Source organism: Trichomycterus rosablanca, chromosome 5, assembly GCF_030014385.1.
Source record: "Trichomycterus rosablanca isolate fTriRos1 chromosome 5, fTriRos1.hap1, whole genome shotgun sequence".
In the NCBI taxonomy this organism is placed as follows: Eukaryota; Metazoa; Chordata; class Actinopteri; order Siluriformes; family Trichomycteridae; genus Trichomycterus; species Trichomycterus rosablanca.
In genome coordinates this window covers 21,564,129-21,708,307 of record NC_085992.1, presented here as the reverse complement: position 1 = coordinate 21,708,307, position 144,179 = coordinate 21,564,129, and the positions used below count along the sequence as shown (strand labels likewise).

Sequence of the window (144,179 nt, the reverse complement as noted above, 5' to 3'; positions counted from 1 at the left end):
TGGAGGGAAAATGACAAGCAGTGCTCAGTTTGGACATTTAGGGGTGTAGTCTCTTAGGGGTGTACTCACTTTTGTTGCCGGTGGTTTAGACATTAATGGCTGTATATTGAGTTATTTTGAGGGAAGAATAAATTTACACTGTTATATAAGCTGCACACAGACTACTTTTCATTGTGTCAAAGTGTCATTTTGTCAGTGTTGTCCCATGAAAAGATATACTTAAATATCTGCAGAAATGTGAGGGGTGTACTCACTTTTGTGATACACTGTATATATACAGTGTATCACAAAAGTGAGTACACCTCTCACATTTCTGCAAATATTTTATTATATCTTTTCATGGGACAACACTATAGAAATAAAACTTGGATGTAAGTTAGAGTAGTCAGTGTACAACTTGTATAGCAGTGTAGATTTACTGTCTTCTGAAAATAACTCAACACACAGCCATTAATGTCTAAATGGCTGGCAACATAAGTGAGTACACCCCACAGTGAACATGTCCAAATTGTGCCCAAAGTGTCAATATTTTGTGTGACCACCATTATTATCCAGCACTGCCTTAACCCTCCTGGGCATGGAATTAACCAGAGCTGCACAGGTTGCTACTGGAATCCTCTTCCACTCCTCCATGATGACATCACGGAGCTGGTGGATGTTAGACACCTTGAACTCCTCCACCTTCCACTTGAGGATGCGCCACAGGTGCTCAATTGGGTTTAGTCCATCACCTTTACCTTCAGCTTCCTCAGCAAGGCAGTTGTCATCTTGGAGGTTGTGTTTGGGGTCGTTATCCTGTTGGAAAAAGGTTTTCGAAGGGAGGAGATCATGCTCTGTTTCAGAATGTCACAGTACATGTTGGAATTCATGTTTCCCTCAATGAACTGCAGCTCCCCAGTGCCAGCAACACTCATGCAGCCCAAGACCATGATGCTACCACCACCATGCTTGACTGTAGGCAAGATACAGTTGTCTTGGTACTTCTCACCAGGGCGCCGCCACACATGCTGGACACCATCTGAGCCAAACAAGTTTATCTTGGTCTCGTCAGACCACAGGGCATTCCAGTAATCCATGTTCTTGGACTGCTTGTCTTCAGCAAACTGTTTGCGGGCTTTCTTGTGCGTCAGCTTCCTTCTGGGATGATGACCATGCAGACCGAGTTGATGCAGTGTGCGACGTATGGTCTGAGCACTGACAGGCTGACCTCCCACGTCTTCAACCTCTGCAGCAATGCTGGCAGCACTCATGTGTCTATTTTTTAAAGCCAACCTCTGGATATGACGCCGAACACGTGGACTCAACTTCTTTGGTCGACCCTGGCGAAGCCTGTTCCGAGTGGAACCTGTCCTGGAAAACCGCTGTATGACCTTGGCCACCATGCTGTAGCTCAGTTTCAGGGTGAGTTCAGTTCTCAGTTTCTTATAGCCCAGGCCATCTTTGTGGAGAGCAACAATTCTATTTCTCACATCCTCAGAGAGTTCTTTGCCATGAGGTGCCATGTTGAATATCCAGTGGCCAGAATGAGAGAATTGTACCCAAAACACCAAATTTAACAGCCCTGCTCCCCATTTACACCTGGGACCTTGACACATGACACCAGGGAGGGACAACGACACATTTGGGCACAATTTGGACATGTTCACTGTGGGGTGTACTCACTTATGTTGCCAGCTATTTAGACATTAATGGCTGTGTGTTGAGTTATTTTCAGAAGACAGTAAATCTACACTGCTATACAAGCTGTACACTGACTACTCTAAGTTATATCCAAGTTTCATGTCTATAGTGTTGTCCCATGAAAAGATATAATGAAATATTTGCAGAAATGGGAGGGGTGTACTCACTTTTGTGATACACTGTATATATATATATATATAGGTCTAGTAACGTTAAGCAGATTACACAGATTCCCCAAATCCCTTGCTGTACACTCACTGTGTATTGTGATTACATGTATTCTGCTATTTCATTGTCTTTTAGTTATTTTTATATTTACTTAACAAAAATATTGTCGTGTTTTTACTTTCGCTATCGTGGCACTTTACCGCTAGCATTAGCCACTTGCTACTGTAGAGGGTCGGCTCACCTAGCCGCTGTCCGGCGGGGATGCTATGGGTCTTTTGCTGTGCGGTGGTGGAGGTGTGGGAATAAAGGCACACGACAGGGTAGAGTCACTTTAACTGTTTAGTCAGGACTTCAGTGAGCGTTACAGCACTTTACACCGCCTAGCTCCAGAACCCGAACTTCAATGCTGGGACCATAAGGCGAGTCTCATATACAAAATTAACTGCAGAACGTTCGAACGCACATGTATAAACCTGGTGCTGCATTCTGATTGGCTGAGCTGAATGTCACTCACATACTAGCTCTAACGTTCACGTTGCTTAACTGAAACCACCAATCAGAATTACAGCAGCTCGTTAGAGTTTATCTGGCCAATCAACAGTCAGAAACATGAATAACGTGTAAATGATTTACAAAATCATTGGTTTGTAAGCTTCCCCATTCTTATTAACCAAAATAACTAACAAAATAAAGAAAAAATAAAACAGCCAATCCGGGGCCCTCAATTATTCGGGGCCCCTTGGCTGAAGCCCAGGTAAGCTTATGCATTAAATCGCCCCTGGTCGAAGGGGGCGTGTGTCAGTTGCGGCGCTGCTCAGTCAGCAGCGGAGGGTAGTATCGGTCGAGGGGAAGCGTAATGCAATCAGGGTGATTGGATATGACTACATTAGGAAGACAAATGGGAAAAAAATTGCAAAAAACAAAACAAAACATGATTTCAATCCCACCACTTTACTAAGCACTTAAGCTGCGAACTAACATGTACATACTATTCTATATGTACATTCTAAAAAAAAAAAAAAAATCTTTAGCAGATTTTTGCAGATTTGTGTTATTTGACTGGTGTTGGCCAAGCAATAGAAATTTAATGAGTGACCAATTTCAAGTGGTTGGTCTAGCTATAAATTCTAAGCAGGCCAAGCAATAGAAATTCTTAGGGACCAGTTTTTAAGTGACAGTAAAATTAATCTAATCAACGTTCCTCTAAATGGGTTGGCTTTGCTATCACTTTGTTGTGGGACACAGGTGTAATCAGGCACGTGCACAGATAGGCCCCTAGTGGTGCTCAAGCACCTGCCCTTTTGCCCTGGATGAGAAAAGTGCCCTTTCTTCTGGAGCCCAATTTTTTTCTACATTCATCAATATTTAAAAATAAAAATTACCCTCTCTGTCATTATCAATTCCCCCCAAAAGTGTTTTGATATCTGAGGGGCATTTATTTGAGTTCTTGTGAGAATTCTGCCCCGATCTGATCAGCGGCGCGCACAAGCTCCCGCCTTGACCCTCCCTCCTCCTCCTCCGGTTAGCACTCATGCAGTGCTGAGCGCCAGGCCAAACCGCTGCTACACACTTCTCCCCTGACCCGCAGCATCAGACAGACAGGTAATGACAGTGTTTCATACAAAGAGCATCCATGCATAACACATAGCCTACACGTTTTGTACTCATGAGTCATGAAATACGTGATTTCAAAGCCTTGTCCAGCTGTTTACTGACGTTTGTCATGTTTAATGAAGGGGGAGGGGGTCAAACTGCAGCAGACAGACAGACAGAGAATTTAAAGACAGTTTTACTGTTTTACAAATTAGACAAGTTCACTAGTTTTGTTTCATTTAAAATCTTACTTATTTTGATGTGAAAGCCTGAAGAAAAAAAAGCATGAGCACAAACATTTTGCAGGAGAATGTCAAGTAGCTCTCACAGTAAAGTGTTGCAAATAGATACAAACATACAATATTTTATAATTACAGCATCCTGGCCAAAATGCTGTTTAGGAAAAGTCACCTTTAGTCAAGGAGTTATACTTTATACTTCAACCGTTGAGGTTTACAAATGAGGAAAAATTTTGCTAGGTAATTGACATTACAAACTAATATATGTAGAAGACTAAATATAATGCTCTATGATATAGAACAGCATACAAAAAATTATGAATAAATAGGAAATTGTTATTTAGCTGTCAATTTAATTTTATTGGCATAATAATAGGCCCATCGTTAACTTTAACTACCCAAAGTGGGTTTCTGATTTGAAATCAAAGGTAGGTCTTAAGTTGAGCTTCATGACAGTCTGGTAAGGTAAATTGATACTAGTAGTGGTATATTATTAGTGCAATGCTTCAACTCTGTCAGAAAACAGTAAAATGATGTATACTGTGTTCTCCCCTTTATGGAGATTCAGTAAGTCACTCTTGATTATTATGCACAACATTGATTTATCTCATTTACAAATTTTGCAGCATAATGCCAAGAAAAGAAAGGTTACAAAAGCAGAAAGAAAAGGAACTACAGCAAGCAGCTCAGGGTAGCAGCTCTCTTTTATCCTGGATCAGGCCATCTACCAGTAAAGCAAATGAGGAAGATGTATCAGTATCAGTTGTTTGGTTATTAAAAAGCGTGCACAATATAGCCTTGTTTTTGCCTGTTTTTCATTTATTTATGCAATTTGATAATTTGAGTTATTTGATTAGATGTGTATTGATTGTGTTAACAAAAATAAATATATAAGTTAAATATTCTACTGTGTTTTTTTAATTTTTTTATTAATAATTTTGGCGATGGGTGCCCTTTTTTTTGGCTTGAGCACCTGCCCCCGAAAATGTCTGTGCACGTGCCTGGGTGTAATATATATAAAATTATATATATATATATATGTCATGGTGGTGGTGTGTTAGTGTGTGTTGTGCTGGTATGAGTGGATAAGACACAGCAATGCTGATGGAGTTTTTGAACACCTCACTGTCACTGCTGGACAGAGAATAGTCCACCAACCAAAAATATATCCAGCCAACAGCTCCCCGTGGGCAGCGTCCTGTGACCACTGATGAAGGTCTCTAAGATGACCAACTTAAACAGCAGCAATAGATGAGCGATCGTCTCTGACTTTACAACTACAAGGTGGACCAACTTGGTAGGAGTGTCTAATAGAGTGGACAGTGAGTGGACATGCTATTTTAAAACTAACAACAACGTGCAAAGTTCACAATCTCATGTAATAAAACAATTATTGGCCCTAAAACATTGTAAGACACAGTAAACTAGGCTGATTTTTTTTTTAGGCAAGGGATGTGAGGAACTAGTCAATTCCCTCACACCACTGTGCACTTTAGAACGTACACAGCAAAAACTGGAGTGTTGAAATTTCAGAGTTAAACATTTCAGAGTTGATTTTCACTCTCAAAGTGTCATTTTAACACATTCGGATTTAAATTGTGTTCAGTGTTGGAGTTATTTGGCAGAGTTGATTGGATCGGTGTTAACCTAACTTAGATTAACTTAAACTCCGCCCATGCATTTAGATTTAATTAAACTCTGCCCATGCATTTTACTCGGTTGGAGACAAGGAGACGACGGTGCTATTTTCCTCCTCTCAAGTTTACGCGGTAAGTGTAATTAATTCAGTCTTAATGTATACATTGATGATGATATTGTCAGTCTAAAACATAGCTGTACTGAAGGATGTGTGTGTGAGAGTGAGAAAGTTTCTGTTGTAAGTACGCTGCACAAACTGACTGCAGCTGATTGCTGCCACTTAAGTTACATCAGCTGCTTTTGGTCCTGTGTGATTTTTTGTTTGCGTGTTTAGCCGTCTAGTCAGCTAGGTTAGCAAGCTAAATGACTTGTTTTCTCCCTGCCTGATGGGGAACTGTGTACTGTGGTTGTTTTGTGTTCTTTTTTCAATGATTATTCTGGGCAAATGGTTAACATATTGGTGGCTCATATGATTGATAATCATGGGTATGTGTGTTCCATATTCTTTTTATTTGTGCCAAATAACTGCATGACAATTGCATAAATTTAAATTACATATTTAATCTCTTTTAAGATTAAATGAAAATCTGAGAAACTTAATGATCCAGGCAGATGTGCTGATATCCTTTCCACCTTCCCAAGATTTCTGAATACAAAAGGATTGGTAAGTTTGGAATGATGTTTATACTGGGTTGAAATTAAGCATTTAATGTAGTAGAACAACTAGTAGTTTAAACTTAATTCTTCATTAAAGGCTGAACAAGATTCTCCTGTTTTGATGACGAGACGGAATGCGTTCTTCAAGCCGAATATCATAAAAGAGGCCAAGAGGCTCACTTCAACACCAGAGCTGCGTCACGTGTTGCAGAAAGTTCACCAGGAAGTGATCTTGAGTCGACATGTGTGTTTTGCGTGTTTTAATGCATTTGCTATAATTTTCACCTTTCATAGTTTATAGACTGGACAATCATTGTCTGTTTACTGTTCTTAATATATGTCTCTTCATTGTTACTTATCTGGTCACTACTGCACTTTAACTGTATTATATGTAAATAATCTCTATCTTCTGGTTAGATGCTACTGTGTTTCGTTGGCTCTGTACTTGTACTCTGCACAAAGACAATAAAGTTGAATCTAATCTAATAATTGCAGTCTTTTTTTGCATTAATTTATGCATTCATTATTGTAGAGTTTAAGATTTAGTTTGTTTATTCTCTGTTTCAAAGTTTATCTGATTTAAGGGAAAATATGACCAATAGATAGACGTTTCACTCAACTCCTCTCTGTAAAAGTATTAAATTTGATGAATTTTCCATTATTTGATTGTGACTTTGTCTTCAGCCTATGACTAACAAATGGCCTGTTGTTGCTTTCTTGCATCTTTTGCATCTTCAACCGCCGCCACCACCAGGAAAATTAAATGTTATTTTTGAAAATTATTTGGTGTATTGGAATTAATTCTGCTTATTATTAGAAGAATAATTTAGGGAGTTAAATGAACACTACTGAAATGGTAAAATATAACTCAGAGCAGTGGCTTTTTTTTTTTTTTAGATAGAACCCAACAGTGGTTGCATAGCAGAGCCTGGATTTGAACCACCAATCTTCCGGTTGGTAGCCCAAAGCTCTACCCACTAGGCTACCACTGTCCAAGTTCAGCCAAAGTTTGTACTCCCTTAATTACTTTAACTTTGTTTTATGAGTTAAAACAGGAACTCTGACAAGGTGTTAAACATTTAACTATTTTGAAAGTGTTGATTTAACTCTTAAGAGTGTGGAGCTATATAAACCCTGAAGAAGTGTTAAAATTAACTCCGTGGGAGTTAATTCAACACTGGACTTTTTGCTGTGTACAAACCACTGAATCGTCCAAGTATGACACTGACTCTTAAACTTAATGAATATCAATTTGGCCTATTAGGAAGCAAAAGTAATTGTAAATTGTAAATCAATTTCAATTATTCTGGTGCAAATGAAAGTGAAAACAGGTGCACTGGAGAGGCAACATCAGGACATAAGCGTGTCAACACCCACAAAGCACTTGACAGAATTCCTGGATGTGTCCTCAAGGTCTGTGCAGGGCTGTGTATTAAGTCCTCTCCTCTACTGTTAGTATACCAATGATTGCACAGCCAGACAGCTCAAATGTCATTATCAAATTTGCAGATGACATAACAGTCATAGATCTGATCTCTAATAATCATGACACAGCCTACAGGAAGGTGGTTAGCTTTTTAACATTCTGGTCCAAAGAAAATAGCCTTGTAACAAGACCAAAGAGCTGACAGTGGACTTCAGGAAGTGAGAGATAGTACACCCCAATAGTACACTTGAATCACCATCAACTGAGCCCCATTAGAGAGGGTCAGCTGCTGAGTTCTGCGGTGTTCACTGCTCACCTGAGACTGCTAAAGTTGTTTGCCATGAATTCCAGCACAGTCAGAACATTTTACACATGTACTATGGAAAGTGTACTGATGGGCAGTAGACCCTCCTGGTGTGGGAACTCCACCACTTTCGAGAAGAAAGATCTGCAGAGGGTGGGGTAGACAGCCCAGCACATCACTGGAATTCAGCTGCCAAACCTCCTGGAATTATACACCAGCCGCTGCTTGAAGAAGATCAGGAAGATTGTAAGGACTCCACCCACCCAAGAAACTGCCTGGACTCACAGCTGCCGATTGGCAAGAGCTATAAAGACATAAAGTCAAGTACCAGATGGTTCCATGACAGCTTCTTCTCCTGGGCCATCAGACTGTTGAAAAGCAAAGGCCACCATCTCAGTGACCCACCTACATGATTATCCACATGGTTAATCATACCATACCCTCACCCAAAACCAACTCACTCTGCATTTTATTTTACTCCTTTTATATGTAATATAGCACATCCGCATCTGCACGTACAGTGCTGGCCAAAAGTATTGGCACCCCTGCAATTCTGTCAAATAATACTCAATTTCTTGCAGAAAATGATTGCAATTACAAATGCTTTGATATTAAAATGTTCATTTAATTTGTCTTCAATGGAAAACCACAAAAAGAATTGTCAAAAAGCCAAATTGGATATAATTCCACACCAAACATAAAAAAGGGGGTGGACAAAAGTATTGGCACCCTTTGAAAAATCATGTGATGCTTCTCTAATTTGTGTAATTAACAGCACCTGTTACTTACCTGTGGCACATAACAGGTGGTGGCAATAACTAAATCACACTTGCAGCCAGTTAAAATGGATTAAAGTTGACTCAACCTCTGTCCTGTGTCCTTGTGTGTACCACATTGAGCATGGAGAAAAGAAAGAAGACCAAAGAACTGTCTGAGGACTTGAGAAGCAAAATTGTGAGGAAGCATGGGCAATCTCAAGGCTACAAGTCCATCTCCAAAGACCTGAATGTTCCTGTGTCTACCGTGCGCAGTGTCATCAAGAAGTTTAAAGCCCATGGCACTGTGGCTAACCTCCCTAGATGTGGACGGAAAAGAAAAATTGACGAGAGATTTCAACGAAAGATTGTGCGGATGGTGGATAAAGAACCTCGACTAACATCCAAACAAGTTCAAGCTGCCCTGCAGTCCGAGGGTACAACAGTGTCAACCCGTACTATCCGTCGGCGTCTGAATGAAAAGGGACTCTATGGTAGGATACCCAGGAAGACCCCACTTCTGACCCAGAGACATAAAAAAGCCAGGCTGGAGTTTGCCAAAACTTACCTGAGAAAGCCAAAAACATTTTGGAAGAATGTTCTCTGGTCAGATGAGACAAAAGTAGAGCTTTTTGGGAAAAGGCATCAACATAGAGTTTACAGGAAAAAAAACAAGGCCTTCAAAGAAAGAACACGGTCCCTACAGTCAAACATGGCGGAGGTTCCCTGATGTTTTGGGGTTGCTTTGCTGCCTCTGGCACTGGACTGCTTGACCGTGTGCATGGCATTATGAAGTCTGAAGACTACCAACAAATTTTGCAGCATAATGTAGGGCCCAGTGTGAGAAAGCTGGGTCTCTCTCAGAGGTCATGGGTCTTCCAGCAGGACAATGACCCAAAACACACTTCAAAAAGCACTAGAAGACTGGAGACTGGAGACTTCTAAAGTGGCCAGCAATGAGTCCAGACCTGAATCCCATAGAACACCTGTGGAGAGATCTCAAAATGGCAGTTTGGAGAAGGCACCCTTCAAATCTCAGGGACCTGGAGCAGTTTGCCAAAGAAGAATGGTCTAAAATTCCAGCAGGGCATTGTAAGACACTCATTGATGGTTACCGGAAGCGGTTGTTCGCAGTTATTTTGTCTAAAGGTTGTGCTACCAAGTATTAGGCTGAGGGTGCCAATACTTTTGTCCGGCCCATTTTTGGAGTTTTGTGTAAAATGGTAATTGATTTGACTTTTTTTTCATTCTCTTTTGTGTTTTTTCATTGCAAGCAAAATAAATGAAGATATTAATACCAAAGCATTTGTGATTGCAATCATTTTCTGGAAGAAATTGAGTATTATCTGACAGAATTGCAGGGGTGCCAATACTTTTGGCCAGCACTGTATATAATTATGTTTTTTTACAGCTGTACCCATATCTGCATATCTTTATATTATAGTTAATATGTGTGTTATGTGTATATATTTTTGTGCATCGGTGCAATAGAATGGGCATATTTAGTGTACAATGCAATAACATGCCTCGGAAAGGACACCAATCCATTGCAGTTGTCCAAATACTTTTGTCAATATAGTGTATTATTGTGATGTGTATAGAACTGATAAAAAATATACAAGATGTCACAATAAACAGATAAAGAATATTTATTGATACATACAACAAGTTTGTGTTTTTCCTTTTTTTCCTTTTCTTATTAAAACATAAACCCTGTTGACATAAAACACAAATGTGTATAATATTATTGATGGGTCAGTATAGGCTTGTTCATTAAAGGTAAACCACAGACTATTAATTATCTATTACACTATCAAATATTGCACTTATGTTATGTACACAATAATGATAATATTAATGTATTACTGCAGTATGATCAAATGACAGATGCGTAGTTGTAAACTTTGTGAGATAATGCTCATTTTGTTGTTTCACTTAGTTGAGACACTACGACATAGTGTTAAAGCTGAGCACCTGTTGCCTCTGAACTACCACAAGCTTTACCTCTAAAACTACACACTGCAGGTGGCTTTCCCACAAGACAGAATAGAAAAGGACTAGGTGGTGAATGTGTGAGTGTTTGGCTGGTTTTCAACGTGACAGGATCTTAAATAAATGTCCTTATGTGTCTGCCATGATGTATAAGCATTTTTTTTTATTTTGAATTTGATTAACATTTAGTCCCCTGCTGCAATAGTGTTAGTAAATGGATATAATGATGCCTTGTAAAAATGTTATTATTTGGTGCATTAGATTGATCAGGTCTATTTTACTCTAAAGCAACTGCATTAAACTTGTAATCACCATGATAAAGAAACTGTATAAGCATAGTTAATCTATTTACAGTTTCTATCAAGTGTACAAAGGAACTTAAGATCAGCCTTTAGTCTTGTCTTGTAAGCAGCACGAGAAGGTACACTGCCTGGCCAAAATCACAGATACTAATTCATTTAATTTTGATTGTGACATGTATTCAACATGGCATTGTTTTCGCAGCCTTATTCATAAACACATAATTTCACATTTTGAGCTAAATGTACTTTGGAATTGTTGTTCTGGAATCTGCATGGTCCGCAACCCAGGCTGATGTGGCTCCTAACAGTCTAACTGTCATCAGTGGATTTATTTGAGAGTTGAGTAAACAAACACCTCTGTTGGTGGCTCAGGATTTCACAAAGCTTTACATCAATAGGGCTATATATTAGGTTTGGACAACTGCAATTACCCCTATCCTCAGTGGTTGAAGAGTTCAAAGTGGCAAAGTGCAGGGCTGTGATAATGTTTAGAGACTCCAATGACAAAAAGACCAAGGAGCAGGGGTCACTACAAGATCAGGCCATAGGTGGGCAGCAGAGACAGCCGTGGCACAAGCAGAAAGTATTCTGAATCAGAGACATCAACGGAAATTCGTGTAAGGGGAGACAAGGACTCAGAACTGCTGACTTCCAGAAGTGGGGGAGTGCAAATCTAAAGCAGAGAAAAGACATGATCCAAGATACGTACAACATGGGGAGGAGAAAAGGAGAAAGGCAAAGGCTGAGGAAAGTGGATAACAAGGAGCCTGGACAAAGTGGGATTTGCAAAAGCAGAAGGTTACATGGACTGAGCTCTTGAGCTGTGAGGCCCTTAGATCCAATATAAGATCTCTGTTCTGCTCCGATCTGTGTACAACACCTCCAACAACATCAAATTTGCACAGGTGGGGAATGACTGGCGGGCAAAGCACACTGGCACATACTGGCATCACATGATGATCTTCTGCTGGCTACAATCATTATATCATCATTATGGCATTAATTGTCAGATGTTGACTTAGACTAGTGGGAACTAGGCATGATTGGTGCATTATGTCATGAGTTTCCCTTCCTACCCTGATGCACACATGAAATGCACTCTGAAATATTGTAAATCTGGCCTTGTCAAACCACAACACATTTTTGCATTGCTGCTATAGACTTACATATTAGAGTACAAAAAATAAACTGCATCAAATCTATCATCAAAAATGCTTACTCTACCCAAAACTTAAATTAGTTACTGTTTTATTTTGTTGTATTTTTAATAATACCTAATGTACAATAATGCAATTGCATAATCAGATTATTGTACATAAAATACATTACTACAATTCATTAAGCTAAATTAGAGCCATGTCAGCTCTGACCCTAATTAGACCACACAAGAGATGTCTGTATGAGAGTGTGTGTGGGTATGATCAGGGGAAATCCTTTTTAGCAGACAGCCCCATACACACTCCAAACCAGGCTGCTCTACCACTGCGCAATGTTTATGCCTCTGAACACAACATGAAATTGCATATAAAGCTGCAAAAAGAAATTTTTTTAACATGTTACAATTACAGACACAGCTTTACCTTATAAGGGAAAAAAATCAATCATTTCCATGTCTTCATTAAGCACATTGGTTTATTATTTACAAATTCACTGTAAGTGAATCTTTGTACTATATTGATATTAATGCTAAATGTGATTTTATCAGTTATGTTGCTGTTGCTTACTGTAACGCTATGTGGGCTTGACAGACAGGAGGGACGGACACAAATGCAGAGATGAATGAAAACAGAGGATTTATTGATAGACAAAGACAAAACAAAGGAATACAAACAAACCTACAGGGCTAACGGAAACTATGCTAAGCTAAACAAGAACTAGACAGGACTAAACAGACTGAACAGGACTAAACAGACTAACAGGGCTAAACAGACTAAGCAGGCTAATGGACAGGCTAAACAAAGACTAAACAGACTAAACAGGCTAACGGACAGGCTAAACAAAGACTAAACAGGCTGACGGACAGGCTAAACAAAGACTAAACAGGCTAACGGACAGGCTAAACAAAGACTAAACAGGCTGAGCGGACAGAGTTACCATGAAACAAATCCAAACCAAACCAAAATAACCCCTGCCAGCCTGTTCCTCAGCTCTCCTTTTAAATGGTCCCTGATTAGGATCAGCTGGGGCTGATTGCTCAGGGGGACCAATCAGGAGTGAGGCATGGCAGGAGTGAGTGTACTCACGGAGAAGAGGGGCGTGGCACATATGAGCACACAGATGCTAGCAGTGTGACAGATGCCCCTCCCAAAGGCACTACACCTGGAGTGCCTTAAACAACAAAAACAAGGAGGTCCTGGGCCCTGCGGGGTAAATTTGAAGTCATTTAATATGCCTTGCGGTAGGCATGATAGGAGACCAGAAGCGCTGTCGGGGAGCGCCGACGAGAGTTCAAAAGCGCCGTCGGGGGGCGCCAACGTGGGAACAGAAGTACCATCGGGGGGCGCCAACACGGAAACAGAAGCGCCATCTGGGGGCTTCATCTCGGAACAGAAGTGCCGTCGGAGGACACCAACTCTGGAACAGGAGTGCCATCGGAGGGCACCAATTCGGGAACAGAAGCACCATCGGGGGGCGCCAACTCGGAAACAGAAACCAGCTGCATGGAGCCTGGCGAAGAGGCTTCGGGAGTCAGCTGCGTGGAGCCTGGCGAAGAGGCTTCGGGAGTCAGCTGCTTGGAGCCTGGCGAAGAGGCTTCGGGAGTCAGCTGCGTGGAGCCTGGCGAAGAGGCTCCCGGAGTCAGCTGCGTGGAGCCTGGCGAAGAGGCTCCCGGAGTCAGCTGCGTGGAGCCTGGCGAAGAGGCTTCCGGAGTCAGCTGCGAGGACCCTTGAGAAGAAGCATCCGGAGTCAGCTGCGTGGACCCTTGAGAAGAGGCGTCCGAAGTCAGCTGCGTGGACCCTTGAGAAGAGGCGTCCGGAGTCAGCTGCGTGGACCCTTGAGAAGAGGCGTCCGGAGTCAGCTGCGTGGACCCTTGAGAAGAGGCGTCCGGAGTCAGCTGCGTGGACCCTTGAGAAGAGGCGTCCGGAGTCAGCTGCGTGGACCCTTGAGAAGAGGCGTCCGGAGTCAGCTGCAAAAACACTGGAGAAACGTCATTAATCAGCTGCACAAATCCTTGAGAATCTCCTTGATTCAGCTGTGAGGACCCTGGAGAGGTGTCCGAAGTCAATTGTGAAAACACTGGAGAAACGTCATTAATCAGCTGCACAAATCCTTGAGAATCTCCTTGATTCAGCTGTGAGGACCCTGGAGAGGCGTCCGGAATCAGCTGCAAAAACCCTTGAGAAACTTCTTGAAACAGCTGTGAGAACCCTGGAGAGGTGTCCAAAGTCACTTGCGAAAACACTGGAGAAACATTCAGCTGCATGGACCCTGGAGAGGCGTCCGAAGTTAGCTGCGAAAACACTGGAGAAATGTCATTCAGCTGCGAGGACCCTGGAGAGGCGTCCAAAGTCAGCTGCGAAAACACTAGAGAAACATCACTCAGCTGTGAGGACCCTGGAGAGGCGTCCGAAGTCACTTGGGAAAACACTGGAGACACGTCATTCAGCTGCGAGGACCCTGGAGAGGCATCCGAAATCAGCTGCGAAAACACTGGAGAGGCGTCCGAAATCAGCTGCTTGGACCCTGGATATGCGTCAGAAGTCAGCTGTTTGGACCCTGGAGAAACTGGACTCAGCTGCGAAAACACTGGAGAGGCGTCCGAAATCAGCTGCTTGGACCCTGGATATGCGTCAAAAGTCAGCTGTTTGGACCCTGGAGAAACTGGACTCAGCTGCGAAAACACTGGAGAGGCGTCCGAAATCAGCTGCTTGGACCCTGGATATGCGTCAGAAGTCAGCTGTTTGGACCCTGGAGAAACTGGACTCAGCTGCGAAAACACTGGAGAGGCGTCCGAAATCAGCTGCTTGGACCCTGGATATGCGTCAGAAGTCAGCTGTTTGGACCCTGGAGAAACTGGACTCAGCTGCGAAAACACTGGAGAGGCATCCGAAATCAGCTGCTTGGACCCTGGAGAGGCGTCAAAAGTCAGCTGTTTGGACCCTGGAGAAACTGGACTCATCTGAACCTGAGTACACGGGACTGGAGCCAGCGAACCAACAGAAGGACCCCCGGAGCCCTTGGGGTCGAAACCGGAAACAGGACCTAAATAATTTTGGCTGGCTCCTAACGTGGACTTGGGACAGTCACGAGCTTTATAAGCGGGCACTGGCTCCTGGACCACATCCACAGTGGGCACTGGGAAAAATTTAACCTCCCCAGTGGGCACTGGATGCCAGGTATAAGCTGCAGTGGGCACTTTGCTACATGAAAATTTGGTTCTCATGAGGCCCTCAAAATCCTTCACCGAGTTCAGCACAACTCCCCTGTCAGACCAACGCTGCTTAGCCCACTCACGAGCAGCACCCCTCAGTCTAGACATCACAAATCGTACCTTGTCGATTTCAGTTGGCTGGGGGTCCAGAAGGTTCTGCAGGTAGAGCTGGCTCTGGAGAAGGAAGCCTTCAACCCTATGGTTGCTTCCATCATATGGAGCCGGCCTACTAAGCGGGAAGACTTGAGGAAACCTCATAGAGCCAAAGTCTGGGAAAGAATAAACCAGCAACATCTCGCTGTGTCCTATAGGAGGGGTTATTCTGTAACGCTATGTGGGCTTGACAGACAGGAGGGACGGACACAAATGCAGAGATGAATGAAAACAGAGGATTTATTGATAGACAAAGACAAAACAAAGGAATACAAACAAACCTACAGGGCTAACAGAAACTATGCTAAGCTAAACAAGAACTAGACAGGACTAAACAGACTGAACAGGACTAAACAGACTAACAGGGCTAAACAGACTAAGCAGGCTAATGGACAGGCTAAACAAAGACTAAACAGACTAAACAGGCTAACGGACAGGCTAAACAAAGACTAAACAGGCTGATGGACAGGCTAAACAAAGACTAAACAGACTAAACAGGCTAAACGCAGACAGAGCAGACAGAGCAGACAGAGCAGACAGAGCAGACAGAGCAGACAGAGCAGACAGAGCAGACAGAGCAGACAGAGCAGACAGAGTTACCATGAAACAAATCCAAACCAAACCAAAATAACCCCTGCCAGCCTGTTCCTCAGCTCTCCTTTTAAATGGTCCCTGATTAGGATCAGCTGGGGCTGATTGCTCAGGGGGACCAATCAGGAGTGAGGCATGGCAGGAGTGAGTGTGCTCACGGAGAAGAGGGGCGTGGCACATATGAGCACACAGATGCTAGCAGTGTGACACTTACTTAGCTATTTTAAACCACAACTTAAAAATGTTTAATTATATTCTGTTGTAATTTATTTGTGTTTAGTTTTTTGATATTACTGTGCCCACTCTACCAGCTGAACCACTTTGTTGCCCTTCACTGAAACCTTAAATAGTCTAATTTGTTCAACAAAGGGTTAAGTATAGGCATAAAATTCGGTCATAAAATCATTTTATATAACTTGGATGGACTTCAGGTAATTGCAAACATACAAAGAGTACAATGAATGGTTTTGCAACAGCAGTTCAACAGGCTGGGTAATAAAGCGAAGACGTGAAATAACAATACTGGAAGGAATTTGTAAATACATTAAAGATATGTCTTGTTTGAAGCAACAAAGCCACTAATGAAAATGCTACTGATTTGCACTTTATGTACAAATGCTAAATTATATAAATATTACAAATTATACACCGATTAGGCATAACATTAAAACCACCTCCAGTGTGTTGTTACACACACTGTCCATGGTATCAGCTCCACTTACCATATAAAAGCACTTTGTAGTTCTACAATTACTGTAGTCCATCTGTTTTTCTGCATGCTTTGTTTGCCCCCTTTCACGCTGTTCTTCAATGGTCAGTACTCTCCAAGGACCACTACAGAGCAGGTATTGGTGTTGTGCTGGAATAAGTGGATAAGACACAGCAGTGCTGATGGAGTTTTTAAACACCTCACTGTCACTGCTGGACTGAGAATTATCCATCAACCAAAAATATCCAGTCAACAGTGCCACGTATGCAGCGTCCTGTGACCACTGATGAAGGTCTAGAAGATGACCAACTCAAACAGCAGCAATAGATGAGCGATTGTGTCTGACTTTACATCTACAAGGTGGACCAATTCGATAGGAGTGACTAATAGAGTGGACAGTGAGTGGACACGGTATTTAAAAACTCCAGCAGTGCTGCTGTGTCTGATCCACTCATACCAGCACAACACACACTATCACACCACCACCATGTAATTATCACTGCAGTGCTGAGAATCATCCACCACCTACATAATACCTGCTCTGTGGTGGTCCTGTGGGGGTCCTGACCATTGAAGAACAGGGTGAAGGCAGGTTAAAAAGATATGTAGAGAAACAGATGGACTACAGTCAGTAATTGTAGAACTACAAAGTGCTCCTATATGGTAAGTGGAGATGATAAAATGAACAGTGAGTGTAGAAACAAGGAGGTGGTTTTAATGTTATGGCTGATCAATGTATAATTAGCATAACAAGTTAAGTGCAAATTTAACATGTACTCCTAATATGCAAACATGTTATTTGCATATTTTTCCCTCTACTATGCATAATAGCATAATACCTCAGACGGCACTGCATCAAGAACCGTCATTTACCAATAGCTGATATAACCACATGGGCAAGGCATTACTTTGGCAAACCTTTGTCAAGCACTACAATATGGAGTTACATATTATAGAAATGCAACTTTACTGATGCTTTACCACCCCAGCTTTTTTGGAATGTGTTGCATGCCTGAAATGCAGGAATGGATGTATAATAACAAATGAGATCAAGTTGACCAGGCAAAACATGAAACATTTTTGGGTTCATACTCTCAGCAATAAAGTCAAGTAAATGTAAGAAACACTTTATTTTATATGCATTTCCCATACTGTCCCAACTTTTTCTAATTTGGGGGTGTAGAATTTCTTACATATGATATGGACATATGGGTAATGGATGAACAAGAGCACATGTATCAACTTAAATGAGCTACTAGTCTCTTTGGTGAGAGTACAAAGTACTAATATGACCAGATGTTTTTAACAGAAAAGACTAAAATGTAACTTTTTTTTGCTAGGACTTTGACATACAACTCTGGCTGAGTAACATGTCCAGTATATAGCTAATGTTTTAAAAGCATTTGGCTCATAAGCTGATACCTTGATAGAAAAACCATGATTTCTATCATCAGAAAGTACAATTTTACTCAAAAAAAAAAAATGCTTCCAGAATCTCCTAAGGCGCTTAAAGCATCTCATAAACTGCCCAAAACAAGTAAAAAACATTATGCTGTAGCCAGAGAAAGTGTAATCTGAATAAAGAAAAATAACTGAATATGCAGGCCACAAACTAACAACTTGTTTAATCATGGGTTTAGTTACACTGTACAATAAGCTTAAACACTTCTATAAATTATGTGCAATTATGTTATTTTAGTAATATCATAGCACATTTTACAAACAATGCTGTTTGACAAGGTATTACACTGTTTACAGACTACAGAACCTGCTGTTTGTTCTATTTAGTTATTTATTATAGATATGTCTGCAGTGAGAAACTTAATCCTTTTCTCTGGTTCTGCTTTAGTCTGGATTATTAAAAGTTTCTCATTTAAGTGGTATGGGTCTTTGGTCCCTACTACAACACTGTCTACAGTCTCATTAATAATTTACTAAAGCATACTGTACTAAGCTCTTATAGTAGCTGTGGCTATTGCTAAAAAAATGTTAAAGACTTAAATCTTGACAGCTTACACCGATCAGGTATAACATTATGACCACCTTTTTAATATTGTGTTGGTCCCCCTTTTGCTGCCAAAACAGCCCTGCAACTGTGATGCACTCTGTATTCTGACACCTTTCTATCAAACCAGCATTAACTTCTTCAACAATTTGAGCTACAGTAGCTCGTCTGTTGGATCAGACCATACAGGCCAGCCTTCACTCCCCACGTGCCTCAATGAGCCTTGGCCGCCGGTTTACCACTGTTACTTTCTTGAACCACTTTTGATAGATACTGACCACTGCAGACCAGGAACACCCCACAACATTTTTCCTGCTTCTAACACATCAACTTTTCGGATAAAATGTTCACTTGCTGCCTAATATATCCCACCCACTACCAGGTGCCATGATGAAGATATAATCAGTGTTATTTACTTCACCTGTCAGTGGTCATAATGTTATGCCTGGTCAGTGTATATTTCTATCACAAGCATTATGCCTGTAAAATTTGAAACAAAACAGGCTTGTGTTTGGTAGCAAAAATGAGCAGCATGGTAATGGCATTATTTAACAGACTCTAACTGTAAGCACAAAAGTTTGTTTTTATAAATGCAAAACCTGAAAGCAGAGGCATCAAATATTTCTTCTCTTTCTCTCTTTTACTCTTTTTTTCTCTTGCTCTCTTTCTCTCCCTCCCTCCCTCTCTCTTTGGGGATACCATCGTTGGAGACAACCCTGCTACTCCACCCACGCACATGAGAAAACACATGCATGCAAAGCCACATGTTAGGAGGATACACAACAGCAGATGCTTGGAGACTAAGAGTCCCCCCCCTGCACGGGATGCTCTTTGTGGTGAGCAGGCTCTCCACATGTCACTGCTGTTTGTGCACTCTTATAGACTTGCTTGTTTTCTCCTCTTTCTGCCCCATGACCACATTAAATGACTTTTATAGTTTGTGCATCCTGTTTTTAATGTCAGCAGTTGAATGGCAACAAAACAGCATAGACATACCTTTTATGATTTCAGCTAAAAGTTAAAATTTTCTTCACTTGTTTACTGCACTTGTCTCTAAATTATCTCTTTCTATTTTGGATGTTGTTTTGCAATTCAGAATTGTGTAATGAGGTCACAGATAATAATAATAATAATAATAATACATTTTATTTATATAGCGCTTTTCAAGATACTCAAAGACGCTTTACATAAGACAAATAATCAAAACAAATACATACACCATACAAATCATAGTACAAAATCAAAATAGTACATCAACATCAAGAATAATTAAGATAAAAACAAAGAGAGCAGCATAAGACAGTTCATTAAAAATTTGCTAAATTATGAGAGAGAACAACAAATATAGAACAATTTCTTAAAATTAGAGAGAAACAGGACAGATTCACATGCAATCAGGAAACTGAAAACTTTACAAGTTTTGGGATCTAGGACTTCACATTTCTGTCGTGATCTAAGTATAAAAACTATTAAAAAGAATAGCAAAAATAAAAGCATTTATTTCGTGTTGTTACAAGTTAAATGCCACTCTGAATAGATGAGTTTTGAGAAGTGACTTGAATTTGGACAGGTCAGGACAATCTCGTAGGTGTTTGGGGAGAGCATTCCATAAAGATGGAGCAGCTATGGAAAAGGCCCTGTCACCCCAGGTCCGGTGCTTGGTCCTAGAGGGTATGGACAGTAGGTTAGCCTCAGAAGAGCGAAGGCTACGGGAGGGAATGTGCTGATGGAGCAGGTCGGTGAGGTAGGATGGGGCCTGATTATGGAGAGCTTTGTGAGTGAATAGAAGAATTTTGAATTGAATGCGTTGAGCAACGGGAAGCCAATGAAGTTTTTGGAGAACAGGTGTAATATGATCACGGGAGCGAGTATGAGTAAGGAGGCGAGCAGCTGAATTCTGGATATACTGAAGTTTTTTTAGGATTTTGTTAGATGTACCATAAAGGATGCTATTGCAATAATCAATTCTGGATGTAATAAAAGCATGAATCAAGATTTTGGCGGCAGAAAAGGAGAGTGATGGACGTAGACGTGCTATGTTTTTTAGATGAAAGAAAGCAGTTTTGGTGATGTGATTTACATGGAGGTCAAAAGAGAGGTTGCTATAAAAAATTACACCAAGATTTCGGATGTTAGAAGACGGAGTCAAAGTGTCATTATCAATGGTAATTTGAAAATTTTTTGTGGTTTTTGCCAGGGATGTAGGACCTACGATGATCATATCAGATTTTTCACAGTTTCATTTGAGGAAATTAGCTTTCATCCACAATTTCATTTCAGTGATGCAATTTGTCAGAGTGGAGTGAAGCTCAGTATTAATGGATTTGGAGGAGATGTAAAGCTGAATATCATCAGCATAGCAGTGGAAATGTAAACCATGCCGACGTATGATGTCACCAAGGGGGAGCATATAAAGAATAAACAAAAGGGGACCTAACACTGAGCCTTGGGGAACGCCTTGGGACAGTGGAGCAATGGCAGAACTACAATTGTTGATATTAACAAACTGTTGTCTGTTTACGAGATATGACCTTAACCACAAAAGGGCAGTACCAGTGATGTTGACAGAGGATTCAAGGCGGGACAGAAGAATGGAGTGATTAATGGTGTCAAAAGCTGCAGTAAGATCAAGGAGGACGAGAATATTAATTTGTCCAGAGTCTGAGGAAAGAAGAAGGTCATTTGTGACTTTGAGGAGGGCTGACTCAGTGCTGTGCTGGGGGCGAAAACCAGACTGAAATGATTCAAATAGATTATTGGAATTTAGGTGATCTTTGAGCTGTGAGGCAACAACACGTTCCAGTATTTTCGACAGAAATGGAAGATTGGAAATGGGCCGAAAGTTACTCAAAATGTTAGAGTCAAGTCCAGGTTTTTTAAGTATGGGAGTAACAGCAGCCAATTTGAGTGATTGAGGGACTGAGCCAGAACTAAGAGAGGAATTGATTATCTCTGTGATAAGTGATGAGATAACTGGAAAACAACCCTTAACAAGTTTTGATGGAGCAGGATCCAAAACACAAGTGGAGCTTCGCATCCCTGTCAAGATCTCAGATAGGTCCAAATGAGACACAGGTGAGAACTGAGACAGAGGCTGGGTAATAAATTGAGGTGAGACAGGCGGAGAAACAGAGATGACAGGGGAAACTGTCAGAAAATTGTGGATATTCTCAACTTTTGTTTGAAAAAATGAGAGGTAAGTGTTACACTTGTCAACTGTAAAGGAATTGGTAGTATTGTCAACTGGTTTGAGAAGTTTATTTATTGTGGAAAAGAGAGTCTTAGGATTTGCTGATCCAGCATGTATGAGTTCGGAATAGTAAGTGGATCGGGCTGCCGTAAGAGCGTCTTTGTAATGTTGAAGATAATCAGAATAAATCTGATAATGTACTGTTAGACCGGTTTTCTTATAAAGTCTTTCAAGCTGGCGTTTACGGGATTTCATTTGGTGAAGCTCAATTGTGTACCATGGTGCAGAATGACTAAATGAAACAAATTTGGTTCTCAAAGGAGCCAGCTCATCAAGACATGAGGCGAGTATGTCATTATAGTAATCGACAAGGTCAGATGAATTACTAGACAGTACAGGACAGACAGACATCTTTTTAACAAGAGAATCTGAGAAAGCAGAGGGAGAGATATATTGAAGATTCCTGAAGGATATTTTATGTTTAGCTCTAGTGATGGGCTTAGTGACCTCAATGTCCATGATGATTGTCAAATGATCAGAGACAGTAAGGCTGGACGGCTGATGAACTAGGACACCAGTAGAGCAGACAAGGTCAAGAGTATGACCTTTTTTATGAGTTGGAAAATTTATATGTTGTGTGAAATTAAAACACTGTAACAATTCCAAAAATTGGCAAATTTACAGTTGTTGTCATCAATATGGATGTTAAAATCACCCATAAGCAGTACAGAGGATGAGAGGGCACTAAGCTGGGTTAAAAAATCTGAAAAATCAGAGAGAAAGGAAGCGTTTGGCTTTGGCGGACGATAAACTACAGCAGTGACCAGAGGAGTAGGCCCTGACAACTTGAAAGCCAGGTGTTCAAAAGAAAGAGCAGCAGGAAAAGACAAAGTGGTTATTTTAATATCATCCCTATAGACTGCAGCAACACCACCACCTCGCCCTTCCATACGAGGTTCATCAATATACGAGTATCCCATTGGCGTGGTCTGATTTAACGTAAAATAATCCAAGGGTTTATGCCAAGTTTCAGTGAGACAGAAAAAGTCTAGTTCACTGTCAGATATAAATTCACTGAGTACAGTACTTTTTGTGTTGAGTGAACGAACATTAAGCAATGCCATTTTCAAGTGGTATTGTTGTGTAGTTGGCTGTGAGGAACAAGGAAGAGAACGGAGATTTGCAAAGTCCACTCCGCGTTTCCCATCCCACTCCGTGGACAGCGTTGTCATGGAGACTACACCGCTACTAGTGTGCAAGGCAGCAGTGCTCTGAAGATGTGTTTGCGGAGCGGCAGTGCGCACGGCTGACCAGAAGGATGGAATAGCGTTACCGTTTTGAAAATAAACAAGCTTTCTCCGGGAGCCCCTGTGAATATAACGAGGCCGGCGAAGGAGTCCAAGCTGTTTGATGACTGAAATACACGATGGAGTAGTGCAATTGTTGAACTTCCTCAGCTGGTCAACGGAATAGTTCAACATTGTGCCGATCCCAGGAAAACTCATCAACCGTTCACCACCGGCCGCAGACGCGATGTACAGTAGAAAGAACAAAAAGTATCAAAAAAACAAATAAAAGTATCAAAAGTAACATAAAAGAAATAGAGCCACAAGGTGTGTAAAAAGATGAAAACGAAAAACGATAAAAATACAATAAAATACGATAAAATACGGTAACGGTAGCGGCAGCCAAATGCGCCAGCGTCCACCATCACCATGGCGATAATGATATAAGGTTATGATGATAAGGTTTCCATCTAATGATCATTTCTGTGTAGGCAGCACTGCACAGTAAAACAGCGCCCCACCATTACTGTGTTAGCTAAACTTTACTGCAGATCTCTTGCAGTCGTAAAGTGGTTTTGCTTTGTGATAGCTTTCTTGATCTCCCAGATTTTAACAGTTTTTTGCCATTACGGGCGGCATGGTAGCTAAGTGGGTAGCACTGTCGCCTTACAGAAAGAAGGTCCTGGGTTTAATCCCCAGGTGGGGCGGTCCGGGTCCTTTCTGTGTGCATGTTCTCCCCGTGTCCACGTGGGTTTCCTCCGGGTGCTCCGGTTTCCTCCCACAGTCCAAAGACATGCAAGTGAAGTGAATTGGAGACACTAAATTGTCCACGACTGTGTTCGATATAACCTTGTGAGCTGATGAATCTTGTGTAATGAGTAACTACCATTCCTGTCATGAATGTAACCAAAGTGTAAAACATGACGTTAAAATCCTAATAAACAATAATAAACAAATTTTGCCATTACTAAATGAAATTCTGGATATGCTGGAGGATTCTTGTTTGATTGCTGCTGGGCGCTGAGTGTTTGGGTGCTGAGAATTTATCACCTGACAATTCCTGACCTTCCTAACCAGTTCTATAGTCATTTAAAGTCTTAATTTCTGACAGTTTACAACTGGAATGTTCATTCCCATGCATAACAAGACAGGTGCATTTTCGAAAGAAAATGCGAGTGTGATTGCAGCTCAGAAATAATAGAGTGTGTAGTGAGTTAAACGCTTCTTGGTCAGAGATATAAGTGTGTGAATGTATGTTTGAGGGGGTTTGGGGGCGTATACTTTTGCTCAGATAAGTGATTTTGTAAATGCAAGATGGGTGCTTAGATAAGACACAAATGTGTTGCTAGATGGTTGCCAACAGTGTATTCATTGATTATTAAGGTACATGGTTCCTAAGGTAAAGCTAGATGTTTGATATGGTAACAGGTTGTTGTTAATAGTTGCTAGGCAGTTACTAAGGAGATACCAAGTGGTTGCTAAGATGTTGCTAGACAGTTGTTATGGAATTGGGTGAAGTGATAACTTTTAAAAAATGAATGGGAGTGAATGGGACAAAAGGGGGATTAAAAACAGGCATGACGGGTAAACAAGTACATGATTGCAGTTCAGCAGTGGTAGAGTATGTGAGTAATTGTATGTTTGCAAGCATGTTGTTGGTGAGGATGAAAATAATTAGCTCAGATAGGTGTGTGTGTGTGTGTGCAAAAATGTATTTAGCGAGGATACAAATGGTCATAGTTGGTGGTTGCTGTGTTGTTCAAGGTGGTTTTTAAAGGTGTATGCAAGCATGTGATTTTACGTGTGTCTGTGTGTTTATGCCTAAAATCACTTTTTTGGAGGGGGGTAGGAGCAAAAATTAAAGGTCAAGCAGAAGTACAGTAGATCAAAATGCCTTTAAAAATTAATGGGAGTAAATGGAACAAACAAACCATGTATACAAACCATGATGTCATCAGTGAGCTGGAGACTTTAGAGCTAGATATGTATCAATATCCTGAAAACAAAATAAGGTATAAAAATGGGCTGAATAGTAATCACAAGATGTGCATTTTCTGAAAAATGCAAGTGTGATTGCAGCTCAGCAGTTGTAGAGTATGTGGTGAGTTGAACACTTTAGTGAGACGTATCATTTTGTGTACAAATTTGTATTTGGTGAAAATGTGAATACTTCTGCTCAGATAGGTAATTATGTGTGTGTGCAAGCATGTATTTAATGTGGTTATTAAAACCATATTGCTCAAATAGGTGATTGCATGTGTACAATCATGTATTTGGTAGGGGCTCATCATCATCAGTCATGTATTTTGCTCAAGCTGGTGACTGTGTATGTCTGTGCAGGCATATAGTTGTAGGCATGCAAATACTATTAGTCATGCAGTTGGTGGTATCCGAATATTTTTGATCATTAAGGTTACTGTGTGTGTGTGTGATTGCAAGCATGTAGTTGATGGGTGGTGTGAATTCTTTAGCTCAGTCATGTGACTGTGTGTGTCTGTGTAAGCATGCAATTGGTGGCATTCAAATAATTTTGGTCATGCAAGTGACTGTGTGTGGAAGCATGTAGTTGGTGGGTGGTGTGAATACTTTTGCTCAGGCATGTGACTGTGTGTGTCTGTGCAAGCATGCAATTGGCGGCATTCAAATAATTTTGGTCATGCAAGTGACTGTGTGAAAGCATTTAGTGTAGTGTGGTGATGGTGTGAAGAATTTTGCTCAGGCAGATCATTGTGTGCAAGCAAGCAGTTGTTAGTGCCCGAATACTTTTGGTCATGCAGGTCACTGTGTGTGCAAAAGCATCTACAGTGGGGTCAAAAAGTATTTAGGTTCTCCTACTTAGAAAGATGAGAGAGGTCTGTAATTTTCATCATAGGTACACTTCAACTATGAGAGACAAAATGAGAAAAAAAAATTCAGGAAATCAATTTAAAGAATTTATTTGTAAATTATAGTGGAAAATAAGTATTTGGTCAATAACAAAAGTTCAACTCAATACTTTGTAACATAATCTTTGTTGGCAATGACAGAGGTCAAACGTTTCCTGTAAGTCTTCACCAGGTTTGCACACACTGTAGCTGGTATTTTGGCCCATTCCTCCATGCAGATCTCCTCTAGAGCAGTGATGTTTTGGGGCTGTCACTGGGCAACACGGACTCCACAAATTTTCTATGGGGTTGAGGTCTGGAGACTGGCTAATGCTTTTTACGGAGCCACTCCTTCATTGCCCGAGTGGTGTGTTTGGGATCATTGTCATGCTGGAAGACCCAGCCACGTTCCATCTTCAATGCTCTCACTGATGGAAGGAGGTTTTGGCTTAAAATCTCACGATACATGGCCCTGTTCATTCTTCCCTTAACACGGATCAGTCGTCCTGTCCCCTTTGCAGAAAAACAGCCCCAAAGCATGATGTTTCCACCCCCATGCTTCACAGTAGGTATGGTGATCTTGGGTTCTTCTTCTTCCTCCAAACACGACGAGTTGAGTTTTTACCAAAAAGTTCCATTTTGGTTTCATCTGATCACATGATATTCTCCCAATCCTCTTCTGGATCATCCATATGCTCTCTGGCAAACCTCAGACGGGCATGGACATGTACTGGCTTAAGCAGGGGGACACGCCTGGCACTGCAGGATTTGAGTCCTTCTCGGCATAGTGTGTTACTGATGGTAGCCTTTGTTACTTTGGTCCCAGCTCTCTGCAGGTCATTCATCAGGTCCCTCCGTGTAGTTCTGGGATTTTTGCTCACCATTCTCATGATCATTTTGACCCCACGGGATGAGATCTTGACCCCAAGGGAGATTATCAATGGTCTTGTATGTCTTCCATTTTCTTACAATTGCTCCCACAGTTGATTTATTCACACCAACCTGCTTGCCTATTGTAGATTCACTCTTCCCAGCCTGGTGCAGGTCTACAATTTTCTTCCTGGTGTCCTTCGACAGCTCTTTGGTCTTGGCCATGGTTGAGTTTGGAGTCTGACTGTTTGAGGCTGTGGACAGGTGTCTTTTATACAGATAACGAGGTCAAACAGGTGCCATTAATACTGGTAACGAGTGGAGGACAGAAAAGCTTCTTAAAGAAGAAGTTACAGGTCTGTGAGAGCCAGAAATCTTGCTTGTTTGTTATTGATCAAATACTTATTTTCCACCATAATTTACAAATAAATTCTTTAAAAATCCTACAATGTGATTTCCTGGATTTTTTTTTTCTCATTTTGTCTCTCATAGTTGAAGTGTACCTATGATGAAAATTACAGACCTCTCTCATCTTTCTAAGTAGGAGAACCTGCACAATCAGTGGCTGACTAAATACTTTTTGACCCCACTGTAGTTGATGGGGGTGTCAATACTTTTACTTAGGCAAATGAGTATGTGTCTGTGCAAGGATATAGTTGGTGGTGTCTGAATACTTTTGGTCATGCAGGTGACAGTGTGTTTGTCTGTGTGTTCAAGCATAGAGTTGATTGGGGTGTGAATACTTTTGCTCATGCAGGTGACTGTGTATGTCTGTGCAAGAATGCAGTTGGTGGCAACCAAATACTCTTGTTCATGCAGGTTAGTGTTTGTGTCTGTTCAAGAATAGAGTTGGTAGGAGTGTGAATACTTTTTGAATGTTGGTGACTGTGTGTGTCTGTGCAAGCATGCAGTTGGTGGCTTTGATCGTTTGAATTGTTTTGGTTATGGAGGTGATTGTGTGTGTGTGTGTGTGTGAATGCGTGTAGTTTTTGGGGGTGTGAATACTTTTGCTTAGGCAGGTGAGTGTGTGTGATTGAGCATACATGTACTTGGTGGCGTCCGAATACTTTTGGTCATGCAGGTGACAGGTGTGTGTGTTTGTGCAAGCATGTAGTTTGTGTGTGAATACTTTTGCTCAGACAGGTTACTGTATGTGTATCCAAGCTATCGGGAGATCAGAAGTAGAGGGTGGGCCATTTATATGGATACACCTAAATAAAATGGGAATGGTTGGTGATATTAACTTCCTGTTTGTGGCACATTAGTATATGGGAGGGGGAAAACTTTTCAAGATGGGTGGTGACCATGGCGGCCATTTTGAAGTCGGCCATTTTGGATCCAACTTTAGTTTTTTCAATGGGAAGAGGGTCATGTGACACATCAAACTTATTGAGAATTTCACAAGAAAAACAATGGTGTGCTTGGTTTTAACGTAACTTTATTCTTTCATGAGTTATTTACAAGCTTCTCTTTGTTTACAGCCATTGACATGTCGCAGAGGTTAACACGTGAGGAGCAGATAGAAATTGTGTTGATGTCTGGTGAACGCAGTACCCGGGTCATTGCAGCAGATTTCAATGCAAGACAACCTACGAGACCACCCATCTCCCATGCTACAGTTAGCAAACTGCTTGCCAAGTTTCGTGAAACTGGTTCAGTGTTGTATTTGCCAAAATGTGGACGCATGAAAACTGTCACTAATGAAGAAACATCAGTGGCTGTCCTAGCTTCATTCAGCAAGAGCCCACAGCGTAGCACTCGCCGCATGTCACTGGAGAGTGGCATCAGTCGAACATCCCTTCGGCGGATATTAGCTACTCACAAATGGCACCCTTACAAACTCCAGCTGCTGCAGCATCTCAACGAGGATGACCCAGATCAGCGCACTGAATTTGCAGAATGGGCAAAACAAAAATTGGAACAGGACCCTCAGTTTACACAGAACATTTTGTTCAGTGATGAGGCAAACTTTTATGTGAATGGTGAAGTTAACAAACAAAACCACCGCTATTGGTCTGACACTATCCCACATTGGATAGATCCCTCAAAGACTGTTGGAACACAAAAATTGATGGTATGGTGTGGTATATGGGGTACAAAGATAGTGGGGCCATTCTTCATCAATGGAAACCTCAAGGCCACTGGATATTTGAAATTGCCACATGATGATGTGTTTCCCTCTTTATGCACTGAAGCTGGCACGTTCCCTGAGTTTTTCCAGCAAGATGGTGCACCACCACATTATGGGTGTCAGGTCCGAGCATTCCTAGATGAACAGTTTCCTGGAAAGTGGATTGGTCGTCGTGGGCCAGTTGAATGGCCCCCAAGGTCTCCCGATCTGACCCCCTTAGACTTTTATCTTTGGGGTCATCTGAAGGCAATTGTCTATGCTGTGAAGATACGAGATGTGCAGCACCTGAAACTACGGATACTGGAAGCCTGTGCTAGCATTTCTTCTGCGGTGTTGCTATCAGTGTGTGAAGAGTGGGAGAAGAGGGTTGCATTGACAATCCAACACAATGGGCAGCACTTTGAACACATTTTATAAGTGGTCAGAAACTTGTAAATAACTCATTAAAGAATAAAGTTACGTTAAAACCAAGCACACCATTGTTTTTCTTGTGAAATTCTCAATAAGTTTGATGTGTCACATGACCCTCTTCCCATTGAAAAAACTAAAGTTGGATCCAAAATGGCCGACTTCAAAATGGCCGCCATGGTCACCACCCATCTTGAAAAGTTTTCCCCCTCCCATATACTAATGTGCCACAAACAGGAAGTTAATATCACCAACCATTCCCATTTTATTTAGGTGTATCCATATAAATGGCCCACCCTGTAGATCAACCTGCCTTGCAAAAAATGAATGGAAGTGAATGGGGCAAAAAAGGGGGATAAAAGTGCTTGGTGTGTGAATGAATGCACACATCCAAAAGCTGTATACAAGCCACAGTGTCATCAACGGGACATTTAAAAGTTGGAATGGCATCGATATTTTAAAAAAGTGTGACGATGAAAGCCGAAAAAAAGAAAGGAATTATAATAATAACTAAAGTGGTTTCCTACAGAAAATGTGAGTGTGGTTGTAGCTTAGCAGTGGTAAAGTATGTGGGGGATTGAACACTTTTGGTTAGATATGCGATATTGTCTCCGCACATATGTATGCGGTGGGGTGTGAATACTTTTGCTCAGATAGGAGATTGTGTCTGTGCAAGCATGCAGTTAGTGGCCTCCGAATACTTTTGGTCATGTAGTTAATTGTGTCCAAATACTTCTGGTCATGTGGATGGTGGGGACGTGAATACTTTTGGTTATGCAGTTGGTGGTGTCCAAATACCTTTGGTTATGCAGTTAGTGGTGCCTGAATACTTTAATTCATGTATTTGGTGTCTGAATACTTTTAGTGATGTAGTTGATGGGGGTGTGAATACTTTTGCACAGACAGGTGAGTCTTTGTGTTTCCAAGCTATAACCTACTGCAATCACACTAATAAAAATAATAAGACTAACGGATAACAATAGTGCGATCGCCTTCTGCAATAACACTAACTAGGGATGTGCATTTTTTGAAGAAAATGTCATGTAATTGGTGGGGACCTAAATACTTTTGGTCATGCAGTTTTTGGTCTGAACACTTTTGGTCATGTAGTTGGTGGTGTCTAAATACTTTTGGTTATGCAGTAAGTGGTGTCTGAATACTTTTAGTCATGCAGTTGATGCATTCAAATACTTTTGGTCATGTTGTTGGTGGCGTTTAATACTTTTGGTCATGTAGTTGATGGGGGTGTGAATAATTTTGCTCAGACAGGTGAGTCTTTGTATTTCCAAGCTATAGCCTACTGCAATCACACCAATAATAATAATAAAAATAATAATAATAATATAATTAATTAATTGGAAAAATAATAATTATTATAATAATAATAAGAAGAATAAGACTGCAATCACACTGCAATCACACTAATAATCATAAGACTAACAGATTTGGCTACTTGGACAACAGAGATGGCAACCTGCGCAAGTAAAAATTAATGGAAAAATCGTGTCATGTAAAAGGATGTGCTTTGTGCTTCTAGGGAGAGAGAGGAATAGAGAAAGGAAAGGCAATGGGAGAGAGTATTCTTAAAAGTACACAACGCACAATGGCCGCAGAGCAGAAATAGGCCGATACCCGCTAATAATCAAAATCCTGAAAAGATCCTTTAAAAACTAGTTCCAGCGACCCTATCGACCATACCCTAGCAAAGTCCTAATTCCAAGAGATGAACACAGAGAACAAAGAGAAACCTGAACCTCACTACACATAATAACACAGCATAAGCATACACAAACACTACACACACAGACACTACACAAACACACAGAGACACTGCACAAACACACACAAACACTACACAAATTCACAGAAACACCGCACAAGATCTTTCCATTGACTACTAGTACCTAAAATTAACTTGAAATTATTCTTGCTTGTCTACGCTAAATTTTAAACACTAAAGTGTACAGTTTACATCTAATAACAGTGTTTTTGCTAGAGTTGCATTAAATTCATTACACAAACTTGCCTATCTTTTCTAAGAAGTCTTTAATAGTGTGGCCCAGATTTCCTTCTCAATCCCCATGTAACACTGCACTCACTGCCAGTCAACCTAATCGTAACACTTTTTACACAACAGGATTTGGAGTCACTTACAGGTCCAGATATTAAGCATGCTAGATATTTTTCTTGAGTCTGCGAGTGATCTGCGAGACGCTCAGATCGAGTCGTTGAACAGTTCAAACACAGCGATCGAGAGCCAATTTTTGAGCCCCGAGCAAACATCGATTTACCTCCGAGCTGGCGCATCAGGCCAAAAACCATTCTGTATAAACTAGGCATAATGAGCCAAAACATTAGCATCACCTACCTAATATGCTGTCAAAACAGTTCTAACCCACTGAGACATGGACTTCACACGGCATCTGAAGATGTCCTGTGGTATCTGATACTAAGAAGTTACTGATGTGAGGAGGATCATCCTATAATGCATTCTGATGCTACGTCTTCCACAGCTAAATGCACACACACCTGCCACATAATCTTGAACAAAAAACAAGACTTATCTGACCAGTTAACCTTCTTTTATTGCTCCAATGTCTAGTTCCAAAGTCTGTGTGCCCATTGTAGGCACTTTTAATGATGGACAGGAGTTAGCATGGGTACTTTGACTGGTCTGCTACTTTTCAGCCGCATAAACAGAAGGGTTTGATGCACTATGTGTTTTCACACATTCATTTCATTACCAGTATTATCATTATCTACAGTTTGAGCCACAGAAGTCCTTATGTTGGTCAGTGTCAGATCCGTGTGGATGTGCATGCATATATGTGAGCATGCATGTATATACAGTGCCTTGCAAAAGTATTCAGCCCCCTTGAACTTTTCAACCTTTTGCCACATTTCAGGCTTTAAACATAAAGATATGAAATTGTAATTTTTTGTGAAGAATCAACAACAAGTGGGACACAATCGTGAAGTGGAACGAAATTTATTGGATATTTTAAACTTTTTTTAGAAATAAAAAACTGAAAAGTGGGGCGTGCAATATTATTCAGCCCCCTTGCGTTAATACTTTGTAGCGCCACCTTTTGCTGCGATTACAGCTGCAAGTCGCTTGGGGTATGTCTCTATTAGTTTTGCACATCGAGATACTGAAATTTTTGCCCATTCTTCCTTGCAAAACAGCTCGAGCTCAGTGAGGTTGGATGGAGAGCGTTTGTGAACAGCAGTTTTCAGCTCTTTCCACAGATTCTCGATGGGATTCAGGTCTGGACTTTGACTTGGCCATTTTAACACCTGGATAAGTTTATTTGTGAACCATTCCATTGTAGATTTTGCTTTATGTTTTGGATCATTGTCTTGTTGGAAGATAAATCACCGTCCCAGTCTCAGGTCTTTTGCAGACTGCAACAGGTTTTCTTCCAGAATGGTCCTGTATTTGGCTCCATCCATCTTCCCATCAATTTTAACCATCTTCCCTGTCCCTGCTGAAGAAAAGCAGGCCCAAACCATGATGCTGCCACCACCATGTTTGACAGTGGGGATGGTGTGTTCAGGGTGATGAGCTGTGTTGCTTTTATGTCAAACATAACGTTTTGCGTTGTGGCCAAAAAGTTCGATTTTGGTTTCATCTGACCAGAGCACCTTCTTCCACATGCTTGGTGTGTCTCCCAGGTGACTTTTTATAGATATCTTTGAGAAATGGCTTTCTTCTTGCCACTCTTCCATAAAGGCCAGATTTGTGCAGTGTACGACTGATTGTTGTCCTATGGACAGAGTCTCCCACCTCAGCTGTAGATCTCTGCAGTTCATTCAGAGTGATCATGGGCCTCTTGGCTGCATCTCTGATCAGTCTTCTCCTTGTTTGAGCTGAAAGTTTAGAGGGACGGCCGGGTCTTGGTAGATTTGCAGTGGTCTGATACTCCTTCCATTTCAATATGATCGCTTGCACAGTGCTCCTTGAGATGTTTAAAGCTTGGGAAATCTTTTTGTATCCAAATTCGGCTTTAAACTTCTCCACAACAGTATCTCGGACCTGCCTGGTGTGTTCCTTGGTCTTCATGATGCTCTCTGCGCTTTAAACAGAACTCTGAGACTATCACAGAGCAGGTGCATTTATACGGAGACTTGATTACACACAGGTGGATTCTATTTGTCACCATCAGTCATTTAGGTCAACATTGGATCATTCAGAGATCCTCACTGAACTTCTGGAGTGAGTTTGCTGCACTGAAAGTAAAGGGGCTGAATAATATTGCACGCCCCACTTTTCAGGTTTTTATTTCTAAAAAAAGTTTAAAATATCCAATAAATTTCGTTCCACTTCACAATTGTGTCGCACTTGTTATTGATTCTTCACAAAAAATTACAATTTCATATCTTTATGTTTAAAGCCTGAAATGTGGCAAAAGGTTGAAAAGTTCAAGGGGGCTGAATACTTTTGCAAGGCACTGTATGTGTGGGTGTGTGCTTTGTGTGTAAGTGTGCCTGGGTGTGTGATGATGCTAGTTGGATGCTAGCTTAACTTTTAATTTCAAAAGATAAAAAGAGACATTCACTTACCTGTGTCCTGGAAGGAATGACGGCATGGGTCATTCTGTTCTCTTTGGGGGGGACACAGGGACAGAGGGTACAGGTCGACCTTATGTAACATGCATGTGAATTAAGTGAAGAAGGTATTAGAATTAACTATTTATTGATTTGGTGGTGACTTTGAAAGATGTTGGTTTTCCTTAAAAATACTTGCGTGTAATATTGGTTTAGTCCAGTGGGAGGGGCTATAAGTATTTAAGGCAGGCATGTCCAAAGTCCGGCTTTTATCGGATTTTATATGGCCCGCGTTTTCTGTCTTAAATTGCATTACTTGTGGCCCGCCAGCACAGTGAAACAGAAAAATTTTTTTATTGTCGCTGTTTGATTAAAACACTCTTAGCGGTTTTCACTTTTTTACACGTATTGATTGTGGGTATAAATCTCTGTCTGTCCATAGCAGCGAATATCAAAATGATTAATTAAAAGATTAATGAAATCACGCAATCTCTGTAACGAGTATTTCCATTGGCTGCTAGACCTGTCCATCAAACCGCGTATCTCCGCCTCCTTCTCCTCTGGTATTGTTTGAGAAAGAAGCGAAACTCGTTTGCTGCGTGATGTTTCATCTATGCAGTTTATTCAGGTTATTCAGTCACATGGTTGTAAAAATGATTTATATTTGTGATGTTTGTAGTTTTTTAAAAACACATTTGTATCTGATATTCATATGGACTAAGCGTTTACACGGACTTGTATTTATTAACACAACTGAACTTTTTATAGCAGTAAATAACTTGATTTACAAAGTAAAGATAATGTCTGGTAACTTGATTGTTTCAGGTATTTATAGGTATTTAAATGGTAATTTAGAACAGTATTTCCCAGTCATGTTTCTGCACGTTACAGTATTAAAAGGTTTTCTTAATAGATCTATTTGTGTTTTGATGTTTTATTGATGCACAATATTAGATCAAAATATTTTGAATAGCATGATTTCTGAGTTAGCCAGATAACTTAAGCAAAATGTCAAGGATTGTTCAATATGAACGTTTTTTTTTTCTGTTTTGTCTTATGGTTATTTATGCCAGGAAATACTCCAAAGGTAGCCATGCATTGTTATAGTTTAAACCCAAACCATGTTTGGCACCTGAATGCTTATATTTGGTTGTTGTTCACTGTGTGAAAATAAAATGATTAAATAACAGCGTATTATATGCATATTTTATTGTTTTTTTTATTTATATTTTTCCCCCCAGTTTTTATCCCCCAGCCTAGTCGTGTCCAATTACCCTGACTGCGTCCTCTATACTGATTCAACCCTCCACTGCTGACTGAGGACGCCTCTTAACTGACTTGCGCCCCCCTCCGGTACGCACAGTCAGTACAGATAGTGCATTTTTCACCTGCACGAGTCGAGTTCATACACTTGACGGGCCACCAGTTATGAGGACCTATGATCCGACTTTCTTACCCTCTAACCCTGAACAACAGCCAATCATTGTTCATACAGCCGCCCAGCCTAGTCGGAAAGGCAGAGCTGAGATTCGATACGATGTATTCGAAACCCCAACTCTGGTGAGCTAGCGCACTTTACCGCTGTGCCACCTGAGCAGCCTGCACATTTTATTGTTTAAAATAATGTCATTAGCAGTGATGGCATAGTTACCTTGAAAAAGTAATCTGATTACTGATTACTCCTTTAAAAAGTAACTTAGTTACTTTATGGATTACTTGATTTTAAAAGTAACTAAGTTAGATTACAAGTTACTTTATTAGTTATATAATGCGGAATATTTCAAAGATATTCCTTTGCAATACTTTATCATTTGGCTGCCAACTTGTGTGTACTGATGAGACTCAATTGAATCCCAGAACATGCTAGTGTGAATGCATGGAAAACAAATTTTAATTTTCTGTCAAGAATATGATACAGACTGACCAACACTATTACGCTAAATCAGCATTGAAAATTGACTTTACTTTTAATAGCCTTCTACAATGCTGGAGCTTCTTAAAACGGAAGATTTTCTTTTAAATAGAAGTGTTATTTACCTGCTATTAAATTGTTTTCCAACAAAATCCGCCCAATTTGGCGGATAATCGCCCAATCTGGCAACACTGGAATGCGCAGAGAAGCTGGCGCTTTTACTCGTAGCGCGCCACTGTTAGGATGAATCTTTTGGTTCAAAAAGGTCCTGAAGAAAGCAGTCGGGAAGTCCAGAAAGTACTCTTTAAAACACTTTATTAAGTGTAAAAATAATCTGTGAATATATATCAGAGCTAAGCCGACCGACGCACCTTCCTCCTGCAGTCTAGAAAAACCACGTAAGAAAGAGGCCGAGCCTTTCTCCCCGCCAGTTTTTAAACTCAGCTAGGCTCCTCCTCCTTTACTGCTGGTGGAGCCAATGAAGTGTGCTAACAAGCCCCGGGCTCTGCCTCCCCCCCCCCCTCTGTAGGAGTCAGGGAGAGAGCCTAGCCGGCGACATGTTGGACAAAAGACCACGTGGCCTGGATGTCGTAAAGCTTGGAAAATGCCGTAAAACTTCCCATATTAAATGTACGTTTTTATGTTCCGAAAAACCTAACAACCCCCCTTGAAAGCATCTTAATGCTTTCACAATAACTTTTAACTATAGGTTAGGTGTTTCTAGATCCCAGGAGATAAGGATAGCTGTCAGCAACCCCCCAATTTAACCCCTTCTGACTACATGGCCACTGGGCTGAATTTTATACAATAAAACGTTTCTAAAAATAAAAAGGCTACCAGTTAAACTAAAGGAACCGTACCTATCGCAACAGCTCCTAACCCTAAAACAAACAAAAAATAATAAAAACAGGAAATCAAAATAAAGTAATTTAAAAAATAGGAAATCAAAAATGAGAAAAATAAAATAAAAACAATGGGTGCGTGGCTTCTACAGGAAGTCCGTTCAGGTTGTCCTCCACCAGACAGAGCTGCAGATATTCAGAAGGGGCCCATAGCTCCTGTTTCTCTGCATGACTCCTAATGTCTTATGGATTCTCCCCTGTCGGTCTTACCTGTTTCCACAGCAACACAAACATTGAAACACAGAGAATATCCCTGCTAAAAATAGCAGAGTATCAAACATATATACATTGTAAACAATCCTGAACTAACCCCTTGCGTTTTGTAGCTAAACTATGTGTGTTGCACTTAACTAGTGTTTTCAAAGTTGGTCTATGTGTCTGCGAACTATATGTTTATGTTTTTCTCTCCTAGTCTAACTAAATTCTCCCCCCTCGTCTTGTTCCGCTCCGTTGATTCCGCTGGACTCTTCTTCCACATGGTTGGTTTTGTCGGGCTTTCTGCTGTGTTTAGTTCCCTGTAGGCAGGTCCAGTTAGTGGCACTTCTGTCCCTTGGAGTGGGTCTTCCAGTCCCCTCAGTGTCTGCCTCTGCCAGTCCTTCCGAGTCTCCTTCCTTCATCACGGTGTGTGATCAGTAGTGCTGGTCCTCTCTCCTCGTCTTGTCTGGTCGGTTTTACCTTTAATTAAGCAGAGTTAGTAGCACTTATGCCGCTCGAAGTGGGTCTTCCGGCCCACCTTCAAGGGTATCCTCCTCATCATCATCTACATGATATCTCGACAAATCAGCCAACATCATCTGGATAACTGGTGGATCCTGCCCCCCTCTGCTTCCTCTACTCACTACTTCTATCACAAATTTTTCTATTAATACCCTGATGCACGGGATACCACAACAACAACATATCACTAAAATTACCAATCCTACACATACTGACCTCACCAAGACCCCGGTAAGTAGTTTCCCTGACCAGTTCTAGCCTCACTGACTTTACTAACCAATTGCTAACCATGCAATAGGAAACTTAATCAATTCCACTGATTATTCCACAAAGCAATTGCTATATTGGTTTTCAGGGCCGACTGCTCGACACGGACCAGAAAATAACTTACCACACAAACGGTTGGACTTTAACCAACCGACCTGAACCCGTTCAGGCTTTCACAGTTGGACTCGGACCAACTGACCTGGTACCAGGCTTTGAGTTTGGACTCTAACCAAACTGGCATGGACTCTAACCACACCGGATCCTTTGGACTCACCAGGAGTCAAGGCATGCCCACCATACCTTTGTCAGTGAAAGAGGAACCACACCTTAACATTTATCAGTAATTATTTCTAATTATCTACAAGAGAATTCTCAACATACCACTAAAATTGCCAATCCCACACTCTCATACTGACATCACTAAACCCGTAATAACTTCCTTCCATGGCCCAAACATCCCTTCTAGCCACATAACCCATTCATACACACATACAATCATACAACAGACAAACATATAAGCTACTTACCCAGCCCTCACCGCAGCCACCCCACTCCCAACATCGGGATACACGGCCACGGTGAGCTTAGACACCACTGCCGCAAGGCTTTCTGGGTAAAGCCCTTGCCAGACCCAGTGGCGACGCTACACTGCCCCCTCCCTAATGGTCAACCGTCCCGGTGACCCACTCACCAGCGTCCACTGGGTGGCTCCATGTCCGGACCGCACCCCATTACACTGCCGAGTCGCTCTTCCACCCACTGCTGGACCGGGCACCCTGCCCCTACAGCCACCTGGGCTAGCGCACTCAGACAGACCGGGCATATTGGCTCACCAAACCATCAGAGCCACCCAAACACCACGATCCCACTTCTGACACCAATGTGGCGCCGGCGAGTAAGGAAGGTTAGCGTCAGGGCCGCAAGTGAGCTGCCTTTGGCAGTTCATTCAGTGTTTTAGGGACAGACACCCATTCATACACACATCCCTTCTGAAAAATGTCCCCTGTTTATCGGTTCTGGTTTGTTGCTCCTGAAACAGGTGTAATTGTCTTTATAAGCTTTGATGTTGGTTGGAGTTGGTTCCTGAGTTAGTGGGTGAGACATGGATAAATTCTCTATGTGTTAAATTAGACATTTTAGACCGCTTTAAACAACCTTTCGAGCAAAATCTGTAACACGTATTAAGACAAAGATAAACTGATACACCCTAGAACAGAAGATTCCTGCCTAGTCGAAGAATACGAGTATTCTTTTAACATTCACTGGCACAACTCACTCGGTTGTCCAAACACAACTCAGACAAAAGAACGTAAACCTCAGTACAACAACAGTGTCTACTGGAAACAAACAATTACTTCACCGCGACCGACAATGGTCCTATGGAAACAAACATATACTTCAGGGCAATCGACAGTGATCCCCTGGAAACAAACAATCACTTCACCGCGACCGACAATGGTCCTATGGAAACAAACATATACTTCAGGGCAATCGACAGTGATCCCCTGGAAACAAACAATCACTTCACCGCGACCGACAATGGCCCTATGGAAACAAACATATACTTCAGGGCAATCGACAGTGATCCCCTGGAAACAAACAGTCACTTCACCGCGACCGACAATGGCCCTATGGAAACAAACATATACTTCAGGGCAATCGACAGTGATCCCCTGGAAACAAACAATCACTTCACCGCGACCGACAATGGCCCTATGGAAACAAACATATACTTCAGGGCAATCGACAGTGATCCCCTGGAAACAAACAATTACTTCACAGCGACCGACAATGGTCCTATGGAAACAAACATATACTTCAGGGCAATCGACAGTGATCCCCTGGAAACAAACAATTACTTCACAATTTGTCTCTCATACTGCATTAACCCTTCCTGCTATATAAAATTCCACTTCAAACAGTTCAAACTGATCAGAGCAGAAGGTGCATACACATTACATCTAAAATTTTCTACACTTATTCTACTTCATCATCGCCGCATGCTAGAGAGCCTTCAAATTTTCTAAATCACATTTTTTCCAATACAAATCACCAATCCACTATTTATTATTTACTCTGCCATACTTAAAATAACAACAGCTCTGCTATATCAACTTCCATCAGTCCTACAAACCCCTGACTTATATTATTTATTCATTCAGATTTTTACCCCAACTTTTGGTCACTGGTACTAACACACCTCCTGCTTCTAACAATACAGACTCCATTTCCCACAATCCAACAGACTCTCACATGATCATCTCCTGCTCCTAGTCAGCCAATCCCTCATGCTCATCATCACCAGCGCTTTGATCCACTTTGGCTTTCTTGAATCACATTAAACTCTACTTAAACAGTTCCATTTAGTTAACTCACTGCACAGTACTACCAACCTATGCTATCTCTATTGTATTATTGTTACATCTCCCTACAAATGTCATTAACCCCACATCACTATGGTACCTGCATCCCTACTCTCACTAAAACACAAGCACTTGTAGCTCTTTCTAATTTACTCTTGTAACCAAAACTTTTTCTACACGAATTATTGTTATTCTAATACCTTACTGTAAAATACATCCAAAACCTCTATAAGATGTTACCGAACCCCTCACTTTTTATTATGGAACCCAGATCTTCAGGTGGATGTCTATTAAAACACACTACTGTCCCACACGGTCTTGAGATTTCACTGCATAACGTCTCCATCCAGTCTCACATCAGCTTTCCCTTCCTCTTGTCTGATGATGTCATTACTTTGGCATTCTGTACCTCAGCACCCCATATGCCTCTTGAACACTGCTTTACTCAAACATCAGAATGCAACAACAGCCATGACACACATCTGCAAGATCTGGTATTCATAATTTTTACATCATCGTTGGTACTGCATAAGTGTCCACCATCCTCAGCCAGTACACAGTAGATTAAATATCAGACTTCTCTTTACTCATGCAGGGCCTGCAGTTTATGGCCTCAACCCCCCGCTGGGTTGCTGTGTGTCTGTGAAACCTATGACCTGGGTCTCCAGTCACCCCCCTTCATGTACTTCTCTCCTAACAAGTTATTTTCTTCTCACTATTCCCTCAATCTTTAAATTGCACTCATCTATGATCATGCATAGTATTGCCACAAGGTTTACTGCACCACATTGAACCGATCTAACTTCTTCAATAAACTATATAATATAAAATGAGTGAGTTGACCTGATCAATTAGCTAGAAAAGATTCATCGGATACAACACAAGCATCAAATATTACCAATTGCCAATTAACAATTTCCAAAAAATATTACCAATTAAATTGAATCTTACCGGAGTCCGTGTAAGCAATTATATTTAATCTCCTGAGACCCGAGCTTTGATTTTTTCAATGCATCTTTCCTATTCCTTATGTTTTTAACCTTAGTTGGGCGACACGGTGGCTCAGTGGGTAGCACCGTCGCACACTGTCACAGCAAGAAGGTCCCCCCTCCGCGGAGCCCGCATGTTGTCGTGTGGGTTTTCCCCGGGTGCTCCGGTTTCCTCCCACAGTCCAAAGACATGCCAGCGAGGCGAACCAGAGACACTGAACTGTCCATGTCTGTGCCCGATATAACCTGAATCCCGTGCAATGAGCAACCACCGCTCCTGTCATAAATGTAACCAAAGTGCAAAACATAACGTCAAAATCTTAATAAAGAAGCAAACAAACTTTATTAGTGTTCTAGTACTTTTGCTACCACTAGCTGGCAGACAAAAGTGTCCACCAATGGGGACAATCGATCGAGGTTTAGCAGGTCAAGGAATAAGGCATAACAAAACCAAAATGTAATGTCCTCATATGTGAGGTAAGGCTGAAGATTACCTTCACCAGGCGTCCCTGAATCTGCATGCATATACGTACCTGAATCTGCATGCATATCCGTAGGTCTGCCAGTCCAGCTGCCCCAGCACAATGTATCACAGGATTTAGAATAGAATAGAATAGAATAGAATAGAATGCCTTTATTGTCATTGCACAGTGCACAACGAAATTTTTTGAGCATCTCCTTGACGGTACATGTATGTACACACAGACATATATATACACATGTATTTACAAAATAAACATATACACATCTAGATACAGAAATACACAAAGCGGCATTTTAAACATAAATTCTTATTCCTGCCATAGTACTCCCCCCTTTTTTCAAATTTTACAATCAAATCTTGAAAATAAAACATTAAATAAACCTACTAAATGTGTTTATCCTGTTGGAAAGCACAGAATTTTAAAGTTAGTTCAATCAAAGTCTGGTGTTAGCTGGACCTGTAAACAAATAATGTCGTTAGTGAGCAGTGGAAGGTGTGCAACAGCTTTGTCGGCAGTGTCACCTCTGGCATTGTCCTGTAAAATTGGAACAAAACTTTAGAATATGCACAATTTACAAAATGGCTCTCTGTTTGGGTAGCAGAATTGCACCCACAAGTTGTGCAACAAGGTATGGTGGGCGATTTCCAAATTTAAATTAGTCAAAACAAGACACTCTCCCACCAAATACAACCAATTGTTCGATTCCATAAGTGAAAGTTTAGTTCATAAACATGTCAGCAGTTTTGCTTTCAGCCAGTCTAGAGGCTGTTATTAAAGCATGTAGTTCAACAGTTAAAGCCAATAAATTGAATAGGAGGGACAATGACACAAAGTATCATTTGCTAAAATTTTAACTAAGCCCACTTGTTTCCTGTCTGTTGCAGCATCTCTGGATGCAAATCCTTTCACAAACATTTCCAATTCAGGATTTCTATCAGGCCCAGAAAAAATAGAGCAATACAGTCACAAAATCACCATCTTCCCTGTAGTGTGTGAGCCACATCCAGATCCTCACCAGTAATACACCTTCTCTACAGTTACTGGCCCTAATTTTAGGCCTGACAACCTTACCTTGCATTTTACCTTGTTGGAGTGGTGTCTTTAATCCTATTAATAACTACCTGCTGCAATTGTCCTGCTGTTAGATCTCCATTTTCAAAGACAGAGATGGGGAGTTGCAGATAATGTCAGTCACTCGTGATGTCCCTTTAGTTCCGCCCCTTGAGGGTCGTTCAGGGACCCCAGTGAGATTCCCCCAATTCACTACCAACTGTAAACTTCTGAACCCTGCAACAGTCTATGAAATCTCACTCTTTACAACTACACAATATTTTAGAAACAGTAACATATTAGCTTTTACCTTTTACTTGTATTCAGCATTTGTACACAGAGAAAAACACGACATCACTCTCAAATAAACATAAGCTTTGACAATATATAATCCAATATATTACCATATGTCCTAATCAGAGGTGGAAAGAGTACCAAAAAATTGTATTCAAGTAAAAGTACTATTACTTTAATTAATCTTTACTTAATTACAAGTAAAGTTACTACTCTGAAAATCCACTCAAGCAAAAAGTAGAAAGTAACTCATTTAAAATGTACTCACCGAGTAAACAGCAGGGGGTCTCCTCTGTGTAATGTAAACGGGAGTGGATACAAACCTCAACAGTAGTTTTTAATTCAAATGTAATAGAAGAAACGTTGTCCTTAACTCAAAAGCAATAAAAGAAACATGTTGATGCAACACTTAACAGTTAGGGATGTGTAATGTGTCATTTCAAATGACATAAAACTTTTTCAAACTGTATAACCACTAGCGATGTGTCGTAAAATGATTCGAATCCATGAATCGGCTCTTCTAACCGAAACAAAGGAACCGACTCTTCCGGCAGTCGCCATGTAAACACGCGGCTCTTCAAAAGGAACCGAGACAAAAGACTCGACTCACTGTCGCAAAATTCGCTGCAGCAGTTTCACAGCCGCGATTTCTTTAGCGTTTTTTTTTTATTTTTATTTTGCTCGGTAACAGATGCTATTCAAAATGTAACAATTACTAATACAAAACATACTTAAGCAAAAGCAAAATTACAGTCTGTGAAATGTGCTTTAAAAACTACTGTGTTACAGTAACCAGTGTGATCAGAGCGGTAACACTAAGCACTGGATTCGTGTATGTATGTGTATTGATCGAATTTGTTTAAAATCATATCCCCGCTATTGAAACATTCCCCACTTGCGACATATTGATGTCGAATTATTGTCCAGCATTGCCCCACACATTAAAACAAAAAACAATATAACAATCTCTCAACAATACATGCAAAGCTCCTAATACGATTAACAAGCGTTGGGTTAGTCAAAAATTTTAATCTTATTCACTATAACAACTCTGATTAAGGAGATTTTCCTTAATTATGTGTGAAAATGTCCTATGTCACACATGGATGAATTCCACTCTAAGTACCCCCTTTCCTGGTTTAAGAACCTTAAAGTTTAAGAACGCTATCTACCTTAAAACACTTAATAAGGTACCATAAATACTTCATCTTAACTCAGTTATCTTAAGATTATAAAAATAAAGTTGATTATAAAATTAACTGCAGCACTTACCCAATCCAGGCGTACAAAGACAAAGATAGCCGATGGACAAGAGATACGGCAAGCTGCTCACATAGAGCCAAAATGGCGGATAGACAGAAAACCACGCTCAGCTCTCCCAGAGCCAAAATGGTGGACAGACAGAAAACCACGCTGCGCTCTCTGGTCCAAAATGGCCGCCGAACAAAAGAAACCACGCTGCGCAACCCAGAGCCAAAATGGCGGACAGACAGAGCCAAAATGGCGGACAGACAGAAAGCCACGCTGCGTTCTCAAGAAACAAAATGGCGCCGACAAACAAAAGAAACTACGTTGCGCATCCAGCACACGGTTTCACAGACAAACATACACAGAGACTTACTGACAAACAAAACTATCGATGTACTATTTTCGAACCGGATTTAGAATTTAAAGTAATCAAATTATTCCAGCCCCGTTCCCGAAACAGACAGGCTAGTTAGAATTTAGAACGACCGAATTAGGCTAATTCCGTTACCGAAACAGACAAACTAGCCGAGTCTCGTTTCCATAACAGCCAGACTCCTTTGAGATTAATAATCAAATTACCCGAATTCCGTTACCGAAACAGACAAATTCGTTAGAATTTATTACACTCGAATTAGGTTCGCTTCGTTACCAAAACAGACAAGCGTCCTTTCCCTTCAATTGTGTCCCGGGCCCAGCCGCTGCCGAACACATGGCGCCTTTACCATTTATTTTAACCGGTTTGGTTCGAACTCAGATATCAGGAAACACACATTTTTAGCTCCAACATATATTCACAGTTTTAAACTATCTAATGATACTTTAGTAATTTAATCAGACACTTACGGATTCTGAGATTCACTTTCACACTCAGTACGCTAAATAATAAATGCAGCTAATATATATACAGAGAACGTCCTGTACCTTAAGCAGGCGCGCGCCTTGTACTGAGTACAAAAGATTTTTTCAGAATTCCTGGTCTTACCTCAGTCAGCTGAATTAATTCTGATGCAATTCTCAGACCTCTTGAACCATCCTCTGGCTACCATTTGTTAGGATGAATCTTTTGGTTCAAAAAGGTCCTGAAGAAAGCAGTCTGGAAGTCCAGAAAGTACTCTTTAAAACACTTTATTAAGTGTAAAAATAATCTGTGAATATATATCAGAGCTAAGCCGACCGACGCACCTTCCTCCTGCAGTCTAGAAAAACCACGTAAGAAAGAGGCCGAGCCTTTCTCCCCGCCAGTTTTTAAACTCAGCTAGGCTCCTCCTCCTTTACTGCTGGTGGAGCCAATGAAGTGTGCTAACAAGCCCCGGGCTCTGCCTCCCCCCCCCTCTGTAGGAGTCAGGGAGAGAGCCTAGCCGGCGACATGTTGGACAAAAGACCACGTGGCCTGGATGTCATAAAGCTTGGAAAATGCCGTAAAACTTCCCATATTAAATGTACGTTTTTATGTTCCGAAAAACCTAACACCACGAATACTACTAAATAGTACTACTTCTGTAATTGTGTTGGTGGTTGACATTTATGTTGAGTGTATTACTGCACTGTTTTGATGAAGAACTACTCATCTGAGGTGCGCTGCTCCTGCGTGCAGAAATGCTGCGGCAAAAAAATTGCCGGCAAAGCGGTGGGGGGTGGGGGGGGTGGGGGGTGTGGCCGAAGATTACTTTATGGTGGTCATGGCAACCACTGGCCACCCCCTGGCTCAGCCCCTGCCAAGAAGAAAGCAAAAATATATTTTCACTAAGGAAAATGACAAAAATAGTAACGCACAGTAACTTGGATAAGTAACTTTAATCTGATTACTGGATTGGAAATAGTAACGCGTTAGATTACTCGTTACTGAAAAATGTGGTCAGATTAGAGTAACGCGTTACTAAGTAACGCGTTACAGACCATCAGTGGTCATTAGGGACTGTTGGCCCCCGGGCACTTTCACATTATCAAATCTGGCCCTCCTAGAAATAAGTTTGGACACCACTGCTGTATGTTGTGTGAATTACTGCTGGTGTATGAGCTTGTATATATTTTTTCTTTGTGTACAATAAATAAGAAAAGGCAAGAAAAGTTACTATTTTCGACTTTCTGCTCTGTTTCTGTTAACATTCCAATACGGTAACCTCCAGGCCACTTTGCCAGGTTACCACAGGGTGTGGAAACAAACTTGCCTGACCTTTACTAAGAAGTCTTTTAGAGTGTGGCCCAGATTTCCTTCTCAATTTCCATGTGACGACCTGTGAATGGCCTCGGAGGTAGGATGATACACATAATGGCCTCAAACAGCTACCAAAGGATGTATTCACGAGCTGTCCAGAAAAACCTGTTGACCCTAATCTTCTGTATACAATAGACCTCAAAATGTGTGTCAGTTACAATGCCACGATACAGGTGATAATCATACAGAGGTGGCTTGGTGGATAGCACTATTGCCTCAGAGGAAGAAGGTTCTGGGTTTGATTCCCAAGTGGAGTGGTCTGGGTCCTTTTTGTGTAGAGTTTGCATGTTCCCTGTGTCTGCGTGGCTTTCCTTTGAGAGCTTTAAGTCAAGTCAAATTTATTTGTATAGCGCTTTTTACAATAGACATTGTCTCAAAGCAACTTTATCCAGGACAGACAGCAAGCCAAGAGCGACAATGGCAAGGAAAAACATACTTTAAAAAACATGAAGAAACCTTGAGAGAAACCAGAACCCGCTTTAGTTTCCTCTTACAGTCGAAAAACATGTAAGATTAGTAAATTAGAGATATGGAATTGCCTGTGACGGGGCTTGACACTGAACTTGAACTAATGAATCGTGTGTAACTACTAAGACCTAACTACTAAGTCTATAACATTAAACTTCTAATACTCTAACAAACAAAAACACACTATTTGCCAACAGATTCAGGACTTTGCCATTAAACTTTTTTGGCTGTGGGAGATGTGGAAGTCAGCCGTTGATGACTGAACATAAAATGCTTTGCATTAAGCTTCAAGAGTTAAGATTTTGTGTCATTGATCACAAGCAGCTGACATTTCCGTATTTCAGTTCTCCATAGACCAGGGCCACTGCCTGTTGCATTGTCGTGGTAGACGGAACTGGTGGCAGATCATTGGGAATCACAAAAACTGCTTTCTCAACTACTTCTTCATTGACAAAAAACAGCCTAATTGCTGTTTATGTCTTTTGCAACACAGTGAATGGCTCTGTGACATCGGGAATAAGGTGTTCTAGAGTTTTTGCCCTGTACTTGATTCTATGGTAAGTCTCCTTCCACTTTCTTGACACCTGCACTTTCCTCCCTCACAGAGGTCATTAATGGTTTTCTTCCTGTCTGACTTTAGGTTCCTTCTGTATTTATCACAATTCTTCTCTAAAAAAATTTTTCTCCCTTCTTTTTCCTAGGGTGACCATGTTTTGGCTTTCAAAAAAGATGACAATTGTGGTAAGATGGCAGTATGGGGCAAACGGACACTTGCACTGGTTTGGTTCGAAGAGGGGGGGGGGGTGTTGGATTGGCAATGTAATTTCATGTAATTAGTGGCACCATGGCAAACCATGCAACGTGTATGGAGTAGGAGTTTAAATATTTGACAAATGCATCAGTAATGCAATTTGATAGTCCTGATAGTGGTTTAGTGTTCGATGATGTCCCGAACTAGTGAATTGTTATACGGCGAGATCGCTGCTGGTATAAACGATCTTCTTTAGCGTTCATTGTTACAGTGGAGCTGGATGAGTCTGTTGCTGAAAGTGCTCCGCTGTCCGACTAACAGGTCATGAAGGGGGTGTGATGGGTTGTCAAATATGGTTGTGTTACGCCCCGGTAAATAGTGGCTTAAAGGATAAAAAAAAATTTTTATAAATGAAGCTTAAGACTCAAAACTGCAGTTGGTCGTGTTTTGTTTTTCTTTTAATGTCCACAAGAAAACAAACATAGGACATTGACTTCAGAAATCGGCTATATGCTAAAATAATAAACAAAAACTCTCATCTAAATTAGCACCCAGTCCCAAAACTATGTCTTCTCTAAATCCAAACAAAAGAGAAAATTAAACACAATGACTTCCCTTGCTCCCTGGCTAACCAAAAACAGGAAAGAACGAAGTACAAACATAAAAGGCACAGATTCCCTACTAAGCCCACTTTAGAGACTACACAGACCAACTAAATAAATTTATAGTACAATCACTTATAAAACAATAGTCCATACAAACAACAGCCAGTTTACAAAAGCGATAGCCTGCCCACGCCTGCCGCCGCATCTTCTCTTCTCTCTCTCTTAAATAAGAGTACCAGGTGTTCCGGACTTTCAATTAGAAGAGCAGTCCACCAATTACAGATGAGGAAGGCAGGATCAACAGAACCAGCCAGGTTAATCCGACTTCAAACACCGGAGTCAAGGCAGAGCTCCAATTTGACCTAAAACACACACAAACACACATAAAAAAAGGCACACAACCCGCATGTGTACAAAACTAATAAGGCAGGGCGTAACACCCCCTCCCTTAAGAGAGAATATTCTATTCTCTAGCAACGCTTTCATAGCTGCGGGATAAGGTATCAGCAATCACATTTTCAGATCCCTTCTTATGCTGGATATGCAAGTGAAATCCTTGCACCATCAGCGACCACCGCATAAGTCGTTGATTACTATTTGACATACGGTGCAAAAACACTAAGGGATTGTGATCAGTAAATACCTTAATGGGTTCAGAACAAGAACCAAGGTATACCTTAAAGTGTTGCAGGGCAAGTAACATGGCAAGTGTTTCTTTCTCAATAACACTATAATTCACTTGATGTCGATTAAACTTAAAGAAACTAATAGGATGATCAATGCCCTGTGCATCTTCTTGCAACAACACAGCTCCCGCACCGGTCCCACTTGCATCTACTTGAATGACAATGGCTCGTTAACATCTCTTAGCAGTTGTCTTGAGGACATAAAGAGGTGGATGGCTGACAATTTTCTTCAGCTGAATGAAAGCAAGTCAGAGGTTATCGTTTTTGGGGGTCATCACATCAATAGTGTCTCCAATAACCTTGGTCACTTGTCTACATGTGTCAAAACATCTGTGAGAAATCTTGGTGTTATCTTTGACTCTGACCTCCGATTTGATAAACAAATCAACTCTGTGGTAAGGAATAGCTTCTTCCAGCTCAGAAATATTGCGAAGATTAAGCCTTTTCTCTGCTATTCTGACCTGGAAAAAGTTATTCATGCATTCATTTCTGCAAGAATTGACTACTGTAATTCTCTGTATATTGGGATTAGTCAGTCTCTGTTGCGGCGCTTGCAGGTAGTCCAGAATGCAGCAGCAAGGTTACTGACTAATACCAAGAAAAGAAACCATATTACACCAGTCCTTGCCTCACTACATTGGCTGCCTGTTCAGCACAGGATTCATTTTAAAGTGCTTTTATTTGTTTTTAAAGCGCTTAATGGTCAAGCCCCGGCTTATCTCAGTGGTATGCTTTCTCCCGCAACCGCACAGCGATCTTTAAGATCAGCCACTCAGAATTTGTTGACTGTTCCTAGGGCTCGTTTGAAGCTAAAAGGTGATCGTGCATTTGCAGTTTATGCTCCGAGGCTATGGAACACTCTACCTCCTAATATTCGACAAGCACCTTCGGCCGCTGTTTTTAAATCACTCCTAAAAACATACCTTTATAAGCTGGCATTTGAACAGTGAGGAGCTGTGTTAATTTTAATTGTTTAGTCTATTTGTATTTGTTTTATTTTGTCTCTTTCTCTGTATTTTTATTTGGTTCTTACTTTTTTAATATAATGTTGTGTTATGTATGCTTTTCGATGTACAGCACTTTGGTCAACGTAAGTTGTTTTAAGAGTGCTTTATAAATAAAATTTACTTACTTACTTACTTACTTACTTCCAGCTTGAACGGCTTCTGAAAATCTGGAATAGACAAAACTGGCGCACAGCATAATAATGACTTAACAGCTTCAAACGCAGCTTGACAGTTTTCAGACCACACAAAACTGAACTGCGCAGAAGGTTTGTAAGGGGTAATGCAAGATCTGAAAAATTCTTGCAGAAACTCTGGTAGTACCCAACCATACCTAAAAAACGCCGGAGTTCTCTCTTAGTTTTTTGGCACCGGAAAAACAGCAATTGCCTCAACCTTAGCTTGGACAGGATGAACAACACCATGACCTACCTGCTTACCTAAATACGTTATTGTAGCATGGCCAAATTCACATTTTGCAAGGTTTAAGGTAAGATTAGCGGCACCAAGGCGTGCAAATACTTAATCAAGGGTTGCAAGATGGTTCTCCCAAGTATCTGAAAATATCACCACATCATCTAACACACACATCAACCTCACAATTTTCCACATCACCTAACACGAGTCATTAAATGCTGAAAAGTCGCTGGTGCGTTTCTTAAGCCAAATGCCATGACTGTATATTGTAGAAATCTATCCGGAGTTGCAAATGCTGAGATTTCTGATGCGCGAGAGGTAAGTGGTACCTGCCAGTAACCTTTTAATAAGTCTAATTTAGTTACAAACAGAGCATTCCCCACACGATCCACACAATCTTCCATTCTTGGAAGAGGGAATGAATCCGGCTTAGTTATCAGTACAAAACCGATAACTATTGTCAGGTTTTGGAACTAGTAAACAAGGTGAACACCAAGGACTACAACTGGGTATCGCAAGGCCATTTGCAATCAAATAATCCGTTTCTTTTTTCATAATACTATGCTTGGTAAGATTAAGGCGATAAGGATGTTGTTTAACCGGAAGAGCATCTCCAACATCAATATCATGTTTGAGAACTGTGGTACATGAAGGTATATCAGAAAAAAGCAATGGATATCTTTCAATAATCGCAATCAAATCAGCCTGAGCTGACAGGTGAGCCATTTTGTAACTGACCAGAAGAAACACAAGCCCTACCTAGGCTGAGACCATCCACCTCTGGCGAATACTCGGACGGTGGCACATTCACTACTGTGAGACCTGTAGGAATAGTATGAGAAAGCACGCCACAAGAAACATAAGGTTTAAGCATATTTACATGACACACACAAGACTTTCTTTTATGATCCAATGTTTCCACAACATAATCAGTGTCACTTATTTTTGTTTTAATCATATAAGGCCCGGAAAACCCAGCCTTCAAAGTAGAACCTTGAAGTGGTAGTAAAACCAGAACCTCATCCCCAGGTTGAAACGTACGCTTGACTGAATTTTTATCAAAACGTTTCTTCATTTTCCATTGCACAAAAGATAGATGACATTTAGCCAATTCCCAGGCAGTATGCAATCGTTTGCGCAACGAATCAACATAGTTTTGAACATCCGCTACTGGTGTACTTTTAGTCCTTGGAGATCCGAACTGCAAATAATACAAAAGTGGTGTTGAATTTTTAATTGCTTACAAACTGTTTTAAACAATGCCGACATGAAGTTTGTCCCCTGGTTGGACTGAACATATTTCGGCAACCCAAAAGTAGTAAAAAACTTGACTTAATAAAAAAAAAAAGACTTAATAATTGCACGAGTTTTAATTGTACGCAATGGTATTGCTTCTGGATATCTTGTAACAGTACACATTAAAGTCAGAAGATAAACATTACCTGACTTTGTATGAGGGAGAGGACCAACACAATCCATCAAAATTCGTTCGAACGGTTCGCCAACCACAGGAATGGGGTGTAATGGAGCAGGAGGAATTATTTGATTGGTTTGCCTACTAGTTGACACTCGTGGCAGGAACGACAATACTTAGCCACATCCGATTTCATAGATGGCCAAAAGAAATGTTTCAAAAGGGCTATTTTAACAGGTTGTGAGTTTATTCAGTGACCTCCTTCCAACCACCAGCTCGAAACTGTCCAGTGAGCAGCCCAAAACTGAGCCAGCCTTCCTGATCAGTTTATTGAGTTTCTTTACATCCTCTGCTCTGAGGCTGCTTCCCCAACACACTGCTGCAAAGAACACAGCCCCCGCAACAACAGACTGATAAAAGATGGTCAACATTTTGTTGCACACATTAAAGGACCTGAGCTTTCTCAGAAAATAGAGTCTGCTCATCGCTTTCCTGTACACAGCCTTTATGGTCAGATAATCTTATTCCCTTCCATTCAGTGTTTGGCCATAAACCATAAAAACAACAAATAAAATAATCAGTAGAGCTAATTCACCAGATTGTGGTGCTATCACGGCGTTGACAATAACCTCTATTTAAGAACACGCTTTTGGAAATGTTTGTGCTGTTTCAAAATCAGGGAAAGACTTTTTAACAAGGCAGATGTGCAGTCCATTGATTTGTAGCTGTTGTGATGCTTCGTGGTGTGAAATGCAAAAACTCCCTCTGCAGCAATAACAGCATCTTCTATTTTACCCGATCTCACAAAACAGTTAGCTGCGGTTTTGTGTTTTGCTGAACAAGCACCTTTATTGGACACTTTGCAGGTTATGCAGTGCAAAAACACAAAAAGAACAGCTTGTGCAGACTACAAAAGCCGTACCCTAGACATTTTTGGTGAGGACATGTCCGTGAAAAAGAGAACGTATGGTCACCCTAACTTAGCTACCAAATTAGGATAGAAATGTAGTTAAAATGTAATATGAAATCATTAAGGGTAAAATGTCAGTTTTACAGAGAGTAGCAGACTGCCCAGACCCCCAGGATCGGAGCCACACATCCCTGGTTTGGAAGGACTAATCAAATAGGTTAGTGAAAGTATTTTGTTAGAAATGTGGAATTAATTGGCAGCCAGTGCAGATAGAAGAGGGCTTTCTAGTTGCAGTTAGCACTCGAGCTACTATAGATACTAAAGTATCAATAGCTGCACCAAGATCTAACAGAACAAAAAAAGAGATGCATCCATTATGAGAGGACATTAATAAATCATTAACTACCCTAATTAATGCAGTTTTAGTACTATGGTTGGGACTAAATCCTGATTGAAATGTTTTATGAATACTGTTTAAAATGCTCCAAGATCACACCAAAGCTGCACACCCAAAACATTGTAGTGTCAGTTTTTTTAATGTATTTGTATTTCATTAAAAAAACTGAAAATTGTCATTGTTAATTCTGATTTTTAAGAACAATTAAGGATATATAGCAGTGTTTAATGATATAAAATAAGTGACATTTTAAAAGTTTTGATTGCTTTTTGTTTAGAATTACGATTACTTTTACTATTGTTTCTCAATCATTATTTTACATGTATCTTATTTATTGTTGCATATATGTTGTGCATATGTCATTCCTACACTAAAACACCTTATAACATGACACAAAATGTGATATACATTTGCCAGTTTTCTGTGTATAGGTTATGAGTGCAGTTATGTGATGATAGTAGATTAACCCTGACCCCTGTAGTTATTCATCTCCAAAATGCGTCTACATTTTCTGTTGTTTTCCTTCTACTTTTCCGACATATGTGGAACAGTGGCGACTCCTGACAGATCTCTCAAAGGGGGCAATTGTTGTGATGATGGCCAAGGTGACCTGTTCAATAGGTAAATTAACAGCTAGCTAACTAGACAATCGTCAGTTCGCATTGTGCAAATTAGTCAGCTAGCTCACTTGACATTGTTACCTTGCATTAAACAATTTGTTGTTGTTTTTTTTTTTTTCTGGTCACCTATAGGTTCTGTTGCATTGCCTCTACTAACCACTAGATGGCAATATAAATATTTCTTTTTAAGATACTGTTACATGCGCAACATACTGTCATGGCTGGATTACTGACCGGGCCAGTGGGGCCAGCGCCCAGGGGCCCTTTAGGTCAGGGGGCCCCGGGGGAGCCCTGGCCCAAAACATTTTGTGATGCCTATCAACATTTATGATACAATATATTTTTATTTCCTTCATTTTAAGGATCCTCTGACTATTAGGGACTTTGACCCCAGGGCCTCTTGGGGGCCCTAGCCATGCTTTTGGGCCCTAGCCATGCTTTTGGGCCCCTTATGAAAATGGATGAGGCATTGTGGCACTGCTCTGACTTTGACTTCTGGCTATTAGGGGTCCTAGGAAAGAGGGGGGCATATTTTTAGAGGGCCCTGGTTATGAGAGCCCCTACCAGGGGGCCCTAGAGAAGAGCAGGGCATACCATTAGAGGGCCCTTGATCACGAGGGCCCCTGCTATGGGGCCCTTGACTTCCATAGAAGTCGTTTACCATGGCTCCTTGACTTTCTAGGGACCTACAAATTGCCAGGCAAGCTACCATATTTCATAACAGACGTTTTGTTGCAAATATGCGATTCAGGCCCTTTCTTAATGTTTCTGAATTTGTAGCGCAGAGACACAAATTAATTTAGCAATTTTGCAATTATTTCAATTTAAGACAAGCAATTTCAAGCAGTTTGAATGCATACACACACTTAACTGAGCTATTTGATGTTCTTTTCATGCCTGACAATATGCCTGACAACAACTCTTTGCCCAGGGGCCCAGACTATCCTTAATCCGTCCTTGCATACTGTACAGTATTTGTGGACTGCTATATCCAGGAGATAATTGTAAATATGTTCTTGAATAAAATTACTTTGGCTCTACAATGACTGAACAATCAGCTCTGGTCATCAACAGAAATTGTCAACAGAAATTTGCTCTCACAAATAACTGAACATGGTGAGAGACCAGTTTTACCATTACTTAAATAAAATTTAATTCACTCTTTATCAGACAGAATTTTATTTTAGGTGACATTGGCACTGGGGCTGAGGTACAATGAATAAAAAACTTAGATAGATAGATAGATAGATAGATAGATAGATAGATAGATAGATAGATAGATAGATAGATAGATAGATAGATAGATAGATAGATAGATAGATAGATAGATAGATAGATAGATAGATAGATAGATAGATAGATAGATAGATAGATAGATAGATAGATAGATAGATAGATAGATAGATAGATAGATAGATAGATAGATAGAGCCATCTGGGCGATTTTCAGTCAGACTGACATCGCCCAAAAAGGGCGGTATTGTATGGAACATAACTTGACACAGATTACACTATGATATTCAGAGGCAAATCAAACTGTCCAGAACAGTTACAGTTAGTTTAACACTGAGGTAGATCGCCCGATCGCCCTGATGTGGAATAAGTTGTAGCTGGTGGTAGGCTACTGGAAGTTAGTTTTGGCCAGACCATTCAAGTGCAAACTAACAATGGACAATGGCACTCTATTGGGAGAGGGTTGGAAGTTATTTGTAAACTTCTTCACAGGCTAGATGTAGCCTACTTGGTACTTTCACATTTTTACCTTGTTAGGCTATAAAACTTATTTTGCAATCTCTATACTCAAAGCACAATTTTGCCAGCACTTTATTTTTACCACGTTTTGCCTGCAAAACATATGGTGGCATAAAAAATTACCGTATTATCAAGAAAAGTATGTCATTTTAAGTACCTGATCCTCAGTGTTTAACATCCCCAAAAGATAGTCTATATGTTATATGGTCCCCATTTTCATGTTATGTGTGTGTGTGTGTGTGTGTGTGTGTGTGTGTGTGCATATAGGAGATGTGGTCTGTTTACAATATCGCTATGGAGACTGTGTGTGAGGAGCACACACTTCCTTTTACCTTTCCATTTGTTTTGCTGTTATTAAGTGAATGCAACAGTGCCAAATAAATGCCAACTATTTTAAAACAGCTTTGTGTGACTCATCTTCCTTACAGGCAGGGAGACGGAAGTAAAAGTGGGTATTACCCCAGAGTGGTAGTAATCACGGCTTGCTCTGGTCCTGGAGCACGGAATTTGAGTTTTCTGACTATGGTCATGAGGTGGTAATCAGGAAAGGTAACAAGAGAGGGGTCCATGGAGGTACAGTCATTTGTGTACAGTAAAAAGAGCATTGGGGAAAATACACAACCCTGTGGAGGACCCATACTGATGGTTCGGGTCCCTGAGGTGAACTTTCCCAGACTCGCGTGCTGTTTTCTGCCAGTAATTCCTCACGTGAGTCTGGGAAAGTTCACTTCAGGGACAACATGAACAATTGAACTCTACTGCATGCACACAGCTGTTCATCCATGGGATACTTACACACTTACACATTACTTATTTAATTTATATAATGGCACACTGTTTTTTTTACATTTACTATTTATTCCATATTTATATTATATATATATATGGGGGCTGGCATGCTGAGTTTGGTCAGTTTGCTGTGTAGTTGTCCTGGGATGATTGTGTTAATGGCTGAGTTGAAGTCTAAGAATAGTATGTTTGCATAAGCTTCTGGATAATTGAGGTGTTGGATGGTAGTGGGGACCCATATTCACTGCATTATCCACTGACCTGTTGGCCTGATGCAGGGTCTCTTTTTTTATTTTTTAGATGGGTGAGAACCAGTTTCTCAATGGATTTCATGACCACAGTCATGAAAGTCAAAGCAACTGGTCTGTAGTCCTTTAGTGGTTGCCTGGGAATCTGTATTATAGTGGAGCATTTTAAGCAGGATGGATAAATTTGATAAAGTTTCTTTTTGATCTGAAGAAGAGGTTCGTTACTACAAATTTTCACTAGTGTCTGAAGTTGCTGGTGAATTCCCTAATGGGTTTAGATGTCGGACAGACTAGACCACCCAATGGTTCTGGATTATTAATGGTATTATCTAAATTAAGCAATTGCTCTGTGTGTCTTTTCCAATGTTGCGCACACCCTACATCCACATCATATGATACTTTTCCAGTTTTCCTAGAAACAGTACCTGTTGTCCTGTCCACTTTTCCTCCCCACGTCGATAATCGCAAACTCTCAAGCTTTTGAATATTTCTTTCTGTGGCTACATTGGGTCTTTTGTGCCTCAACAACTGTTGTTGAAGGAGATCCAATTGTATTTGGACCACTGTCACTAACCAAAACCTGGCTGACGGTAATGACTAAACTTAGCATTTGGATTGTTTTAAATGTTTCTGTTTCTGATTTGTCCTGTTGTTATTCACTCCCAGCTGTTCCCCATGTCTGTCCTGATTAGCATGTGTATATACATACAGTATATACCTCTGTGTTTGTAACCTCCCTTGTCAGTCTTTGAATGTTAGTATAATTGTGTCTGTGTCAAGTTAATAAGAATCTGTGATTATTACTTGCAATATATTGCAGCTCTCTGTCCTGGCACCTGTCTTGTTTTCTGTTGTGGTAATATCTGGTTCATTTTCTAGTTGATGTTATCACTGTCTCTGCTTGTCATGTCCTAGTTCTAGTGTCTGTTCTGTATTAGCTTAGTGTTGCCATTAGCTTAGTTGTTAGCATTTTCTGTTTGCCTAAGTTAGTGGTTAGATTAGTTTAGTCTAGGGATCTGTTGTATTTTTAGAGTTAGACTTACATTTAACAATTAGCATAGAGTTAGCCTAGCCTTTGTCATCCTTTGGTATTGTCCTTAATACTGTGTTTTTTTCTTAATAAAAAATAAACATGTCTACAATGTCCCCTGTCCTTGTGCCCAGTGTTACATAATCAATTTCAAGCTAAACATAAAATAGATTCAATAGTATCAATCAAATGAAGTTGATTGTACAGCACATAATTAGCCAGTTACTAAAAATTAGGCCAACAAAGCAATATTATTAATAAAATATATACACCGATCAGCCATAACATTAAAACCACATCCTTGTTTCTACACTCACTGTCCATTTTATCAGCTCCACTTACCATATAGAAGCACTTTGTAGTTCTGACTGTAGTCCATCTGTTTCTCTGCATGCTTTGTTACCCCCCTTTCATGCTGTTCTTCAATGGTCACGACTCCACATAGCAGGTTTTATTTGGGTGTTGGGTCATTCTCAGCACTGCAGTGACACTGACATGGTGGTTTTGTGTTAGTGTGTGTTGTGCTGGTATGAGTGGATAAGACACAGCAGTGCTGATGGAGTTTTTATACACCTCACTGTCCCTGCTGGACTGAGAATAGTCCACCAACCAAAAATATATCCAGCCAACAGCGCCCCGTGGCCAGCGTCCTGTGACCACTGATGAAGGTCTAGAAGATGACCAACTCAAACAGCAGCAATAGATGAGCGCTCGTCTATCATCTACAAGGTGGACCAAGGTGTTGGTGTGTCTAATAGAGTGGACAGTGAGTGTACACTGTATTTAAAAACTCCAGCAGTGCTGCTGTGTTTGATCCACTCATACCAGCACCACCCACACTAACACACCACCACCATGTCATTGTCACTGCAGTGCTGAGAATCATCCACCATGCTGAGAATCATCCACCACCCAAACAATAGTCTGTAATAAAACTTTTTAGAAGCTGAATATTGTATGCCTTTGGATGCAGCCTTTCTTAAAAGAACAGTCATATGTTACAGGCCAGCAGTGTGCTCTTGAGGGACATAAATTTGTTTGAAAGTCTAAAAATGTTCCTGGAATGCCTGAAAGGTGTATTTTAGCCTGCTGAGGTAACTGAGGTTTAGCACATAGGTAAAGCCAAGCAGTGTCCTTTGTAGTGTCACCTGCAATAGCTCCCACATTCCTCATCACAACAACTGCAAAGACCGATCCACTTCTAAACCTTCTAAGTCCTGCAACATCAGTTATTACAGTAGGAGACATCTCAAAAGTTATTTGGAACTACAGACAATGAATTGACAATCTTATTACAGACATCACATAAATATATATAATCTGATTAAATAACCAAGCCAAGAACTTGTGTGTTTACCTAAAAAAAGGGAAGGTTTGTAAACACATTGGCTCGTTGAAGCAGATATTAATCCTTAAAGAGCTGAATTTTTGGAAAATATGGGTTTATCTTTAAAAACGTTTACATCATTAAAAATGGTAAATTATGTTTAACGGTAGTTAAATAGTAAGCTAAGACAGATTTATATGCATTTGTCATTTATATGCACACATCAAAACAATTTGGCTACATTAACCAATTTCATTTTCGTTTTATTTCTATTGTGTGTCAAACTCTCACATTGTTACAACCCTAAATCACAAAAAGTTAGGACAGTATGGAAAATGCAAATAAAAACCTAGTGTTTCCTACATTTACTTTGATCTTTATTTCACTGCAGACAGCATGATCCCAAGACATTTCGTGTTTTGTCTCCTCAAATTTTATTTGCTAATACAAATCCATTCCTCATTTCAGGTCTGCAACACAAAAAGTTGGGATAATGCAATTTAGGGCTAGTAATGAAGTAAAAAACCACAAAGTATATGTGATTTTAAACAGGCGACGTTAACAGGTGATTGTAATCACAATTTGGATTTTGGAACAAAAGCCATATCCATGAAAGGCTGACTCTTTGGGAAGTAAATATGGGCAGAGGATATCCAGTTTGTCAATCTGTGTGAAAAAATTTGTTAAATGTTTAAAACCAGTGTTCCTTAAAGAATGAATTTGCATAATTCTCACTCTACAGTGCATAATATTATTAAACAAAATTTATATTATTTTGGAGCGACATATTCTACCTTCAAGACAACCTTTTTCACAGGGACATTCATTTTTTTTAATAACACAATGCAAAACCACATGCTGCACACATTATAAAGGCATGGCTGCGGAAGAAGAGGGTACAGGTACTGGACTGGAGATGGAGAATGTGTGACTAATTTTAAATAAAAAAATATATTACAAAGATAAAAGGGAAGAAAATTAGGTTTAAGCCACCATCTACCTAGTTGACAGCTAAGTTGACAAAAATGGCATTGTTCGCAAGCTAAGCTGAACCAATTTTCAAATGAGAAAATTGAGACGCTGCAACGATTAAAATCACAAAAATACTTTTCATCAAGGTATCCTTCATAAATAATGCTGTTGGTTTAAAAGGTAATTAACACCTCACTACACATTACATTAACATTGCGGTACTTTGATTACCTAGCTGGTGTAGCCAGTGAAGTTCAAGGTTAATCTAATGTTAAGTTTACTGTAAATATTAAGGATTAAACTACAGTATGTAGATAGATTAACTTTCTTACCATAGTTAACCTGCTCACAAACTGAGCAAAGTGGATTCCTCTGTGGAAGTTCTTTCGAACTACGTTACTCTAGGACACAAGCAGTAATAGTCATTGCAATTGGTGAAACTGGATTGTTGCAATTTACCTCGAAGAACCAACCCTTCCCTGTCTCCTCTATCAGTAGAGGACTTTTAGCTGTCGGTGTGGTGTCTCAACTGATTGGTGAAAGCACCGAGTGACTCATACACAAATTTTACTATTCCGTCTGATCTAGTGGCTCATCATATTTTAGTTACTTTCCACTTTAGCTACAACACTCCTGGTGCTGTATAAACTAAATCGTACCTAACTTTTTCCCTTCAGCCTTTCATGTAGTGAATTACATACAAATAACGTGCGGGAACGACAAGATTTAGAGTTTAGTACGCATCTTCAACATGTTTTTTATTAGGAAAAACTAATAAAACGGTAAACAAGAAATAGTTAAACAATGAGGATATCGCTTTTTATTTTAACCTTAATTATGAGGCAGTGTGATTGCCTGCGTTTTGTGTGTCCGGAGATCTGCAGCTGTTCGCTTGAAACCATCAGCTGTAACAGCGCAACCGAAGCAATGGGATCTAAACAGCACAGCAGACTGTAAGTGATGCGGAATTACACTATAGCCTATATAATGGTTTGGGATTTTAAAACATGTGGTTATAGATACATTCCCAATAGACTGTGTGATTATTTTTCTTGAATAGTAAGGCTGTACTTTTCCTAGGTAAAGCGACTGACAATGACCAGATTAGCATTCATTTTTTAAATTACAGTCAAGACATAGACTTTGTATTTATCTGTTTAAAAATGAGTTTTCGTTGTTTAAGGGTTTTACGGGCTTTTCCCTGTATTTTATCTATAAAGCTTCTTTTGTAACACAGTATGTCTGTTTTATGCTTTTACTTACTGTAACAGACAGACAGTTGTCAATTGGAGTGACAGCTGGTGTGGCCATTTAATCAAATGACCTTCATGATTTGCCTCTAATGTGACATTAAAAAGCATTTCACACTGTCTTCTCACAAAATTTATTAGGAAAGATTCTCTTTAAAGCCTATGATTACGTGCTCTATAAATGTATAAAATATCACCACATGACTTTTTTATGGTTTCTTAAGAAGCCATAAAAAACTTTTACTTACTTCTGCAGACCCAGACTCTATCAGCTTTATTGTCATTCAACCACGTACATGATAGAACGAAATACAGTTACGCAGGCCTCGGTGTGTGCAACATGAATGAAATAAAAATAAACTAAGATAAGTATAAAAATAAAATAAACCAAGAAACTAAGAAAAAAAAGTACAAGTAAAAAGTATTTACATTTTAAAGTATTGCGCAGCAGCTTATGTTGATCTAAAGTGCATAATTGCAAAAAGTATAGCAGCAAGACTAAGCAGCAACAAATCACAATGTGAGAGTTGTGTTCAGTATATGGCAGTGTGTATAGTGTTTATATATGGCTGTTTAATATTTATATAAGGTTGTTAGGATGTTTAATGTTTATATAAGGTGCATTGTCAGTATTGGGAAGGGGGGGGGGGTGGAACAATTTAGCAGTCTGATTGCATCTGGATAGAAGCTGTTTTTCAGTCTAGATGTTTTTACCTGGATGCAGCATAACCTCCTTCCAGAGGGAAGGGGGAAGAAAAGTCCGTGTGCAGGGTGGGTGGGGTCACGGAGGATGCAGGTGGCTCTTTCCCTACATCTAGTTGAGTGCAAATGTCACTGATGGTTTTATATATATATAAGTATAAAACTATAAGTATATAAGTAACATATATACTATAACTGTATGTAACTGTTTATGTAACTGTATATAACTAACGTGTTGAAAAAACTAGCATAAAACTATCAAATCATCACTTTTAGTAACTTCCCTGAACTAAAGTTCTATTTCTTGCTAGCCTTTTTAGAAGACCTCGTAGATACTTTCATTTTACTTATGACACAGCACTTCTTTTTTTGTCCAGGGCCAGCAAGGGAGTTGTGAACATAAAAAAATGGAGGAGAGAGGTCAAGTTGTTTTGCCAAAACTAAATATGTTCCTGGTTGGCTTTAGGATCAAGCTTGTTAGTGGAATACGAAGAGTAGTACCTGGTGAGGATGAGGAATGTGTGTGCTTTGTGTCCTTGAGAGCTTTATTTCATTTTTTTTCTCTGATAACCCAAAACCTTGAGTCTTGCCCTTGATAACAGTAGAATCAGTCAAGGCCATCAGACAAATCAATGACGTGCTTACTGAAGCATTCCATGCAAAAATTGTAATGTGACCACAGTCACAGAGATTCTCATTATTTTTAATACTGTGACAATTTAAACATGATTAATTTAAATGGTTCTCCAGTTTAATCTTAGTTTAATTATTTAGTATATTTAATGTTTTTATTATCTTTGCTAATGACACTGTTCAGAACATAGGGAACTCATGCTAAATGTCCACCATACTGGTAATCTTGTTCCCGCTCTATATAAAAAACTAGTTGATCATTTTAAAAAACACTTTAATAATACCAGAGCAAGCGTTCACCCACTCTCGATTACTGCCAATGACTGTTCACTTAAATCAACTGGAGAGATGCAAGACAAAAAACACTGTTTAACAAGAGGAACACAAAGACTTGGCTCACCTTTGCCAAAAACAAACTTTATTGATTTTTGTCATTTTAAATTGAATGTCTGTAACATGTTTCAAAAAGTGGAACAGGGCAAGTACTGGGAAGTATGTGGAGTAATTAGAAACACTCAATTTGCAAATTTTCACAGGCTATCTTGATAAAAATGAAACATTATTGAAATTCCGATCAGTTACGTGCAAGTATGCGTTAAGGTTTGTCACTTTGCAAAAAAAAACAATGCTTCACCATCTACAGTCCATTACTAACATATTCAGAAAATCCAGATAAGTCTCTGTGTATAAATGTCAAATGTAAAACAATATTAAATGTCTGTGACATTCAATCAAGTGGATGGTACTGCATTTTTCCTGTCCTAACTATTTGGAATTGGATTTGTAATTTTTCAAAAATGTCTTGGGTTTTCCCAGGTGGGGTACATGTTCTCCCCGTGTCTTCGTGGGTTTACTCTGGGAGCTCCGATTTCCTCCCTCCAAGACATGCAAGTGAGGGAAATTGGAGATACAAAATTGTCCATGACTGTGTTTGACATTAACCTTGTGAAATGATGAATCTTGTGTAATGAGTAACTACCTGTCCTGTAATTACTGTAACCAAAGTGTATAAAACATGACGTTAAACTCCTAATAAATAAATACGCTTTCCTTCCAATTCTTACATGCTTTCAGTAAAAAAAAAAAAAAAAATGAAAGCATGTCTATAAACAGTTGGGTTTACAGACAGAATACATGGGTGTATTTTTCTGTCTGCCAATGTTTAATAAAAATGCATGTTTAAAGGACCAAACCCTCTTTACACAGTTTGTTTAGTCTACCAACAGCAATATGACATATTAATAGGACTGTACTCAATATACTTTGTAGATTCTGCATTGCCAGATTCCCTCTTGGGGATAAAGCATGTTCATCTATTTATATATTGTGTATTTGTGAGTGTTCTGCACTTTACCCACACTTAACACTGAGTGCTATATGGCTTTTTTGAAGTCCTAGTGAAACCCTATTTTAGTTCTATGCCCTAGTAATTATTCCCAGAAATTATTTCTAGAAAACATTTTAACACTTGTTTACAAATAGACACTTAGCAGTTTATGTCCCTTCATTTGATATTCTGCCTTCTGTTGATTCACATTTATTTTGTTTTCATTCATTTGATTTCCCCAGCTTTTGACGATTCCTTATGTTATTCAGGCTATGTGTATATAAGACAGATGGATAATATTTATTGAGGTGTGTATTAAATAGAAACAGTTTTTAGATCTTATCAGCTTTTTTGTCTAATTCCTTGCTGTCACAGACTTCCTTGAGGCTAATCATATAGTTTACAGTTTTATATAAAAACAATTGCCATTGTGTAACAGGTGACAAGGAAAGATGGTACACTGATTTAACACTAAGCTGATTCTGGATCAAAGTGCAGTGGCTAAAAGCATCTAAGGAAGCCAACGGAAACCGAATATCAGACACACTAAACAGAGTGGCTGATTAGAAAGAACCCACACACAAAAAAGGAAAGAATTCAATCACCTGATTTGACACCTCACTGGCTGTGTTTACATGCAGAGACTTTCTCCAATTAATTCATTCTGATTAGATATTCAGGTGTTTATATGTAAACTATACAAAATTGTCCATGACTGTTTGACGTTAAAACTTGTGAACTGATGAACCTTGCATAACGTGTAACTACCGTTTCTGTCATAAATGTAACCAAAGTGTAAAACATGCAGCCTATGCAATGATCATCACATGAGTTCCATCAGAGTAAGAGGAGCAGCAGTTTGTTACTGGAGTTTTCATTTATTTAAATCGCTTTATAATCATGGCCGCCTCAGGAAAACGTACTTTTTATTCACACTTATTAAAGAAGTGGTGAGAGAAAGATGTCCTGCAGCATTTCAAAGAACATGAACTTCTCTGTGCTCTTCTGCAGACCAGATTTTCATTCCTACCATGTTACATTTTGCAAACTTCCACTATGACAAAAATGCACATGCACAGAATGTACTTAAACTTAATTGGGAATGTAATCGAATACAGGTGTTTACACAACTATTATTCTTTATTTAACAGATTATTTAAAGGATTACCCACATTGTTCAGTTCAATAGAATTCTATTCCGATTGAGTGATTAGTCCGATTAAGCTTGTTTACGTAAGTAATTAGTCAGATCTTGGAATGCTGTCATACACATACTAAATGTGTCAGGGTAGTTGACCACTATGGAAGCAATATGTATGAGGGCATTATCATTCAGCAATATGGAAAAATCATTGGGAAAGTGTGGTTGGAGGATAGCAAACTGTCTCATATCTGTTGGCTGTTATACCATATAATTCAATCATTGGATCTGAGCTACATAGATACATGGAGCTACATAGGGCAGCTGTAGCCTAGTGATTAGGGTACTAGACCAGTAATCAGAAGGTTGCTGGTTCAAGCCCCACCACTGCCAGGTTGCCACTGTTGAGCCCTTGAGCAAGGCCCTTAACCCTCAATTGCTTAGATTGTATACTGTAAGCCGCTTTGGATAAAAGCGTCTGCTTAATGCCGAAAATGTAAATGTAAATTGGATCTAATAAGGGGGGATGTTCAGATGATTCATTGTATTGGTTCCCTTAACCAACAATTTTTGTGCTGCAATAAGTGTTAATTTGCATACAGGTGGAGATGCCTTTATATAATTACAGTTCACTCCCCAAAGTTTCTCGTTCCTCTGTTGGCAACCTGCTTTTCTCTAGAAACCTTTATGATGGGGTTTGATAATACGATCCGGTTTTCTGTCAGTGCAGAAATTGGCACTTTCCTGGAAACTCAGCCAGTTTTGGGGCACTTTTGGGTTTTTTTGTAAATGTATTACACACAAGACTTTTAACAAAAGTAAAAGAGCACAGCAAACAATAAATTCAATCAAAAATACAATTGTTTTCTTCACTGGTCTAATCAACCAACAAAGTAGATCTCAAATAAACCAAACAAGAAAAAGAAAGAAAACAAAACAGAAAAATAACCGTTACTGCAGCTGAGAATGTACCAGTAGGGAGGCAGACTCATCAATCCAGTGAAGAGATGTTGTCAAAAAGTCACATGTACCAAAGTACACGTGCACCACACTCACACATACACAGGAGAAGTGACAAGAAGTTCATTAGCAGACATGTGAAAACCATCATGCTACACACCTATACATCTACAGATAGAAGGAAGCGAACCTCCTTACCGTATGCCCTCAGCCTACCTAAGAGAACTAACCATAAAATAACATGAAATATCAGGCCTTGGCTGCTACAGCCTAATAACATGATCATAAAAGAAAAAGAGAACAGTTGATACAAGCATACTTAATAGACCCAAGTCTAGACCACTAGAGGTAATAGAGAACAAAGAAGAAATAACTATTACTAAAATACAAACTAATACCTTACAGCACAAATACAATTAACAAACATGGAGGTGGAAAATTTGTAGAAACAAAACAAACACTACAGTAAATACAAAACATCAAACAAAACATCAAAAACAAAACAGAACAAAACACAAAACAGCAGGAGCCAGTCTTGCTTCAGAATTCCTGCAATCGCTACTAGAGCAATATTTCAAAATTCTTTGGGTGTTACTGTCTCCTATCACCACAAGGTGGGAGCAGCATCTTGTTGCAGCGAAAAAAAGCTTAGTATTCACACTGATTTTCCATTCTGTAGTTACTGTATTTTAAATCCTCCCTCCCCACCGGTCCGTGAAATTATATCTTATATGAAACCGGTCCGTAGTGGAAAAAAAGGTTGGGGACCACTGCTCTACAATTCCTTATGAACATACTCATGAAATGTTTGATATCCAAAAATTTGGTCAAAAAAATGTTGTCCTAATGGTATTAATTTAAACACTGTTTTTATTGCAGTTTTCCTCTTATAAATAGACTCAGACTAACTGGGTACTATCACTACTTTTTAGTAAAGTTAGTACTGGCACCTATGGTTAGGACATTTATTATCAGTCTGAAAGCAGCTGGTTCTTTACCTTAATAGACTATAGGCATGAGGTTTTAGGTACTTGCTGGCAAATATTAAATAATTTCATCTTCAGGTATAAAAATTATTCGGAAGATTTAGCAAAATCTTTTAGTAATGTCATTTTATACATGGATTACAATTTCACTGCTGATGGCCACTGGGTATCTTTTCTGGTAATGGTTTACCTGGCTTGCATTGCAGCTATTTCCAGTGTCTGCTGTTTCAGGTGTATCTTGTGTTCTTCCTTTTTTATTTGTCATGTGTGTGTTTTTCAGTGTTTTGAACTATATTCCCTTAAGAAGTATTTTCAGTCTCAGCTTTGATGGACTAAGAGGTGTCAAAAGAATGTGAGTATCTTTCAGCTTGTGGGTAAATTTGTCTAAGAACTACATTTCTGGAGTAGTTGAAACATTTTGTAAAACATCAGTACAAACAGTAATCTGTATTTGGTTTAATTTCTTAAACGTTTATTTAACTGACAAAAATGTTTATTTAACCTGATGTTTTTTGGTAACTAACTTCATTGTATTTTGTAAATATACAGTTGAATGTACCTGACCATTGAGACCTCACAGTATTTCATGAGAAACTGTCATGCTACTGTGATAAATATAGCCACATGGGCTTGGGAGTACTTTGGAAAGCTGATGTCATTTAACACATTTGCTTCTGCATAAAGATATGCAACTTTAAACTCACTTACACAAAGAGAAAGCCATTAGCCATTCTAATTAAGTCTTTGCTGAAAAGCCACCAAGTTTACTGTGCTCTGACAAACTATGACATGGAAATGTGATGTGGTTCAATGTTGTAGCTTGTTTTTGCTAAAATTGATGTTGAGTTCACTATGCCAAAGACATGATGTTAAAATGTGATAAAACAGAACTCATAGGCACTAAATTAACCCTCGTCAAAACTCCCCTTGTCTCTCTTTCTATTGATAATGCAACTGTGGTCTTCTTCCTCTCTGGTACAAAACCTGAGTGTCCTTTTTGACTCAACTCTTTCATTCAGTACACACATCAACTCCTTAACATTTAACTGTCCCTCTCTCAGTTGCAGGAACGCTTATGCATTTGTTTATTTCTAGACGGCTGAACTACTGTAACTCCTTACTTTCTGGTACCACATCCTTTCACTTACATAAATTCCAGATGGTACAGAACTTGCTCGCCTTCTAACCCGCATTCGCTCACATGGTCATATTACACCCATCCAGCAACATCTTCTCTGGCTTCCTGTAAAATATTACATACAATTCAAAAAATTCAACCAACCTGCACTCTCAGGTCTTCCTCTGTTGAATTGCTCACTATCCCACCATCCAACCTACATGGGTTTGGCGATGATGCCTTTTCCAGGCTGGCTCCCCAACTTTAAAACTCTTTCCCCCACATGTTTAACAGGCCAACTCTATTTCCACAATTAAACCTGAACTTAAATCTCTCTTGCTTATAATTGTCCTCAAATTTAAACCAACCACTTACCAAGTGCTATATAATGTATTACTATTATATTATTATTAAAAGGATTACCCAGACTGTATTTTTTTTTTTAAATGGCTATCCATTTATTTCACTTAAATAATGGCCAGATAATTACCAACACATTACCGAAAATTTAACTTTCTATGTTCTGTGACAACAGCAGTATATCATGATATTAGAAATATAAAATTGTATCTTTTTTACTTGCTTTTTCCAATATATGCAAAGCCAGTCACAGTAACTTCATTGGTTTTGTGAAGCTCACAGACCCCGATACCCTGATGTTGCGCCAATTGATAGTTAAGATATAAAGGTCATCTCTCTGACACAGAAAAAAAAGTTTCCTGGCCATGGGTAAAGTACACACATTAAAACATTGCTATGCCACTGAGAATTCACAATAATACATATTTTACAAAATAAAAAAGGCTTTTAAACCCTTTGGAATGACCTGGATTCCTGTATTAATAACTCTAAAATTTTAGTTTGATGTTCATTCAGTTCATAATGTAACGCTTATGTGGGCTAGACGGACAGGAGGGGCAGACACACACGCAGAGATGTATAAACTAAGTATATTTATTGCAAACTAAGACAGAACAGAGGAATACAACCTAACATACAGGTCAAACAAGGCTGATAGGGCTAACAAGGCTAATTATGCTAACAAATACTAAACAGACTAACAGGCTAACTGGACTAACAGGGCAAACAAACAGACTAAACAGGTTAAACAGACTAAAGCTAACGAACAGAGACAAGGGTGAAACAGAACTACAAGAACTAAACACAGACAAACAGAATTAAAGTTAATAAACAAAGGCTAATGGGGCTAGCATGGCTAAAGGGGCTAAACAAACAGAACTAAACAAACAAACCAAATAAACAAACCGGATGAAACGGCAAGGAGCAAGGTACAGAAACAGATAAGGAATACCCAGGCAAAAGAACCGACTCACAAACAGAGTTACCGACTCACAAACAGAGTTACCGACTCACAAACAGAGTTACCGACTCACAAACAGAGTTACCGACTCACAAACAGAGTTACCGACTCACAAACAGAGTTACCAAGAATAGTCTCCAAAGTCTGTACAAAAGCTGTTCAAATGAACCAATCAGGAACAGGGGTGTGGCAGGAGACAGCGTGTGCTCCCAGTGAGAGAGGGGTGTGGTACTTGTGCACACAGAAGCACACTGGAGCACACAAAGGCTCCAAATGTGACACATAATGGACATACTCATTCTACCTGAACTAATAACACAAAAACAATGAAACATTAATTATTGAACATATTGAATTCATTAGTCATTTATACTCCTGGCAAAAAAAGTGTTTAAATCTCTGTGCTAATGACTTAAAAGTCTATATCTGTCTATATATTGCCTGTTTCTATTGTCATACTTCCATCTATAAATATTTCCTTAATAGGAAAATAGTAACATGTTACCATAATTATTTAAGTTGTGGAACATACACAGCAGTGATGACAATGACAGTAGCAATTTTGGGATATGCTAGGATGAGAGCATTCGTGCAAGTGTTTAAAACCTTATACACTACTTCATAAATTTGTGGCCTGTCAAAGTCAATGTCAGCCATAGAAAAATTCCTTTATTTGTCATATATACAGTACATATACAGGTGTACAGTACAATGAAATTCTTTCTTTGCATATCCCAGCTTGTTTGGAAGCTTGGGTCAGGGCGGAGAGTCAGCCATTGTACGGTGCCCCTGGAGCAGAGAGGGTTAAGGGCCTTGCTCAAGGGTCCAACGGTGGCTGCATGGCAGTGCTGGGATTCAAACTCTAAGCCTTTCAGTTGATAACCCAAAGTCATAGCCACAAGGCTACCACTGTCCTAATGGTTTTCTGTAGTGGGGATAGAATTTTTATCTTAACTTTCATGGTTAAGATGAAAAGGTAATGGTGTCTAAAGTGTAATTGTACAATTATGCAATCAGTACATTTTTGGAAAGCATTTTTTAAAATGAGTAGAAATTTACAACCATCTGTTTTATCTCGTTTTAATAAATGCTTGTTTACCATGAATGATTTCAGAGAAATTTCCCAGAGTGTCACACTGGAAACAATAGAGACCCAAGCCTTCAACAGCCTTCCTAACCTCTCAGAGATGTAAGTATTAGAAAAAAAAAACAACTACAATGCACTTTTATAAAATTAAAAAAAACATTTAGCATGTTCTCATTTCTATACAACACACAACAGCTTGCAATTTAATATTTGGTATTCATTAGTATTATCAGCATAATACTAATGATTTTCGCTCACAAATAATAATGGTTTTTGTTTTCAGAACAAACTTATTATTTGGAGGGCTCTAGTGGCCTCAGTGGTGTTATCAGAATCAGAATCAGAAATACTTTATTGATCCCAGAGGGAAATTGCAGTTTTTACAGTAGTACCCATTTATGTAGAAGAATAAACACTCTAATAATTTAAAAACAAGAAAAAAGAAGACAAATTTGCAAATAGAAAGTTAAACAGTTATTTTACACATAATTAAAAATACTTACATTATTATTATTATTATTATTATTGCACATATGAATAACGAATATTGCACAGATGATCCATAGTGTCACACATTAAGGGAGGAATTATAGAGTTTGATGGCCACAGGTAGAAAAGACTTCCTGTGGCGCTCTGTGGTGCAATTTGGTAGAATGAGTCTTGCACTGAATGTGCTCCTGTGTCTCATCACTGTGTCATAGAGTGGGTGGGAGCCATTGTTCAGCTTAGACAGCATCCTCCTCTCTGACACTGCCGTCAGAGAGTCCAGCTCCACACACACAACATCACTGGCCTTGCGGATCAATTTGTTGAGTCAGCATGCAACAGCATAGAGGATAGCACTCGCTACCACAGACTCATAGAAGACCTTGAGCATAGTCCAGCAGATGTTGAAGGACCTCAGGCGCCTCAAAAAATAGAGACGACTTTGGCCCTTCCTGTAGAGGGCATCAGTGTTCTAAGCCCAGTCCAGTTTATTGTCAGTGTGCACTCCCAGATATTTGTAATTCTCCACAATGTCCACACTGTCCCCCCTGATGGACACAGGGGTCACCGGTGCCTTGTCCCTCCTCAGGTCCACCACCAGTTCCTTTGTCTTTGTCACATTGAGCTGCAGGTGGTTCAGCTTGCACCATGCGACATCATCCCTTCTGATACATCCAACTATTGCAGAGTCATCAGAAAACTTCTGTAGATGACAGTTCTCTGTGCAGTAGCTGAAGTCCATGGTGTAGAGCAGAGGTCACTAACAGGCGGACCGCGGTCCGGGTCCAGACGCAGAAGCTGTCCCATACGGACCCGGACATACAGCCAAAACAGAATGTTATGATTTGAAACCTGACGGAGCGCTTCTATTTTAAGTGGCGCAACTTTTGTAGTCTTTACGGTAGCGGTTTAGCGGATGAGAAAACGCACAGACCAATCACGTGACACCACTCAGCCAATCAAGTCTGTGCATTCCAGCCGGTAAACACTGCGACTCTACAGTGCAGACAGATGAGAGCGTTAGAGGCGAGTTACATGTGAAAAGATGGTGGAAAGAAAAAGAAAGATAGTGAACATAGAAAAAAATGAAGGGAGAGATACAGACGACGAGTGAGACAGGAGACAAATGGCGCTCTCCAAAAAAGAAACGTGTACAGCGAAAATACAGCATTTAATCCGTGATGGAGAGACTAATTTCTGTTCTTACTTCCCACTGGAGCACAATGTATTTTTATTTTCTCTTAATTTGATAAGAGAAAGGTTTGAAAAGGTGGTGCGGTCCGGGTCCTCTCTGTGTGGAGTTTGCATGTTCTCCCCGTGTCCGCATGGGTTTCCTTCGGTGCTCCGGTTTTCTCCCACAGTCCAGAGGCGTGTAAGTGAGGTGAATTGGAGACACTGAATTGTCCATGACTGTGTTCGATATAACCTTGTGAACTGATGAGTCTTGTGTAATGAATAACTAACGTTTCTGTCATGAATGTAACCAAAGTGTAAAACATGACGTTAAAATCCTAATAAATAAACAGACATTTGATTTGACAGTCAGTTATTGATTACATGCAGATGTTGATACAACTACTAGGCTATTTATATATAATATATTTGTTATAATATATATAGCAGTGATAGCTCAGTGGTTAAGGTACTGGACTAGTAAACAGAAGGTTGCCGGTTCAAGCCCCGCCACCACCAAGTTGCCACTGTTGGGTCCCTGAGCAAGGCCCTTAACCCTCAATTACTCATTGTGTTCATCTCATTGTGTAAGTCGCTTTGGATAAAAGCATCTGCTAAATGCTATTAATATCTACAGTATATCTATCCATCTATATATATATATAGTTAAACATTCCAGACCTTTGCTTCAAGAAATTTTCTCTAACTGGACCTCTTTAAATTGTAGTTGAATACCCCTGGTGTAGAGTGTAAAGAGAAAGGGAGAGAGGACCGTTCCCTGCGGAGCTCCAATGTTGCTGACCACTCTGTCCAACACACAATGCTGCAGGCGTACATACTGTGGTCTGCCAGTTAGGTAGTCAACAATCCAGGACATGAGGGGGCGTCTACCTGCATCACTGTCGGCTTGTCACCCAGAAGAGCATGTCGAATGGTGTTGAATGCACTGGAGAAGTCAAAAAACATGACCCTCACAGTGCTGGCTGGCTTGTCCAGGTGAGCGTAGACTCGGTTGAGCAGGTAGATGATGGCATCCTCTACTCCCAAACGGGGCTGATAGGCCAACTGTAGGGGTCCAGAAGTGACTGGACTTTGGGCTGGAGCTGATCCAGGATGAGCCTCTCCATGGTCTTTATGATGTGGGACGTCAGTGTAACTGGCCTGTAATCCTTGATGTCACTAGGTTGCGGCGTCTTCGGAACAGGAACAATGCAGGATGTCTTCCACAACACAGGGACCCTCTGGAGACTCAGGCTCATATTAAAAACATATTATAGTACTCCACAAAGCTGGGTGGCACAGGCTTTAAGCACCCTGGTGGGACCCCATCAGCTCCTGCAGCCTTGTTTGTGAGGAGTCTCTTTAGTTGTCTTCTCACATGGTCAGCAGTGAGACTCACTGTAGAGGTGACGGGTGGGGGAGGGGTGGAGGTGTGAGGTGGGCAGTCACAGGAGGGGGGCAGACTACCAGGAGGAGGAGGGAGGGTGAGTATAGTTGGCTGCTGAGGACCAGCAGCATAGGAATCAGGACGGGGGAGGACAGAGCTTGTAGTGTCAAATCTGTTAAAGAACAGATTTAGCTCATTGGCCCTGTTCACGCTGCCCTCTGCTCCTCTGTTATTGCTGGACCTGAAGATGGTCCTCATTCCACTCCAGACCTCCCTCATGTTGTTCTACTGGAGTTTCCACTCCAGCTTCCTCCTATATGTGTTCTTAGCTTCTCTGATAGTTGTCTTTAGTTCCTTCTGGATCGTTCTCACCTCCTCCCTGTCTCCAGCTCTAAAGGGCCTCTTCTTATTGTTAAGGAGAGCTTTAATGTCCTTTGTTACCCACGGCTTGTTATTTAGGTAACATTTAACAGTCCTGGTTGGTACAGTGGAGTCTATACAGAAGTTAATGTAGTCAGTGATGCACTCTGTGAGCCCGTCGATGTCCTCTCTGTGCGGCTCACAGAGTGCCGGCCAGTCTGTAGCCTCAAAGCAGTCCTGCAATGCCTCGTAAGCCCCCTCAGACCATCTACTCACTGTCCTCATTTTCACAGGCTGACTCTTCACCAGCGGCACATACCGGGGGCTGAGGTTCACCAAGTTGTGGTCTGACCCCCCCCCCAGAGGGGGGAGAGGGGAACAGCTGTTTGCATCCCGAACATTAGCATACAGCAGTGTTATGTGGAAAGGAGGACTCAAAATGCAGTGTAAAATAATATTTATTAAACAAAAATATAAATCAAACACTCAAAAGAATAAATACAGGGAACAAAAAACAAATCGGGAGAACCCCGATTGATGCCGCTGGCAACTGGAACGAAAAAGGGAAATACAAAACAAAACAAAAAAACACCAAGGCGAGCCGCGAACCCCGGTCGCTTGCTTGCGAGGCGGTTGTGCTCACCTTACACCACTGAAAAGGTAAGAGTTGTGAAGCGCCAAGCTGCTATGAAGCGCTGGCTAGTATGCCAAACAAAACCACGAAATGGTTCAGAAGCAAGACCCTGATCTCGCGTAGCGCGAACAGGGAACTCCAGGATTGGCCTCGCCTGCCGGTGGGAATCGCTGACACTCGGAGCAGGCCAACCTGTAATACAAAGAGAAAAAAAAAACAGAGAACAAGAATATTTTAATTGGGAGCGGATTCGAACCTGGGTCGCTCACGCCAGAGGTGAGCGCTTTTCTAGAAGCACCACTCTGGAACTCACAAATTACACTCCTGTTAACTATAAGAAAACCTGTAATGAACGGTGTTAGATACACCGTTAGCATTCAGCGGTGGCTACCGGAAAATGCTAGCCGAAAAACGCCAAAAGCAAATACAGCGCGAGGGCTGAGCGGAGTCACACCACACTTTCCCTGCAGGAGGAAAATAATAAAACTATTTATCTCGACCTTGCAGTCTACACACCCGACCGATCTTTCACCGCCCAGGGTAACCAACTGACCCTAAAAAGAGAGAGGACACCGCTGCCATGCCGGAAAAAAACCAAAGGTGCGACGCCCGCTGCTGCACTACGCAGGCTTAAATAAGCCAGCTGCAGCTGCGGGTCATCAGCCCTAATTACCAGGTCTCTTATTTAAGGCCTTAGTTTTAGTGGGTCTGTAACGCCTGCTTCGCTGAGAACCCGGGGTAAGTTCACCAGCTACCGCAGGCACCCTAATAAGCAGGTCCAGTTTTATTTGTTCTCTGTAGGACAGTCCACATACTGAGTGAAGTTTGGTAGTACATTTACATTTTCAGCATTTAGCAGACGCTTTTATCCAAAGCGACTTACAGTATCCAGTCTAACCCATTGAGTTAAGGGCCTTGCTCAAGGACCCAACAGTGGCAACCTGGCAGTGGTAAGGTTTGAACCAGCAACCCTCTGCTTACTTGTCCAGTACCTTAACCACTAGGCTACAACTGCCCTGTCACCTTGGCCACAGTGACGTGGTTGAAGTGTTACAGGCCAACCTCTGGCAATTGAAAGCTATTGTATCTCCCCTCTTAGAGAATAAGCTTTTTATAGCTAATTACATGCATCTGAGAGTTCTTAAGGATGGACAAGGACAGCTAGCTTCCTCCTTCTAGTTTGATGAGCTTCTTAAAGAAATCGTGGCTGAGATAGAAGCATGTGCTAGCCCATACCCCATTAAAATGGTAGCTGTTGGCAGGTATCAGCAACATCTAAAGTAAAACATATATGGGTATAAATAATCTATTTCTTGCAATAAATGCTTCAAACATTAATGTGTTGACATGTAAACATTTTGTTCTGATATTTGAATTTTATTACAGATCTATCCAAAACACACGGAGCCTGGTTTACATCCACAAGCAGGCCTTCAACAATCTACCCAAACTGAGATACCTGTGAGCACCATATTTGTTTGTACAGTAGTATGTTTTTTGCCTAAAAATCAAAAAAGTAACTAATTAGGTAAAGCATAATTTAAAAAATACAGCTCTTTTAGCTCAAAACAAAGGGAACAAAGTGCTAGATGACCGAGTACCACAATTGATAATTTTAAGACAGCATGCACAAACACAAAATGCAGCTTTTATTTTAGCTACACTGGAGGGTTTTCAAGCATTAACTGCCTGTTTAAAGTCTTGTCACAGCATCTCAGTGAGATTCAGGACTTTGACTCAGGCACTATTAAACCTTAATTAACTTGCTTGTGTGCTCAACCGCACTTGAGCTTTAAGTTACAAACTGATAAGGGGAAATTCTCTTTCAGGATTTTTTGTCTTGACCACTTATGACAAGTCGCCCAGGTCCTATGGAAGTTTAATGTTTGTATGATGTTCTTATAATGGAATGCAGTGTTAGCTCTATTTCAGATGTTATGGGACCCATGTCTTCTAAAATGTTCCTTCGAATCATTAGTCTATAAAATATTATCCCAAAAGTACTGGGGGTCATCTAGATGTTGTTTGCCAAATACAAAATGAGCGCTTGTATTTTATTTGGTCAGCAGTGGTTTGTAACTTGTAACTCCATGGATGCCATTTTTCCCAGTGTCTATTCTTATTGTGTATATTGACTTTAACTGAAGCAAGTGAGGCCTGCAGTTTTTTAGATGTTCATCAGGGTTCCATCAGGGTTCCATCAGGGATGAACAGCATTCATTCTTCAATAAATGAAATCATCATTCTAAAAAGCATTTTGTGTTCATTTTGTTTATCTTCAATGTCATTTTGATTATCTAACACATGTAAGTGTGACAAATATGCAAAAATAAACTAAAATGCTGTAAACACTGTATGTTGTTGTAGCATTGACAAAAAGGTTAATTTTTGAACAAATGTTTCTTTAAAGATACTTGATTACATCACAAAATCATTAATGTAAAAGAATAGAATTAAAAACAAATGTTACTTGAGGGGTAATTTATTCTGATATTGATTTTATTTAAAAAATATTTTTTTTACCAAACTGTAACAAAGTTTAGCTAAACAAAGAAATACATCAGCAATTAGTTGTGTAACTCCATATGTGAAACAAACATGCGGAAGAAAGTGTACTCTGTAAGTTAACAAATACATCCAACATAAGAGACAATATATTGAAAAACACTATGGTTCTTGACTGTGATTGTTTTTGGAGACAAAGGTCTGACTTCTTTTCACTTCCACAGGAGCATCTCCAACACTGGAATAGTTGTGTTTCCAGACCTCACTTCAATCTCTTCTCTAGAAGCAGATTTCATACTGTAAGTTCTACAAGTGTGACAAAGACCTGACCCAAGCAATGAATGGCAAAAAGAGGCTTCTGAAAAATAGTAGTACACAGTGGGTTTGCTAACTGAAGCTGTTGTTTTAATTGCAGGTTGTTTAGATACACATTTGAGGTTAATGAGTTTGAAGTTACCAATAATGTTCAAACCCTGTTTTAGAAAACTTGGAAGATTTGTAAAATGCAGTAAAAAAATATGGGATTTGTGATTTTTTTTTTACAGCTTAAATGTATTTTGTAAATATAAACTAATTTAGAATTTAATGCCTGCAACACACTCAAAAAAGGTTGGGACAGGGGCATGTTTACCACTGTATTACATCACCTTTCTTATCAATGACACTTTAATTCATTTGGAACTGCGGAAATTAATTTTTGCAGTTTTGTAAGTGGAATTTTTGCCCATTTTACAAAGCCACACTGTTGTAAATGTTGGCTTTGTCACCTTTCACTGATAACAGTCTGGATGGTCCTTTTCGTCTATAGAGCGTTTCAGAAGTGTCAGGTTGCATTTCTTCCAAAGTACTTCCTAGCCATTCTGGATATATCTATCACAGTATTATAGTTCATTATAAAATTCTAAGGGCTCAAAAGTCACTTAAATAACAGTGATTTCTAGCCTTGCCCTAAACAGACTGAGATTTGTGTTGATTACCTGAATCTTTTCACAATATTTTGTATATTGAATTGCTTCAGTTTGAGTGTGGTGTTAAAAGTTATAAATACATTATGGCATTAATTGAATAATAAATCAGACTGGTGGCATAGGGAATATAAACAAAAACAAAACATTTGCCAGGAGGATTGTTTTGTGGTAACTACTACACAAGGTCGGTCTACTTATATACTAGCAAAGCAGCTATCAAATTTAAAAAAGTAGATTTTTGGTTGTCCACCCATCTACCCTACCAGCAAGTTTAAAACTTTAAAATGTTTAAAATGTATTAATACAATTTTATTTTAGTAAAAGGATTTAAAAATAAAGTGAAGAAATAAATACAAACCTAGTTAAAAAATGCCACAATAGGTAAAATGAGAATAAAAACCAAAAGCAGTGAGTTGTAAAAGGTATTTTACAGGTGTTTAATTCAAATAGCACAATGAAAAGGTCAAATTATTGATTATTTCTTTGTCATTATGTGCAGTATACAACAGTGATGATCCTGAAAAAGCAGCTACAGTGTTATAGCAAGAAAAAATGGCTAAAAAAAACTACAAAAGTTGTTCTCAGTTCCCAAATGATTACAGGACTTTGTTAAATGGAAAGATGATGTATAAAAAAAACAATACATTTGATTAGTTGAAACATTAAATAACTGATATTCAGTAATATTTTTAAATTGAATATGTATTTAAATGCATTTTTAAATCATTGCTTTTTAAAATTGGGTTTTATGATGGCACAAATATTAACATTGGATGTGTGTACACACACAAACACACTATATTATCATGTAGCGTTTTCCTTTGTGTTTATGGTTTTAAAGTTTTGGGTCTTTTCTTTTTTTATAGAGATATCTGTGACAATCTCCACTTGCACTCAGTTCCACCAAATGCCTTTGTTGGTATGACATCTGAAGAATCAACAATGTTAGTATGTTATGCTCTTTTAAACAGGCATCAGTTTGTTGTTGCTTTTTGTGACCAATTAGTGAGGACTTTAGAGGCATTTGTATGTAGAAAACACTGTAATGTTATTAGTAATATTGTAGATTCTTAGCTGCCCAGCTCATGGTGCCATTCCAAAAAAAAGAAGACTCAAACAAAATATATTTTATTGTATTGGATTTTTAAAATATTGTTACCCATTAATGTTTAAGACTTTGTAAAAGCCCCTCTGGCAGCAATTACAGCTTCAAGTAATTATGTATACATCTTTCAAGCTCAGTTAGATTATTAGCAGTTAATCTGCATTTATTTAATAGTATCTGCTTTTGCCAGAAATAGAGCTTGATGTTCTGCCCAAAAAGCAGAAGTTCTCTCTTGCCATTTAGCTTTTTGCTTAACAGTCTCTTCTATCTTGAAAAAGTCAAGGGGTCCGAATACTTTGTCAATTCACCATACAGTGTATGTAAAAAAGTGTAGTTAACGCTGTTAAAATGCCAGGTTTTGTGATGTAAAATATCAAGATGAATTAATATCAGATTTATTTCCACCTTTAATGTGACTTATAATTGTTTGCAATTCAATTGAAAAATAATCTGAAATCAATTACAGGGAAAAATACAAATAAGAAACTAAAACAATGTGGTTGCAAAAGTGTGCACACCCTTATATAGTTAAGGATGTGGCTGTGTTCAGAATAAAGCAATCCCATTCAAACAATGATAAAAACCAGTCATGACACTCTGATTACAGTGACTTTAATTAACCCCATAACATGTTCAGCTGTAGGAGGATTTTCCTGACATTTACTTCTACATGCATCTTACAACAAAAGTCGTGGTCTGCAAAGAGTAACAAAGGCATCTCATTGTTATATAATATCAGTCAGAAAAAGGATGCAAAGAAATTCCAAGGCATTACATATAAAATATACTCAGTGAAGATGGTTATCAAAAAGTATGAATAAATATGGCACAGCAAACTGGACTTCCCTCCAAAAATGATAAAAAGGCAATAATAATGGTAGAAAACCAGGAGATTGTCAAGAGACCTACAGCAACATTAAAGGAGCAACTGATATTTCTGTCAAGTACCCATTGTATACTTCATGCCTCCCATTTTCTTTATATCACTGGACTCTGGGATAGGGTGACAAGTCTTTTGAAGATTTAGATTGAAGTCTTTTAAACAAAGAAACCCATTTAAATCTACGTATATACATTTTGCAGTAGCCTATATCAAGTCTGCCACTTATCTCAGAGTCCCTTCAGAGGTTGCAATACTAGGGCTATAAGGGATATAACCTTAACAGGAGGTTGGAAAGGCTTGCTTTAATCAACTGACTGGTCAGGGCATGCCTTAGGTTATATTTCTAGTGAGATCTCTAGAAGAGATGGGGTCAAATGATCGCTGAATATTGGTGGTATACCTGGTATTGCAACCTCTGGAGGCTCAGAGGTGGGTGGGGATGATGCAGAGGAAATAAAATAAATATGGATACTAAACATACCTCTAAACACAATAACACCAGATAACACCAATGGCCCAGATCCAGTTATTGGATCAAACCCTCCTGGCTTACTTGAAAACTGGTCTAGATTTGTAATAATAAAATTAGCACAAGCTGACATGATGCTTACTAATCTCCTTTTGTGATTCAAAAATGGTGGGCATAAATGGGCAAAAAACTATGCTCTGGACCAATCTTAGTAGAATGCCCGAAGAAAGTCATAGCAGAGAACCTTCTAAGTACTAAAACCTTTGTAAATCAACATAAAGACTTTTCCTCACTTTCCCTCAGCAAAAAAAGTTATCCACTGCCGCAAACTTGAGGATATGGGTGAGGCGGAGAACTAGAGAACTAATGCCTCAGGAGATGAGCCATGTCAGGAGAATCACAATCAAGAGACAAGACAGGATCATTAAAACCTACAAGATGATGATACTGGATATCAGAATCAATGTAGACCCATACATTCTTAACTCCACAGGGTGCTTAAAGTGCCAAAATGCCTTAGATAATCAAAACACAAGAAACAATGAATAATGACAAAACACCAAAGACAGACTCCAATCATTACCCAGCATCCATAGATCACAGTACACACAAAAGAACAGAGAAGTAAAAGAAGATGGACCAACGAGGAACTGCTGTACCTTCCCCAGACACAGAAATAGAGCCCGTACAAACTCATCCAAATCAAAATGACAACAAACCACTTAATACAATGGAACTCTTGGGTCCATAGAACAAACGTAAATGAAATTTACAGGCTTGCAATACTCAACCCATCAATAATATGGCTACCGGAAACCCAAATTATAACAAAATACAAAGGCTGTCACATATACCCTGTGACATGTGCACTGTCGATTACTTCTTTTTTCACCGAGCACAGTGTCACATGCAAAGAGCTGCCCATTGTGCGCCTTGGCTGGTCAGCAGAGGTCGCAGTTGCCCCAGCAATGAGGAGCTCTGTTTAACCCTTGTCAGTTCGGGATCTCTCAACCGTTACTGCTGCGCCACCCCAGGGCTTGATTTTTTTAAAATGATCTTTTTATGCTTGCCACTGACATATTTCTCCCAGCCTTTATCAGGTCATCCTACGGAGCCCCTTAGGGGTCACTAAGGAAAAAAAATATGTGAAGACAAAATCCGTACCCTCAGTTTAGTAAACCGTACGCACGGTTTAGTAATCCGTACCCTCGGTTTAGTAAACCGTACCCTCGGTTTAGTAATCCGTACCCTCGGTTTAGTAAACCGTACCCTCGGTTTAGTAATCCGTACCCTCGGTTTAGTAAACCGTACGCACGGATTGTCTGCGCTACAAGTTTTATTGTGCGCCCACACCCCGTTTTACGGTAATACAGTTGCGAAGCATTGAAGAGAATAAAGCATCTTTTTACAGCTGGGGTGATGGGACAGCAAACTTATTAAAAAGTCAAATCAAAATCTTATCAAATGCCACCCCACAATCATAAATAACACGAGTACTCAGCTTGTGATTTGAGAGTATTTTACCTTAGGAATTTAGGATAATAGGATTGCAAACTAACGTAAAGTGAAATGTACAGTATAAATGTCTGAGACTCATAAAGTCAGTAAGTAGAAGTAGGAGTATTCTTTAAGAGTCTGATGGGGTGATTTGATAATAATTTGATTTGCATTTTACTTTACGTTGGTTTGCAATCCTATTATTCTAAATTCCTAGGGTAAAATAGTCTCAAAATCACAAGATAAGTACTAGTGTTATTTATTTATTTATTTATTTATTTATTTATTTATTGTTTATTTATTGTTATTGATTTGACTTTTTAATAAGTTTGCTATCCCATCACCCCAGATTACTACAGTAAAGATGTCTGAAATGTATTCCATTAATAAAAGAGTTAATGCTCTTAAAGAAAAAAGTGGAGTACTCTGATAATAATTTGATTTGCTTATTTTAGACCTTTCAAATTGGTCTGTAACAATTCCACTTGTTTTAATGGAATTTTAAAATTTTACATTTGAAAATTTTTTCCATGGTATGTCTTTTGTTGCCTCTATATATATATATATATATATATATATATATATATATATATATATATATATATATATAGTATATATATAGTTGCGAAGCATTGAAGAGGATAAAGCATCTTTTTGCAGCTTAATATACTATATATTAGATATAATAACACACACACACTCACACACACACATATACTGTATATATATATATATATATATATATATATATATATATATATATATATATATGTGTGTGTGTGTGTGTGTGTGTGTTATTATATCTAATATATAGTATATTAAGCTGCAAAAAGATGCTTTATCCTCTTCAATGCTTGTGATTTTGAGACTATTTTACCCTAGGAATTTAGAATAATAGGATTGCAAACCAACGTAAAGTAAAATGCAAATCAAATTATTATCAAATCACCCCATCAGACTCTTAAAGAATACTCCTACTTCTACTTACTGACTTTATGAGTCTCAGACATTTATACTGTACATTTCACTTTACGTTAGTTTGCAATCCTATTATTCAAAATTCCTAAGGTAAAATACTCTCAAATCACAAGCTGAGTACTCGTGTTATTTATGATTGTGGGGTGGCATTTGATAAGATTTTGATTTGACTTTTTAATAAGTTTGCTATCCCATCACCCCAGCTGTAAAAAGATGCTTTATTCTCTTCAATGCTTCGCAACTGTATTACCGTAAAACGGGGTGTGGGCGCACAATAAAACTTGTAGCGCAGACAATCCGTGCGTACGGTTTACTAAACCGAGGGTACGGATTACTAAACCGAGGGTACGGTTTACTAAACCGAGGGTACGGATTACTAAACCGAGGGTACAGATTACTAAACCGAGGGTACGGTTTACTAAACCGAGGGTACGGATTACGCTCTTCATATATATTTTTTTCCTTAGTGACCCCTAAGGGGCTCCGTATCATCCTGTAAGTCTTTTGCAAGAACACTGAGAATTTTTGTTGTTGTCCTGATGGGATAGTTAAGGCCCTTGGTTGAAATTTTGAACTTACTACTACAGCCATAAGTTTGGAACTGCTGGACAAAACTTCCTGTGGTGTCTTTAAGAATGTTCAGGGTCTCAGAAAACTTCCAATATCGATTGCCCTTTTGGTGCAATTAAATGATCTCCTTTTTCAGCTTTTGTGACAGCTCCTTAGTTTTCACCAAGGTTGCAACACACCTTGAACACTTGAATCTCTGGCTGGTATGTATATAACACATATAAGGGTTGTTATTGAGTTTACATGGTTTTATCATGTATGACAGACTTTTAAGATTAGCCATATTATGTAGGGGTTGAATAATTGTGACATGGCAGTATTAACAAAATTAAATGCTTCTTTAAAATATCATTCACTATTTGGTTCATTAGCTGCGTCATTCAACTAATAAAGATTTTATTTAGATCAAAATCTAGCTCTGCAGAAAAGTTTAGAGTAATAAAGGCTTATTTTCTTTGGGAGGATCAAATAATAGATTTATTTATTATTTATTACAAAGGTTGTGTGTAATGCTTTCTTATTATTTTATGGTTTACTAATACATATAATTTTGGTTATAAAAATTTGGCTGACAAAAAATGGGGAACTCTTGACAATTAATTGGCGTAAAAGTACTTGACAAAGCAATATGATTTAAAAAGTTAACATTTTACAATTCCAAGAACAAAAAAATAAATCATCAGTTATTATTGGTAACATTCCACTGTTCCCATCTGCTAATCATGTTTATTTGCTTTACTTTCCTAGGAACCTCTATAACAATGACTTCAGAGAAATACAAAAACATGCCTTTAATGGGACAAAAATAGATAAACTGTAACTACTAATACATTTAAACATGTTCTTTACATACATTTCTTTTATCAGAGGCTCACTTTAATATAATTTTCTATTTGTTTGGTAGAATATTAAAGAACAATCGAAACCTCAAAACAATCCACAGGGAAGCCTTTAGGGGAGCACTGGGCCCTGCTGTACTGTAAGTAATATTCTGCAGAATGTTCTGTCATATGTCATAACTATACACTAGCAGATAGTTAATTAATTCAGTTAGTTTTTTATTGTACACAATATTTCTTCACATAGTATTTTATTACGTGACATAACCATTGTCATTTGTTATTTTAAAACATCTAGTCCATATGACCCATGTTATTTTAAGCCTGTAACAGTCAAGCACTAGTGTCCCCTGATCACATTTTAAACAGCACTAAAACTACATTCCAAGCAGCGCTATAACTTAAAATATGCAACCTATATACTGTATATATATTTTTTTTTCATAGATAGATACGGGCGGCACGGTGGCTAAGTGGGTAGCACTGTGGCCTCACAGCAAGAAGGTCCTGGGTTTGGTCCCCAGGTGGGCCGGTCCGGGTCCTTTCTGTGTGAAGTTCTCCTTGTGTCCACATGGGTTTCCTCTGGGTGCTCCGGTTTCCTCCACAATTCAAAGACATGCAAGTGAGGTGAATTGGAGACACTAAATTGTCCAAGACTGTGTTCGATATAACCTTGTGAACTGATGTATCTTGTGTGATGAGTAACTACTGTTCCTGTCATGAATGTAACCAAAGTGTAAAAGATGATGTTAAAATCCTCATCAAAGATAGATAGATACAGTTTTTTCTCTGCTTCCCTTCTGTTTTGCATGTATCTTCATATTTGTTTAGGCACTGTCATTGTGTTGTAGAGATGTGTCCTCCACTGCTCTGGAGACGTTGCCCTCTACCGGACTGCAGTCTGTGCTCATACTTGTGGCTCGCTCTGCATTCTTACTAAAAAGGTTGCCTCCCCTGATAAGTTTAGAGAGCCTAAGAGAGGCTCACCTCACTTACCCAAGCCACTGCTGTGCTCTTCTCAGTTGGGACACTGAAAGGTTTTTGCTGTATTGTTCACTAATGTTATACATGTTCTTAGGTGTTTCTTTTTGTAAATTAATTACCTAACATGTACTTTAGCAGACATCATTGTCAGTAACTGCACATATTTAACTTATATTAATAACCTACATGTTTGTATTGTTGTGTAGTAGCTTTATGCTGTCATCAGCTAATTAGAAACATTATTATCTAGTTTTTCACTTCAGTCATTTTTGTTATACTGGCAAAATATGACCCTATGAAGTACAGGGTGGATACAAAAAATAACTTATTGTTAACAGATTTGGGTAACATATTGGGTTAACAGCATTTTGGTAACACATTAATTCACCATATTTATCATGTCTTTTCCAACAGAGAAATTTCATCTTCAGAACAGAGAAATGGATCTTCTTACTGCGAAGAAAAAAGTCCTTTACTTAAGTAAGCTTTACTACCCTATAATTTTAGCAATACAGTTATAGAATAAATGATTGACTTTTGGTGATTTGTTAAACTTTACTACTAATTAAATATTTCCATGAAGAGAGATACAGTATGCTGGAGCCTATGGTTATTGTCTAGTTTTATTGTTTGGTGTAGGCCAATGGTCTGAGACAACTACTAAAATAATCCTGTTTTACATTCTTCTTGATTTTAATAGAATTTTTTTAATTACAAATCTTTAAAGCTTTGCAATTAGTACTTGAAGATCAAAAGAGATCAAAGAGTGACAAGGCTTTTCTCAGTAGTAACAGAAGATGCTCTTTGCAATATTGTGAAGTCTTGCTGGAATAACACGGATTATCAGATTTTGCACAAACGTCAAGTGCATTTTGTCATTACAGCAAAAGGGGGGAATGCCAAATAAGAAGAACTTCTAAAATCCATGTAAATATTTTTGAAGATTCAGCATTTCACTTAAATTGCTGCAGATTGTATGATTTGTGATGGAAAACATTATACCCAAATTAAAAAAAGAAAGAAGAATCATTTTCACTTCACCCTACACTTTTTAAAGCTACATCCATTGGTACCACAAATGTAGTTTCCTACTTTATGATTTCTTAAAACATAGCATATTTGTCACACTGAATAATTTTGGCTCAGAAAACCACGCATGATCTAGGAGTAAGTGATTTCAAGTGAAAACACATTTTGTACAAACATAATAGTATTAGACAATTAAGCAATAGAACACGAGAGGGAGTGTGTTATTCGCAATAACACACAACCTCAAGTGTTCTATTGCTTTTTTACAACAGTTTTTACAAAATAAAGAAAGAAAATAAATCAAAGAAGCCCTTAATTCCATAATAAATATGTTTTAATATTGACAATACCTTCCGCCAAAAAGTAGTTCCACAACGAATATAAAGTTTAACAATACAAAGCAGACATCCCAAGTTGTAAAAATTAATTTCAGGGAGGTAAGAACAACAAGAAGAAAAAGGCAAGAACCTCCGAAGGGAAAAAAAAGAAATAAAAAACCTCTTGCACACACCAAAGGATATGGGTGATAACAGAACTTTTAGGAGCTGTTAACTGGGCTATTAAGCTAACTGTTTGCGTTACAAACACATTAATGTTCCCTACATAGATTGTGTATCAGATCACGGATTTATGTTCCCTACATAGTGCACTAGATTGTGAATTAGACAATTGGTTATGTTCCCTACACAGTGCACTAGATTGTATATCAGATAACGCATTCATGTTCACTACATGGTGCACGACAATATATTAGACAATTGATTTATGTTCCCTACACAGTGCGTTAGATTGTATATCAGATAACGGATTTAAAACGCGATCGGGAAAAAAGTCTGTGTCGCCTGCGTGCGCGTTTGTGTGCATGAAGCTTGTCGTTACTGGCAACGCGTCAGCGGAGTAATACAGTTGTGGTGTGAAAAGGTTAGAACGCTTCTCAACCAATCAGATTGTAATGTCGGAACTAACTGTTGTATAACGTTATCCGACACCTCTATCACCAATATTTCCTTTTGTATTTCAGATAGTTACCTTTCTGCATAACCTAATTACAGTGGGGCCAAAAAGTATTTAGTCAGCCACTGATTGTGCAAGTTCTCCTACTTAGAAAGATGAGAGAGGTCTGTAAAAAAATCCAGGAAATCACATTGTAGGATTTTTAAAGAATTTATTTGTAAATTATGGTGGAAAATAAGTATTTGGTCAATTACAAAAGTTCAACTCAATACTTTGTAACATAACCTTTGTTGGCAATGACAGAGGTCAAACGTTTCCTGTAAGTCTTCACCAGGTTTGCACACACTGTAGCTGGTATTTTGGCCCATTCCTCCATGCAGATCTCCTCTAGAGCAGTGATGTTTTGGGGCTGTCGCTGGGCAACACGGACTTTCAACTCCCTCTACAAATTTTCTATGGGGTTGAGGTCTGGAGACTGGCTAGGCCACTCCAGGACCTTGAAATGCTTTTTATGGAGCCACTCCTTCGTTGCCCGAGCGGTGTGTTTGGGATCATTGTCATGCTGGAAGACCCAGCCACGTTCCATCTTCAATGCTCTCACTGATGGAAGGAGGTTTTGGCTTAAAATCTCACGATACATGGCCCCGTTCATTCTTCCCTTAACACGGATCAGTCGTCCTGTCCCCTTTGCAGAAAAACAGCCCCAAAGCATGATGTTTCCACCCCCATGCTTCACAGTAGGTATGGTGTTCTTGGGTTCTTCTTCTTCCTCCAAACACGACGAGTTGAGTTTTTACCAAAAAGTTAAATTTTGGTTTCATCTGACCACATGATATTCTCCCAATCCTCTTCTGGATCATCCATATGCTCTCTGGCAAACTTCAGACGGGCCTGGACATGTACTGGCTTAAGCAGGGGGACACGCCTGGCACTGCAGGATTTGAGTCCCTCTCGGCGTAGTGTGTTACTGATGGTAGCCTTTGTTACTTTGGTCCCAGCTCTCTGCAGGTCATTCATCAGGTCCCTTCGTGTAGTTCTGGGATTTTTGCTCACCGTTCTCATGATCATTTTGACCCCACGGGATGAGATCTTGCGTGGGGCCCCAGATCGAGGGAGATTATCAATGGTCTTGTATGTCTTCCATTTTCTTACAATTGCTCCCACAGTTGATTTATTCACACCAACCTGCTTGCCTATTGTAGATTCACTCTTCCCAGCCTGGTGCAGGTCTACAATTTTCTTCCTGGTGTCCTTCGACAGCTCTTTGGTCTTGGCCATGGTTGAGTTTGGAGTCTGACTGTTTGAGGCAGTGGACAGCTGTCTTTTATACAGATAACGAGGTCAAACATGTGCCATTAATACAGGTAACGAGTGGAGGACAGAAGAGCTTCTTAAAGAAGAAGTTACAGGTCTGTGAGAGCCAGAAATCTTGCTTGTTTGTGGGTGACCAAATACTTATTTTCCACCATAATTTACAAATAAATTCTTTAAAAATCGTACAATGTGATTTCCTGGATTTTTTTTTCTCATTTTGTCTCTCATAGTTGAAGTGTACCTATGATGAAAATTACAGACCTCTCTCATCTTTCTAAGTTCTTTCTAAATACTTTTTGGCCCCACTGTATGTCTCATTGACAAATGACTTAATAAGACCGAGTTAGAAAAAAAAAAAAATTTTCAAAACATAAACATTTCTCTTTCTTATCAATGGTTTACTCATTGGTATGTTCACATAAATTCTATTTTTGCCTAGTCCTGTTTTTGTAAATTGAGTAATTTAGGTTGATATATTATTTACACCATTTAGCAGACACTTTTATCCCAAACTTACAATTGTGACTGAATCCAGGCAGTTGGCAGTTGAGCACCTCACTCAGGGGGCCCAATGGGGACAGTCCGGCAATGGTCAGCAATCATTTAATTAATAGTTGGGCACCGTAACAACTAAGCTAGAAGTTCTATGATTATTTAATTTTCAGTGGCAACTGTCAGCAGTTGTGTAAAATATCAATGCCCTAAAAGATATGTTCATGTTGGGACCAATTAAAATTAAATATACTATAAAGTGTTCTTACTCTAATGCAATACTAACATTTTTTATGTCTCAAACATCATTTTTACTGCTAGGTCCACAGTGATGGAGTTTCCCTTTTCCACTGATATGTTGGGACCTGATGAAGCCAGCTTTGGCAGTGTTGATTTCGAATACCTGGACTTCTGTCAAATAAGACCAGCACTCCAGTGCAGTCCAGAGGCAGATGCCTTCAACCCCTGTGAGGACATTGCTGGGTTTGAGTTCCTTCGTGTGGCAATCTGGTTTATCAACATCCTGGCTATTGCTGGCAACTTGACTGTACTTCTCGTGTTCTTTACCAGCCGCTGCAAACTTACTGTGCCACGCTTCCTTATGTGTCACTTGGCTTTCGCAGACTTTTGCATAGGTGTGTACCTCCTTATGATTGCTGCTGTGGACCTACGAACACGTGGTCACTATAGCCAACACGCTATTGAATGGCAGACAGGGACAGGCTGCAGTATTGCAGGCTTCTTGTCTGTCTTTGGTGGTGAACTATCTGTCTACACACTGTGTACCATTACTGTGGAGCGCTGGTACACTATCACCCATGGAATGCGCCTAGAGTGCCGGCTTGCTCTTCGCCAAGCTGCTGTCATGATGGCTGCTGGAGGGCTGCTCTGCCTGTGCATGGCTCTCCTTCCTCTGATGGGCATAAGCAGTTATAGCAAGGTTAGCATGTGTCTGCCCATGGACATTGAAACACCTCTGGCACAGGCTTACATTGTCCTTCTGCTGCTCTTTAATGTAGGTGCCTTTCTGGTGATATGTGGCTGCTACATGCAGATCTATTTGGCTGTGCGCCACCCTGAGGTGCCTGGCCGCAATGCTGATACTAAAATTGCCAAGCGTATGGCTGTACTTATATTTACTGACTTTATTTGCATGGCTCCCATTACCTTTTTTGCCATCTCTGCCGCTTTTAAGCTGCCCCTTATTACAGTCACAAATTCCAAGATCCTGCTGGTGCTCTTTTATCCTATTAATTCCTGTGCCAACCCATTTCTTTACGCCATCTTCACCAAGGCCTTTCGGAAAGATGCCTGCATTCTGTTGAGCTTCATGGGCTGCTGCAAGAAAAAAGCCAATATGTATCACATTAAGACCTACTGTTTAGAAAATGCTGAAAGAAACAAGACTAGCTCAGTCAGCAAGAGCAAGATCATCATCAGAAGCCACAACTTCAGATAGACAGTCTGCAGAGAGACAGCTAAGGAGAGTATATAAGTCTGGATGCTTATCTGACTTTTATGCATTCATCTCTGTGTGATACAGTATGCAGTGTTTTTTGTCATTTCTTTATAATGTAGAATTTGATTTTGACAGTTGTAGTGGAAGTGCAAAATTAATGACTCAGTGAGAACAGTATACAGACTATTTATGTTTATTCATATTCAAAAAGAAAAAAAAACAAAGAATCAACTGTAAATTATAAGAGTTGTCCTTCAACATTACAAGTCATTATTCATTCTATACTTTTACGTATGGAACCACTTTATAATCTAGCACTCTTTAGAATAAATAACAAAGGCATCAAGGGCTACACACTGCATCCTAGGCTGTTATATACTCTTTTAGGCTGTTATATTCTCCATATTGTAAGGTTCATAATTTGTAAATATAATCAATAACAGTCAGGAGGTTTATATTGTTATGAAAAAAGTGCGTGTGACAAAAGCTAATCATTGTTTTGAATAAAAATCATTTTTGATGAAGTCTCTGCTTGAATATTCTTACTTATATGTAACATTAAAACATTACCAAATATTTCAGTAAATAAATGATTTACGTTTACAGTTTGGGGTTAAGAGCCTTATTTAGAAACCCAACAGTGGAAACCTGTTGGTGGGTTGCTTGAAACAGTGATTACTCCAGGTTGGGATAGTAGGTTATAATTTGTTTTTATTTACACTTGTATATAACTTAGATTCCAAACAAAATCTGGAACACTTTTGCAAAGAGGCCGTAAAAATTGGGACAGTAGGGAAAATGTAGATGGGTGAAAGACGAATAGGGTGTTCCAAGTACCAAAAAAATAAAATGGTTAAATTGTATAATTTTTTCATTTAATATTGTGCACAAATGTGTCACCTATGTAAATATGTATTTTTTTTCTCAGCATTTTGCTTCTTTGATAATTTTAGTGTTGTTGACACACAACAAGGGCACAAAAATGTCATTCAATGCAATGACTAATTTATGACAAAATACACACACAAGGAACAATCTTAGCCATTTTAAATTTATAAGTTTAGTATATCTCTTACAAAAGATTTAAAACCTCAGAAGAAACTGTACTTACTCTGTTTTGAATTTTCTGTGCATTGTTTGTACTCTAATGCGTCTTGGGATTTTGTTTATTTGTATACAAGATGTTTTTGCTACACATTCTATTCTATTTGAAACCTAATCAAACTCTTTTTCTGCTTCGTTTTCTATGAAGCAGGCCTGGATTCTCTTGCATTCACATGAAAAAAATATATAATAATTACTTATTACAGTTATTTTAAGCAAATGTTTTTGTTGCACTGTATGATGATTTTATGTTGCACTGAATGACATACTCCAAATTATCCTGTTACATCAGAATATTCATGACTTAATTTGTTTTTAAGTTCTTTATTAATTAAAGTAGCAGTAGTAGAATGAAAATATGCCACACCAGTGGCAAGTATGTGTTATAATATTACATCATGAAAAAAGTAAGGCAATGAAAAACATAGCTAATGAAGCCATCATAACAACTTGTAAGGCACCAGAACAGTGTGGAAGTGTGGAATTTGTGTCATAACACGTGAAAAAGTTGCTGCAGTAAATCTAAATTCATTCAGCCGTGAAAACCATTTGAAGTCGCATTTTATTTCATGAACTGAACAAATGTTTTCCAGTCTTTTGTTGTTAACCTTGAGGTTCTTGCTGTACATGGCTTTGGTTCTGCGATTATGATTTTGACATCAGACTTAAGGTAGTAAATTTCATCAGGTGGATTTGGCCACACAAAGGAATTTCTGTTTCATTTTTGTAGCATGCAGCTAACTTGCACCTCATCTCCTACAGACAGCAGTACCTGCCCAACGAATGGCAGGTCATCGTACTTGACAATAACAAAATCTCAGGGACCACTTCATCAAAAACATAATTATTAATATTCATTGTAATTACTGCTCTTATTAAGGAAGACTAGAATGGAAAAAAGTGGTTTTAATATTTAAAAATAATTTTAAAACATTATAAAGTCAGTATAACAATGTCATTGTCAATTTAGTGCAACAGGCAAATTCTGTTGCACTGAATGACTGTTGTTGTACTGAATGACAGAAATTTTACTTTAGCACATTTTACAGTTATCCCAGTGGTTAGCAAAAGCTAACATTGACCTTAGCTCAAAGACATTTCTACACATATTCACATTTAAATGTTAATAACCTTGTTTGTTTACAAGATTAACCGTAATATTACGTTTTCTGTGTTGTACTGAATGACACTCAGTTTTGTTCTTTAATGTACTGTGTAAGTAAAAATACATTTTTATCAAATAATGTTAAAATGCATTGACCTCGTGTGTGTGCTGAAGGGTCCCCAGGAGTCTTCTTTTGTTGTTATAATTGGTCACATGACTGCAGTAGCTTGATTGCATATTAAAATAAGGCTTTTTATTAACGTTGTACTGAATGACAACTGAAGATTGGGAAAATGGGGACTGAAAGTATCCTGAATATTATTAATATTAAAAAACACATCTGATTGAATATTATTTAATATGTCACACATGACATTTGTACAATTATGCCAAAGCAGTAAATTTTAAGTTTTACTTAAGATTAATTAGTTTTTTCTTAATGTTTTATTACTTAAAGAGGTAGGGGGACCGTTGCACTGAATGACATTTTGGGGGTTTCAAGGGTTATTTTTTCAAAAATCATACATTTTCCGTAAAAATTCCTATAGGTTTCAGTAAAGATGTACAAATGGAGTAGATTGAAGGTATATCCACTTATATTAATATAATTGTATATTATTTATCAAGTGGGGACACTAAAAAGTTACGTCTCGTCTTTGACCCAGATAATAACAGACAAATAATTTAAAATCTTGTTTATAAAATGGATAGTTTCGGTCCTAAAATCTGATTGGCTGAGCAGTGTTCGAAGCCGTTGTAAAATCCCCGATATACGCACACCTATGACCACCTCACATCATTCCATATTAATACACCACTGAAAAGAAAAAGTACAAAATTGGTTGAACACTATTTTAAGTCATGTACTATACATGGAAATGTCCAGATGAATATAAACAGTAATCCTAATCATTAAGCGGGTGTTTCGTCCAAGAAATAGTGAAATAGTGTTTGTGAAGGAATGTTATGTTCGCCATCATGTTGCCTAGCAACACTGTTAAAGGACTACCTGATTTCGCGGAAAAATGCTTTTTGTAAGTGTTTTTGTAAATAAAAACATTTATAAATTGAACATTGTTGTATTTTATTATATTTTATGTTGACCGCTGTTTTATAAAAGCAATAAGCCACTTGAGACCGTGCGTTACTGCTATGATTTTGTGATAAAATCGCAGTAACGCATGGTCTCTCATGGCTTATTGCTTTACAGTTGTGTTCAAAATTATTCAACCCCCACTGCAGTAAAGTGTTTCAGCAAGTTTGACATTTATTTTTTATCTTGTTCACAATCAGATCAAATGAGGACTTGTATAATAGACATATGCAACTGAAATTACAACAATATTTTTTCTAATATACCAACAAATGTCCTTTTTGTGATTTCTTCATTGAAAAAATTATTCAACCCCTTAGTCACATACATCATTAGTACTTAGTACAACTCCCTTTGGCAGTAATAACGTCCTTCAGACATGAAACATAGCTTGAGACAAGTTTCTTGCAGCGATCTACAGGTATCTTAGCCCATTCCTCATGGGCAAAGGCCTCCAGTTCATTGACATTCTTGGGATTGCATGCTGCAACTGCCTTCTTCAAGTCCCACCAGAGATTTTCTATGGGATTTAAGTCGGGTGATTGCGATGGCCACTCCAGAATCTTCCAGCCCTTCTTCTGCAACCAAGCCATGGTAGAATTGGAGGTATGCTTGGGATCGTTGTCCTGTTGGAAGGTCCAACGTCTCCCAAGCTTCAGCTTTGTCACTGACTGCATGACATTTTCACCCAAGATCTCCTGGTAGTTAACTGAATTCATGGTACCTTGCACACGGTGGAGATTCCCTGTACCTGAAGAAGCGAAACAACCCCAGAGCACTGACCCACCGCCATGCTTCACAGTAGGCAAGGTGTTCTTTTCTGTATAGGCCTCGTTCTTCCTCCTCCAGACATATCGTTGAGCCATAGGCCCAAAGAATTCCAATTTTGTCCAGAGAACAATATCCCAAAACCTTTGTGGTTTGTCCACATGGTTTTTGGCATACTGGAGTCGACTCTTCTTGTGCTTTGGAGTCAGCAGGGGGGTGCGCCTGGGAGTTCTGGCACGGAGGCCTTCATCTAGCAGTGTGTGCCTTATTGTCTGGGCCAAAACCTGAGTACCTCCCTCTGACAAGTCCTGTCGCAGTTCCTCAGCTGTCAGCCGGGGATTTTTCTCCACCTTTCGTTTCAGGTAACGGACAGCAGTCGCCGACAGCATCCTCTTTCTGCCACGCCCAGGTAGCGTTTCCACTGTGCCTTTAGCTTTAAACTTGCGAATTATGCTTCCAATTGTGTCTCTTGGAATGTTTAATGTCTTTGCTATCTTTTTATATCCATATCCTTGCTTATGAAGAGAAATTACCTCCTCTCTTTACTTCTTTGACCATTCCCTGGACTTCACCATGTTGCAGAGACACCATTAACTGTCTAGAAGGAGCTGAGTATCTCAGTCCTTTTAAATCTGCTTAATTGCTGCTTGTTATGGTTCTGTTCACATCTACAGGTGCTTTCAACGCCTGATTGAAAACACCTGATTGAAACCTCTGTTCTTGAGAGTGGTAATCTTTAAGGGGTTGAATAATTTTGTCAATGAGGAAATCACAAAAAGGAAGAAGAAAAAATATTGTTGTAATTTCAGTTGCATTTGTCTTTATGGGTCATTCTATAATTTGGGGTACATTTCACATCACCAAAAAGTACAAAAACAATGTTCTTTCTTAACAGAACAATCAGTGGTTCAAGTTAATATATTCCTTTAGTGTAACATATCCACTAGTTGCAAAACTTAAACATTATTTTTTTATTTTTTTTATTTTAAAGGGACAGTAGATGTAGACTACTAGGTAACTTAGTTGACAGGTAACATACTTGACAATTTCCCTATTTTGACCCATAACTTCAGTGGTAGACCTTGCCTGGCTGACCACATGTAATTTCTTGAACAGAGTAATGTCTAATTTGAACATACATTTGAATTAAAATTATAAAAAAAATTGTAACCATAACAATGTATGTAACATAGTTGACGATCAATTAATATACTCATTGACAATGTTCTATTATAGATAAAATATTTTTAAAAATAAGAGAACATTCACCACAGTTTGTTCAATATGCCCTCTACAGAGAAAAATGATATCATGTAATGCTGGTCACATAGTTTTAGAACAAACCATTTTTGAGTTGCTGAGTGGAGTTCTGTTAGTAACATAGTTGACAGAACTTTTGCGGACAATAATAAATAAATATATTTAAATTATTTAAAAGAGAAACTCAATTTAAAAAATATTATTTTTCTTTAGTATTTAAACTATTGAAATAAAAAAAAAAAATAGATGTTGTTGCCCTTAATAATTTTATTCATTATTTTGAAACCAAGGCACCCTCAACTTAAAAAACGGACACAGCAAAAACTGTTCATTTAGGAACATCATGACAAATTTCAAGCTAAATGAAGCATAGGATGCACATAATGTTTTTGTGATATTACAACATGTTTTCCATTAATAGGTAAAATATGACATTTTTAAAGAAAATAGTTAGAATAAATATAATTATTATCATTGGACATGGAATGTACCCCAAATTATAGAATGACTCTTATACAAGTAGATTCACAAGACAAAGTGCGCAAAAAGTCAACGGTCTATATACTTTTTGAATCATAAAATAACAAAATTAAATACATCATGCTAAACCCGCCAGAGATTTAATTTGTGAGGAATACAGCCCTGTAACCGGTTAAGTAGGATGACGTCAGAGTTGGGTTTGTTTTGGCGAAATTGCGCAGAGCAGTAACAAAGTTAAACAGCTGAAAACGTATTTGAAGCAGCTACAGCTTGAAGAATTCATTGATTTCTTCACGTACATACTTGACGTGTGGGGCTTTTACAGAAAAACAATCGAAGCTCGTCTACAGATCGTGTAGACGCGTGAGCGAGCACACATTTATTTAAACTGCGGCTCTCTGAATACCGCATACCAAAAGTTGTACTAGGCTACTCAGTTTGAACCCAGGGGACGAAGAGCTTGCGATGTTCAGCGTTTTAAAGATTGTCTTTTCTGGAATTGTTTTGCAGTTGATACATTTGAAGGCCAGTAAGTAATCAGATTAAGTCTTATGTTTACTGTAACTTTGCGTATTACTTTGGCATTAAATAACGGGAACTAGGCTACTAATTGTTACTTGTTAAATTCTAACAGACGTTTTATGGTACTTTAGCAATCCAAAGCAAATGTTCAGAGGCTTTGAAAATACTTTGTATTATCAAAAAATATGAAAAATGTATTTGTTGAGGAGGATACGTTTAAATGAGAAAACATTAGGAGTGCTGCCATTAAAATCTAGTAAGATTTTTTGTAATGACTTTTGTGAAGAACTAGTGGGATTTTCAAGTTATTTAAAAATAGATCCATATCATTTATGAGTAACAAAATTATCATTACAATAATATTGAGGTTAAAGTGTGCTATTGGAAATAATTTCTTCAAAAGATTAATTACCTATGAGAGGAAGAAAAAAACTTTGCTTCCTGAAAATAAGAAGCAAAGTGCTTTCTCCGGTGGAGGAAGTGGAGAGGAAGAATTTCCTCTGGCTATTTCTAGTTTTACATTAAAGTTAAATTAATGCTACGTTTAAAGGGAAAAATGACTAGTATATAGTCTAAAAACGTATATATGTTTTGTAGTGCTACATTAGGGGCTTGTAAACATAAAAAACATTCTAATAGTCAGCACTCCTAACCTACTAATTTTACTATTTTTACTGTAGGAGCTGGTGACTTGCTCTTGTCTAGAACAGTTTTAACACCATGCAGCAAGTAATTCTTTCTTTTTTTTTACATTTGTGCAATGCAAGTTAGCAATGAAAAGAACAAATCCATAATTGTATTAGCATCACACAGTTTTATGACAGTTATGAGAAGTTTGATTTGAAAACTACATAAAATCTGACCAACTACAATGCAATGTTTGAGGCCAGCCAATATTGTCTAAACACAAATAGTTAGGATCAATTAATCTATTAATTAATAATTAAATAATAAATTTTATTCTGAAACTGCCTTCACTAAAAAGCCTACATGCAATGCAGCATTTAAATTTTATTAAAATTAATGACATGTATCTTGATGTCTTTTTAAAGGATACAAACTGGGAAAAACAGTCAAGATATGCTGTTAACCTATAACCTACCCCTAACTGGCACACCTAATAAGGAACTAATAAGAATTGACTCATAATGTAATTCACTATTTCACTATTTTAGTGCAGTAAGTGGAGATTGCAAACATGTTACCATATTACCATTGTCTTCTAGCTGGCAGCTATGGACTAGTCTCAGTAGCCCTAGAACACCGAGGCAGGGGGGCACAGGGAGGCCTTCCTCAGCAATCAAGTGGTTCAGAGCTCTTGGTAGTGCCTGCCCGGGTGCCCAGTGTGCATTTATCTCAGGAGGAGATTTTGAAACTGCGCTTCAAACCCACAGTGGGCAGCATCCAACGCTCAGAAGGTGCAGAGGTCAAATTCAACTGCTCTATTGACCTCAGTGATGTGCGACAGGACGTAAGTATCCTGTGGTTTAAGGATGGCAAAGAGATTCCTGATGGTACACAGGCAACAGTATACACCCAAGATAAACTCTCCCTGCTGTCCACTATCAGGTTAGTTTACGAAACTTAACAGAGTAAGATCATACAATGTGGTACTTGACATTAAGACTGTCCCTGAAATTTACAATAAACTCATAAGTAATTATTTACAACCCCCATATCACAGACAGTATCAAAAAATGCAAATTAAATGGGGTGTTTCTTTTTTTTTCTTTTTTAATTGCATTCCAAGATATGTATTGTCTGGTCAACTTCATTTTATTTGTTACTACACACCCATTCCTGCCTTTTTAGGCCTGCAACACATTCCAAAAAAGTTGGAATAAAACATTTATAACTTTGTAATGTTGTCATATTTCTGACAACACTTTTCAACATTTTGGCACTAAGGATACTAAGCATTAAAGCATTTCAGGTGTTATTTTGTCCCATTCTTCCTGCAAACACGTTAAGATGTGCAGCAGTATGGTGTGGTTGTTGGTGCATTTTTTGTTTCAAAATTCCCCACACATTCTCTATTTGGGACAGGTCAGGGCAGCATGCAAGCCAGTCCGGTACTCGTACCCTCTTCTTCTACAGCCATGCCTTTGTAATGTGCATGTGGTTTTGCATTGTCTTGTTGAAAAATGCAGGACATCCCTGGAAAAAAGCTGTCATCTTAAAAGCAAGATATGTTTCTCTAAATGCTCAATTTACTTTTCTGCATTCATACTGTCATCACAAAATTTTTTATTACCTTTTCAAGTGGCACTAACACACCTCATACCATGGCAGACCCTGGCTTTTGGACTTTGCTAATAACAGTCTGCATGTTCCTTTTTTGTCACTGGTCCGGAGCACACATCGTCAGTTTCTTCCGGATGAATCAAAAATACTGATTCATCTGACCACAGTACATGTTTCCACTGTGTGATGGTCCATCCCAGATGCCTTCAAGCCCAGAGAACTTACACTGCTTCTGGATATAATTACACAAGGTTCTTTTTTGCACAGCTAAATTTCAAGTGACATTTGTGACTGACAAACCTTTGTCAAGAATTACAATACAGTTACAAAGTAATCCCTTGCCCATGTGGTTATATCAACCATTGATGAATGACTGTTCTTAATACCGTGTCATCTGAGGGATCGGCGATAACAGATGTTCAGCATAGGCTTGCACCCTTGCCCTTTAAGCAATGAAATTCCTCTAAATTCATTGAATCATTTAATGACATTATGCTCTGAAGAGGGATAAATAGACAAATTCCTTCCAACATTTCTTTGAGGTACATTGTTTTTAAACATTTGGTGACAGACTTAAAAAGTCTTTTTATTAATACTAGCCTTAAATGGCCCTGTCCCACTTTTTTTGGATGTGTTGCAGGAATGATAGTATATTAACAAATTAAAAAATAAATGTTTTAAATGAAATTTAAAAAGCCTCAAATACCAGTCATCGTATCAGAGAACTAAGTGGTACATAGATCCCAGTTTGCAATTATGCAGTTTTTCTTAAGCAATGTCTAGTAGATTTGTTTAGTTTCTAGTTATGGGTCACATGTATGTTCCACTTCAACCGTTTCAATTAGCTTATTATGAATGTTCCCATAACTCTGATAGTTTGGAACTGCTTTTGTATTTAATGAATAAACAACTTTTACTCTGAACATATCTGTATAAAATGTGCTGTATTAACTTGTTTAATAAAATACGGTACTTTGAAATTGTTTTTAATTAGTTCTTAAGTCTTAGCTTAAACCACTGTTCTTTTATTGCTTAGTTTAAGTCACCCGAAATGTTTGTGAATCAGCTGTTCTCTTGTACCCCTGAATATAAATGACTGTAGTTTATTTTTATTGAAGCTGTCAAAGTGCGGTATTGATATGACTTGCTGTTTAAGATTTTTTTTCTCTTTTAGTATCAAGAATGTTCAGCGAACAGATGCGGGTGAGTACCACTGCAGATTGAGCGTCAGTAACAAAGTAATCGAGTCAAATCCTATTATTGTTGAGGTTGAAGGTAAGTACCTTGTCCTTTGAACTTGGCACAAATATTATTTTGCAAGCTTTCTCAATATTCTCAATATATAAGGAATTGATGAAATAATGTTACCCCATACCAATATATTATTATTAATTATTAAAAAGCTTTTTATTAAGAAGCTAGTAAGAGGAGCTGTCACCAACTCCCCAGATATAGCCAGTGCTGTTCGGCCAGATGATAGCACCGATTTGGATCTCAGCGATAGTGGGCTAGTGTAATAGTGCGCTGCACCACACTCCATGTTAGTTGCACCTAGTCAGGTTTACATATCTAAGTGTTAATTGTCAGAGTTCCTTAATAGCTGATACACATTGTGACCTACTTATGCAGCTGGGTTATAATTGTGATTTAGTGATTTTTTATTATGTTGTCTACTCTTTTTATATTTACCTGCACTAGGGATTGTGGGATAGTACACACATTTCAGAAAAGAGGACATGTTTGTTAAGTCTTTTCTCAGTTATAAAATGTTTCTTATTTTTAGAAATAATGTTAGCTATGCTGCGATTTGAAGTAGTACATCTAAATTTAGTGCTCAAGTAGAGATATGAAGATATTGCATATGTATGTAAGATTTATGGCACATTCAAAGGGTCTCTGTTTAAAATGTAGGTCTGCCAACCTTTACTAAACAACCAAGTGATGTAAACATAACAAGGAATACCCTCTTCACACTGACCTGCGAAGCCACAGGTCCCCCGAATCCTGTTACTATAGTTTGGCTTCACAGAGGTCAGAAGTTAAACCAAACGAGTAATTCTTCAAGCACAATGACTATACAAGGTGAGTACTATGCTGCATACACAAATTTAGTTTTTCCCTTTTTCCTCTTTCAATGGATATTACTAATGTAATGCACACCCCTTAGCTGTCATATGTGTGTGTGTATATATATACACAAAGGTTCTTCAAAAACTTTCCACACTTTTATATTAAGTTATTTATTTATTTATTTATTAACTCTGTTTGTTAAGAATTTAAAAACAAATTACTTCATTTTTTTTTACATAGTCACGTTTCGATGCATTTTTCCCAGCGTTGTACCAACTTCTTAATGCCATCAGCAAAAAAAATTTTTGGTTGAGTGTGTGATGCACCACAGCTTTCACATCATCATCATCACATGAAAATCTTCTTCCCCTTAAAGCTTCTTTGAGCTGTCTTAAAAGGTGGAAATCCAGACTATAAACTCTCTCTCAGTCTCTTAGACATGACCAATTACTACTCCTACCGCCCTCACCATTTCCAACCAAAATATAAAAGTGCGGAAACTTTTTGAAGATCCCTTACAACCTCAAATCAGAAAAAGTTGGGACAGCACGGAAAATGCAAATCTCAGAGTTTCTTACATTTACTTTGACTTTTATTTTATTGCAGACAGGATGAACCTGAGATATTTCATGTTTTGTCTGGTCAACTTTATTTCATTTATTAATAAACATCCATTCCTGCATTTCAGGCCTGCAACACATTCCAATTTGGGACAGTAAAGCATTTACCACTTTGTAATGTTGCCTTTTTCAGCACACTTAAAAGACATTTTGGCACCGAGGATACCAAGCGATTCAGTGTTTCAGGTTTTATTTTGTCCCATTCTTCCTGTAAACACGTCTTAAGATGGGCAACAGCACGGGGGTCGTTGTTGCATGTTTCGTTTAAAAATTCTCCACACATTCTCTATTGGGGACAGGTCAGGACTGTAGGCAGGCCAGTCCAGTACCCGTACCCTCATCTTCCACAGCCATGCCTTTGTAATGTGTGCAGCATGTCGTTTTGCAATGTCTTGTTGAAAATGCATGGATGTCCCTGGAAAAAAAAGACGTCTTGAAGGCAGCATATGTTGCCCTAAGATGTATTTTTCTGCATTAATGCTGCCATCACAGAAGTGTAAATGACCTTTGCCAAGGGCACTGACACAACCCCATACCATGACAGACCCTGACTTTTGGCTTTTTTTTAGCTTTTTTTTTCCAAAAAAGACCTGGAATGCTGATTCATCTGACCACAATACACGGTTCCACTGTGTGATGGTCCACCTTAGGTGCCTTTGAGCCCAGAGAAGTTGACACTGCTTCTGGACATAAGTAACTCTGTATTGTAGTGCTTGACAAAGGTTTGCCAAAGTAATCCCTTGCTCATGTGGTTATATCAGTCCTACATTACTAGCCCTAAATTGCCCTCGTCCCAACTTTTTTTGGAACGTGTTGCAGGCTTGAAATGCAGGAATGGAGGTATATTAGCAAATGAAATGAAGTTGAGCAGACAAAACATGAAATATCTTGGGTATCATAAGATAGCTTTAGACCATATCCAAGATAACCACAAGCTCAACTATTTAATATGCACTATATTCAATATGCAATATTCAAAAGGCTTCCTTCAGGATTTAGCATCTCATAATTCTACACACCCAAAAATTGCCATCATCCAAAAACTTAAGCAACTAAAATGCTATGGCCATGGCAAAGTTCTGCTTGATTCCAGAACACTGCTGCGGAAATGAGCAAGCAGACTTGGCAGCAAGCAAGCCGTAACATACCTGCTCCAACAATGTCCTTACCCACCATCCAATCTCAGACCAGCCATAAAAGCATACACCACAGAAATTTGGCAAAAAGTATACCACTCATAAACTCTACGAGATCCATATAAAACTAATTATTTACACAAGATGCCACATAGGACACACAAAAGTCACTCAAGGTAAAGGGAGACCAGGTGCTTACTTGCCCTTTCTATGGATCGAGAATCCTATATGCATGTCAAAAAATGAACAACACCAAAACAACATTCTACAATACAAACAGCTACAAGGAAATCTTCAGTTCAGCGCCCCCCCCCCCCCACAAACCCCCAAAACTGATTAATTAATGATTCTTAGAAGCAGTATGACTTAAAAACGCCATATAACCCTCAGTCTACACACTCAGTCACACACACAACACCCCAATCAACCCCCACTTTGACCTTTTAAAGAACCTATTATTCAGCCGTGTTAATAGCCATAGCAGCTGACATGGCGTTAAGACTCAAACAAACAAACCTGCTTAATTGTCATGGATCTGTAAGTAATTTAATCATCAGTCTGTTGGCTTTTTAGCTGCTATGTTAATGTTGTCATCAACACAGTGGTTTGTTGATTATGTCAGGGGAAAATACTGCCATGCCAATTTACTTCTATAGCATTTTAAGCCACATTAAACAATATCTCAAAGCATGTTAAATAATCCAGGTACACAATCTCACACAGTTGAATCAGTGCATCTGGACACAAAGCTTGGTGTGGAGATACATTTTGCATATTAATTTGTTGTGCAATGATGCTGCTTTTGGTCTTCATGCAAATCGGCAGCATATAAGGTTGGGGTATTTACCATCAGCACAGACTCAAGAAGTTATTTGGATGAGTGACGAACCATATCTCCACACCAAGCTTTGTGTCCAGATGAACTGATTCATCTGAACCTTGCAGGACTAAACCTCCAGCATTTACTTCTTACTTTAAAAAGACACTTTCCAACAGCTTTGACGAATACTTCAGTTACAACTGAGTTTATTTTATCAGCAAACCATTTAACTATGCTCTCTTGTACCAAATTAAGTTCAGAGAGTTAAAGGTCAGTTTTCTGCCATATTCAGTGTGGTGTAAGAGGGAAGTGAATGGCGGGAGGGGGATGGGCAATAGAATGAGACAAAGGGTGTTAGACAGACAAGAGCAGTGAGGAAAGAGATTAGCAACACAAAAGACCTCTTTGAGACCTTGGCTAGTAAGAGGCTCAAACAGAGTGAGGCAATATATAAAAGTTAGCATGTTTTACTCACACAAAAGCAGAAAGCAGAAATCCTTAGGGCCACAGTTTAGTAATAAGACATTAAATTAGACATAAAAAGGTTGGTTATAAATTAATGAATGCAATTAATGAAAGTGTTTTTATTTTCACACCTTTGGGTCAGTGGATACCATGATGCAAATTCTAGGGTCAGGTGAAAATGACAGCTGTGATGCAGTACAAATTTGCCAGTAGAGGCAATGAACAAGTGCCTAGTGACAGTAGATCTTGGTTCACTGGTGTTTTGCATATTCACTTGCTAAACACAATACACAAAACATCCCACACACAGCTAGATTTAACTTGCTGATTACTAATGAACAAACTCATTAAAATTTGAACGTAACAAGTGTTAGTAAAGCACAGCTAATTTAACTGTACTTACCTTTTTTTGAGATAGTCAAACCATCCAAGCACATGGAAGGAACTGCATAATGTATACACCTTTAAAAATCCTATCTCACCTGCTTGTTAAATGATGGGTGTAACAGGCTGGTGAGAAAGAAAACTCAACTCACCAGCACACAGGTTCTGGGCTCAAGGGCAGGAACCAGGCGAAAGGAAGTTAGGGTAACCCTACACAGACAAGGTTGTGCTTGTAAAAAAAAAATCACCTAAAGCTGGATATGATACTGCGCTGTAGAGTGCAAGAAATGCTTTCTGTACAGCCTGAGCTGTTTGATTGCCTGATAATCCAGGTAAATTGGCTATAGATACTATCAAAAGGGAGTCCGAGGAGTAAACTCAAGAGGAATTGCTTGAAGTGAAGGCGAGAACTAACTAGTGAGAGAGAGTGCTAGGTGGAAACACGAAAGTAGCCAATGCATTAGCTACCTAATCCATTAATGCAATGACTCATAATCATTGTTTCTACGCTTCTCTCAAACCTAAGCAGCAAGGGTGAAAATGAGAGGTGACTCGTAAAGTCAAAATGTTTTGAAAAGTCAGTCAGCGAGGGGACAGCGATAGAGACATCTCTTGAAAAAACAAGAACGCACGTACATAGACCATCTACCTTCCCAGCTACATTCAATGACCCTAAACTCATCCACTAAAACAAAAGGCTAACCTGGTCTGTGTGAATCGAGCCGCTTGGCCTCCTGTATGTAGGCCTAATTTTTGTGATTGATCCAGACCAGGAGTTGGTGTTTAGCTCTCTCTAACCAGTGTCTCCATTCATAGAGGGCAAGCTTAACTGTGGAAAGTTCTCAGTTCTCAATGTCATGAATTCTCTTGGCCGGAGTCAGGCATCAAGAGAAGTATGCACAGTGGTGTATGTTATCAGGCCCTGTGCGTTGGTACAGTGTTTAGGGTAGTGGTAGCTCATTGGTTAAGGTACTGGACTAGTGTCACTGCTATTGCCAGGCTGCTGTCTGAGCATTGTCTTAGTGTTACATTATTGACTTTATTACATTATTGACAACAGTTCTGATATATTTAAGCAATAGAACACGAGAGGGAGTGTGTTATCGCGAATAACATCACGGCTGTAGATCATCACAGCCGTGATGTTATTCGTGATAACACACAACCTCAAGTGTTCTATTGCTTTTATACAACAGTTTTTACAAAATAAAGAAAGAAAATAAATCAAAGAAGCCCTGAATTTCATAATAAATATGCTTTAATATTGACAATACCTTCCGCCAAAAAGTAGTTCCACAACGAATATAAAGTTTAACACTACAAAGCAGACATCCCAAGTTGCAAAAACTCATTTCAGGGAGGTAAGAAGAACAAGAAGAAAAAGTCAAGAACCGCCGAAGACAAAAAAAAAGAAACAAAAACATCTTGCACACACCAAAGGATATGGGTGAGAACAGAACTTTTAGGAGCTGCTAACTGGGCTATTAAGCTAACTGTTCGCGTTACAAACACATTAATGTTCCCTACACAGTGCGCTAGATTGTATATCAGATAACGCATTCATGTTCACTACATAGTGCACTAGACAATATATTAGACAATTGATTTATGTTCCCTACACAGTGCACTAGATTGTATATCAGATAACGGATTTAAAACGCGATCGGGAAAAAAAGGCTGTGTCGCCTGCGTGCGCGTTTGTGTGCATGAAGCTTGTCGTTACTGGCAACGCGTCAGCGGAGTAATACTATTGTAGTGTGAAAAGACCGTGCTGTTATCACGAATATCAGCACAGTTAGAACGCTTCTCAACCAATCAGATTGTAAGGTTGGAACTACCTGTTGTATAATTAAGCAATAGAACACGAGAGGGAGTGTGTTATAACACACGACCTCAAGTGTTCTATTGCTTTTATACTACATTTTTTACAAAGTAGAGAAATAAATCAAAGAAGCCCTGAATTTCATAATAAATATGCTTTAATATTGACAATACCTTCCCCCAAAAAGTAGTTCCATAACGAATATAAAGTTTAACACTACAAAGCAGACATCCCAAGTTGCAAAAACCCGTTTCAGGGAGGTAAGAACAAGAAGAAGAAAAAGGCAAGAACCTCTGAAGGGAAAATAGAAATAAAAAACCTTTCGCACACACCAAAGGATATGGGTGACAACAGAACTTTTATGAGCTGCTAACTGGGCTATTAAGCTAACTGTTCGCGTTACAAACACATTAATGTTCCCTACATAGTGCACTAGATTGTGTACCAGATCATGGATTTATGTTCCCTACATAGTGCACTAGATTGTGTACCAGATCATGGATTTATGTTCCCTACATAGTGCACTAGATTGTATATCAGATAACGCATTCATGTTCACTACATGGTGCTCTAGACAATATATTAGACAATTGATTTATGTTCCCTACACAGTGCGCTAGATTGTATATCAGATAACGGATTTAAAAGCGATCGGGAAAAAAGTCTGTGTTGCCTGCGTGCGCGTTTGTGTGCATGAAGCTTGTCGTTAATGGCAAGGCGTCAGCGGAGTAATACAGTTATGGTGTGAAAAGACCGTGATGTTATCACTAATATCAGCATGGCTAAAACGCTTCTCAACCAATCAGATTGTAAGGTCAGAACTAACTGTTGTATAACAAGCATTATTTCTTGTGTTCTTTAGGTGTGGACACGCCAACCACATACAGCTGTGAGGCTCACAATGCTAAAGGAGTCACAGTTTCTAGAGAGGCACATGTTAACATTAAAGGTACATTCAAACAATTCAACAGAACATTAGACAATAATAATTAAAATGTTAATGTGTGTAGAATATGATTCATAAGATTGTTAACCCCCCTAAAAAATTAATATAATGTATTTTCATTTTAGACTTTCCATCCAAGGTGTCCAAAGTCTCTGTGACTAAACGTGAAGCAAACAAGCTCATTTTAAACTGGAGCCCAGGACATGATGGTTTTTCCCCTCTCAGTATCTGCTACATCACAGTAAAGAATGACTTTACATTTATTTTAATACATTTTATTGATTAGTTGTGAAGGTCATAATAGGTCTTGTATAAACTATTGACAGTGGCTTTTTGATTATTTCAATCATTTAATCTCAAACAAGTATGGAATTATTAAAAAATTATGATTACATTTTTTATTTATAAATAATAAAATATTGTAAATAATATTTTATTGTTGTTCTAGGTAAGAGAACTAGGAAGAGAATTAGGAAGCCCTACAAGAGTACACAGTGTGTCAGTCCCTCCATTCTTGTATGAGATTGCTGACCTGAAAGCCATGACTTGGTATAATATAAGTGTGTCCTGCACCAATGAGGTTGGTCCCTCGCCACCCAGCGCTTGGGTCCAGAGCAACACAACAGAGGGAGGTGTGTTCTGTTAGAATTAATTAAGTTTAGCTGAATTTAACCTAATGTACTGTATATCAGTATTTTTGGACAGTGCTTAAAGAGGTGAATCTGATTATCCTCATATACTGTATATACACAGTGGGGCCAAAAAGTATTTAGTCAGCCACTGATTGTGCAAGTTCTCCTACTTAGAACGATGAGAGAGGTCTGTAATTTTCATCATAGGTACACTTCAACTATGAGAGACAAAATGAGAAAAAAAAATCCAGGAAATCACATTGTAGGATTTTTAAAGAATTTATTTGTAAATTATGGTGGAAAATAAGTATTTGGTCACCCACAAACAGGCAAGATTTCTGGCTCTCACAGACCTGTAACTTCTTCTTTAAGAAGCTCTTCTGTCCTCCACTCGTTACCTGTATTAATGGCACCTGTTTGACCTCGTTATCTGTATAAAAGACACCTGTCCACAGCCTCAAACAGTCAGACTCCAAACTCAACCATGGCCAAGACCAAAGAGCTGTCGAAGGACACCAGGAAGATAATTGTAGACCTGCACCAGGCTGGGAAGAGTGAATCTACAATAGGCAAGCAGGTTGGTGTGAATAAATCAACTGTGGGAGCAATTGTAAGAAAATGGAAGACATACAAGACCATTGATAATCTCCCTCGATCTGGGGCCCACGCAAGATCTCATCCCATGGGGTCAAAATGATCATGAGAACGGTGAGCCAAAATCCCAGAACTACACGGAGGGACCTGATGAATGACCTGCAGAGAGCTGGGACCAAAGTAACAAAGGCTACCATCAGTAACACACTACGCCGAGAGGGACTCAAATCCTGCAGTGCCAGGCGTGTCCCCCTGCTTAAGCCAGTACATGTGCAGGCCCATCTGAAGTTTGCCAGAGAGCATATGGATGATCCAGAAGAGGATTGGGAAAATATCATGTGGTCAGATGAAACCAAAATGGAACTTTTTGGTAAAAACTCAACTCGTCGTGTTTGGAGGAAGAAGAATGAAGCATGGGGGTGGAAACATCATGCTTTGGGGCTGTTGTTCTGCAAAGGGGACAGGACGACTGATCCGTGTTAAGGGAAGAATGAACGGGGCCATGTATCGTGAGATTTTAAGCCAAAACCTCCTTCCATCAGTGAGAGCATTGAAGATGGAACGTGGCTGGGTCTTCCAGCATGACAATGATCCCAAACACACCACTCGTGCAACGAAGGAGTGGCTCCGTAAAAAGCATTTCAAGGTCCTGGAGTGACCTAGCCAGTCTCCAGACCTCAACCCCATAGAAAATTTGTGGAGGGAGTTAAAAGTCTGTGTTGCCCAGCGACAGCCCCAAAACATCACTGCTCCAGAGGAGATCTGCATGGAGGAATGGGCCAAAATACCAGCTACAGTGTGTGCAAACCTGGTGAAGACTTACAGGAAACGTTTGACCTCTGTCATTGCCAACAAAGGTTATGTTACAATGTATTGAGTTGAACTTTTGTTATTGACCAAATACTTATTTTCCACCATAATTTACAAATAAATTCTTTACAAATCCTACAATGTGATTTCCTGGATTTTTTTTTCTCATTTTGTCACTCATAGTTGAAGTGTACCTATGATGAAAATTACAGACCTCTCTCATCTTTCTAAGTAGGAGAACTTGCACAATCAGTGGCTGACTAAATACTTTTTGGCCCCACTGTGTGTGTATATATATACATATATATATATTAGGGCTGTCGAAGTTAACGCGATAATAACGCATTAACGCAATCTCAATTTAACGCGATTAAGATAAATAGTGCCATTAACGCAAATTCTAGTTCATGTTGAGACTTGACTGGTAGAACAAACGTTTTAATGTCGGACATGTCACCGTTTTTCATTTGCGGTTTGTTAACAAAATGTAAAAGAGCGTCGTAGCATCTGCACTTGCATAATAAAGAAATAAATACACGCTATATTCACAAGTTGTCGGGAGCAGAACACTTTATTAACTTATTCTGTTACGGTAAAGAATACCGGACAGCTGAGTCAAGCACGTTGTCCATGAACTATGGAAGCCCCAAAGGGTCAAAACACACTCACTTCGTGTAGAAACGTCCATCAAACCATTGGATAGTATTACTACCTAGTATGTGAGTGAATAAAACTCCCTTACAGTTTTCTCTTGTCCCAGCAGTTTTTAACATAAGTACATTTAGCATAAAATGTGTTCACCATTTTAATTGTAACATTTCACTTAAAAATCCTTGTTTTCTATAACATTTACACAGATTTTTTTTAATGCGATTAATCGCGATTAACTATATGAAATTCTGAGATTAATCGCGATTAAAAAATGTAATCGTTTGACAGCCCTAATATATATATATATATATACAGTGTATCACAAAAGTGAGTACACCCCTTAAATTTCTGCAGATATTTAAGTATATCTTTTCATGGGACAACACTGACAAAATGACACTTTGACACAATGAAAAGTAGTCTGTGTGCAGCTTATATAACAGTGTAAATTTATTCTTCCCTCAAAATAACTCAATATACAGCCATTAATGTCTAAACCACCGGCAACAAAAGTGAGTACACCCCTAAGAGACTACACCCCTAAATGTCCAAATTGAGCACTGCTTGTCATTTTCCCTCCAAAATGTCATGTGATTTGTTAGTGTTACTAGGTCTCAGGTGTGCATAGGGAGCAGGTGTGTTCAATTTAGTAGTACAGCTCTCACACTCTCTCATACTGGTCACTGAAAGTTCCAACATGGCACCTCATGGCAAAGAACTCTCTGAGGATCTTAAAAGACGAATTGTTGCGCTACATGAAGATGGCCAAGGCTACAAGAAGATTGCCAACACCCTGAAACTGAGTTGCAGCACAGTGACCAAGATCATCCAGCGTTTTAAAAGAGCAGGGTCCACTCAGAACAGACCTCGCGTTGGTCGTCCAAAGAAGCTGAGTGCACGTGCTCAGCGTCACATCCAACTGCTGTCTTTGAAAGATAGGTGCAGGAGTGCTGTCAGCATTGCTGCAGAGATTGAAAAGGTGGGGGGTCAGCCTGTCAGTGCTCAGACCATACGCCGCACACTACATCAAATTGGTCTGCATGGCTGTCACCCCACAAGGAAGCCTCTTCTGAAGTCTCTACACAAGAAAGCCCGCAAACAGTTTGCTGAAGACATGTCAACAAAGGACATGGATTACTGAAACCATGTCCTATGGTCTGATGAGATTGTTTGGTTCAGATGGTCTCAAGCATGTGTGGCGGCAATCAGGTGAGGAGTACAAAGATAAGTGTGTCATGCCTACAGTCAAGCATGGTGGTGGGAATGCCATAATCTGGGGCTGCATGAGTGCAGCAGGTGTTGGGGAGTTACATTTCATTGAGGGACACATGAACTCCAATATGTACTGTGAAATACTGAAGCAGAGCATGATCCCCTCCCTCCGGAAACTGGGTCGCAGGGCAGTGTTCCAGCATGATAATGACCCCAAACACACCTCTAAGACGACCACTGCTTTATTGAAGAGGCTGAGGGTAAAGGTGATGGACTGGCCAAGCATGTCTCCAGACCTAAACCCAAGAGAACATCTTTGGGGCATCCTCAAGCGGAAGGTGGAGGAGCGCAAAGTCTCGAATATCCGCCAGCTCCGTGATGTCGTCATGGAGGAGTGGAAAAGCATTCCAGTGGCAACCTGTGAAGCTCTGGTAAACTCCATGCCCAGGAGAGTTAAGGCAGTTCTGGGAAATAATGGTGGCCACACAAAATATTGACACTTCAGGAACTTTCACTAAGGGGTGTACTCACTTTTGTTGCCGGTGGTTTAGACATTAATGGCTGTATATTGAGTTATTTTGAGGGAAGAATAAATTTACACTGTTATATAAGCTGCACACAGACTACTTTTCATTGTGTCAAAGTGTCATTTTGTCAGTGTTGTCCCATGAAAAGATATACTTAAATATCTGCAGAAATGTGAGGGGTGTACTCACTTTTGTGATACACTGTATATATATATATACCTGTATATATAAACTATTCCTGGAGTTAAAATTATTTTGTATTTCTTAAAATTGTGGTATCATGTTTTAAAATAAATGTTACAGTTTTATTTTTATTATGAATTTTAGAAATTTGGGTAATGTGTTTATCTAGTGATCATCGTGATTTAACACATAAGCTAATTTTGAACAGCTTCATTGAATCAGTTTTCACTGTATATTACATATACACTGCCTGGCCAAAAAAAAGGTCACCACCTGGATTTAACTAAGCAAATAGGTAAGAGCCTCCCATTGAGTAATTAGTGCATGGGTGATTATGTTTCAGCTGGCAACAAGTTATTTAACCCTAACTGATGCAGTGAGTAGCTTCTCATTTGTTAAACAACCATGTTGAAAGACACATCCTGTGGTCGTGGAAAAGATGTTAATCTGTTTCAGAAGGGTCAAATTATTGGCATGCATCAAGCAGAGAAAACATCTAAGGAGATTGCTGAAACTACTAAAATAGGGTTAAGAACTGTCCAACGCATTATTAAAAAGTGGAAGGACAGTGGTGAAACATCATCTTTGAGGAAGGAATGTGGTCGGAAAAAATCTTGAATGATCGTGATCGGCGATCACTAAAACGTTTGGTGAAATCAAATGGTAGAAAAACTACAGTAGGACTTAGGGATATGTTTAATAGTAAAAGTAAGAGCATTTCCACATGCACAATGCGAAGGGAACTCAAGGGATTGGGACTAAACAGCTGTGTAGCCTTAAGAAAACCACTTGTCAGTGAGGCTAACCGGAAAAAACGGCTTCAATTTGCTAGGGAGCATAAAGATTGGACTCTGGAGCAATGGAAGAAGGTCATGTGGTCTGATGAGTCCAGATTTACCCTGTTCCAGAGTGATGGGCGCATCAGGGTAAGAAGAGAGGCGGCTGAAGTGATGCACCCATCATGCCTAGTGCCTACCGTACAAGCCTGTGGGGGCAGTGCTATGATCTGGGGTTGCTGCAGTTGGTCAGGTCTAGGTTCAGCAACATTATGTGCCCAAAGAATGAGGTCAGCTGACTACCTGAATATACTGAACGACCAGGTTATTCCATCAATGGATTTTTTCTTCCCTGATGGCACGGGCATATTAAAAAATGACAATGCCAGGATTCATCGGGCTCAAATTGTGAAAGAGTGGTTCAGGGAGCTTGAGACATCATTTTCACACATGGATTGGCCACCACAGAGTCCAGACCTGAACCCTATTGAGAATCTTTGGGATGTGCTGGAGAAGACTTTGCGCAGTGGTTTAAATCTCCCATCATCAATACAAGATCTTGGGGGAAAAATTAATGCAACTCTGGACAGAAATAAATGTTGTGACATTGCAGAAGCTTGTGGAAACGATGCCACATCAAAGCTAAAGGCGGTCCAACGAAATATTAAAGTGTGTGACCTTTTTTTTGGCCAGGCAGTGTATTTACAAATACAGTAAATATGTTTAAAAAGAAATAAATACAATTAGCATTTTCAGTTTTATTGTTGATTTACATAATAAAAGATAAAAGTTATTACATTTTTATGTTATGATTTAGCTATGCAGGGCGTTGTTGGCATATTTTGTGGCTGAAACATGTTTTTAATAGAAAACATGTCTAGCACTCACTCTCTCTGATTATGCAGCCATGTTGTTGTAATGTGCAAAATGTGGTTTGCCGTTGTTACATTAAAATGAACATGTCCCTTAAATAGTATCATCTAGAAGGCAGCATATGATTCTTAAAAATGTGTAGATAATGTTTAAGGCTTATGGTGTCCTCAAAGATGTGCAAGTTAATACCATGAGCAATAATAGTTATTAACTCTTATGTTGTCCTAAGGGTCAAAAATGACTTAACACTGTGTTTAACAGCAGATAAAATCTAAATAATTTTTTTGTTTAAATTTAATTTTGATCTTCCTAATAATAGGACAGTGTAATTATTTGTAACATCAAAACATCATAAAAATTGTAACATCCATATTTTAATAGTTAGCTGTTAAATGCTTTTGTTATGAAATCACATTCTTTTGTATTGCCAAGTTAAGCAGGAAAACCCTTTTGGGAATAGGAGTGGTGCCAGAAAGGAAAAATGCCCCTCGTTCTGGGTGTTTTCGCTTTACATTTCCTCTCTATTCCTAAAAAGACAGTACTAAGATATTTTCAGTACTTCAGGATTTTCTTTTCATTTGCTGTCATGGATAAAATGTGTATACACTGTAATCGTTATCATACTGTATATTAGTAATAACAGGTAATTCACCTGTACAGATTGGCATTGAAGCCAAAGCTCTAGCCATAAAGCTACCACTGTCCCAAATTACATATTATTTAAGTTATGTAGATTTTGCATTGTACATTCTGCATTATTGTTGTAAAACACCAAAACAATTATTCTAACTATTTTATTTGTAATGTTTTAGTCCCTTTAGTGGCCCCACAGAATGTGACTGTTCACGTAAACAAGTCCATGCTGGTGGTACAATGGGAAGCTCTTCCCTCTGGCAAGATCAATGGAATCCTGCAAGGATATGAGGTCATCATCAGTTATGAAAAATATATTAATAAGGTGAGTTGTCAAAGCATGACATTGATGACAACCTACTGTAGTTGTAATATTTTGTACAGTCGGGATTTTAACAGGTGACTTTTCCATATCAAAACACATAATTACAAAACAAGTGTTTAGTAAACCAAACTGGCATGTACACACACTTCATCAAAAATACCTGTACACTGGGGCGCTCAGGTGGTGCAGCACGATAATCCGCTAGCACACCAGCGCTGAGATTCTGAACTCCCCATTTTCAATCTCGGCTCTGCTACCGGTCAGCTGGGCGCCATCTAGCAGGCATAATTGACTAATGCAGCAGACTCAGTCTGCTGAGTGGAAAAGACCGGACTAAGGGGTGGGGTTATCAAAACTGTGTAGGGACCATGGTTGCCCAGGGCGCCTAAACAGAAAGTGGAGGAGCACAGAGATTGGGGCGTGGCTCTTTGTATGCGAAGCCGACCTTACACACAAATCCACTGAAGTATGGGTGAATAAGAAGTGATTAGTAGGACTGCACACACCTCGGAGGAAGGAAAATATACAACTTCTTTGGATGCGTTGGTTTCCCCAACAGCTAAATGGCTATGCTAAATTGGGAGACAAAAGGGGGTTTAATACATAAAAAGATAATTAAAAAAATACCTGTACATCTGGTCATTCATTATATGCAGTACATGAAATCATATAGACACAAGTAAAGAGCTATATTTAATACAGTGGTACCTTGTAACTCAACATGCCCTAAACTCACCCTTCGTCGAGAAATTTGTACCCTTAAACTCACCATTTACCTTAAACTCAACGTGTTTAGTTTTTTTTTTCCATATGAGACGAATCTGCATTTGTGTGGACTAACTGTCAAATTACCCTGAAAGCTCCACATGTATATGTGTTTAGCTGTATTTTTATTAAACTTGTGTTATAACTCAGGGTTCTGAAAAAATAGTAAGAATCAGCTTTTCCGAGAGTCTAAAACTCTTATAGTTAAAAAAAAAGCATAACTTGACTTAAAGTATTAAAAGAATGACATATGAAAACTAAACCTCTCTTAATTATTACTGTAAAGTTCTCTTCAATAATGAAATCCCTCATTTTTTTAGTACAAAAAGTCACGTTAAGCTTTGTGCACAGCCAGCGCAACAGCTATTGTGCCACTTCTCATTTGAATGTGCCTTTACTGAACGGAATACAGTATTCCAAGATCAAGCATCTCCACGATTAAGAAGCGTAAGGAAACAATAAAAAAGTAAAGTGCAGGTTTTATTGTGTTTAACTGTTTTTCAGTTGTATTTCAGTGCTTTTGATAATATATTTGTGTTACTGTTAGTGTACAGTATAAGTGTCAAAAACCATCCCATTATTTTACATTTGCCTAAAATACGTATATGCAGTTCCACGGGACCATGGAACGCATTAACAGGTTTCCCAGACATCGTTATAAAAAAAAATACCTTGAAACTCAACGCCTTTAAAACTCAACGCCACTCCCAGAACCAACTGATGTCGAGTTTCAAGGTACCACTGTATTAACAATAAACATCAGAATAGTGAAAATGGGATCGGAGTGACTTGACTTGTGGCATGGTTATTGTTTTAAATGTAGACCACTAGTTTACAAGTGAACATTTGTCTGTCTGTCTTAGTCTTAGGCCTTTGATGTTTAAGCAAAGGAAGTTTAAATGACCATCCATACATATTATTGTAAAAGTAAAATGCAAAGTGTGCCTTTTTCTAAGACATTCACTCACATGACTGGCGCATCACTACCTGGAAATGTGCGTCACTGCAGTTGGTTTGCCCTGTGACACCTGCTCAATAAATCAATTTACAGTGAAGTATTGTACAAAATCGGCATTTTTATGCTTGGTCATGATATGCATGTCTTTTGACGCTTTTAACAGTGTTAGTAGTTATGCTGTCAGCAGATTTGTGGAAAAAAAAGGAACAGTGGTTTGGATGTGACTGATCAGCTGAATCATGTTTCTGTCACATGATCACGTATTTTCCTTTTTACCCGTTGTTCACTGCTTTGGATAAGAAGTTTTTATTCTTCTTTTGGTTTGTCACATTGTGTTTTGCCATGCTTCTCTTGTGACTGAAGTATGACTGTTGACAACATACAACCTTTCCAAATAATGAACCTATTTCTTTTAAAGGTTGAGAAGTTCTATATGGTCACAGTATTACTAAAAATAGTAAATAATGATCAGTCTTGAGGGTGGTACAGTGGCAGTGTTGTTGCCTCACAGCAAGAAGGGCCTGGGTTCAATTCCCTGTCCTTCAAGTCCTGGGTTCATGTCCTGTCTGTTTGGAGTTTGTATGTTCTTCTGTGTCCATGTGGGTTTCCTCCGAGTGCTCCGGTTGCCTCCCACAAGTCCAAATACATGCAGTCAGGCCACACACAAATTGCTGTGTGTGTGCGCGCCCTGTGACCACGGTGTTTCCTGCCCTTTGTCCAATGAATCAGACCCCTCTCAACCCTGACCAGGATAAAGCGGTGGTAAAGGAGGTAGTGAATAAATTAATGATAAAGTCTTTTTTTATTCTATAGCTCTAAAATTGTATTTCATCATTAGTCTGAATTATTTAAAATAACCTGCACCTATTTATCCACAGATTCGGAGTATCTTTAAGGAAGTGATTATGCCAATAAAAGTGTTCAACACCACGTATAGTGTGGAGGTAATGGCTTGCACACAGACAGGCTGTGGAGTCAAAAGCTCTCGATATTGGTTCTTTGTCCCAGAGATTGGTAAGTACATAAATACACAGATCAGCCAAAACATTAAGATCAACCACCAAAACGTGCATGGTAATCCCTAATACCTGAGTGACTTTAACAAAGATAAAGTTAAAGATAAAATTGTTTTAATGTTGAAAGAAACCAACCTTAAGTTACAAGCTGTATGCTGGGTGTGCATTTGTCGTATGTTTATTATTATTATTTTAAATATAACAGATATACAGTTTAATGAGTACAGTTACAATACGGCTTGCTCCCTCATGTTACGAATAAATACTGATAATTTAACATTATACATTGTTAAGGTTTTCATCGTATCCTATATAGCCACTTCTCAAAAGCATATCGAGATATGAGTTTTTAATCATATTGCCCAGCCCTAGTACAGGCCAGCAAATGGGCTACAGTGGATTGAATTGAAAATAATTTTATACTCCCCTACTGTGTAGTTGCGGCCCTGCAAAGTGTCCATGCTAACTCATGTCCACCACCATACCTGCCCACAACAGAAGCACAGGCATTGGAAGTAGCTATTAGAGCAACTGAAAAGGGTCAGCTGGTCCTAGTTTTCCAAGATCATGTTGATAGCATGGCACATATCGATTGTTTTCCCGCAAAAGACACCATGATGCACTGTAGGATGATCCACCTTGCAACATGTAATAGTTAAAGAGCTTTCAGGACACGTCAAGGTACCAGATACCACGAGACTTCAAATGTCTTGTAGAGTCCATGTCTTAAAAGGTCAGAGCTGTTTTGGCAACATTTTAGTCAGCTGGTCCTAAAGTATTGCTCATTAGTGTGTGTTTTAAATAGAAGCAAGCTAATGTTCCTCTACTACTAGTCTAGTGTTTTTCTAATTTACTAGTGAAAAAACTAAGTATATGCATCTTTAGTGTTTTGTTTTTTATTATTGTAATCTTGCATTTCAAGAAAAAATACAGATAAAAGCCTACATAGTTGATATAGCAATTATATTAAAGTATTATATAAAGTATTTTCTTTAGGTTAAGCTTTTAATTAGTTAAGAATTTGTTATTTACAGTGCCTTGCAAAAGTATTCGGCCCCCTTGAACTTTTCAACCTTTTGCCACATTTCAGGCTTCAAACATAACGATATGAAATTGTAATTTTTTGTGAAGAATCAACAACAAGTGGGACACAATCGTGAAGTGGAACGAAATGTATTGGATATTTTAAACTTTTTTTAGAAATAAAAAACTGAAAAGTGGGGCGTGCAATATTATTCGGCCCCCTTGCGTTAATACTTTGTAGCGCCACCTTTTGCTGCGATTACAGCTGCAAGTCGCTTGGGGTATGTCTCTATCAGTTTTGCACATCGAGAGACAGAAATTTTTGCCCATTCTTCCTTGCAAAACAGCTCGAGCTCAGTGAGGTTGGATGGAGAGCGTTTGTGAACAGCAGTTTTTAGCTCTTTCCACAGATTCTCGATGGGATTCAGGTCTGGACTTTGACTTGGCCATTCTAACACCTGGATACATTTATTTGTGAACCATTCCATTGTAGATTTTGCTTTATGTTTTGGTTCATTGTCTTGTTGGAAGATAAATCTCCGTCCTAGTCTCAGGTCTTTTGCAGACTGCAACAGGTTTTCTTCCAGAATGGTCCTGTATTTGGCTCCATCCATCTTCCCATCAATTTTAACCATCTTCCCTGTCCCTGCTGAAGAAAAGCAGGCCCAAACCATGATGCTGCCACCACCATGTTTGACAGTGGGGATGGTGTGTTCAGGGTGATGAGCCGTGTTGCTTTTACGCCAAACATAACGTTTTGCATTGTGGCCAAAAAGTTTGATTTTGGTTTCATCTGACCAGAGCACCTTCTTCCACATGTTTGGTGTGTCTCCCAGGTGACTTTTTATGGATATCTTTGAGAAATGGCTTTCTTCTTGCCACTCTTCCATAAAGGCCAGATTTGTGCAGTGTACGACTGATTGTGTCCTATGGACAGAGTCTCCCACCTCAGCTGTAGATCTCTGCAGTTCATTCAGAGTGATCATGGGCCTCTTGGCTGCATCTCTGATCAGTCTTCTCCTTGTTTGAGCTGAAAGTTTAGAGGGACGGCCGGGTCTTGGTAGATTTGCAGTGGTCTGATACTCCTTCCATTTCAATATGATCGCTTGCACAGTGCTCCTTGAGATGTTTAAAGCTTGGGAAATCTTTTTGTATCCAAATCCGGCTTTAAACTTCTCCACAACAGTATCTCGGACCTGCCTGGTGTGTTCCTTGGTCTTCATGATGCTCTCTGCGCTTTAAGCAGAACTCTGAGACTATCACAGAGCAGGTGCATTTATACGGAGACTTGATTACACACAGGTGGATTCTATTTATCACCATCAGTCATTTAGGTCAACATTGGATCATTCAGAGATCCTCACTGAACTTCTGGAGTGAGTTTGCTGCACTGAAAGTAAAGGGGCCGAATAATATTGCACGCCCCACTTTTTAGTTTTTTATTTCTAAAAAAAGTTTAAAATATCCAATAAATTTCGTTCCACTTCACGATTGTGTCCCACTTGTTGTTGATTCTTCACAAAAAATTACAATTTCATATCGTTATGTTTGAAGCCTGAAATGTGGCAAAAGGTTGAAAAGTTCAAGGGGGCCGAATACTTTTGCAAGGCACTGTATGTGCTTTGTTTATTAACAATTGGCAGTAAGCAGGAATACCCTGGACAGGGGGCCAATCAATTGTGTGTGTAGACACCCGGCTGGCCGAATCCAGTCTACAGATCATAATAGACCACTGTGCCACCTGAGCATTTATATATAGCTGGTTTCTTTTTTTCTTTTTTTACCGTTTTAAAATTTGCTGCTTTAGCTGAGATTGTAGCATCGATGCTTTGTTTTTGTTTTTCAGATGTTCCTATCTCCCCATCATTTAGTCCAGATACACTTGCTTCAGACTCTTGGTATGTTGTGTTTGGAATTGTTTGTGGCTTCTGCCTTCTGTTGCTGGTAGTATTTGCAGCTATATGCCTTCGTAGCCGGATATTAGACAACCGACTAGGGTAAGTTTGTATACAACATTTCCTTGTTCCCCTTTCATCACTAAGTAAAGTTGAATTTTGCACTATGCAATACTTTAAATGGGTGTTTTAGTGACTTTTTGTAAGTGCTGGCCACATTCACTTTTTTCTTAGAATAAAAATACTTTTAATGAACACTTTTTGTGGTAGTGATGAGGTAAGGGTTGCCTAGGATGTTGCAGTTGGGATGCAATTAACCCTGTTAATAAAACGAGAATGTTATTTTCTCTCACCCCCTTTCTCCCAAATATGGAGACTATTTAGGATTCCAATAGGAATGTGTCATAAATCCATGCAGCAATGTTTTTTTACTTTTTTTAAGCATCTTTCATTTAACTACACTGAATTCAAACTTTCTTAATGTCCTGTGTGGGGTGTTCTTGTGTCATTAAGTTGCTGTCAGTCCTCTGTGGATCTCATTGTGTTGTTCATCCTACAGAAGGTTGCTTGGAACTGGAAAGGAACTTCCACCCATTGTCAAATACAGATCTCAGAGGTCCTATAATCGATCTGCAATTGAAATCACACGTACGTCTAACACCTTTGCTTCTACTTATTTTAACTGAATGTAGTTAATCCAGATATATAGTGGATATATGGAACTTTGGAACTGTTTGTAATTCCCTCAACCTTGACTAAATCCCCAGTTACAGCTGAAGGAAAACAGCCCAAAAGCAAAATGCTGCCATCACCATGGTTTAGTTTCTGTAGGGTGTTCTTTGTGTGATGGACAGGTTTGGAACACCTTTCGGAATTATGCCCAAAAAGTTCAATCTTGGTCTCATCAAACAAAAACACATGCTTTGGCAGACTCAATGCAGGTTTTTGCAAAATGTTTTATGTAACAGGCTTAATTCTTGACACCCTACCCCACAGTACAGACATATGAAGAGTACGGGAGATTGTTGTCACATGAAGTACAAAACCAGTACTAGCAAGAAATTTGTGCATTTCATTTTCATTTTCAGCATTTAGCAGACGCTTTTATCCAAAGCGACTTACACAATGAGCTGAACACGATGAGCAATTGAGGGTTAAGGGCCTTGCTCAGGGACCCAACAGTGGCAACTAGGTTGAGGGGCTTGAACCGGCAACCTTCTGTTACTAGTCCAGTACCTTAACCACTGAGCTAAGGTGCAGCTCCTATAATGTTGCTGCAAGCCTCTTGGTAGCCTCCCAGACCATTTTTTTTTATCTTTTCATCACTTTTGGAAGGACATCTAGTTTGTGGTTATATCACTGTTGTGCTCTTTTTTGTTGTTGATGACTGTCTTCACTGTGTTCCATGGTATATGTAACGCCTTGTAAATGTTTTGTACCCTTCTCCTAACTAATACCCTTTAACAGTGAAATCGTGTTGATACTTTGTGAACTCTTTGCAAATCATGGCTTTTGCTGTAAGATACAACTAAGTAAAGGTCAGGAAAATCCTACTAGAACAGTTGAACTTTATAAGGGGTTAATTAGTCACTTTAATTAATAGCAGGTGTCACTGACTACTATTCAACATGCATTTGAATGTGATGGGTTAATTCTGAACACAACCACATCCCCAATTATATGGGAATGCACACCTATGCAACCATATTGTTTTAGTTTTTAATTTATTTATTTTTTTCCCTCTGTATGACACAGTGGCTCAGTGGGTAACATTCCAGGTTGAATAGTGCAGGTCCTTTCCTTGTGGAGTTTGCTAAGGGCTTAGGCCAACCACTGATTAACAACCCCATAGTGTTATCCCTACTACACCAAACTTTACAGTTGCCACAGTGCAGTCAGGCTGGTAACATTCTCCTGACATTCGCCAAACTGAGACACATCCATCAGACTGCCAGACAGAGAAGCATGATTTGTCACTCCACAGAACACGTTTCCACAGATAGATGACCTTTTAGGATAAAATAACAAAAAGAAAAGAAAATTGGTGAGGGTCAAATACTTTACAGCACTGTACATTATGCAGTGCATTTTTGAATAAGTGTAAATTGCAGGACTGATACACCCAAATCTACTTTGAAGCCACATTGAAACCCAACATTAAAACTCTGTCTGTACAGTCACAAACCTGGGGGTTAGTGAAGAACTGCAAGCCAAACTTCAGGATGTAATGATAGTAAGAACCTTGCTGGCCATTGGAAAAGTTCTTGGAGAAGGTATGTTTCTTGCATTAAAACCACTTCTCAAGTTCTGAATGTTATTTGGTGTTTAGGTGTAACTCTTTTGTTAATGCTTTTTACAGGAGAGTTTGGTTCAGTAATGGAAGGCTATTTAAAGCAGCCTGATGGAACAAGTGAAAAAGTGGCTGTTAAGACAATGAAATGTAAGTCTAGCTTTTGATTTGGTGTTAACAGTCATATCTGTGAATATTTGAAATATCTGTTTTTTTTTAATGACTGGCATCCTTCAGTATCAACACAACACCATATCAGAAAAAGTTGGGACGGTACAGAAAATGCTGATTTAAAAAATCAGTGCAGTGTTTTCTACATTTTCTTTTTTTTATTACATATAATATGAATCAATAGTATAGATCAAAATATTTTGTGTTTTGTCTGGTCAACTTCATTATGTTGGCTTGACAGACAAAGTCAACATTCTGTTATTTCATGTTCTTATATACACCGATCAACCATAACATTTAAAACCACCTTGTTTCCACACTCACTGTCCATTTATCAGCTCCACTTACCATATAGAAGCGCTTTGTAGTTCTACAATTACTGACTGTAGTCCATCTGTTTCTCTGCATACTTTTGTAGCCCCCTTTCATGCTGTTCTTCAATGGTCAGGACTCTCCCAGGACAACCACAGAGCAGGTGTTATTTGGGTGGTGGATCATTCTCAGCACTGCAGTGACACTGACATGGTGGTGGTGTGTTAGTGTGTGTTGTGCTGGTATGAGTAATACCTGCTCTGTGGTGGTCCTGTGGGGGTCCTGACCATTAAAGAACAGGGTGAAAGCAGGTTAAAGTATGAAGAGAAACAGATGGACTACAGTCAGTAATTGTAGGACTACAAAATGCTCCTACAGGGTAAATGGAGGTTTTAATGTTTTGGCTGATTGGTGTGTATATATATATATATATATACAGTATATATATATATATATATATATATATATATATATATATATATATATATATATATATATACAGTGTATCACAAAAGTGAGTACACCCCTCACATTTCTGCAAATATTTTATTATATCTTTTCATGGGACGACACTATAGACATGAAACTTGGATATAACTTAGAGTAGTCAGTGTACAACTTGTATAGCAGTGTAGATTTACTGTCTTCTGAAAATAACTCAACACACAGCCATTAATGTCTAAATAGCTGGCAACATAAGTGAGTACACCCCACAGTGAACATGTCCAAATTGTGCCTAAAGTGTCAATATTTTGTGTGACCACCATTATTATCACTGCCTTAACCCTCCTGGGCATGGAATTCACCAGAGCTGCACAGGTTGCTACTGGAATCCTCTTCCACTCCTCCATGATGACATCACGGAGCTGGTGGATGTTAGACACCTTGAACTCCTCCACCTTCCACTTGAGGATGCGCCACAGGTGCTCAGTTGGGTTTAGTCCATCACCTTTACCTTCAGCTTCCTCAGCAAGGCAGTTGTCATCTTGGAGGTTGTGTTTGGGGTCGTTATCCTGTTGGAAAACTGCCATGAGGCCCAGTTTTCGAAGGGAGGGGATCATGCTCTGTTTCAGAATGTCACAGTACATGTTGGAATTCATGTTTCCCTCAATGAACTGCAGCTCCCCAGTGCCAGCAACACTCATGCAGCCCAAGACCATGATGCTACCACCACCATGCTTGACTGTAGGCAAGATACAGTTGTCTTGGTACTTCTCACCAGGGCGCCGCCACACATGCTGGACACCATCTGAGCCAAACAAGTTTATCTTGGTCTCGTCAGACCACAGGGCATTCCAGTAATCCATGTTCTTGGACTGCTTGTTTTCAGCAAACTGTTTGCTGGCTTTCTTGTACGTCAGCTTCCTTCTGGGATGACGACCATGCAGACCGAGTTGATGCAGTGTGCGGTGTATGGTCTGAGCACTGACAGGCTGACCTCCCACGTCTTCAACCTCTGCAGCAATGCTGGCAGCACTCATGTGTCTATTTTTTAAAGCCAACCTCTAGATATGTCGCCGAACACGTGGACTCAACTTCTTTGGTCGACCCTGGCGAAGCCTCTTCCGAGTGGAACCTGTCCTGGAAAACCGCTGTATGACCTTGGCCACCATGCTGTAGCTCAGTTTCAGGGTGTTAGCAATCTTCTTATAGCCCAGGCCATCTTTGTGGAGAGCAACAATTCTATTTCTCACATCCTCAGAGAGTTCTTTGCCATGAGGTGCCATGTTGAATATCCAGTGGCCAGTATGAGAGAATTGTACCCAAAACACCAAATTTAACAGCCCTGCTCCCCATTTACACCTGGGACCTTGACACATGACACCAGGGAGGGACAACGACACATTTGGGCACAATTTGGACATGTTCACTGTGGGGTGTACTCACTTATGTTGCCAGCTATTTAGACATTAATGGCTGTGTGTTGAGTTATTTTCAGAAGACAGTAAATCTACACTGCTATACAAGCTGTACACTGACTACTCTAAGTTATATCCAAGTTTCATGTCTATAGTGTTGTCCAATGAAAAGATATAATGAAATATTTGCAGAAATGTGAGGGGTGTACTCACTTTCGTGATACACTGTATATATATATATATATATATACTGTATATATACAGTCATGTGAAAAAGTTAGGACACCCCACTCCACCATTCAGAATTTCTTCAGCTGTGTGAGGTTTGAGGGGTTTCTTGCATGCACAGCTCATTTTAAATCACCCCACAGCATCTTAATAGGATTAAAATTTGGGCTCCACTTCTTTCTTTTGAGCCATTTCTTGGTTAATGTTTTGGGGCGTTGTCATGTTGCATGGTCCACTTCCACCCTCTGATACAGTGAAGAATTCATATAAGCAATAGAACACGAGAGGGAGTGTGTTATCGCGAATAACATCACGGCTGCGATTTGGTCGCAGGCACGAGCAGAAGGCGAGTGCCGTAGATCATCACAGCCGTGATGTTATTCGCGATAACACACAACCTCAAGTGTTCTATTGCTTTTATACAACAGTTTTTACAAAATAAAGCAAGAAAATAAATCAAAGAAGACCTGAATGCTTTAATATTGATAATACCTTCCACCAAAAAGTAGTTCCTCAACGAATGAGTTGCTGCTATGAAAATTCCCTACCCTGCCTTAACACAGTAGGCTAAAAAAGGCATATAGTTTAACACTACAAAGCAAATACCAAGTTGCAAAAACTCATTTCAGGGAGGTAAGAAGAACAAGAAGAAAAAGGCGAGAACCTCCGAAGGGAAAAAAAAAGAAATAAAAAACCTCTCGCACACACCAAAGGATATGGGTGATAACAGAATTTTTAGGAGCTGCTAACTGGGCTATTAAGCTAACTGTTCGCGTAACAAACACATTAATGTTCCCTACATAGTGCACTAGATTGTTTATCAGATCACGGATTTATGTTCTCTACATAGTGCACTAGATAGTGAATTAGACAATTGATTTATGTTCCCTACACAGTGCACTAGATTGTATTTCAGATAACGCATTCATGTTCACTACATAGTGCACTAGACAGTAAAGCAGACAATTGATTTATGTTATTTACACAGTGCGCTAGATTGTAAATCAGATAACGGTTTTAAAACGCGATCAGGAAAAAAGTCTGTGTCGCCTGCGTGCGCGTTTGTGTGCATGAAGCTTGTCGTCACTGGCAACGCGTCAGCGGAGTAAAACAGTTGTGGTGTGAAAAGGCGGTGTGAACGGTTAGAACGCTTTTTAACCAATCAGATTGTAAGGTCGGAACTAACTGTTGTATAATGTGGGTTCTATAATGGAGAGCTTGCCAGGCCCTGCTGCTGCAAAGCAGCCACAAACCATGACATTTCCACCTCCATGCTTCACAGTTGGTATGAGGTTCTTGTGCTCAAATGCTGTGCTTGGTTTGCACCAAACATGTCTTCTGTTACTGTGCCCAAATAATTCAATTTTGGATTCATCATTGTTCCAGAAGTCCTGGTCTTTGTCTAGGTGTTCTGTGGTAAACTTTAGTCTTGCCCTGATGTTTTTTTAGACAGCAAGGGTTTACTCCCTACACACCTCCCATGAAAATCAAACTTGTGCAGTCTCTTTCTGATGCTAGATGCATGTGCCTTGCTATCAAATGTGACAAGAGCTACCTGTAGGTCCTGTGATGACATTGTAGGATTATTGGAGACTTCTTTACGTATCTTGCGGTCTGCTCTTGGGCTGAACTTGCTAGGACGGCCTGACCTGGCCATGTTGGCAGTTGTTTTAAATGTTCTCCATCTGTAAATTATTTTCCAGACAGTGGAATGGCTGATTTGTAATTGTTTTGAGATCGTTTTAAATCCCTTCCCAGACTCATATGCATCTACAACCTTACAACAGACTCATATGCATCTACAAAGCTCTTTAGATCTTACCATGGTGATATCACTCACTTCAACAATCAAGAGCAAACCAAAGTAATGTCTAATGTTTAAATAAAACTTTAATGTCCTCTAACGACGGTCTAATCATTGCAGTTGATGTGGTGCACCGGATTCTAATTGTAGACATTTTAAGTAGTAATAAATGTGGGGGTGTCCAAACTTTTTCCTCACAATAAATGTCCATTTTTGTTTATTATATTTTACAACTTCAGTTTGAAAGTGTTCTTTTCAGTTTCATTTGTTTAGTTATATAAGCTCCATCTCTCAGTACTGTTTAAATGAAGCTCAAATGTCCATATGTTTAAATATGTTAAAAAAAGACAAACATACAACATCTATGACTGAAGTTAACGTTAGCTAGCTAACTATAGTCAACAAAGTATAATTATTACTAATTGTTACGGGAAGGGTGGGTGGTGGACCCAAGAGCAGAGCTCTAGGTTTATTTATTTTTGAGGTAAACTGTGAATAGAAACTAATATATAATAAAAAACAAGGTATGTGGTGTAGTGAGTATGCTTGTGTACTTTTGTGTCTGAGGCTGGATTCGAACCCTCAACTCAGGGAACCAGAGAGCAGTGCTTTACCACCAAAGGCGGGAACGGCAAACAAAGGAAACGCCAGACAATGGTGTGCTCAAACAAAGGGAGATACTGATACCAAACCAACACAAAATAATCCTCAGCCACTGGGCTGGAAACACTCTTAACAAAATTTTTTTATTTTAGTTTATAAATAAACTTAAGAGACAAGAAGCTGAACCTTCTTTTAAAGAAATATCTCAGTCTATAATTATTTTTCCTTTGTTTCAGCTGTCTTTTCTTTTGTCTTTCTTTTCTTTCTTCTTACTTTTCTCTTTCTTTTCTTTCTTCTTACTTTTCTTTTCTCTTTCTTTTCTTTTCTCTTACTTTTCTTTTCTCTTTCTTTTCTTTTCTTTTCTCTTTCTTTTCTTTCTTCTTACTTTTCTTTTCTCTTTCTTTTCTTTCCTCTTACTTTTCTTTTCTCTTTCTTTTCTTTTCTTTTCTCTTTCTTTTCTTTTCTCTTTCTTTTCTCTTTCTTTTCTCTTTCTTTTCTCTTTCTTTTCTCTTTCTTTTCTCTTTCTTTTCTCTTTCTTTTCTGGGTACCTTACCGTCTGCCCCTCTACAAAGGTGCAGTACTGATCAGTGGTTTGAGTTGAGCTTTTATACAAAGCTCTACAGGTGTTCCTGATTAGCAGTAATCAGTGCTGGTGCTTCTGGGAACAGGAGTTCTGAGAGCTGTTCCCAGATGCTCTTTTACTACGCCGCCCAGGCCCCCTGCTGGTGACCGGCGGCATGGACCGACCCCTTACACTAATAAGATGAAAAGTGCATTGGCAGGGCAAACAGTACTCTAGTACCTAAATAAAATGTGCATTAGCTTTAAAATATGATTGACAAATACTATAAACCATTCACTAAAAGCCACTGTATTTTTCCCATTTCTCCTCTTTAACAAACATCAACAAACACAACGTAATTCCGGTTCTGTGGCAAATGGGGCACTAAAGTCATGAATGGGCTGCTGGTGCATGTCAGGCTGTGAGTTCATGCCTGCAGCCAGACCCTTCAGAGATTCTTTGATGTCTTAGGGTCTGTTTGAAAACCTAGTAAGCTGCGTTGCTGTCTACTGCCTAACTAGGCAGCTTCCTAAGTAAAGAGCTTATAAGGCAGGTTATTCAGACACACTACTTAGACAGCGATAGTATGACACTGCAGTTTTCGCTTACTAAGCTAACACAGTTAGCCTCAGGCCATTCAAACCAATGGGCTGAGGCGGCACAACCCGCTAGCATGCAAGCACCGAAGTACCAATAACAGTTAAATTGTCACTGACAAGTTTGAATTTGCAAATAAATGACACTCATACACTTTTATCCTAATTAAAAATTTTGAGAATTTATTTACATTTGAAAAGAACTCATTCATGCTCCGCATTGGTCAGCCATATTTGAAATCTTTGGCGAGAACAGTTGTGCCGCACAGAATGCTGGGATTGCCTTCACCGCTAAGAAGCATTAGATGCTCCCTTGTTATTCAGGCAGATTATCATTTCGAATTAAGGTGCCTTAGTAGGCAGCATTTTAAGGCATCTAAGAATTCGGACAGGCTTCTTCACGGGAGCGTGCGTACGATGACGTAAAATGCTTTCCATGTAGAGAGTTCACTAGGTTTTCGGACAGACCTCTAGAAGGCCACTTTTACAGACCACACTCACAGTCCCTCTTCTCTCATTCTCTCAACCAGAACTACGTGGACAGCTAAATACCCCCCAGCCTAATATAACCCCCCAGCCTATTACCCATTAACCCTAAGTACCTCAACAGCTAAATAACTCCTCAGCCTCAACTACCCCACAGCCAATTACTGTCCTCGTTCTCCCTGACCTATCTGCATCCTTTATCACAGTGGTCCTTAACCTTTTTTGCACCACGGACCGGTTTCATGTAAGATATAATTTTACGGACCGGCGGGGGGATTTAAAATAGAATAACTGTACTACTCACAAATGAGCTTTTTTTTTTGCTTTAATGAGACACTGTTTCCACCTAGGGGTGATAGGAGAAAATAACACCCCTAATTTTTCATTGCTGATGTAGCATTCTCTAATTATTTATTATTTCTGTGCAGCCCAGTAATAAATGACCCATGGTCCGGTACCGGTCTGCGGCCCGGTGGTTGGGGACTACTGCTTTAACACATTTAATCATAGCATTCTTTTTTCCTCTTTCTCCAACCTTGGAATAACTGGTTCAGCATGGTAGTGGATGGCCTACTACCTGGAAGGGCGCTCCTACTAGGTCTCATGGAGGGGATCTACATCCATTTCATGCACTCTTTTAAATGGTGTCCTTTAGTGCTCTGTACTTGGTCCTTTTCTGTTCTGCTTTTTTGGTAAGGTCATATCCTTCAATGACTTTTCTTACTACTCCCATGCAAAATGATACTCAACTCATCTTGTCATTTCTGCCTTCTGACACAATAGTCTCAGTCTGAATCTTCTCACATTTACATTTTCGGCATTTAGCAGACGCTCTTATCCAGAGCGACTTACAGAAGTGCTTCTTTAGTAAACATTTCATTACTGTTGTTTAAGTAAAACAACAGTCCAGGAATACAAATCTGCTAAAACCAGTTAAAACCAAAGGTTTTTTTTTATAAAAAAGAGTGTTAGTAAGTAAGTACAAGTCAGCTTAAGTGCTTAGTAAAAAGGTGGGTTTTTAATCGTTTTTTAAAGACAGCAAGAGACTCAGATGTTCAGACAGACAGAGGAAGTTCGTTCTACCACTTGGGTGCCAGAACAGAGAAGAGTCTTGATGCTTGTCTTCCTCTAGTCCTGGGTGGAGGATCAAGTCGAGCGAGACTAGTGGCTCGGAGGTTGCGCGGTACAGAGTAGGGTATGATTAGACCATGAAGGTAACTTGAGGCTGGTCCATTTTTGGCTTTGTAGGCGAGCATCAGTGTTTTAAACTGAATCCATGCAGCTACAGGAAGCCAGTGCAGAGAACGCAGCAGTGGGGTAATGTGGCAGTGTTTAGGTTGGTTAAAAACCAGGCGAGCAGCTGCATTTTGAATGAGCTGCAAGGGTTTAAGAGTGGACATGGAAGCACCTGCCAGGTGGGAGTTGCAATAGTCCAACTGTGAAATTACAAGTGACTGGACCAGAATCTGAGTAGCTTCCACTATCACTATGGATATCAGCTCATTACCTAAAACTTAAACCCAGCAAGACAGAGCCGATATATTCCTTCAGATCAGTCTCCAACCCAATACCTTGTCATCTCTCTTAATAACTCCCAAATCAAACCATCCAATAATACATGCAACCTCTGTATTGTCCTGGATAGCCAGCCGTCTGTCTCTGCTCACATAGCTAACATGACAGGATACTGCCGGTTCCTCTACAACATAAGGAAGATTCTTGTCCAATCACTTATTATCTCAAGGCTGGACTACTGCAACTCCCTTTTGGCAGGTGCTTCTATGTCCACTATTGAACCTCTGCAACTAATTCAAAATGCCACCACTCCACGCATTTAGTTCTAAACAATGATGCTTCTTTACAAAGCCAAAAATGGACCAGCCCCAGGCTACCTTAGCTTAATTACTTAGTAATCTTCTATACCATTTGTTTAAAAAAAAGTCTTCTACCTTTTTCTTGTTCTAACAGGGTTTCAGCAGACTTGTATCCTTGAACTGTTGTCTTCTTGAAGTAGAATAGGAAAATGTTTATAGTGGAAGCACTCTGGATAAGAGCCTACAAGCCTTTCGCCTAACAGCCTAAACTACCCCATTAGCTAAATAACCCCTAGCACCCCAGAGATGACATTTCGAACTCGTCTTTTCGAATCTCAGCTCTGCCATCCAGCAGGTTGGGCGCCTACATGAACAACGATTGGCTGTTGTTCAAGGGGGGTGCCGGAGGGTTCCTCATAACTCATGCAATTATGACCTCTGCTGGCTGATTGACGGCGTCTGCACAGAGTTGAGGTATAGTGGGGATCAGGGTGTTTCTCTCCGTACACAAACACTGGTCCACATATGAACTCGCCTACTGCACTTGTGTCGAAGGGGGCGTGTGTTAGTTTCGGCTCTCCTCATTTAGAGTGGAGGTCAACATCAGTAGAGAGGAAGCGTGATACAATCGGGTAATTGGATACGACTAGATCTGGAGTAAAATTGGGGGAAAATAATCAAACAAAATGTACCCCACACAGCCCTTCAACAACTATCCCATCAGCCAAATTGTTTACATCTACCCAATTAGCCTAACAGCCTTTAACCAAAACTATCTCATTAGCCTAATAGACTTTAACTAACACTACCACAACAGCTAAATATACTCTTAGCCTCAACTACCCCACATCCAACTACCCCTTAACCATAACAACCCAACAGCTAAATACTCCTTCAGCCTCAATTATCTCACAGCAAATTACACCCACAGCCAACTGGCCGTCAACACCCACCCCATCAGCCAAATTGCTCTTAACAACTACCCCCATAGCTTTTAAATCCCTTAACAACAACTACATTAGACTAATAGCTAAATCACATATCTGAGCAAAAGTATTTACACCCCCACAAAGATCATTGCATACACCCTAGCAACCACTCACCAGCACCCTACCAACCACCTAGCAACAGCCTCGTAACCCCAGTACTAGGGCTGGGCGATTTTGCCCAAAAAAAAAATCTTGATTATTTTAAAATTATAACCGATTGTCGATTACGATTTCGATTTTTTTTTGTTCTTGTATAATGCAATTGAAATAAGACTCGGATTACTTTTTTTTGCATTGTAAATTAAAATGACTGCAGAAGTGCAAAAATAGTACCACCACCACCTATAATTATCCTTTTAAGGATCTAAAAATTTATAACAATAACGATCACAATAATTAAAAACAAAATGGAAATCTGAATTATCTATATGCTTTATAAGAATAGCTCACAAACAACTCTTTTTAAAAAAAATAATGTGCAGCAAAACCTTACATTAGGAAAAGGACTAAAAAAAAGTTTTTTACAGGTTTCTTAAAAGAAACACGAGTCTGTGCTATGCTGTTTCCACCACTGAGTGAGTCTGTATCAGTATCTATACTGGGGGAGGGGGGGTGAAGTAATCACTCAGCTCAGCTTTGATTTTGTCCTCTTGTGATTGGGGGGTGGATGGAGGGGGCACGTTCTGCTTCTAACTATATAGACTACAACTCCCATGTTTCCACGGACCGTCACATGTCCCCGGTCAGCCAATCCTGATCGCGCTCATCGGCGCCGGAGTTTTGATTCAGTTCAGCGGTGTTCGATTCAGTGAATCTTAATTAAACTCTTCTGTTTGTGTCTCGTTTTACCGATCGTGTTTACGCTCCTTATTTCTGAATCTAACCGTTACCGTGTATAATCCTTGTTGTCTTCCGTTTACTGTTTTAGTTTATCCTCTGGTTTTGGACTCTGACCTGGTTTTGTACACTGTTTTTGCCTTTTTATATTAAACTTTCCCTGATTTATATTCCGCGAGCGTCTGGTCAGTTTCTGCCTCGTGTCATGTTGGTATTTTAGTAAAAATATAAAGTATGTAAACAATCGCGATTGTCACATTCTAACATCGGGTGAAAACGTTCATTCTGATTAACCGAATTAATCGTGAAAATCGCCCAGCCCTACCCAGTACACCTTGGCAACCACCTACCTACATCTTAGCAACTGCAATAGCAATAACTTATTACCATAGCAACCACCTAGGAACACCTTAAAACTATCCCTAAATCCTGTTATCGACCTAAGAACACTACACAAACCACCAAAAAACACTTTGCGAGCAATCACTCGCTATACCTTGACAACTGCCTAGCAACACCTTATCAACCACCTGTAACAGCTTAGCAACCACCTGTTACACCTTGGCAACTGCCTAGCAACACTTTAACAATGACCTAGCAACAGTTTTAGCAACTATCCTGTAAGCATGGCAACTGACTAGCAACAACTTTGCAACCACCTAGCAACAGCTTGGCAACCTCCAGTACATTTTGACATTTTCCAGTACATTTCATTTTACGTTTTTTACGTCCATTTTATTTCATCAGTATTTCAAAATTACATTTTACGTTTAAACATTTTATGTTTTACCATTATTTGACAGTATTTATCGGGTTATCAATGTTAAAACAGCCAAACAATCTGCTTTTCATATTGGTTTATAAAAGGCCCACTTTGCCTTTCTAGTTTTATTCTAGTTTTCGGGGAGCAGTGATGGACAGAGAATCACCACTTTGTCAACAAATGCGTGTAAAAAGATGAAACTGTATTTAATTAAGCAATTAGATTTTTTTTTCAGTGGACAATTTTTCTCAGAGGGAAATTGAGGAGTTTCTAAATGAGGCTGCCTGCATGAAGGACTTTAACCATTCTAACGTCATTAGGCTATTAGGTAAGACCCTAGACATTCAAAAACATTTTGCACGTTTTCTTCAGAATGTTTGTCAGCAGAAAACTGTTTACTTTGATTGACCATTGTACCATTACCAAAGGCTCAAGTTTAGCACTGCTTGTTTATCTTGAATTAAAAATTAGAACTTAAGAGAACAATGCAGCATAGAAAAAGTGCGACCCACAACCCTGAACAGGATAAAGCGGTAGTAAAATGGACAATGAATGAATGAATGTACATTGAAATGTAGTAATTGATTTTTTTGTTGTTAAGAAAGCGTGGCAACTCATGAATGAGGTACTAAACAGGTTTTAAACAGTAAATACACTTACTGAGCACTTTATTAGGTTTACCTTTCTGGTTTGTACATTTATTGATAAGATATACAGTGCCTTGCAAAAGTATTCGGCCCCCTTGAACTTTTCAACCTTTTGCCACATTTCAGGCTTCAAACATAACGATATGAAATTTTAATTTTTTGTGAAGAATCAACAACAAGTGGGACACAATCGTGAAGTGGAACGAAATTTATTGGATATTTTAAACTTTTTTTAGAAATAAAAAACTAAAAAGTGGGGCGTGCAATATTATTCGGCCCCTTTACTTTCAGTGCAGCAAACTCACTCCAGAAGTTCAGTGAGGATCTCTGAATGATCCAATGTTGACCTAAATGACTGATGGTGATAAATAGAATCCACCTGTGTGTAATCAAGTCTCCGTATAAATGCACCTGCTCTGTGATAGTCTCAGAGTTCTGTTTAAAGCGCAGAGAGCATCATGAAGACCAAGGAACACACCAGGCAGGTCCGAGATACTGTTGTGGAGAAGTTTAAAGCCGGATTTGGATACAAAAAGATTTCCCAAGCTTTAAACATCTCAAGGAGCACTGTGCAAGCGATCATATTGAAATGGAAGGAGTATCAGACCACTGCAAATCTACCAAGACCCGGCCGTCCTTCTAAACTTTCAGCTCAAACAAGGAGAAGACTGATCAGAGATGCAGCCAAGAGGCCCATGATCACTCTGAATGAACTGCAGAGATCTACAGCTGAGGTGGGAGACTCTGTCCATAGGACACAATCAGTCGTACACTGCACAAATCTGGCCTTTATGGAAGAGTGGCAAGAAGAAAGCCATTTCTCAAAGATATCCATAAAAAGTCACCTGGGAGACACACCAAACATGTGGAAGAAGGTGCTCTGGTCAGATGAAACCAAAATCGAACTTTTTGGCCACAATGCAAAACGTTATGTTTGGCGTAAAAGCAACACAGCTCATCACTCTGAACACACCATCCCCACTGTCAAACATGGTGGTGGCAGCATCATGGTTTGGGCCTGCTTTTCTTCAGCAGGGACAGAGAAGATGGTTAAAATTGATGGGAAGATGGATGGAGCCAAATACAGGACCATTCTGGAAGAAAACCTGTTGCAGTCTGCAAAAGACCTGAGACTGGGACGGAGATTTATCTTCCAACAAGACAATGAACCAAAACATAAAGCAAAATCTACAATGGAATGGTTCACAAATAAACGTATCCAGGTGTTAGAATGGCCAAGTCAAAGTCCAGACCTGAATCCCATCGAGAATCTGTGGAAAGAGCTGAAAACTGCTGTTCACAAACGCTCTCCATCCAACCTCACTGAGCTCGAGCTGTTTTGCAAGGAAGAATGGGCAAAAATTTCTGTCTCTTGATGTGCAAAACTGATAGAGACATACCCCAAGCGACTTGCAGCTGTAATCGCAGCAAAAGGTGGCGCTACAAAGTATTAACGCAAGGGGGCCGAATAATATTGCACGCCCCACTTTTCAGTTTTTTATTTCTAAAAAAAGTTTAAAATATCCAATAAATTTCATTCCACTTCACGATTGTGTCCCACTTGTTGTTGATTCTTCACAAAAAATTACAATTTCATATCGTTATGTTTGAAGCCTGAAATGTGGCAAAAGGTTGAAAAGTTCAAGGTGGCCGAATACTTTTGCAAGGCACTGTATATGACTATACAATAGGGATGTCCCGATCACGTTTTTTTGTTCCCGATCTTTAATTTTGATCCCCATCCGATACCGAGTCTCAAACCGATACTTGTATTTTCTAGATATTGTCTAGATAAGAACTAGATAATAATGTTCACACAGTGCACACTTCAAGTACATTACAGTTATTAAAATGTATCCAATGTATATGTTTAACAACTGAATAGCTCTGCAGTGCTGTAAGAAAAAAATTGCCTGCATCCAAGCTACAAAATAAAAGTAAACAAACTTGTGCAGCATTGTAGTAGTAAAACTAGAACACATTTAAAATGAAGTGAAGGTTCTTTTTGAGGAAAATCAGCATCTCTGCCGTGTTAGCGGACAGCCGGTTCCTCTTTTCATCATATAATAATAAACTCGCTGTATTCGACTGAGTGTTTATTTTTTAGGTGCCGTATCAAATTAGTAAAACTAGAACACTCAAAATGCAGTGAAGGTTCTTTTTGAGGAAAATCAGCATCTCTGCCGTGTTTGATGGACGTTTCTACGCGAAGTGAGTGTGTTTTGACCCTTTGGGGCTTCCATAGTGCATGGAATAGCGTGCTTGGCTAACGCGATGACTAGCTGTCCGCTATTCGGTACCGTAACAGAAGAAGTTAATAAAGCGTTATGCTCCCGACAATTTGTGAATATACCGTGTATTTATTTCTTTATTAAGCAAGCGCATCACTACGTTGTTTTGTAAACCGGAGTGATCCTTGACTCACACACCATATAAATAGTAAAATTCTACAGTAATAAACGCAGCTCTGCTCCTACCGCCTCGTGAAACGCTCGCATTGCAGACATTACACTTCGCTGTTGGACTTATTTCACTTTCCAATTTAAAGTATTTCCACACAGCGGACATGCTGACGTAAAACAAAGGATCGGAATTAGGATCAGCCTTTGTAAAGCCAATACCGATCAGTTAAAAAATGGCTTGATCGGCCCCGATTCTGATCTTTGAGATCGGATCGGGACATCCCTACTATACAAACAGGCGCAGTAGTTTTGTTAGGATTTTTAAATACCTCATTGTCAACCCTGACAACATCCTTTGATCAGAAAGTGTCCACTTATGTTCTCATCAATGCCATGAAAAGAAGTGCATTTATCTCAGGGTATTTTGATGTATGGTACATCCAAAAAGATTTAATCACATTATTTAAATAATGAGTAAAAAATGAGTAAAAAGTAATGAATAAACATAATCTTTGGCTCTATGATCTATTAAAAAATATAGAAACACCAGTATTTGTAATAAAATTGGCCACTGCAGTGGTCATAATAAAAATAAATCATAATAATAAATATATTTTTTACCAATGGTGTGGCTTCTCGTTTGATCCATTCATACAGGTGTATGTTTAGATGTTGGTCCAGGTCTCTTCCCCAGGCCAATGGTCATCCTTCCATTTATGAAATACGGAGACTTGCATAGCTTTCTTATTCGCTCCCGTCTCGGAGACTGTCCTTTGGTAAGCTGCCTTTGATTTTTGTCATTACTGGTTCTACTAAATTTTTACTTTAGTTTTGAAATTAAATTATTTTTGAAATACTGTTTATTACATTTATTGCAGTTCCTACCATCAGAAATTCTTCTGAAGTTCATGATTGACATTGCGATGGGAATGGAATACCTCAGCAGCAGAAATTTCCTACACAGAGACCTTGCAGCACGGAACTGCATGTAGGTTTTTTTTCTTTTTAATATTTGGGACAGCAGTAGCAGGCTTTAATCTTTGTGCTCTGACTTAAGTTTAAAGAGATCAAATCCTTGCCAGAAGTCCAAACAAAAAGATTTTAAAGTCAGTCTTAACTTTTAATTAAACATTATTAATTCATTCATTAATTTGCCATTCAGCAACCAATCAATTCTGGTCAAGGTTGCAAGGCAGGATCATTTAATATTCAGGGTTTGTTAATAGGCTTTTCTAGTTAATGCTTGTAAACAAAAACAAGTTTATCGAAAAAGGTAAGTTTTATGAGTATTACAGTTTTCAGTGATGCATGACCAACTTTTCACTTACATCACTACACAATGTACAGTCTAAAGGTGCTGATAAAAGTATAAGAATTTCATTAAATTTGGCTTTTCCATCTAACCACAGGCCAAATATTGTATCATGATATATGCTGAAGAAAGTAATGAACAGTACAAATATGTAATTTGACTATAAATGTAAGTTTTTATTTTACTTTCAAGTTATTTTTCATGTTTATAATAATAGCAAATGTGTACCTTGAAGAGGTAAGTAATCAATATTGATTTTGCAAATATATTTCATTATTTATAGTTGCTGTATTTCATAAATAAAGTTGGTTAGTTAATATCATAAACTATATTTTAATAGAGCTGTGAGGTTCTTGTGTAGCTGCCTTTTAGTGGTGGCTGCACAGAAAAATATTAATCTTGAAATATTGCAATGAATACAGTTTTAGTAAATGTACACTGCCCAAAACATCACTCCTTTTTCTACTCTCTGTATGTATGCTTTCTTACAAGGTTACGTAATGACATGACAGTGTGTGTGGCAGACTTTGGCCTCTCAAAAAAGATTTACAGTGGAGATTACTACAGACAGGGCAGAATTGCCAAGATGCCTGTAAAGTGGATAGCTGTGGAGAGTCTGGCAGATCGAGTCTTTACTGTGAAAAGTGATGTGGTAAGAATCAACTTCACCCCCATGCTTCCTCAAAAAGTACTAGGGCACAAGAATTGTTTAGCACTAATTCATGAAATGCCACTGCACCTCACAGTTCAAGGTTTTCCAGAACAGAACAGTTAACACATTTATAGGGGACTAAGATGGTACCAAATTGGCACAGTAGTCTAATACCCATTACTGCCAAGGCACGACTCTCAAGTTTGTTTTTAAGGGACATGTTTAGATTCTCAGTGAGAATATGCATCTGGCCAGTGTAAAGATGCAGTTGGTTTCAATCATACAGCGGGCAGAGGCAGAAGTACACAGGTAAATCTGGCATATCAAAATTGTCAAAGAATAAAATGTCAGTTTTGCAGAGAACAGCCTGAGACTCTCGCAACCCTAATTATTTTAGCATAACTAAATGGGAGAACTCTCATGAACACAGTCATGAGGGTTTTCACAGGATGTCAGCACCCACCTCCCCCACCGTTTACAAACCTGAGTGATCGGACCAGAGAGGCAGAACGACAGAAATTTGTGGTGATCAGGGATGTTTGGTTGCTATTATCTAGAACTCCCAAGCTCTACACCTTTGTCTGTAGTCAGGCACAGCCAGAAGCAAACACATACCGGCCAGCAAAAGCGACAAAACATGAGAGCACCAGACTGCCGAGACATCAAAATACAGGATCGAAGCCACACATCCCTGATTTGGAAAGACTAATCAAAAGCCTGAGTGAATAAATATGTTTTCAATCTGGACTTGAAAATTAAAACTGTGTCTGAATTCCAAAACACTTCTGAATTCAAATCAGGAAAAGTTGGAACAGTATGAAAAATGCAAATAAAAAAATGCAGTTTACAATTTAAAGATAGTTTGTCTAGGGTTGGGTGGTATGATGGTATTGCGGTATACCACGGTATTTAAAAATGTTGACAGTATATTAAAAATGTGAAGTGCCAAATTTCTGCTTCAGGTCTACCTTGAAAACTGAGACTTTAAGACATTCGCTCAGCCACAGTAAGGGAGGGGTTGGAGTGGTAGGCGGTTGGAGCTCACTGATTGGTTGTGGGGGTGCTCACTGTTTGAGTTGATAACACAGAGAGACAATTGAAAAGCCACAATGGCTAGCCTTAGCTGTGAGGTAATCGAGCTAGTTCCAAAAAAACTTTTCTAACGCCTTCCTGTTGTGTAATGTGAATTACAAATATATTGTATGGGCCTTTAAGAATGTTAAGTGTACTATACTAGGGCATAGGGAGCAAGTGTGTAGGGAAGATATCAGAAATGATCGTGTCCAGCTGTGCTTATGTTGTTTTGCACTGAGCTTGTGTGACATTAAAAGTAGCGTTCTCATTAAACCCTGTTGTGGGAATTCAAAATAACCCTTAAAGATTGACACAGACAACCAGGATAATGATAAAAGCAAATAATCAATTTATTACTCAGCTGAGGGCCAATCTCAATGCAAACGCTCACACAGCTTTACAGAGGAGAGAGGGCCCTGTCGTCTGCCCTATCGCAGTATTTATACACCCCTTTACTGCCCCTTCAGGCTAACTCTGCTCAGCAACCCAGCTCAAGGTCAACTTCCCACACCAAACTTGCTTATCATGTTAGAAGAGGGCTCAGTTTGTTACTAAAACAGCTGTGTGTGGGTGTGTTATCAGTCTTTGGAATTCTGAAATTTTCAAAAGTTTCTTCTACCCCTGCTAATTAACTAAGAAAGCAAAAAAGTTTAATGCAAATAACTAATAAAATATAAAATTTCCATTCACAACCCCCACTCAAATGTTTGGACTTTTAATTATTTTACATTATTTTACATCACCGTCATCACAACATTAACATTTACATTAATATTTTTTTACCGTATAGAACTCAATTCTGTAATGCAGGCATAACTAATCATACACGTAACTGTGTAACTATTACAACATTTAATGCATTTTAATCAGCGTTCTGCTTCATGCACTTCAAGGAAATAGCTGTAATTAAAAACTAACCAAATAACTTTTTGAAATATATTTAACTGTTTAGCCTGCTATTATTTTGTTTTGTCTGGGCAGTGAGATATTATAATGGCTAAATGTTATATGTTAATATGTTTAAAAGTTTAATTAATACACATACATTTACACCTATGCATAAAATATTTATTAAAGATCAGATAGGATAAGCAATGTTTGACGTTCTGATAGTTTCATTTTTTGTAATAAAACATTTGAATACTATGATTACACTGTAAAGTTTGTACACTGTAAATTTTGTCCGCACCCCCCACACCCCGCGCGGTAATACCGTATACTACGGTATTTTCTGAAGACGGTATGACGGTATGAAAATCGGCAATACTGCCCAACCCTAAGTCTGTTCATCTTTGCTCCTCAAAGACTCAGCCTTTTGTGGATACTGCATTCGTTCCTAATCATGATTACAATCACCTGTTGAAATTGGATCATTTAGTATTTTATCACATTACTAGCTACTTCTAATTAAAACTCTTTTTGCCTCTTGAAATGACAGAATGAACATATTGACCAGCCAAAACTTCATTTTCATTAGATCTTCATTTTCATTCATTTTCTTGTTTTTTCCTCAGTGGGCATTTGGCGTAACAATGTGGGAAATAGCCACCCGAGGCATGACTCCATACCCTGGTGTCCAAAACCATGAAATTTATGACTACCTTTTGGAAGGCCACAGGCTTAAACAATCTAATGACTGTTTGGATGATCTGTAAGTGACGTTTTGTCTTTTTTTTTACTTTTGATGACAATGTTTTAAAGACAGATCTCAATTAGACTTTAACACAATTGCCCTGTCAGTGGGGTACCCTGAATATATACAGTTGCAATGGAAAATTTGACCATGTGACTGACATATTAGATTCACAGAAATACCAAGGCATTTTCAGGAGAAATGTTATTCCTTCTGTCATCCTTACTTTACCACATATCTATTAATCAATTATGAGGCAATTTCAGCCATAGAATGATGGTGATTTTGCATACATTTTACAATATTAGTTTTCTCATCACAGTGCATTCAGAAAGTATTCAGACCCCATGACCTTGTGCTTTTTGTGTTGATTTGAATTTGAATGGCTTTAATTGCCATTTCAATCCATTCATCTACTCTTAATAATATATAATGTCAAAGTACAAACATGTTTTTCAATATATTTTTTTGCTATTTTATTTATCCATTTTCCAATTAGTCTTTTGTGGGGACCCTGATGCGTCCGAGGAGGGTATATTTGCCTGACACATGCTCCCTCTGACATGTGCACAGTTCACCGACCACCTCTTATTCACCCATACTTCGGTGGATTTGCGCACTAGGCCAGTCTCGCACTTGGAGAGTCACTCACTGATTTCCACGTTTCTTCAGGTGTACAGGCATCTCAGGCTACTAACCAGGGTTCTTACACAGCGTTGAAGATCCTGCCACCTTTTCAATCCAGTCTTTTTCCACACAGAAGACTAGTGGGCAATTTGACTGCAGCCGGCATTGCCAGTTGTGCCTACTAGGGGGTACCCAGCTGACTGGTAGCAGAGATGACAAATTACAAACTAAAATCTCACAAAAATATTTAGACACTTTATTTGATCATTTGCTGATTCCTCTCCAATTTTATATTATTGAGGCCACTGTGGTCCTGTAAACACTTAAAGCCTTAGCTGTTGGTATACACCTTTGTCCTGATACAAGTCATGCCACAATTTGATCATAAAGATCCAGAAACAGGTTTTTGTCCTAAAAATGCAGTGTGTATTACAGGCCCTTATAGACTTATGTTGTGCTTTTCCAAATAATGTCCAATCAATTTAAATTACAAGAGGCAGACAGTTGAATTCAAGCGTATCTCAAAACTAGTTAAACCAAACAGAATGCACCCAAGCACAATTTGGAGTGCCACGGCAAAAGGTCTGAATACTTTTATAAATTAGAAAATTCAGCATTTGATTTTATTTATTTATTGAAAACATGTTTTCATCATTATGGGTGTAAATCCACAAGACAATATAAAGTTCTAATAAATGCTATCACTTTTCCTGACAGTGCGATGTAATATAGTGGCAGCAGTCATCTAAAAGGATGTATTGCATTGCACTGCATGTGTGTTCTTAGATCCAGAAATAATCTGCACTTATTTTATAGATATGACATCATGTTCAGCTGCTGGCATGCTGACCCTGTAGACCGACCTGACTTCACACAGGTAAGAGAGATGCTGGAAAAGCTGGCCGAGAAGCTTCCCAACAAGAAGGATATCATCTACATTAACACCTCTTTCCCAGAAGAGGAAGAGCAGTTGGCACAGGTGCCAGTGGAGGGCCCTGCCCTTACCTCCTCACCCTCTTGCAGCCGACAGACAATGGAAACATCCATTGTGACGGTAGATGTCCACAAAAGCTCAGCCATGTATGAGGATGATCGTTATGTTATTGTTGTTTCCTCAGAGGACCCTGGTGCTGTGGGACACAGCAGTGCTGTAGATGTTCCACTTTTAGCTGAGAGTAGTTTGGAACAGAACACAACTGACTCCTCAACAGACCTGCATCATGCAGCCAGTGACATGACACAGTTACTTTAAGAAATTGTAAAGCACAGAGGACCAATGGCCTTTAATCCTGTTAGTCAGTGATACACGTTTATTTAATCTTTTGAGTTGAGCTTACCAAATCAGGTTTTCAAACATCACTAAACATAATTAGTGATGATACAGTTTACCACTATTTTATTAGTTAAATTAACATTAGTGTATTGAAAGGTTAAGGTCTACTTCAGTTATTTTATATGTATTTTTGAGCAGATAATGTACATAAATTTGTACACCCAAATATGTATATTATGCTAATATAAATGATGTACAGTCGCAGTCTAGATGTTTTGATTTACTTTTCATTTAAAATTAATGAATACAAAAGGTGTGGTTTGAGAGTTTTACTGACGAAGGAGAAATGGTCTGGTAGTTTAGCATTTAATCAGCTGGACTAGTTTGTTTGTTTATTAGGATTTTTATGTCATGTTTTACACTTTGGTTACATTCATGACAGGAACAGTAATTATTCATTACACAAGGTTCATCAGTTCACAAGGTTATATCGAACACAGTTATGGACAATTTAGTGTCTCCACTTCACCTCACTTGCACATCTTTGGACTGTGGGAGGAAACCGGAGCACCCGGAGGAAACCCACGCGGGCACGGGGAGAACATGCAAATTCCACACAGAAAGGACCCGGACCACCCCACCTGGGGATCAAACCCAGGACCTTCTTGCTGTGAGGCGATAGTGCTACCCACTTAGCCACCGTGCCGCCTGCTGGACTAGTAATTGGAAAATCAGTTCAAGGCCCAACTCTTCTAGATTGCCACTATTGGGCTCTTGAGCAAGGCAGTTAACCCTCAATTGCTTGGATTTTATCCTCCAATAATTGTAAATAGCTTTTTGAAAAAGTGTCTCCTAGGTGCCATAATTGTGTAAATGATTTTGGTATATTGTACCATACAGTGAGGTACTTTTAACTTACAAAAACATGAGTATAACAGTTTGTGAAATTAATTGCAGCTATCTTGTTATTAAACAGTTAAAACGTTTTGTTTGGTATTTCTGTCTATTTACATGTATAAAGAAATTTGGCCCCCATAAGATTTTCTCTTTTTTCAGGTTTTAGAAAACCAGAAAAATTCTTCAGGTCTCAGAAAATGTTATATAGGACAAATGGAACATGAAACACATCATTTACATTCAATTATTTAGTGACCGACTAAATTACCCATGTAAAATTGTTTTAAACCCTAAACCCTAATTACTGGTTGTGCCAC

At 39.2% G+C, this 144,179-nt stretch overlaps 2 protein-coding genes across 4 annotated transcripts; both read left to right on the top strand.

The window, feature by feature from the left end:
* Window positions 1–60,513: 60,513 nt before the first annotated feature.
* Window positions 60,514–90,319, top strand: lhcgr (luteinizing hormone/choriogonadotropin receptor). Its single transcript, XM_062994968.1, has 11 exons — window positions 60,514–60,662; window positions 66,989–67,060; window positions 70,261–70,335; window positions 75,660–75,734; window positions 77,003–77,077; window positions 78,613–78,690; window positions 83,996–84,064; window positions 84,153–84,227; window positions 84,939–85,124; window positions 85,486–85,551; window positions 89,182–90,319. Exons 1-11 carry the CDS (start codon window positions 60,514–60,516, stop codon window positions 90,317–90,319), a joined length of 2,058 nt encoding a protein of 685 aa, XP_062851038.1.
* Window positions 90,320–96,449: 6,130 nt separating this feature from the next.
* mertka (c-mer proto-oncogene tyrosine kinase a) lies at window positions 96,450–143,950 on the top strand. Of its 3 annotated transcripts, XM_062995856.1 has the most exons (20): window positions 96,450–96,658; window positions 97,878–98,220; window positions 100,070–100,170; window positions 100,807–100,977; window positions 107,075–107,161; window positions 107,284–107,399; window positions 107,607–107,790; window positions 114,229–114,374; window positions 116,976–117,111; window positions 119,983–120,133; window positions 120,591–120,679; window positions 122,209–122,304; window positions 122,391–122,471; window positions 133,581–133,673; window positions 137,052–137,170; window positions 137,273–137,382; window positions 138,199–138,358; window positions 140,947–141,083; window positions 142,509–142,569; window positions 142,649–142,830. In XM_062995856.1, exons 1-20 carry the CDS (start codon window positions 96,595–96,597, stop codon window positions 142,742–142,744), a joined length of 2,541 nt encoding a protein of 846 aa, XP_062851926.1. In that variant the 5' UTR covers window positions 96,450–96,594; the 3' UTR covers window positions 142,745–142,830. The 3 variants fall into 3 exon arrangements, with proteins under 3 accessions (XP_062851926.1, XP_062851925.1, XP_062851924.1); XM_062995855.1 differs by having other exon boundaries at window positions 98,046–98,220; window positions 142,509–143,950; XM_062995854.1 differs by having other exon boundaries at window positions 142,509–143,950.
* Window positions 143,951–144,179: the final 229 nt, after the last annotated feature.

Bases quoted from the DNA above. Each gene is read 5' to 3' on its own strand.
- lhcgr (XM_062994968.1), top strand. From the start codon at position 60,514: ATGAGGATATCGCTTTTTATTTTAACCTTAATTATGAGGCAGTGTGAT. The intron at 75,735-77,002 runs GTGAGCACCATA...TCACTTCCACAG, and splicing joins CTACCCAAACTGAGATACCT to GAGCATCTCCAACACTGGAA. The intron at 77,078-78,612 runs GTAAGTTCTACA...CTTTTTTTATAG, and splicing joins CTAGAAGCAGATTTCATACT to AGATATCTGTGACAATCTCC.
- mertka (XM_062995854.1), top strand. From the start codon at position 96,595: ATGTTCAGCGTTTTAAAGATTGTCTTTTCTGGAATTGTTTTGCAGTTG. The intron at 100,978-107,074 runs GTGAGTACTATG...TGTGTTCTTTAG, and splicing joins AAGCACAATGACTATACAAG to GTGTGGACACGCCAACCACA. The intron at 107,400-107,606 runs GTAAAGAATGAC...TTGTTGTTCTAG, and splicing joins TCAGTATCTGCTACATCACA to GTAAGAGAACTAGGAAGAGA.